General features: G+C 46.0%; 8 protein-coding genes and 1 non-coding gene across 9 annotated transcripts; 4 read left to right on the forward strand and 5 right to left on the reverse strand.

The window, feature by feature from the left end:
* Positions 1-25,870: 25,870 nt before the first annotated feature.
* LOC131287754 (actin maturation protease) lies at positions 25,871-27,610 on the forward strand. Its single transcript, XM_058316837.1, has 4 exons — positions 25,871-25,977; positions 26,130-26,867; positions 26,995-27,091; positions 27,159-27,610. Exons 2-4 carry the CDS (start codon positions 26,314-26,316, stop codon positions 27,378-27,380), a joined length of 873 nt encoding a protein of 290 aa, XP_058172820.1. The 5' UTR covers positions 25,871-25,977; positions 26,130-26,313; the 3' UTR covers positions 27,381-27,610.
* Positions 27,611-32,069: 4,459 nt separating this feature from the next.
* LOC131289958 (phosphofurin acidic cluster sorting protein 2) lies at positions 32,070-65,529 on the reverse strand. The gene is made up of 11 exons (XM_058319310.1): positions 64,978-65,529; positions 36,763-37,612; positions 36,354-36,669; positions 35,133-35,285; positions 33,808-34,345; positions 33,565-33,719; positions 33,227-33,486; positions 32,738-33,088; positions 32,570-32,657; positions 32,381-32,497; positions 32,070-32,284 (listed from the first exon to the last, which is right to left on the reverse strand). The coding sequence occupies exons 1-11, from the start codon at positions 65,085-65,087 to the stop codon at positions 32,154-32,156; spliced, it is 3,069 nt and encodes a 1,022-aa protein (XP_058175293.1). The 5' UTR covers positions 65,088-65,529; the 3' UTR covers positions 32,070-32,153.
* Positions 65,530-67,635: 2,106 nt separating this feature from the next.
* On the forward strand, positions 67,636-68,139 carry LOC131288303 (peroxynitrite isomerase THAP4-like). Its single transcript, XM_058317424.1, has one exon. The coding sequence runs from the start codon at positions 67,636-67,638 to the stop codon at positions 68,119-68,121; it is 486 nt and encodes a 161-aa protein (XP_058173407.1). The 3' UTR covers positions 68,122-68,139.
* A 1,031-nt stretch (positions 68,140-69,170) lies between these two features.
* LOC131284353 (poly(A) RNA polymerase gld-2 homolog A-like) lies at positions 69,171-70,556 on the forward strand. Its single transcript, XM_058313208.1, has 5 exons — positions 69,171-69,648; positions 69,741-69,928; positions 69,996-70,114; positions 70,193-70,308; positions 70,372-70,556. Exons 1-5 carry the CDS (start codon positions 69,171-69,173, stop codon positions 70,554-70,556), a joined length of 1,086 nt encoding a protein of 361 aa, XP_058169191.1.
* Positions 70,557-74,937: 4,381 nt separating this feature from the next.
* LOC131284354 (uncharacterized) lies at positions 74,938-76,414 on the reverse strand. The gene is made up of 4 exons (XM_058313209.1): positions 75,742-76,414; positions 75,545-75,677; positions 75,353-75,469; positions 74,938-75,145 (listed from the first exon to the last, which is right to left on the reverse strand). Exons 1-4 carry the CDS (start codon positions 76,412-76,414, stop codon positions 74,938-74,940), a joined length of 1,131 nt encoding a protein of 376 aa, XP_058169192.1.
* A 974-nt stretch (positions 76,415-77,388) lies between these two features.
* Positions 77,389-79,077, reverse strand: LOC131286733 (tryptophan--tRNA ligase, cytoplasmic). Its single transcript, XM_058315726.1, has 3 exons — positions 78,924-79,077; positions 78,621-78,849; positions 77,389-78,556 (listed from the first exon to the last, which is right to left on the reverse strand). The coding sequence occupies exons 1-3, from the start codon at positions 79,075-79,077 to the stop codon at positions 77,608-77,610; spliced, it is 1,332 nt and encodes a 443-aa protein (XP_058171709.1). The 3' UTR covers positions 77,389-77,607.
* Positions 79,078-79,469: 392 nt separating this feature from the next.
* Positions 79,470-81,263, forward strand: LOC131287095 (pinin). Its single transcript, XM_058316112.1, has 3 exons — positions 79,470-80,447; positions 80,522-80,881; positions 80,964-81,263. The coding sequence occupies exons 1-3, from the start codon at positions 79,589-79,591 to the stop codon at positions 81,158-81,160; spliced, it is 1,416 nt and encodes a 471-aa protein (XP_058172095.1). The 5' UTR covers positions 79,470-79,588; the 3' UTR covers positions 81,161-81,263.
* Positions 81,264-82,389: 1,126 nt separating this feature from the next.
* Trnai-uau (transfer RNA isoleucine (anticodon UAU)) lies at positions 82,390-82,491 on the reverse strand. The gene is made up of 2 exons: positions 82,454-82,491; positions 82,390-82,425 (listed from the first exon to the last, which is right to left on the reverse strand). It is a non-coding gene; the product is annotated as a tRNA-Ile (tRNA).
* A 1,443-nt stretch (positions 82,492-83,934) lies between these two features.
* LOC131284355 (uncharacterized) lies at positions 83,935-121,037 on the reverse strand. The gene is made up of 7 exons (XM_058313210.1): positions 120,942-121,037; positions 100,762-101,007; positions 86,166-86,272; positions 84,828-85,019; positions 84,475-84,758; positions 84,259-84,404; positions 83,935-84,198 (listed from the first exon to the last, which is right to left on the reverse strand). Exons 1-7 carry the CDS (start codon positions 121,035-121,037, stop codon positions 83,935-83,937), a joined length of 1,335 nt encoding a protein of 444 aa, XP_058169193.1.
* Positions 121,038-121,896: the final 859 nt, after the last annotated feature.

A 121,896-nucleotide genomic window follows, 5' to 3' on the forward strand; every position in this document is an offset into this window, starting at 1 on the left:
GTAGCTCTGCATTCGTGTACACACGGATGGAGATGCTCAAGATCTGGCTCTCACTCTAGTACTCGGTGCAGCCGAATTCAGTCGACTTCTGCTTCTTATGCTGGTACTTCTACCCCCCGAGCGGAGACCCCGCTGAGAGATTTTCTTTTTAATCATCACCATCATAAAGAAGTGATACCGTCCATCCCGTGGGAGCCGTGTGGCGAGGATTAGCAGACGATGGAGTAATGCTCGTTGCACTTGGCCATCCAGTGGTCCTTCACGGGCATGCACAACCGATCTGTGAAAGCAGGAGTAGGAGCAACTCAACAGCAAACGGGCCGGGAGTGCTGTAACCGCCTGCGATCTAGAAATGGAACATGGCATCCGATGGATTTAGTCGACGCTTTCCGTAGTTTTCTCGGGCAGCAGGCGAAAGGGGTAATAATGGGCACTGTTAGTGTCGGCACTAATCCGAATGGATGCAGATGACCCTAAAACGGACTGTTCATGGCTCGCTGTTTGCTAGTGTTAAACTTAGCCGTCAACAGCTGATTGGCCCGTTTTAGAGAAACGGGACGGGATTAAGAAATGAAGTCAAATGGAATCAGATTACTTTCGGAAATGAACTGGGGTTCATCCGATGTTACTGAGGATACTAAGAGTTGCAAGATCAAATCAAAGATATTTCAATACAACGAAATATAAAACACGTATGTTCTAATTACAATAGTTGTCTCATTTGTGGTTACATATAGATGTCCAATCATACCGAAGCAAATAATAGTACAGTGATGTTTATTTTCGTGTTGAATATAAGACGTGAACAAAGTAGAAATAGGTAGAAAGGTAGGAAAAAACAAACAGCTTTGGAGAATAGCAACACGTCGTTAGTTGTGTTTAATTTCCTCGATCAAGAATCATCCCATCCGAACCAATACTAGATCATAAACCCTGAAATGGTTACCCTATACTAAAAATAGTAATTACAAATTTAAAAAGGAAAGTCATAAAATTAGCTTGCTCCAAATTAATAATTCAGGCTGCGCATAGCTTTGATCGAACTACAAAAAACGTGTTTTACTGATGCTGGTTTGATGAGGTTTCCTCCTATTTATTGGAAAAGGTAAAAATGGTTGTTAATGACCATTAATGAACTAATGCGACAGAATTATTTTTTGAAATCCGCTCATTTTATCGAGCTGCATTGCGTATTTGTGTAGCCAAATACATATATATCGTTCTTCGCAACTACCAATTGTTCATTTAAATAATACTTATATTGATTTGTCGGTACTTTTTACGAGTTCAGCACAGTTTTGCTGAATGAAGAACCCGTATTAAAACATTATAGCTTTTAATTGTGTCCAGCTTTAAATAGAGAACAGGATTAACTTTCTGCTCTGAAAAGCGACTTCTTTTATTTCTACATCCTATCGCCCTTGTCCTCTTTTAGAAAGCAAATCTATTATTATTCATTTGCAATCGTTGAGTGCGATAAGGGAAAATCCATCCCCACCGCCTTCGATACAGTTCGATAGCATCGCAAAGAAAATCGCCCCCTCCCTTGAGTCGGTTGGTGCTCGGTTTCAGATGCAAATTTTCCCAGCGCTGCGACTTCTGGCAGCTTTTGTCCGCTGTCGCCACGTGTCAGCGGAACGACTTCGCCAATCTAATTGAACATCGGTAATCCATATAAATACTGCAGATTACAATCACGCTTATTTCCACTTCCGAACCCGGCAGCAACACGGCGCTCCTGCCACTCCCCCGGAGAAGCTTCCGGAGCGAAACGCGAACGGACAAACTTGAGAAGGAGTTTCCTTTCTTCGGGTCGGTCCTTTCATCAGATTCGGACCGATTCAACAAGCGTTGCCAAGCTAAACCACGAGGCAAACCGAGACCCACTAGACCACACACACTAACACACACACATACATACAAACCAACACAGACCAACAGTTGATTTCCATCCGGTGACCAAACTGTGGGAAACCCTGCCTACAAAGGAGAACGCCCACGCCAGGCCAGAGGGAAAGAAGCAAAACTCGACCGAGCAGTTCAACCTCGAGACCGCAGACAGGTAAAAAACTGTGGCGCACGAGCGATGGATGTGGGGATCCAAGGGGCAGGAAGTGAACGGTGGACCGTAAGAAGGAGCCGGAGTATTGTCGGTACGAGAAGGTACCGCCCGGCGTGAAAAGCCAAAGAAAGCTCGTGGCACGAGAGCGGGAAAAGCGAAAAATAAAAAAAGGCGAACCCAAAAGACTATCAACAAGACCCCGGCCAGGTGGTGAACGTTGGACCCTCTCTTCCGCCGCCTCCTCCCCCACTTCCGCAGAGAATGTCCGTACCGTTCGTCCGTACGGCCGGGGGTGATTTTGATATACGAGTGCTGATGCCCGGTGCTGCGTGCTGCGGCTCCGGATTCTTGCGGCCTGGTAGTGGACACTTTTCACTACGAGCACCAATTTCTCTTCCCTCACCCAACGGTATCCTACGGACGTCGGGTTTGCCGGTTTTTCCCAACGTGCGCGGTGAAAACTCCCGGCGGAGGAAACAGGATATACGAAGCGGAAAGAAGAAATGAAAACAATTTTTCCATACAGTTGTACATCATTTTTTAATTTTCCTCCTCCCCTCCCACACCTCCCCCACGGTCCGTTCGTGCCCACCGGGGTGGGGCGGGTAGAGAAAGAATACGCCCGAACCGTGCGCCCCGGTGTAACAAGCGACCGTAGGAGTCACATTCCATTTCCGGTGCTCGTTCCACCGACCGCGAGCTGACGACGTTGCTGACAGCCGGAAAAACGCGCAATAGAAAAGCTGGGGTGCCGGGCGAGGTGGGCGCCCGACCAGCCGAGGCCGGATGGACAATATAGACGGCGATGGCGATGGAATTTGTGGCCACTTTTAAAGACCACTCAAGAAGGAGGAGTTTTTCATCCGCATTTAAGCAAACCGCCGCATGCAGCCCGCTTGCTGCCTTTCTTCGCCGCTATATGAGTTCCCCCTTCTCCTCCCTCTCTTCCCTTCCGGTTGCCTCAATACATTCGACTAAGATACGCGCCAAGCAGCCGAGTCGGGCCCGAGTGGCTTTTGGCTAAAGTTTAATGGTTATTTATGGCTCGGTATATATTTTTTGCCTTTGCCTTTTTCTTCCAATTTAAGGCAACCACTTCGGCGAAATGTGCGAGGACCTCGCACCACCCTCACGTTTTCCTCGCATCCCTTCTGGGGCTTCCTCGTCCCATTTGTGGAATGGAGAAAAATGTTTAAATAAACTCACACGGAAGTCACCGGATGGGTGGCCGGGAGACGCGTGCGGAAGCGCTGGCAGGACGTCACAACGCATGGTCCTAGGGACAGTAAAAGCAAAAAGAGAAGAAAACTTCAGCAACACAAACCAGCAACCCACTTTCCGTAGCGAAAGTGCGGCGGGACTGCGAAAATTCTTTCGCAACATACTGCGACCACCGCACCGGATGGAGGGAACGAAAAAAAAAACAAACATTTAAAGGACACCACAGGCAGAAGGACAATTCCCACACACGGGCTGCAGACCGACCCCCCTCGGCACACTCACTAATACTCATCTGTCTTCGGTCAACCCATGGGTTGGGAAAATGGTTCGAAAGAATCTCGCAGACTTTCGGCACGAAGGGGCGGAAGGGCTGAAGACCGACGTCCAGTAATCTATATACATTTGCACCCGATGCAAACATGTGCATTTGGCTTGCATCGTTGTGCCCTTTTAATGGCCACGGGTAAACGAGAATGGATTTTTTTTTCGCTCGGTTTCGTGCGACTGGAACGTCCAGGAACGAAACGAGGTCCGGCGCAAACGAACTGGATGCTTTAACGATGCTTAGCGAGCGGTTAAGGATCATTGATGGAGCAAATCTTTGTCCCTTGCTGAGCATGGGGATTTTTCCTCTTCTAAAGAAACTGGAACTTTCCAAAGCTGTTAGCTACGGGCACGTTTTCTTAACGCGCTTTTATGATTCTGCGGAACTGGATGCCGTACACAAACTTCTCTGGAGCATAATCATGGTAAGGATTTTCACCGGGTGGTTTAGCTATTGGTGGTTGTAAAACTAAACATTTTTAACAATTTTATATGGAAACACTTTTGACCGACGTAATTATTTTACTATTATCAGTCGACATCTACATGCGATCTAGTAATGGTACCATTAGAGGCACATGTTGTCATGTAACTAACAATATGATGTAATTTCTAATTGTCAAGAGCACAATATTTTCCATGTTTGTATAAATTATGATCGAAACACCATTATGCATCGGAAAGGTATCTATTTTTACCGTACACCATGAAAATATACGAAAAGAGCGTTTATTTCTTCCAAGCTGGTTGTCCCTATAATGGTGATATGGTTCCTATAGTTATGGTATCGAATACCTATAGTGGTGGTAATACAGAAAACATGGAAAAGACTGAATATATTACTACTGTAATTTATTTTGACCCATATTTCAAACAGAACAGCAAAATTAGTCATATGCATTGGGCGCATAGACTAATTTATTTTATAAATACTTAAAAAATCCAGCATATAAGTTTTAAAGGCTTCAAATTACAAAGTGGGAAGGTTCTTCATTTGAATACTCTATAGAAGATCAAAGCACATTTCACACTTGGACAAATCACGCTATTGTATTTTTTTCTTTGTGGAGCTAGGATTTGATTCCACTATAATCACTACTGGTTCTAGCACTACTAGCACTCCAGAAACATAAAATAAATCGAAATGAGCTTGTCAACGAGAATCGATTAAAAACAAGTTAAATATGCAACAGTTTTTTTCTGTCAATAAATCTAGAACTTATTAATGATATATCCCAAGGCATAAATTAATCTATTACCACAAGACACTTTAAAAATTATGAAAATGAACAAATATGAAATCGATTGATGGAAAAGATAAAAAGAAAACTATCTATCACCTATCATCATTACTTGAAGGTTAATTTGAATTTATTATTTTACAGGAGCACCCATAATTACACAAAACATATGTACGAACGAATACCGGATGCAAGTGAAACCATTGGTGAAGGAACCAATGGGGAAATGAGATAAATATGTTCTCCAACGCGCACTCGTAAGAATATGCTAGAGAGGTTTTACCTCTGATCACTGCTACTGTGAAGAAGTACTTTTCATCGCTTTTCCACTTTTCCCAGCAGATTGTAGTGAATAATTCTTCAAGTCCGATGGATACGATGCACTAAGCTTTTCATTTCTGGTCCTTCGCCAAACGCTTTCTCTCGGTTCCTTCCTACTTTCCGACGAACACACACGTTTGTGCGGTCCCATACATCTCAACAATAGTGTCCTTCTCCGTCCCAAATAACTGCGCACGCCGGGCAAAAACATAAATTCTCCGCACTACAATGAAGTTTCAGCGATCAACTTTTCTTCCGACCCCACCTTCCGCGCCGCTCCGAAAAAATGGCTGGACGAAACCTTCACGAGCACGCGGGACTAAAAGCAAAACCGGCTCCGGCGAAACGTCTCGGATATGAAATAATTATTATCATCTCATACTTTCTTGTTGTCTTGCCGCAACAAGAACTCCACTGCCCTCGCCCGGCGTCGCTTTATCTCGTTCTATCGGACGCTCACGCTGGCATGTTCGCTGGCGGCCACCATTTTTCCACGGCTCACTCTATTACGTTTCCGCATGTAGCGTTTATATTCGCCTTCCGTTCCGAGCGCTCCGGCCGGTTCCGGTTCGCCCGCGATATCACTGTGCGCTAGTTTCCAGCACCGTCCGCAGCACCCGGAAACGGTTGAGGAATAAAAACCCGGGAATGAAATATGAATGAATTACAGTTAAATCCCAGTCGGGCGGGATATCGCGCGGGGTTCCGCCTGCGCCATTTTGCACGTTCCGGAATCGGGCCTGATTTACCGGTGTAGGAGCTTCGTACTCGGAACCGGTGCGCCACTCCGGTGCATTCGCGGCCGGTACCCTGGAATTAAGCTTCGGATTGGTACGAGGGGCCAGGCCCTTCGGGACGCACCGGAGCGTTCATCTTAAAGTCTCTCGCCATTGTTAAATCGGCCACAGGGCCACCGCCGGGAAGATGTATGGCTTGTGTTAGGGGAAAATAAAGTTATTCACTGTAGCAAAATAACTGTTGAACACTTTTGTCCGCTGATAAAGAATTTTTATATTTTTCGAAGCAAAACTGAATCGAATTTCAATTTAGTATTCTTTAGTTTTTGGATCTTTTAAAAACCAGTTGCAGGTATCTGAAACACGTGAAACATATGAAGAGTTATAAATTCTTCTAGCTGTAGCGTCAAAATTGTTTTGACCTACATGAATTTACACGCAAAAAGGACACTTTTGCCCCTCGTCAACGCTCCGAAACCGATTCATTTCAATAATTAAGCGCTTAGGCGTGACCACCAGGGCGCATTTTCATTTTCCATTTCCATGCGCAGGATTTTCCAGCACATTTCCATTGAAAAAAAAAGCAACCCCAGGGAAAGGCATTTTATCGCCGAAATCATGCAATAAAAGTTTTCACCCTCTTTAAAATAATTGGCATTTCATTGCATGCACACATACCAAAATCTATCCAACCCGGGAGGACGCAAAAAAAGGTCCGATTTGACGATCAATTGAAGTGTTTCGCGATAGGAAACGCATTCACCAGCTGGCCCGAATGCCCTTCACCGTGACAAATGAACAGAAGAACGTATACCCTCACCACAACTGCGCCCGTCTCTCCCTTCCCGCCCTTCCCCGCACGACTCTTTTCGTCCATCCTGAGGAATGTTTCATGAACTCAATAATTGAAGCAATATATGTTTGGTTAAATTTTTTGTACATTTATCGGTGGATTTTCCACACCGATTTCTCATCAACCTTTTTTTTCCGCGAGCGCACGAGTTAACCCCTGTTGGTATGCAATTTTTAAGCGTGTTTTTGGTTTCGCGTTACTATTTTTCTCCGAACTGGTATTTCCCGCTGTTTCGGAAAAGTCCGGCCGGACAGTACGCTTGCAGCTGAACCCCAAATGCTGGGCGGTAGTCCCACGGAGAGGAGTGCCAGGAGGAGGTCGTTAAATAAATTTTCCCAGCCGTGATTTTAACCCACCGCTAATATCGACGTCTGGTTTGTTTTCCGGTTGCATTAAGGTGCACGTTAGGTTGATCGACGAAAGTCGGCGGCAATTGATGGACAACAACTGGAAAAAAAAACACACCCACACACATACTTTCAAATACTCCCATAAAAAAGATCAGCGATGGCAGCAAAAAACCCCTACACTCGTAAAACAAAAGTTAAATCCCTCAACCCGAGCGGGCCGTATCGGATTCGGTTGGGAAATCCTTTTACTGCTGAAGCCGGGCAAACGGAAAATCCGCGCAGTTCCCTTCCCATGACGGTTGATGTTAATAGCGAAAACGCGGAAATATCCATTTGCCCGCGTCCGCGTAACAACCAATAATGTATGAACCGGGGGCGTGCTTCACGAAGCAAAGCGCTTGGCGATACATTATTTGACCGGCGCTTTGACTTATTTTTACAGCCAATTTTCTGTTGGTCCTTATTTTCGTTGCATTTTCATTTTTGTTTGCTGGTTTCATGCATACCCCAACTGGGGGCCCCAACTGTGTAACGCAAATGCACCGTTGATACAATTAATTCATTTATTTATCTATGTCACTGCTCGGGATTCGGCCCAAATTTGAACCGTACTCCAGCACATGGGACCAAAACCCGGGCCCGACCCTTTTGGAGAGGGAAAGGAATTTAAATTTATCGATTCACAGATTTATGCCCCGTGGTACGGATACGATGGAAGGGTTTCCGCGTCCAATTCATTTCGATTCGTTGCATTGTTATTTCTTTTTCTCCTCGCTTTTGTTGAGAGTGATATAAAAAAAATCCTCTCGAGGCTCGTTCCACCATGTTCAATTAGCTAGAGCTGATGGAGAGAGAAGAAGCACTAGCTTTTGAACCTTTACGCTGCATTCGACCCGACGCTTCCATTAACCAACATTCGAACCCAACCTCAACCCGGTGGAAGGATTTTCAATAATTTCAATGAATTAATGAATCGCCCCGCAATGTCACGAACCGTCGGCACCGGCGGTTTTCTTCATATCGAGGTGTCCACAGTCGAGCCATACAGTATGAGCTTGAAGACGAAAAAAAAAAACGAGAACAACCGAATACATCAGTAATAATCTCCATTTGCGGCCAACGGTGCAATAATGATGATGGAAATGCATTCCCAAAGCCCTTTTCAATCACATTAAAAACGGCAGTGTTCGTTCATAAATGAGTTAATTCTTAATGGATCGGGTCGGTGTTGGCCACAGCAAACAATGGGTTTGCACCAGTTGTTGGGTTTCTGTTTTTGTGTTTCGTTCAAAGGCCACGACACGCTGCTGACCCTCTGCTGAGAGATTAATCATAATGCAAAGCTTTCTGCTTAAAGTCAGCTCCTTGGAAAACCCGGTCAAACCAGCAAAACAATTACATTTGCAGGCTGGCTTGTGGTTTTCATTAAAATATACTTATTGAATAATAGGAAGTATTGCATTTCAAATCAACAATGGATGAATAAAGTGTCCCTGTTTTAATGAGGAAATAATAAATTTTGTCTGAAACGAGCGAAGGAAATAGGAATTGACATATCTATCAACTCTAAGTCATAATTAATTTTTATTTAGAAAAAAACGCACACATTTTAAAACGTTATCCAATCGTTATCTAATCCGTCTGGGTAACAAGTGTCCATTGTTTAATCAAACACGTCCAGCTGACCGATCGGATAAATGCCGACACCGGTTGGGTCTAAACTTTTTTTGTATAATTCAATAACCCTGTTGGCAGCCGACACCAGCAGCAATCAAAACTGCATCGTAGGTGCGGTTTAGCGATTGGAAATGATGATAAACAAAACAACACATAACAAAAAAAAAACTAGGTGAGCCCCATCAGGAGCAGCAGCATAAACCGTTAAGTGGATAAGCGAACTAACCACCCGCTGCTGGTCAATCAATATTGGTTCGAATCGAATCGAGTGGTGGTAAATGATAAAGTGATAGAAAACAATTTTCCTACTTGCGTCAGGGTCTGAGGAGGCGGCAAAAGGGACCGGGGGAGATTGAGCTGACCGTAATGTCCACGGACATAACCGATTATTCTAACAAACGCGGTTCGCACCCTGTGAAAGGTATGATTGAAAATAATGTTGCACTCTAGCAGGCTGGCCTGATTCGCTTCGTCCTTTTTTGCTTGGTTGTATAAAACAACGTGATCAATCATTACGGTACGATACACGGGTTGGTGATGCGGTTTTCCCAGGGGGACACCTTGTTCACTCGAATGTAACGTCACGTCCTTCCCCAGCGATGAACAAGTTTGTTTCTACCGGATGGAGAGTGCTGTTAACATGTTTCATTTCACCTTATCACGCATTCCGTACGATATCAACAATTTTATTTACTGAGTAATCCATCAGTTTGGATTATTGTAAACACTCTTTTTAAATGCCGCAAACCCTTCTCCATTGCATTGTGCGTCCGAAGCATCGCTTTAAATTGTTTTATCTCTTGGAGTATACGAACTGATACTGTTAATTAGACATTTTACAGACAACAAAAAGAAGTAGAGAAAAAGTAGATGATGACATATGAACATATGATAAAGTACTTAGTACGCATTCCTTAAAGATAAATCGAGCAACCGTTTTGAAAAAAGGAATTTTGATCTTTTTCTTTTTTTGGATAAATAAAATTAGCTAAATTTAATGTTTCAGTAACTTAAAACATACCATTATGATGTCGCATACAATAGATTAATATTCCTATTATTCAAAGATTGTCCAAAATTGTGTATCTTGCACGTTAGCCCTAACTATAAGGAAAACAAATCATTTAAATTCAAAACAATTTTACCCCATCTTGTTTACCTTTTCTCCTAGAGGATTACATCCAGTTTGGACTCTCACCACCTACCACCTCACTCGTACACCCTCTTTTTTCCATAATCGAGCTTTTACTCAGCTCTGCTCGGATGGACTGACCTATTTCAGGGCAAAACCCCGCACTCCATTAAATTCACTCACCCGACGATGGAGGCGCCTGGTGTCAAGGTTAGGCTACAATAGTTACAACTTTCCACAGCATGGCCAGCGAACGGCTGGATGCTGGGCTTTATTGAATCAGCCCCCTACCAACGTGCCCGTACTGTGGCCAACGGTTCGTGTTCTTCCTAGTTTTGGAGGGCCAGGAAACGGCATTCGAGCCATCCCAAAAGCGCCACTGTTGACCGGCACTCAGCTAGCCAGCTCACTGACCAGTTTGGCAGGCCTTCGAGCGCACGCCAAGCTCGTTTCGATTTGCGTTTTCAAAGCTGAAATTTAATTGCTCATCTCATACGTGATATTTTCTCGCCCGTACGAATTGGTCAGTTTTCTCCCGAGCGTTTCCCATGTAGGAAAACCTCTAAACCATGGGCGTGCTTGCGGAGCCGGCGACGCTTGGCGGTCGGAGGAGTGATCCATTCTGCAGCAAGACGCTTTTGGCATGTCAATCGTATCAAGTTGTTTCACTGTGTGTTTCGCTCCCACCACTTGGACGTACTTCGGAGTGCACCAATTCCATTCATGACGCGCCCTGAAAGCGCCCTGCTATCTCGGATGCCATTCCAGGTACTGTGCACAGCCACGATCGTATGGTCGGGCGGTGGCCGCAAAAACGGGCTTGCTCCAGTGTGTGGCCGACGAAGAAGACGAATTTGCATCGTGATCGTTTGTTGCGCTGCGGCGATATGCTCCGTCGGAGTCGCAAAACCCTTGGAGAGCACGGATAATATGCATCCGCCTGCGGTTGCAAACCGCAAACAAGAGGCCATTCCGTCCCACACGGGCCATTGCGGGAATGCTGCCATAGGATTCCATTTTCCCACGCGGCCAAGGAAAGGGTAATTGTGCCACAATCCGGGAGGGATTATTCGCTCACGGCCAAGGCAAACATTTTGTAATCGAGCGCGGTGCTTCGGAGGTGTTGCTGCAAGAAGGTTCTTACCGATATATGTTGAAATTAGAATCTTTTTATTCAATATATTTAAGTTTTTAATATTAGAATACGAAGTTTTTTTACTCCTCAAACCTGATCCAAACATTTAACGGAACCCTGATCGGTATGGGAGGCCATCATAAAAGCGTCCGCAGAAGGGCAACCACTAAAGCGTTCGTAACAGAGCAACGATTTTACTTTTCCCAGCATCTAACAACATCGTTTGCGTACGAGGAAATCCGTAGTCCGGGAAACCGAAATTCTGCAAGCCTACCCGGTAAAGGTTACTGCGTACCGAAGCTTCCCCGAGAAAACTGTCCCCAGCGTAGCCACACTTACATTGACCACAAGCCCACAGCGGCCTAGAAATGCTGAACTCAAACCATCCCGCATGCAAAAACGAGTCGGCATCCCGGCGGTGGTGTGGAAAATTCGTAGGTGTTCGTATCAAGCAATGGATTTACTTTGCCACCTGCAGTCCCATCCATTGAAAACAAACAAAAAACGGGTTAAAATGCGCTCCGCAAATACGGGGATCTTTTTCTGCGACCGGACCGTCAGCATAGCGACCATGTGGGTTTTCATTTATCCCATGTTCGGCCCATGCGGGTAGAAAGGTAGCCGCGGGATGGACGAAACTTCATCTGAGTGTATGATAACAAAATGGGCCGTAAGTAGAAATTAGACACCGTTACCGTTGCGGTTTCGTAGGACCCACGCAAAACGGATCAGCGAGTACGAGGTTCCTGTTTTCCTTTCTTTGCTTCACTGCTACGGTTTCGAAACCGGCTAGCAAAAACGTTCAAAAGCATCGCGCGTAAAATGATAAAGGACACCATCAACCACCATCCGATTCGAACCAACGGTTGATGGGTTTTTTATACATTAAACACATTTTTCTATCATCCCTTTTTACTGACATACATTTGGCGAATTCTTGTGCTCCGTAGAAGTGTCCATCATTAGCAGACATTTTCATCACTATTACAGTAAACATCGTTTGCTGCAAAATTATTTCAGGTAAATTTCGTTATTACAGGAACCATTCAATAAGCTAATAATGTTTATAAAAAATATGAATTAACTTAAATACTTGCAACTACGCCAAACATTATTTTCGATTCTTATGATTCTCATTAATAACCAGCTAAACACAAATTTACACAGATATTAAATTAATGGTTACATATGCGGAATAACCATTTGATTGGAATCAAAGCTATCGAATGTATTACTATTAGTACAGTTTGCCCGCCAATTGAGCTAAATTATTTTACCATAAGATACACGGAAAAATAAATTGAGGTTCAACATTTAATACGCATGTTGCTGACCTCACACTTTTAAAAGTCAATTAAATGAACATCGTTTCGCATTACAAGGGAAATGATTAAATTTTATGCTGGAAATGCATATTTAATCAATTGAAAACATTTGCCGTTGAGCACTACCTATATTACGAGCATTTATAAACACAAAGCTCCACTATTTGTGGCACACAAAAAATGCTCGTCAAGTCATGCAATGCTTTTTAGTTCATATAATTTTACATTTGAAAAGGTTTAAAATCCGAGAATCTCGTGGTCATTTTGAACATTTCAATTTTACGCATTTTCACGATACGGAAACTATCTATGTGTTATATGTTCAAAAAGAGTTTGGAAATCTGGTTTTTCCCTTTTATTTTACTTCACAAACTTCTCAAATATATTCACTGCTCTGTCTTGCAACAAAAACTAATCGACTTCGGACAAATAAAACAAAAAAAATGAGACTACACAATCCCATGTTGACCTACAAAAGACTATGGCAAACTTCCAAACGACGAAAATTTGTCTCCGGTCGACGGGTCCGGAAAACGGAAGTTAAACGGCCTTTTTACGACGAATCCGGGCAGTTTCTGCTGGCCTCAATCTCTTGCCACCAGGCGTCCATTAAATCCCTACGCCAGCCACCGCCAAGTGACCAAGACCAGGTCCGAACTCCCGTTATCCACTTAGGTCGGCCAGCATTACCCTCCCTCAAGCTTACCATTTTTCTCGGGCTCGTGGCACCAATAAATTGTGCCTTTAATGCATTGCAAATATAAACTTTATGCGCTCCTATCTTTGATCGCTCATAAATTTAATAAACTTTAAAATAAACACACATCCCGCACAAGCACACATCCCGTCGCACTTGAGCACTTTATCCTTATCGTGCCGGAAGGTTGTGGGGGAAGGTCGGCAACAAAGTTGGCCAAACCCCGGGCTTAAGGTGCAGGTGAGGCGAAAGAAGTTCGCCAAAAGCAAGGGCAAAACATGCCGATGAGCGGACTGAGTAAAATATGGCGCCACGCCAGGACTACACCGACGGGGTATGCAGGCGGGCCCAGAACTATGGCTTCGAGATAAAGAAATATATTTATACGCGCACTAACGCTAACTGGCGGGCATCACCTTTCTACCTCGCGCTCACCTGCAAAACCCCCCGGCAAACCCCGGTCCGCACTCGAGTCGTTGGCTGAACAATCGATCGTAAAGCTGTACCGAAGCATCCCAAACTTCGCTGCAGGTTCATTTCGCGTCGACCACCACCGTAAACTGCAGCGGCATCCCAGCGTGGCAGCCTTCTTGGCCTCCGGTTTGTCTCGAGCGTCTTCACAACCCCAGCAAACCGCAACCCGGACCGCAGATTTCCAGAGTGAACTTCAAAACTAATAAACCATTTAATCAGGAAAACTTTGGCCAAGGTTTATGTGCGTTAACCCCTAACCACAATTTTGTGCTCCCGTGGCCACCGGTGCTGCTTTCTTGGGCCGGCTAGCAACATGGCTTGGCTTTTGGGTTGCCGTCGTCTTCGTCGTCGTCGGGCGTCAGTTTTCGCCAGCCTTCTCCGATTCCGCCTCGCAGCGGCTCCAAAACGCAAATGGTTGGTTTGGCTCGGCTTCGCTTCCTGACGCGACCAGCTTCCTTAAAAGCTTCCCCTCCCTCCAGGAGAGTACCGTGTAAGACACAAACCCGACCGACCGACCGAACCCCCGCCCATTGCTTCATCCACTCCCGGTTGGTTCGACACTTTCCCGGACGAAAGAAACACCGGTGTTGGCATGAGCTTTTGTAAACTTTTTACCTTCGGTAGCAGTAAGGTGAAGTTGTTGGCTTATCCAACGATCCTTCCCCGTCTTGGGATGGGTTGCCGAAAGGGTGGTTGTTGCTGTATCTGTCAATTTAACGGTACCCTGCCCGAACACCGAGGACACGAAAAAAGGCCACACAACATTATGCTGCTACTGTGTCGCCGCTCTCTCGAAGGGAATCGATGTCTGCTGCGTCCCGACAGCACTGTTTGCTATGGAATGGATCATCCCCTTAGCTCTTCCTTTGTTGCCCTTCAACCACACCGGGCCACCGGGGGGAAAACCTCTTTACGGAAATTAATTTCCCTACGCCTTTTGCGATGAGACGGGAATCCTTTCGGTGAGCTTCGTTCGCCTTCGACGCCCCGGAATGCCGCCATCGGAAACTGCTTGAGATTAAGATATCATCGTTGTCACCGTCGACGACACCGCTTCCAGCCCTCCTCCCGGTCGACCGGAACCCCTTTTTGTCGGCTCCCAGCGTGCATTCCTTTTCGAATCCTGGCAAACGGAATCGCTCACCACTTGCCGCTCGGCGTACCGGTCGTAAACAATTTTCATGTTTATTGAAGATTTGTTATTACAGGCCCTTTAATGGACCGTAAAATGAGCTTGTTTTCGGTCTTGTTTGATAGGCGCACCCGCACCAACCGTGCTGTGTCCCGCCGCCAACCGGGGTAAAAGGTCGCCACGGTTACAACACACACACACACACCGAAAGACACAAAGGCACACACCCGAACGGAAATCAATCTCCTTCTTCCCCTCCCTCCTCGCGGGAGGGCCTCCGAACCCTTAGCATCCTAAGCCGCCACACATTAACTACACGGGACGACGCACACATTTAGTGGTCGACGCCGTTCTGAGGGAAGTTCGTCCTTTTCCAGTGCCGGAAACTGAAGAGTCCAATTTAACGTTCCCTTAGCTGCGTGCGGTTTTCCGATGGGTTCGCCCCTGCTTGCCGGGGCTGGAATGAATCCAGAAGTAAAATTTAACTACCCTTCACCGTTATGGCAGGTCAATGATCTTCGGCTTGATTGATCGTTTCGGGGGTAGATAAAGCCGCTCGCTCGCTCGCCCAACGAGCCAGCAGGAAAACGAAACTGACCAGACCGGCCTTAAGGAGCGACAAAGTTTAAGTGTTTTCTTCACTTCATGGAATTGATTCTGTTTTACTGCGTTCAAAAGATATTCAATTGGGCAACATCGAGCGAAGGTTCCATCGAGTGTCTCTAATAAACTCCCAAAATACTGTAAAACATCGAATTATGTGTTGTGGTTTTTTATTTTACTTTAATACTGTACAATCATTCCAAAAAGATGAAAAAAGAGTGAAAAAGTGTACAACTCTAGGAACTACATTTTAAAAACCAACGATAAAGAGTGCATAATATGTTTTTCTTTATCTGTTTGGAAAGCAATTTAACAAAACAATTTCACGAAACCTTAATTGAAGAGCTAGATACATAGATTGCTATCTTATTTCATCTATTTATTTAAATACAGTAATCTAAAGAAAATGAAGTTTGGAACTAAATGGCATCCAAAGTATAATATAAAACAAGAAATTTCTATAACATGATTTATGGTTGTTTTTAAAACAAATTCGTAAGTCTATTGAAAAATTCTCACTGGTGTGCCATTCGATTAATTTTAAAATGAGTTTTTGTTGGAATGCTGCATTTGAAAGACATAAACATAAAAAAACATAAAAAACGCATTTCATGAAAAACAACCAGTAAAAATATTCATCGGTCAAATAAAAATATATGCAGCTTACATATGACTCGCATTTTGGTAACAATTTTTAACAGTTTACAGTTCATTTCAATTCAGACATAAAACAATTATAGACGTTAATCGAAATCATCCAAAAGACATTGTTCAAAACCCCACGCGAATGTTGGCTGAGACTGAAAAGTATCAAACCTTTTCTATTTGCCTTTTCACAATATAAAACAATTAAGAGGTGTAAAAAAAGGCACAAATCAAAACCGGCAGTGTTCTGACAAACGTAAGTCGTTTTGTTGGCCCTTCCACTTTCGAATTTTGTGAAAGTTAAATCATCTCTGCACATCGGTCTATAACACGTCGGAATCTTCCACGCCGCATGAAAACAACAATATTGAATTCAACACACCTATCACTCAACGAAACCTCAACCTGACATATTCACGACGGTCCATCACAGCCCCCAGTGGAAAAGCGGTCCCTAGCCCCGACCAGATCGGTCGCCGAACGCATTGGTCTATGCGCCTGCCTTTTCCTGGCCACACCAAAGCTCTCCATATCTGTTTTCTCTATGTTCGCTGGTCTCTCTATCTCTCTCTCTATGCTCAGCTTCCCTGGTGCTTGTTTTGTCGAGGCAGGCTCCATCAACACGATGCCTTTTTCGGTTGTCACTCCTGGTGGTGCACTTTTCCCGAAACAATCGATGCCATCGCTTCGTCCGCCCGCCATCTCGTCCCAATCGTTCGGCACCCGAATGCCACCGTCCCGGTAGATCGATGCTGGATATTTTCCACCCACCAAACCCGAGGAAACCCGTGAAAACCTCCCCGGACACTAGAGGGTGGCCCCCGGAACACCCGGATCGATTGACAAGCAATTCGGCCCCTTCGTAGTCGTCGTTGTCGTTGGCGGAAGTGAACGAACGCACACGGACAATCGGAGCCTGCAGAAAATCACTCGTCACTCGTCGGACCTAAACAGTACACAGCATAGAACACACTCACTCACACAAATGACCAAAAACAAAAAAAAAGCAAACACACCCGCCATCCGTCGGTTGTCGCTTGTCAAAGTCTTTTGGCCCGGGGAACGTCCGTCAGAACGGGAGTCAGTGTTCGGTTACCGGAATGCATGGCCCCGGGAGGCGGGAGGGTGGTAAGAATGCAGCTACGGACCCTGTGAAATGGACACCCGGTTTTGGTTCATTTTTGCACCGGACACACAAACCCACACACACACACACAGCGTCGATGAGACAAGACACCGTTGTTGACGGAAAGAAAGACCACGGCCCCGGATGGTGAGAGCTTTCCGAACCGAACCGCATCGTTGACACGCTGCTTAGGTGGATCCCGTGCGGAGGTCATGCTTAAAATTTTAAATGACTTTTCGTCGTCATCCCATTGCCGCCAGCGGAAAACCTGGGGGGGGGGGGGGGCTGCGATAAACCGTCGGCAAATGAATTCCTTCGCACGTTCGACATGCTCACCGTACCGGCACATCAATCAAACCCGATTCGGGCAGAAAAATCTACACCATCCTTTTGCCGATCCCGGTTTTTCCGACGCCGGTGGTGGCCTTAGGATACCCGAAACCTCCATGCACTTCAGGAGCTTTCCCTGGTGGTAGCGGTGGTGGTAGTGCATACTTTCCCATGTCGGCGTCTCGATGTTGAGCAAAAGTGGAACCGTGTGGAAAACAAAAACCTCTGGAAAATCGAAACCACGCACGGCACGGAAACCCTGAACCGGCCCTCCACGAGGCAAACGGTGGTGGTGTTCCTGTGTCCCATTTAGCGAACGAGGGATGCGGGGTTGGCGGCAAGCGACTCGATGGACAGGACCACTAAAACCAACATCGGACAGGCGAAAGGACGTCAAGCTGGAAAGTTAATTCGGTAGAGTAGAAATAATGCCAACTATTCCTGGTGCCATGGTCTACCGTATCCCGCTCCTTGTTTTCCCCTAACGTCGATGTATTGTGCGTCCTTTCCTCCCCCCAAGTCAGGTTTCCCCTCTCACCAAGCTAGCCCATCCCGAAACTTTCTATTTATGGCTAAATGGTTCACAAATTTTTCCCTCCCCTCGACTACGAAAGCTGCAATTTTGTTGCGAAACTGTTGCGTTCGTTTTAGTTTTTCATTCGCTCCCGGCTTCTCTTGTTCGAAAACCCCTTTCCCCCTCCCATCAAGATGGTCCATTGCATCCTGGTTACATGCGGTCGGAGTACGGTACCGCTCACGCCAGGTCTTCTTAGCCGACGGTATGAAGCGTTGACCACTCGACGTGGATGCAGGAGAGCTCTTGGAGGGCTGCACTTTGCAAGCGGCTACTTTCACAGTGACCACACCCGATTCCACGACACGTCCGAGAATGTCGTGCGGTGGGAAAATATGACGTCGGTGCATTCAATGTCACGCTGGTTGCCGGGGCAGCTGCCGAACCGGAGCTATTCGTAAAGTAAAGTATGCTAAAGGTTTTCTCATCCCGTTCCAACCAAAGGGTGGGCAGGTGGGTTGGGTGCGGTGGTTGTTTGGTTTCCTCATAAAATGCATGCAATTCTCGTTATTAGAATTCCAAACAAACTTGCTGTTCACGCAAAGATGGCTACCGTACGGACGGTAAATATTCGATAAATTTTTCCAGTCCCATGATCTTCCAGTTTGATGAACGAAATTTAAAAATTAATAGCTTTCGCTTCATGATAAATTCATTTACTAGGTAATCAATACCATGGGAATCCCAAACGAACCATGAACAATACTATTCCAAAGATGTGTGTATAAATCCGTAATGTAATAATACCTAACATTTCTATGTTCTAAATATATTTATGAATATCTATTGATCGACTGTCAGCATAAGCAAATCTCAATTTACAATGTTTTTGTACCACAAACTTTAGCAATGAGAATCTATTGGTATGTTTGTGTTAGTAAAGCACAAAAGTTTTGCTTTTCAAATTAACATAAACTTAATCAGTTTTACGTTTTAAAATGTATTACGAGATTAGTGAAGTTCCGATATTTTTGTTTCGATCCTTTCTATTCTACGATCGCAATTTTTACTATGTTACTATAATTTTATTTTTTAATTACTCTTATCATTTTTAATTGAAAAGCTTATTCATAAAGCTCACGGGCATGATCAAAATTGTCTCAGTTTGATGCTAACAAACATTTGGGTATATTTTGGATTTTATTCTCTTTTACAGATGTTTGGAGTATAGATTGCATCTAACATAAGACTAGCCATTTTGCATTTCATTTACAATTTTCTAGGTCAAATGTCAGATGTGATGGTTTCTAAGTGAGCTAACAACTTTTCTTTATTTTTTAGCTCAATTTCAACGCTGCTTGCAAAGTCCTATGTTTCGCGTTCTTCGAATCAATTACTTTTTCTCATCGTTATAAAATTCTTACACCCCCAAAAGCCCTACAAACGTCCACATCCTATCAGTTATTCTTTCTCGCCTGGCTTATCGACGCATATCTTGTTCGAGGAAAAAGAAAAACTCTGCTTGTTAATAATTTTTGGGAATCTTTGCTCGACCTACAAAATTGATCTGAACGGAGCACGCTGAACCTAAACGGATCTACCGTGTACTACAAGACAGTTCCTGGAGCTCGCAAAATAACCTGTGTTGTTACAGATTGAATCAAACCAATTTGGGTCATAGGAATTGCGCACATAATTACACACTTTGATCTAATGCGAAAGACACTGACGGGAGGCTGACGTGGTTCGACGCTTAGCAGTATTATGTTGGACGTCGCAACCGAACAATAAAACCATGACCGGGAGAAAACAATCGATCTGATGAAGAACTTCTCCCCGGAAAAAGTAAGAAAGTTCGCTGGAATTGTGGCTATTTCGTACACACGTTGAATGGCAGGAACGTTGTTCCGTGCGTGCCACATGAAGTCGCGGTTGGTTAATACTTTCCTTGTCGAAAACACTGTCATGAACAATCACATTCATTCATATTGGACCGAATTGCCTCCCATGTCGTGGAGTTTTTGTCCCCTCCTACGCCATTCCGAAAATCATGCTGTGTTTCCTCCGCCGGGGTGAGAGATCAATAAAATAAAAACCGATTGCAACACCACGGCCCAGCGGCAATTTTTTCCAGTAAATTTTCCTCCCCACACCCCACGCATACACATACACACAGCAACGTTCTTGAGGGACATCGATCAGCCGAAAATTCCGGCCGCGAGAAACGCTGATCCGTGCCATCTTTGTCGTCGCCCATGTCGACGTTGTCACCGTTGTCGTCCGCCATAAAGACTTTTATGCAGCCATTGGGCTGCAGTTTATTGATCTCACTGCCTTCCCAGCCATCTCCAACCCCCCGGCGAGCTGTTGCTGCTTGCGTTAATCTTCAAAGTGGCCACCGATTCCCGTGCCAGGCGGGCCGACTCTAGGCTTCCTTAACACTGCGACCCCATAACGGTGTCCTTCGGCCCCCTAGCGGCACCGAGTGACGCCCCGAGAATGAACGTTATTAGATTATTTGCTTCCTCCTCGGGTCAGCTTCCGGCGAGGACGTGCCCATACCAGACGGTTCCTGCCCGACTCCACCGCACTGACCCTTGCCGGCGCGTGATGTTTGAGCTGCAAAATCAAACATTACAACGGCAATCGATTGTTTGCCTCGAGCTTCCGGCGCGGTCGGTACACAAGCGGACTAAAGTCCGCACACACAAGAGCATCCCATCTCCCATCCACACATCACACACACGAGCACACGAGCGCTCATACAAAGCGACGAAGCGGATCACCCACTTCCGGTCACCTCGCTCTCTCAGCCGTGGGGACGCTCGTGAGCACCGAAATTCACAGTAGGGTCACAGGGATAACGCCACCTCGAACGACTTGGATTTTATATCATATTGCCATCAATAAAACGTTCAATTCCTCCTCCATCGGGACGTCAGGAGCACAGACCGGATCCAGGCCCAAAGGATCGCTAAAATATTATTGTGCCTTCTGGAGTATATTCGTATGAGTGTGTGTGTGTGTACGTGTATGGGCGATTTTGTGAAGGAACGTTATCGTTAGCGTTGGGGCGTGTTTTTCTCCATAACCGAGAGGGCTTTTCCGAGCAACAAAACGCAGCGAGACAGAACCAAAAATAAACAGCAAAGTCTAAGCTCACCCCAGGGTGGGCGAGATTGGTCCGTTGGACCGATTCGGGCATTGGGACATCATAAAATGTTTGTATTTTTCCCCCCCACCCACCCCACCGTTTCATCTGGCGTGATGTTTGCTTCCCGGATCCCGGATTGCCTATCGGTTTATTTATGGGCCCGCGACGACGCACGTCGTCAGGACCACCCCCGAAAACCGTGATCCTAAGCATTGGCCGATAAATGGCAGGAAGGAGGGAGAGAGAGGGGGGAATAAAAGAAATAAAAAATATCACCAGAAGGACTGTTTGAGAATTTAACTCCCAAACGCTGCCGAGTTCGTCGGGCGAGACTTTAAAATTTCCGGACGGCCTTCCCCGATTGCGATGGCCGGTTTGGGTGGCGTTAACGTTTCAAATTTGCAGATTTCGTCGGAGTGCTTTTCGGGTGGCTCTTCCCCCTTCCCCCTGAACCAATCATCGCCGATGGTGTTGTTTTCTTCCACGGACCGGATTTTCCTCGCCACCAAAGCGACCGCGTTCGGGGACATCTTCGTGCGATGGAAATTTTATTCACGCAATCCAACGCAGTTCCTTGGATACGATACGATATGACGATCGATGCTGGAGGGTGTTGCGTGGCTACAGCGGAGGCTATGGCGACCACCGGAAAGTTATGATCGCTAGGAGATTTCCGAGGAACGTTCCACCTTTTTTTATTTCTTAGCCCGAGCATCCTGTTTTGTATGCATGTTAGTTGACGCAATATGAAATCTGAACAACATTGCTTGCTTCTTAACTGCGGTTGGTCAGTTTTGAATGAAACGGTCCGCCCGATTGCCATTGAAATTTTGTCCCACCGTGAACCACCATGCGCCTCCATCGGAGCACGTGTTTTCCATGGAAAAGTGCTGGCTTTCAGACACCGAACCAGAACTCTCCACAAATCGCCGCACGGTAGCTACCGATGCGTTGGAATATTGAAATCGAGTCCATGAGATTCGCTCACACCCGGTGCTGTTTATTTCAATTTGTTTAAGCTCTATTTAATGAGAGGGATCGATCTATTACGGTTATTTATACCATCGACATGGAGCTTCTTCGGTGCAGCTGGGCAAATCCTCTGTAGTTTGTGGCTGGAAATCAATAGCTTGGTCAAAATGTAACCAGGAAGTGTGGCACCGTAAACCACATCGATCGTCGATCCCGACACCATCTTCCCGTTTTCTCCTTTGCTTACTCTGCTCCGTTAGATTTATTATTACTCTAAGGCGTAGGTAGGCATGCAAGCAAGCCGGCATTGGAAGAAAGCATTGCTGCACGACTATATTTATTTTACTCACCAAGTAATTCCGGAATAAAAAACATATTGGCCACATCGAACTGGTAACGTAAACGTATCGCTTCAGCAAACGATCTGATTCCTTGCTCCGGATGCGAACCGGAAGCCCCTTGAAGCGATTGTTATACAACCTCACAATGCGATGTTCACCGATGTGTCCAGCTTAAAGCGGTAGGCTTGGACGATGGCTTTAAGTGTCGGCCATTGAAGTTCCACAAGCGCACAGACATTCCAACCTGAATCGCCACCATTCCCCCCCGCTCGGGGTGTGCTAACTGTTGCAAAAAGTGCTTAAAGAATCTACCGCTTTGGTTTTCACCCGTTTTTTTTTTCTGCCCACACTCTGTTTCGGATCGAGTTTCCCGAGTCTTATCGATGAACTCGGACACAGCCACACAACCACCCCCATCGTTGCCGGGTCCCATCTCGGAAAGTTTTGCGTGTTGTTTCGCGTGCGAAGCGAGTGTGCTTGCACAAAAGTGGACACTGAAGACAAGTTTGAAAAGAAGTACGCAACAAAAAACAACAGCGTCAGAGGGCAACTCAAAACCGAAGCGAACGAAAAACTATTTTTTCCTCTGGTCCTCCGCATGGAAAACTGCACCATCGGTGACTTGCCGTTGTTTTTCCTGCCGTCTCGTGTGAAACCATCGGTTGCAGCTAAAGACAGAAAAAGAAGGGAAGCATTTTCCCGGCACGAAGTGGGATGGCAAGAAAAAAAACAATCACACACTGTCCCAGACCGGCGGCAGTTATTTCGAGACCGGTGCATTCTGGTGTGCCTGGTGTCAAGCCGGTAAAAATGGACCTCAGTACGACCGAACGCGAACCGGCCTCGGATGGATGCCGGTCGTAGTTCCTGGGAAAACGCTCCGGGATCACCGGGTGACATTGGAACGAGCGAACCGAACGGCTAGGATGTGTTCATTTAGAACCGACACGGAGCTCCAGGCGTCGTAGAAGGCGGCAGTAGCAGCCGTTTGGATGTGGCCCCCAATAAAAGTCCATAACCGTAGAAGTCAACTGCGAAATAGGCACCTTCCGATTGTTTACCGTTTGGTGCACCTGCGGACGCCGGTCGCGCCGCTGGCGACAGTCGGACGAGGTTTTTCCTCCGCTGGGACTTTGTCACTCGACCGTTTCCGGAGTGGTTTAACTTTTGCATTGCTCTGCCTCCGGTTTTCTTCACGAGAACCTTTTTGAACAATCCGTATGCTGACCAGTGTGTGGTGCGTATTGTCGAGTCTTTGCATTTTGAACCAGTTTACTTTGTGTTTCGATAGATTAAGATCAGTTAATTTGGTTTAGTATAAAAATCATGTAAGCCTATTTACAATTTAGGAAATTAAAAGAAAAAAAATATACTACCATAATTTAAAAAAAAACAAAATTTAAAATAGATGAACATATCATTTGCTTATTTAAGAGATAGAAAATTGAGAAAACCAACAGTTCACGGGTACAATTAAACAACAAAACAACGAATGGTGCAATAACTTTGCCACGTACGGTAATCTCAGACCATGCTCGGTTGGTCAAAGTCGACCTCCCGGTACGGTCGAACGCTCCCAAGCATCCGATAGCGCCGATGACCCGCCTGAGGTTTCCGTTTTCCACTCGGCGCGGCTGACTTTTTTCTCCATTTGCTTTGTCGCTCCATTATTGGGGGACGCATAAAAATGAACCACGTGCGTTCTCCCCATGTCGCTTTTATTTCTTCGCTCGTCTCGGTTCTCCAACCGTCTATCTTTCCTCCAGCTTTGTAGCGTTCGTTTTCCCCACCCTCCTGGCTCACCTTACTCAGCAGGACTATTCGAATCGCAATCGCATCCTGCAACCGTTCGTCGCTACGCACCATAGAGCATCGATCGGCAGGAGAAACTTTCGAAATCGTTAAACTGCTCGCCTTCGTGGGAGTGCTGGGTAGAAATCATGTATTCCTCCTGCCATTCATTGTTGCCGGCTGCTGCGGGAACCGCCAGCTGAAGGAAAAACTTTAGTTCCTAACAGCACCAATCCAAAAGCGGACGGCTAAGTGACCGGTTCGATCTGTCGTTCGGTCCGCCGGTGCCACAGCTGGGTGAAAGTGCCTGGAGGCGTGAAAAACACTGTTCGGCAGGTGAGATGAATGAGGAGTTTCCTTTCAGTTGCCTTTGTTGCTCCTGGGTGGTCATTGTTTATTAGAGACTTGTTTTTTTTATCTCTCTACCTGTCGAGTTCGACTGTCGTGTGAGCGATTTTCATGTTTTATATGCATTTCCCCTGCTTCCCTGCTATCTTTGATTTTTGGTTTGTTCGAACATCGATTGGAAATTTGTCGTCCGTCATGATGAATTCTTTTGGCGGAACGAAAAGAACATGTCCTCTAGCGCTGTTTTTTTTAGATTTAGCTATCAGATGCTAATAATGCAATATAACGCTCAGTCAGCTGAATTGTGAAGCTTCTGGCTATTTTTTGTTATCCATCGTAGAATGGTTTGATCAAGAAATACATCATTGAATTATTACCGAAATTGTATTTTAATTACCGTTATTTTTCCTTATCTCTACATCTACCTTACCTCGGTTGGGTTGGAAAAATAAGTCACCTTAGGTTTTATTTATTGGAATAAAATTTTCAGTGTAAATTTAGCATACATGTTATCTGAAACCAATAGAGCTGTTTGTGAATTGATATGCTAACATTTTATCCGTTTCTTTCATTAACAAGTTTATAACTTCATAAAAACTGAGACTGATCCAAATTTCCCCCAACTTAGTCAAAGTTAGGTTCAAAATCACCCAAGGTTTCGATTCGACTTATTACTATATCACTCTTATTTTCCCTTTTTGGGGAAAAAACTATGAAGAAGTAAATGTCCGTTAAGTTCATAATTTTTTTAAAATAATACGCAATCTTGTGTACAAGTTTTGCATAGAAAACTCAAAGCGATTCATTCGCGATTAACTTACCTGGTATGTTGAACACCCTTGGGCTGTCATTTGTGAAATGTACAGTGTTTTTCAGATGATATTCAACTAGTAGTACTATTTCTAACTGCAGCAAATGATATTTCAGCAGCATTAGCTGATTTTATAGCCTGATCATCTTTATTATAGCGTTGGCACTTGAAATGATAATCGCAGCAGTTGATATCATAATCCCACCACAGGTGCTTGCACAAAATATGCAACTAGCGAGTGTAACAGCTATAATAAACATGCCCGCGTCCACTTATGCTGTTGGAATATCATGTGCTGCAGTTGGAATTAGCATTGCTACTTTTATCATCTGAAAAACCATGAATTTTAAAAAATGTGGTACCTAGCGTGAGACGACCAAATTGGCTATTGCAGCTTGTGACCCCAAGGGTTTAAGAGTGGACTTGTGAAGTGAAGAATTCAACTCGCACGTATAACGGTGGCCGTTTGTTTACATTCAGGCGTAGTTCTATTTCTGACAGTTCTTTGTTGCTTTTTTCTCCGACGAATGCTGCTTCGACGGTCTAAAATTACAAAGAATGTCATTCGTTTATTATTATTCTGTTCCTCCGCTCTCTAGCTCGTAAGACCTGTTGCCGCTGGTGCTGCTGTCCCGTGGTTCGCGTTCGCGGTCATCGTGAGGTGAGATACGGATGTCCTTCCGATGTACAGCTTCCCAAAACAATTTCCAAACACCTTCCCCTACTACCCACCCCACTGACTGGTCCGTTTTCCGATCTAACTGGTTTTCCATCCGTCTTCTGTTATTGCGACGACCAACTGCGACAGTGCAGCGCCACCACCGTCCTTTGTCTCCTGCACCACTTTCCCTGCCAAGTGCCCCTCGGACGCACAGGCACACAACACCTTCGCGAAAAGCGTGTCCTTCCGCTCCGAGCACAGCAGCCGCCACCAGTGCACCCGTTTCCCTTCGCTCTTAACCATCACCTTCTACCACCGGGAGTGCTCCAACCTTCAATGTCGAACAGTCCCACATCGCCACCGCCACCACCTCCACCACCCACGGCCACCCCGTGCCAACAGTCCAAAACTCCGCTCTCGGAACTGAACGTCGTAGATGTGATCAATAACAACGGGAACCGTATCGGTAAACCGCACCATAATGTGATTCTTTCGTCGGGCGAATGCGCCTGGGCGACGCAGTATCCGGAGATACAGAAGGCGTGCTTCCTGAACCGCGTCTGCCAGTATGCGCCACCCCGCGAGCTACGGGTACAGAATGTGGAGCCGATACTGCAGAACGGACCAACCTGTGGCCTGACGGCGCTCAGCATGATCTTCGATGGTTCGCCGTCCGCGAAAGCCCTCCTGGAGCAGGCCATCGCCCGGGGCTACTCAAATAACGGTGAAATGTTTAGCGCCCGCCAGCTGAACGCCCTGTTCGAGGTCGTGCTGGAGGAAAATCGCCATCTGGTCGAATACAAACCAGTCACACACACGCTGATCAACGGCTGGATGGATGACCCAAACATACAAATCAAGCTGCGCCTGGGAGCGATGTTCCTAGTGCCGTATCCTTTTTTAAAAAATAATACTGTATACTAATCGTTTTTCCCAACCCTCCGTGTGTCACGCATGCGTAGAAAGCTTTATAGTTTTTCCTTAACTCAACAAACCCGTCTAACATCTCGTGCCCAGTTACGATCCGGACAAAAACCACACGCCATGCCTCAACCGGGGTCACCGTGCGCACTGGGCACTCGTCGTAGGCTACCTCATAGACCAATTCGAAGACGTAAGTTGAATAAGTCCACCTCCTGCGCCATTTCTCCCAAAGCAGTCCCCTCTGTTCTCTATTGCAGTTTTATGTATTTGCACGCCACGGAAAAACGAAAAACCTCGCCCTATGGTCCCTGCGGGATCTGGCCAAAAGCAATGCCAATCTAGTCGAGTTCTGCCAACCGGTCGGACATCCAAACGAAACGTTCATCCTGCCAGAGGGTGGCATGGCCGGCTGCAATGGGCTGCTGTGCAAGTTTATCATGATCGAAAACTACAAGGCTAAAAACGAGATCGTTCTCTGATCGCACGAGCGCCACCCTTCTACCCACCTACCGCTATTAACCCTCCGACGAGTCCACGTTTAACTTGTACAGCACGTGCATACTGTCCTCCTCCCCCCCAGTGCATAGATAGATATTTATTTGCAGATTCCTCCAGATGGAACTATTTACTGAGACAATATTCAACTTTATTTTACTTCACATAGCTTTATTTTCTTTTTTTTTTCTTGTTTGGCTATATATATATATATATGTATATATATAATTCGTTTTAAAACATGCATAAAACAGTATTGAGATATTTGCTTTTTTTTCTCCATTTTCCTCCTTGTTTTTTTTCATCGTTATTCACATTGAGTCTAACATAGTTTCCTCACCTTACCCCCAGGCATTTGTCCTTGTTGCCGGTGCAAAAACGGGACCAATGCTGACTGAACCACTCGGAGGCCGCTCTCCACTTTGATTTCCATGATCGGTACGATCATCATCACCACCATCATACTTCCCAGTCCCAACCCTCTTCCGATGAGTTGAATCACTGCGGTTCCCTGCCAGTGTTTTCTGTTTCTCATCTTGTTTTCCTTTATTTATTGTTTTTTAATTCTTTAGTTTGACATTTATTGCGTTTATTGTTTTCCGTTCCGTTGTATGGTATGCTCAGTTTTTTTTTTTAATTTATTTACTAACCGATGTAATTCATATGTTTACGTGTAGCCCTTCCATGTTGATTTCCACTTTTTTTTCGTTTGCTTAGCCATATTTTGATAGGTAACCAAAAAAGAAAACAAGAGATCGATAAAAAAATAACTGCAGCCAAACTACTGAAGCAATGGTAAATTAGTTGGTTCTAATGTTTATGTTGTGATGCAAAGTGAGTAGCAAAGGAGCGGAGGATGGACAAGAAAATCATATTTACAGGGACAAAAATGCATATGGCCTAGCTGATGAGCTGGGACAGTCAATCGATCGATAACGGAGACATTTTATGAGTACGTGCCATCGGTTAGAAAACTGATGCTCAGGTGATGGATAAAAAGAAACAAGATCGAATAAATCACTCAATGTGAGATCTACACACAAAAATCCTAACGACATCCATTGCTTAACCATTGCTGCACGGAAACATCCGAAATTGAAGAAAGCTAGCGCAAGCGAATTGCTTCAAATTGCTTTCCACTCCGGTAAAACGGCACGACGAAAAATAAACTATTCAACTAGGAAAAGGTCGAAAAAGTGTTCTGCTACACACTACTGAATGTACAATCGTACCAGGATCGATAAATGTTAAACCTAAATTCACGCGCAATAGCGATATGCCGGAGAAAAATTCTACCTTAGAAGCGCGCGTAATTGCTGCCCCGCGAAAAGCGGTATGTCTGATAGGGTAGTATAGTATGAGTTTTTATTCAGCTAAAATAGTACTAATAGATGTTAAGGTAAAGGGTTGGATGCTACAATCGTTTAGCTACGCTACGGTAAGTCTGATCAATGATACAGCCCGTGTTGATCAGGGAACCGACCGATTCTCTAGAATAAATATGCGATCCTCAACAATTGACAGTAAAGATAGGCGCGCGTGCCCCATGCTACCCGGAGCGGAGAAAACTCGCTAAACAGTCGGCACACACAAGTAGACAACAACATTGAAGCCTTCATTTCCGGAAATATGCGTTATGGATACGAGTGACGCGCGGGACGTGTACAGGATATTTCCTACTCTTGAGGCCTACTTTTCCTTATACTCTTGAGTGCATTTGAAGGGGGACAATTTCCTACACTTCCTGCGCATGATAAAAGTTGTAGCTGATGAGCTGATGGCTTAGCGCTTCTGCCCCATTGGGACAGAAACGATGATGAAATACCGAATCCTTACAGCCTAACCATGTATGTGTGTATGTGTGTGTGTTTTCTTTTTTAAATCTTCCGGTAATTAACCACAGCCATTATAAACGACAAACCCTCGGTTCGCCTCGCCATAGTGCGCGTCCATCGCAACGTTCGTGCTTTTTCTCCACCGTTTTTTGGGATATGTGTAGATGCTTGTAAGTGGGAATCCTTTCCGTGAAATCCATGTCCATGAAGTGATCGTCTTCATGCACTTTCCTCCAGATCCATCAGATTCGTCATTCAATCCCTCAATCAATCAATCTCTCATATCAATTTTCCAAACTTTACTGTTTTCTATCCTCCATCTAGAGTTGGAGCTACTGCTACGCTCTACTATTCCTTCGGCCTTCCCATCCCTTTCCTTCCACTTTTTTTGTTGTGTATCGTCCTAGGACTTCTACGGCTTTTCTTTTTCCTTCAGCTTTAAATCGATTTATTATTTTTATTTCAGCTTTTCTTAATATCATATAAAATACTATACACTCCACTGAAGCTCCAAATCCGCTGTAAAGAACCTCCAATTATTGTTCACAATTGATTAGCCTGTTCTCTATCCTATATCGTTTTTATAATGTATTTATTCTTTTTTTTTTTGCGATGTCACCACCATTTCTGGCTACTGTTCGGGAGCTTGAGGGCATGTTGCTAGAGACTATAACTGTTTAGGTAATAGACATTCATAATCCAGCACAAGACCAATGCTATTGTTTATCAATTGATTAATGAGTGTTCGTGCGTCTGTTGAAACAACGAACATATTTTATTTTTATTTATTTTTTGTTTTGTTTATGAGCATATGGGGTCGGCGCCGGTGGGTCTCGTACCAACATTGATCGCCGTGTCGCTAGACGGTAAAGGGCGGGGAGCTTGCTGCTGGGATATGGTGAATTGTTTTGCTAATCACGAATACTGCATGGCAACAGCGGTCAGCGGGGGTTTTCCGTCGCAGGGTATACAACTATACGATGTAAAACTGTCTGGAGAGGGACTCTCCGCTCGGTTGGTGTATTTTTAATGCGTGATATATGATGCTCCAATAACGCTGGCACACGGTGTGGCAACCAAACAAAATGAACACAAATTGCTGCGAACAACAGTTGGCTGTGATGTTAGGTAAGAATGGTAACAAGCAACCTAGATACTCTTCGGTCTACTTGTTGCAGTTCATACCTGATGGCACTGCCTACTGCAGTTCGTCACAACTATCTACAACGCTAGCGCAAAATTCTGCCAATTCCAACCTTAGTATATACCACATCCGACCTTCATCCTGTATGCATTCCTTTACTCTCCCGGTTTTCATTCTTTATTGCAATATTACACAGCGACCTCGGCACCTTGTGTCCCTTTCGGCACACAATAAGCATAATGCAATGTGCTTTGGTTGCTTCGCACATATCCATTTTTACAAATATAAGATCTTATTTATCATTATTTTTGACAATAAATAAAACAAGACGAACTATGACAAATTTTGCAGTCTGTAAAGGTTCTAAAAAACAATACCGTCCTCCTTCTATGGGCATCCAGCGGTTGCTTTGTGTTTTTTTTTCTTATTTATTGCTACTCGTATCTATACCGAAGGGATCCGTTACAATGCGGAATCTCACTGCCTCTTAATAGAAATAAAATGTTCAAAAATGACTGGATATTTCATACCCATTCGGTAATCGATTTATTATTTTATCCCCCGTGCGGGATGCAAACATGCTATATTACTAATGTCTGCAATACTTGTGATGGGGGTTACCGGCTCCGGGATGCGGGTTTATTCAAACTACCACTGGTCGGCCTAAAGATGCTGCCACGCATGGGTAATATGCTATAGGAGGGTTGATGATGCCAGCTAACGCGTATGAGTTTGTCAACTATACAAACTAACTAGTTTTGATTATCTCTTCATTTCAAAGAAATGCAGACATTGTTCGAGGGAAACACAGCCAGATCCCATCGTAAACACGGACACAGTCTCTGCCGTTTCACTGTCGATTTTCGCAACGCACAATTTGTAAGAGTGATTTTTTTTTTGTCGCATGCCGTAATATTGCGCGATCAGGCAACCTACGACAAGGGGTTCGATATTGAAGCGGGATTTAATTATATCCTTTTCCTGTTCCATCGATGCATTGCTAACACTTACTACTTGGCTTGACTGCCCTACAGACTAGTTTTCCGAGGTCTACACACATTTCCAGAAACTGTAGATACAATACTCGCACGATGTAGCCATGAAGAGGGGAGGAGTGGGAGTGAGGTGAAGAAGTGTGTATATCTCATTCGAAATTAATGTTATCACAAATCCAAAAAAAAACAAGGACTAATAAAAATAACTCTCTACGTGTAGGGAAAAGATGAGTAGAGCAAAAGCGTCCTCTAATGACGTCTTCTTTTTTAGATAATTGCAAAAAAAAAGCTGTAAACGAACAGTTGCACAAAATGCAAACTTCACCATAAAACACAAACGAAATCACACTAATGAGCCGCCAAACATCCGCATAATCTAGGAAATGCAGCAACCTCACTGGCAGCACCGTCCGTAGATTGCAGTGCATAGGATGTGAATGGATGTGGCTAGGCTTGATCGATTTAGACAATTTAATCACCTCGCGACCGGCTAACGGCCGCCCAGCTACGTGGTCGCAGAAGCCGAGACGTGGTGCCACTGTGGCCATGGCTGCTACCCCCGCTCCCGGAGCTAGTGGCTGGTGGGAATGGCGCGGGATTCACTGGTGGATCGCAGCCAGCGGAACGTGGCAATGGTGGCAGTTTACTGATGATTGAGCAAATCGGCAGCAACGGCACGCCAAAGGGTGGTGCTTGTTTCTGCGTGGACGAGCAACCGTACGGCGATGGAGAATGAGGAGTAGGAGGTGGATGTAGCTCCGTCAAAGCGGAGGATGAAACTGACTAGGTTAGCATTTCCGCCGATGCTAGCGGCGCACCGACGAGCGCGATCGGGAAGTTCTTAATGTGTGTCTGCCATTGGGACGAAAGTTGGAAAAACTTCACCCCAGTCCATTCGGTGCCGTCGATGTACACTACACGCGGGAGGAAGGGAAAGTGGAGAGGAAAACACAAACACATTAGATTGTTTACGATACATTCGGTGGATTAACCGCTTTCTGCTATGTTACCTCTCAGTGGAACTGGATGGGACTGCTTTGGCGAGCAAATTAACCGGGCCACCCCTTCGACGCACTGCTCTTTTTCTGCATCTCGATCTTTTTCCTTCTTCTTGCCTAATCTCATAACTAAAATAAATCAAACAACAGACATTTGAAGACGATCAAGGTCATACAGAGGCACATTTCTTCAACACTCACTTTTTTGCTTCTTTTCCTTGGTGGCAAAACTTAACGTCAAACCGTTCGGAAACTCTCCGTAGCACGGTGCTTGTGGTAGCCGCCACACCTGACGAAAACAAAAAAACAAACGAATCGTTACAATCCAGTTTGTCTAAGGGATAAGCAAAATACAATACGGTGGCTTACCTGTAGATGGCGAAAAGTACTCTTAATACTGTTCTTCCCGGATGGATCCTGTCCCTTGCCGAGCGGTTTTTCCTTGGGATCAAAAATAGGCCGTGCCAGCGGCCAGTAGTCCACCTGCAGCTCGAGCGACTCCTGCGTTTGACCGGAGGAAGTCGAGGACGACTGTTGCGCCTGCTGCTGTTGCAGTTGCGCGACCGCGATCGGTGTCTGGGACGAGGGAGGCGATGTGCGGCCGCTTTGCGGTGGCGAACTGGACAGCATCCGATCGGCACTGCTCTGCGAAACGTAGGTGAGCGATTCATCGAGATCAAGGGACACCTGGGGCCCTTCGAGACAGCCGATCCTTACGTCCTGCAGTTAGAAAAGAAGGATAAATGAAAATAACCTGCTTTCAGCAAATTGGACTCTTTATAACTGAAGCGTCTTGAAAAATAACACTCTACTTATAGCTTAGCAAACATTGCAGTAATAAAAAACCTGATTACTTACACTGACGAATGGTACAAAGATTTGACAAGAGTCTTCGTCACGGTAGTTAACCATGGCCTCAGCAATAGGAACTTGCGTGCAAGGTCCACCGGACATCAGGTAGCGCTGTATCCGGCTAATGATCTCCGCCGACTCGTTCTTTGTTTGTGCGCTTTCCAGATTGGCCGTACGGTCGCACATCTGCTGCCAGTTCTCCGTACCAAACATGCTCATATAGGTCGAGTCAATCATGCCAATGTACCGTGCCACCGCGCATGATCCTAGTGGAGACGAGAAGGAACGTTTCGTTTGTTTTAAAAATTCAACCTACCACAATGAAATTTACTTTAAAAACTTACCCAAAGGAACGATGTAAAATTTGATATGGTTCACCCAGTCGGGTGGCCGAATGCCCAGCAACTCGACATAATGCCGCAATACCGCCCCCTGCAGCCAGTCACCTCCGACTAGAACTACCTTTACGGTGGTCGGCGGTTTGGCGGTTGAGTTACAACTGTTATGCAAAAGAAAATAGAACCGAAACAAAATACCATCGTTTAATACTGTGCACTCAAAACTGTACTAAGAAGTGGAAGACTTACTATTTCTGAATCTTGTTCATTAGTGCCTGTGTTATTGCTTTCACCTCGGCCGTGTTGTTGGGCAAAAACGTCGGCCGAAACGTGGATGATATGAGCGAGGCGAGCCGTGGCGTTAGGGATGCCGTGCTGGCCTCGGGCGGCCCGACTACCGTCACCACCTCCGGCAGCAGTGACTCCTCCGTGGTGAACGTCCGTTGCAGCTGCTCGAGCAGGGACTTCCTTGGCTCCACGTTCGTCGGCGATAGGCACGTTTCTAGCGGCGACGGTTTCTGCTGGTGCTGCTGGTGTTGCATCTGGTGCTGCTGCAGCTGCTGCTGGTGCGGGTCCATCTGGAAGCTGAGCGTTTGCTTCTGCTTTTTGGCACTGTTCGGAGTGCTGCTGGTCGTGCGGAACAGTCGATTTTTCTTCTCCACCGCGGTCTCCTTCTCCTTCGGAGGGCTGCCGGTGTTCTGTGGATCGGAGCTGAGCGCTTCCGGGTCCGTGTTGCCTGCACCACCCTCATTGCCGGAGCTATCGTTCTTCCACTCACCCGAACGGTCTAGTGGGAGGGGAAACGTGGAAAGAAAAGTCTTTCGTTAGTTAAAAACATCGATACTTTCCGTTCCAAGGGACGAGCCATAAATTGGCTGCACCAATGCCTCGAAAGTTCATTAAGTAAGAAGGATGCGAAATTTGTGAAAGTGAAATAACAACTGGTTAGTGTAGGAAAATAGAAGGGCTAATGAAAGAATGGAAGAATAGTTTGGGAAAAGAATGAAAAAAAGTTATTTTTAAATCAAACGAATGCTTGCACAAAACCATAACATTATCGTGCTGCAAACCACGCGTCACAATGCACAACTGGATTCGGTAACATAACGGGGGAGATCAAAAGTGATGATAGAAAATATATGAAAAAGCTAATTAAACATTCCATTAGTCTTCGTTCCACAGTTAGTTAGGTGTGATACTTTCAAACAGTTGCTTTATAGTAACAAACTCATGAACGTACGGGAAAATTTTGGTGTTCAAGGGAGGGTGGAAAATGCACAGTGAATTATAAAGATTAATTATCAATCACAAATCTTGCCCGCAAAAGATGTAATATTCATTTGCCTACGTACAACACAATCGGTATAAAGTGGAGGGCTAAAGAACAGTGTTGTGCACAATAGTAGAATAAGAGAGCAGGGGGTAACAGTGGATATCTTCAGAAGCAGGTAGACGTGGAGTAGAGAAAGGAAGAGAGAGAGAGTGTGTGTGTGTGTGGATAAAGATAGAAGATAGAAAACACGTGAACCACAACGACACGTTTTTGTTTTGTTTTGTTTCATAAAGCTACAAACCTTGGATGTTACTGTAATGGCTAGTCTGATTGTTATTAATACTGTTGCCGTTCATACTATTAATGATATTATTGGCAATTGTTATTGAATTGCTTTTCTTTTCGGCGAGCGAGTCACGCTTCTCTAAATTGGGTTTCTTTTCTGGCATAAAATCTGAAAGGAACATAAAAGATAATGAAAGTAAACAAATAAAGAAAATTGGGTAACAACTAAAATGGATTCTTATATATAAATATAGGGGAATGCATGTTGGGACGGAACCGAAACCACCAACAACACAAATGAGACAAGTTCGTCTTATGATAGCACGGAGAGAGCGAGATTGAAGGGAAGTGATGGGCCGTTGATGAGGTAACAGAATGAAGACACGCATAGAGGGTCAGAGAAGTTAGCAGTAACGGCATGCAGCACATATGACAGGCGCAACCAGATGATAAGGTGTGCGCACGAAAGATGGATGCTATGCAGGAGGAATTCGTGGAACCAATGAGCATGGCAGGTTGTAGATTTGCGTGGCAGACGAAAGATATCGAATGAATGAGATGATAGGGCGGTAAGGAAGATAAGATTACTATATTTCAATGAATAAATTCATATCTAAAGCATGGCGTATAAATTCAAGGACATCATTTCGATAAAACCACGTTAAAATTCATATAATTAATTTAAAATTAGCTAAATTTAAATAAAAAGTAAGTTAAACGGTAAACTAAGGAAGAAACCAATACAATCGGTGGTTACATGAATACTCTAGAAAAAGTCAACGATGATAAACGTACAATACAGCTAAATTCAATAATTGATGAAGGAAGCAATAAGCAATGTACTACTCAACAAAACATCACTATCAAATGTGAATGTTTAAAAAAAAAAAAAAGCACAATTCTAAATGAAAAAAGCATCAGAATGCTGACCAATCATAAGCTATTATGCGGCGTACGAGAAGCGTCTAAGCAAATCAAAACAAAATATGGTTATGTTATTTCTTGTTGTTTCTCTGCTGCCAAAAGTCTATCCAGCCGGATAAGCCGGTAAACATATGATACGTTGCTTAGCGCACGCGTCCTGTTTAGCACACGCTTCGCACGTTCCCGGGCATCGTTCCCTCGAAGTGAAAAACCAAAAAAACAAACAGACAAACAAGACGGAAGCGAGGGCCCGACGAGTCGAGCCTGTGCCGGCGGTGGTGTGGAATGCTTGCGCGCCGATGGTAGATTTTACCTTTGTTACCACCAGCCGCCTTTTGCATCGAGCTGAGCTGTATCGAGGAATGCTGCTGCGTGAGCACCGGCTTGCCCGAGTTCTCAAAGAATGGCCGCAGCGATGGCTTCGGCGTGGAGCCGATGGAAAGACTGTCCATGTCCTGGCCGGAGTCATCACCCTCGCCGCAGGACAACGATTCCAGCTCCTGGAAGAGTGCGTCCAGGTCGCGCTTACCACGCAGGGCCGGTCCTCGCTCCGGCACATCACCCTCCAGCTCTTCCGGCACCTTGAAGCGCTTGAGCAATGAAATGATGCGTTGTTTGAAGTTTCGTTGCTAAAAACCAAGGGAGAAAATAACAGTGGAAATTCAGTCTCGGCCCGGTGACAAGGTTGTAGAAGAGAGTGAAGCCACCCCCGCAGCCCTTACCCGACTCATCTTCCCTCGCGACTTTTCCTTGCCCATGTTGTCGAAGTCGCTGTCACTGTCGGCCTGGTTCGAGGGCAGCATATTGCCGTCGTCCTGCTCGCCGTCCTGCTCACCCGACTCGAACTTCTTGTACGAGTCGCGCTTGCCAGCGTAGTTGCGCTTGGCCGCGTACCCCGACAGGCCTTCGTCGTTCTCGTCGCCCGAGCTGAACTCCTGCTCCTCGTCCTCGTCCGAGTACTCGTTCACGCGGTCCGTCACCAGCAGGCTGTTGTTGTTCTTGTTGTCCTGATCGACCGGGATCGAGGTCACCTGGGTGGCGCGCAGGGTCGCGATCGTCTGCCCGGACCGTCCCGCTTTGCCCGACCCGTTCAGCTCCACCGTCATGTCCATCGACTTCTGCAGCACCGCATCCATCCGAATGACGCCCTCGGCGAGCGTCTTGTAGCCAAGGATGGTGCGCGTTTTATACTTCTTGCGACGCTGCAGCAAAATCAGCAGCCGATTACCATCGCGTTTGATGAAGTGCGGATACTGCAGGCTGAAGTGTAGATCCAGCTCCGTCTCCAGCAGCGGCGGAGAGTTTAGCTGGCCAACGCCACCGCCTCCAATGATGCCGCCGGTGCCGCCCGTCAGGCCGACGCCAATCGAACCGCCACCGGGGGCCCCTCCGATGGATCCGAGGCCCGCGCCGCCACTGCTGTACCCCGTACTAATTGACTGTGGCACCGGAATTTCGTGCGAGCGGAGCGTCCGCTTTGAGCTTTGCATCCGGACCGCCAGGGAGAGTGATGTGAGATCTGACGGCAGCGGCATGAGCAGTGTGAGACGTGTTATCTTCAGCGAACATAATCTAAAAGTCAAAGAGAACACACAAAGGAATGTGTTAGAAAGTTATCTTAAGCAAGAATTCATTAACGGTTAAGTACATTTTAGTTGACCAATGACGCGTTTTACCGTTCAAACACAAAAACTTTCCCATTCACAATTGGTAAAGTCCACCACAAAGCATTAAATCGAATGCGACCCAATCTAAAATAAAACTGTGAAAGTAAATTACGAATTCTAACTAGATTGCGTTTCACACAGAGATATCAATTATCGTTCGTCACGCAAGGGCTGGGAAATAATCCACATTCGGGTGTCCACCGGTGGCGCTCTTCCGGTGAACCACCAGGCCACAGTCGGTGTCGATTTGTTGCATAAATTATGAGCATCACAACCACCTACCTACACACGCTCAGACGGTACACAACCTGTCACCAAAAATGCATGCCCGACGCCAATCGATGGAAACGATCGTTATCGCGTGCTATTGTTGGAAATGGTCGCGATAAGGGAAAGATGATAAAATACAGCAAACGCTGGTTCCCAGCAGTTCGCTGTACGAACATAACCTAGGACCAACGTTTTGTCTCTAAACCCGGGTCTTATCAATGAAAATCAATAAATCGATTGAAGACTGTTTATTATCCGCGAGCTGTAAAAGCAGATTTAAAAACCAAAACAACAAAGTAATGAATTGTTTAGTTTAGGTTTGCTTTCTTCTTATTTCCGGTTAACTTCTTCGTCCCAAAAATCAACACTTAATCATCTTTGTAACCTGCGTGCCGTAGTACCGCAGTGTCGCGAAAACGTGACCAATTTGAGGCAGCACTTTCACAACGGCACCTCAACTCCACTTCTTACAGGTCCAACCTTTAGCTACCGATGCGGGGTACGGACATATCGTGACTCCTGTTGACGCCTAAACGCTGGCAAAAAGGTCACACGCCAGCCCCTGAGACACGGTATCTTTTCCTTGGACCCTCTCTAATCGCCAGCAAAAGGACGAAGAGACGTACACCAACGACGCGGGGCTAATCTCGTCGATCGCGGGTGTCTCTCGGGTTCCTAATTTCTTCCCAGCCACCTCATCCTACGATCATTACCACCCGCTGCTGAGGGTGTTCTTTCCGCCGCAACTATGCCCTCCGGCAGGCCACTTCCACTTCCAGCTTCGTAGGTACGGTTCCGCCGACGATGATGTTGTCGGGCGTCGGTTGACTGCGTGGAATGAAGTGCAAAGTGCGAGCCCAAGGGCCAAATCACGTTCGACGGTTCTTTGTTCTCATCGGTCGGCGGTGGTACGTGACCACGTTCCGCTGGCTCTAGGAGCCTCAGTGGAAGGTGTGTGAAGACGAACGAACCAAACAGCGATAGGAAATGTACTTCCCTTTTGGCCTACGAATGCACCGGAGGTCGAAGCCGGTAATTGATATCTTCCGAAAACCGGAAGCGTTCGATGTGAGCTGCATCACAATAAGGGAATGAGATTAAGACACTGGAGTCCCAGATTCCGATGCAATTGAAGCAACAAGTAAGTGGTCGGATGAAAAGTTTGATACTTCTTCTCCGCAAAGAAGTTATATTATAATCTATTGATCTTCAAATATGTATATGCCCAACATCTAGGTCAAAAGTAAATCGACCCGTAAGAAAATTTTACTGTTTCATACAAAAACACCCATCTCGATTTTTATCGTATTTGTTCACGATATCATGTTTGTTTTCTTCCTCAAAAAGGAAGATTCAAATTGTTGAAGGTGTTTCTGTTATATGTTGAAAAAATAAATCAAAATTCAACGAAAATAAGAATGAAAAAAATTTAATAAGTTTAACGATAAAATTTCAAACATTTTTTAACTTTTTTATTTTTTGAATTTTATCTTTTACCAATTTTTACTATTTAGAAAATTGATACTCCGTTGAAAAGGGTACTGCTTTAAAATGATTAAATCATTGTTTGAGGTATCCGGCCCGTGCTTTCAGTTTCCTTTTAATCATCTGGCCCTTTTTAGGAAAAATATCCCGATCCTTGAACTAGATGATCACGGAGAATGCTAAACCAACATATTTAAGTTGGTTCTCTTAAACCAACATATTTTTGTTCTATTTTTACCGCGTATTTCCTTAACGCTACGTTTCATAAACTTGGCTTCCAGTTTTTGAATCAATGTGAAAAGATCCCCCATCAAAAGTTCACTCATTTTTGGCATCACGAGACCTATCTTCCCTCCAAGTGGAAGGTTACCCAAAATAATTTACGACGCTACAGAAATAAGCATCGCGTAACATATTTGGTTGAAATGCTTCAAACTACCAAGTAAAAATAGATTTCGAAAGGTGAAAAACATTCAACCGCTTAACGGTCATGCAAGAAATTGATCAAACAAACCCACGGTTCCCATTCCCCGGGGGGTGATAATCCTTGCTTACAACCGAGCTTGAGTATCTCCAATGTCGCAGACAAACTAACAAAACCATAATCCAAACGCAAAGTAATAATAACTTCTTGCGGTACTTTTTTGCTTCGGCCAAACTAGGGTGAACTTTCGCGGCACCCTTATTAGTAGTACAACCGCTAAGGGCGCACACCTCGCACACGACTCTTGTCCGTGCAAATTAACCTATGGGCACCGATTAACACGGCACTCGTACAACTTAGCCAAGCCCCCGTCGTTCCACCTCTCGCTCGACCTTTCCGTCTGCACCGTTGAACCACGTGACGTGATTACTTTCCCTCACTACACCAGGTGTGTGTGTCTGTGGGTCCACGTCTTCCGGCCAAAACAAAACCACAAAAACATAGAAGGGATTTCGCAAGAGGACGAGTACAGAAATCTCCGATCCCGAACGCGACGTAGTGCTCGCCGAAACCGCAAGCAAATTAATTGTCCGCAGTAAACTTAATTACATCGAATCTTGGCGCAAACACGAACACACTTGGGGCTCCCGTGTCGCACATGTCACGAGATTCGTTTGTCGTTTCCATTGTTGTGTGTTTAGTTGGGCCCCTCTCTCTCTCTCTCCCCCGTTTTTCTCTACCGTTTCAAACCTTATTTTCCTACACCGTGCTTATCTCAAGGGTTTACCCGTCGTGGGGGAAGGACGGGTACTGTCCCTTCTCGGTATATAGCGTCGTGATAGATCATCTAAATGTGAGGTAGTGTTTTTTTCTCTCCTATTCTCACTACTTCCCTCCCTCTTGCTCCTCTTCCAAAGCACCTGATGTCGAGACGGGGCGCCGATTGCGCCGCGCAACAACATTTGACATTACAAGTACTCGGGTGGTCCGATAAAAATAAAGTCACATTTTGTTGACACCGACACGCCCGGCATGCTGCAAGTGGAGCCAACCGAACCGAATCAACCACATGCATCCGCTCGCCGGATGTGGCCGATTGATCGAGTGCAATTTCTGGTGCAATCTCCTGCGGCCGGTGCCAACTTCTTGCCGGTTGTGGACGCCAACACTGGACGCTAAATGTGAAGCACGTTTGGTGAACAGGTAAAGGTTAGCCAGGAAGGGGGGGGGGGGGGAGTTCTCGCTCGTGCTCAAGGGATTTGAACGAATTTCGTGAAAGGTCCATTTTGAGATGGATTAATTATTCGTTGCCATTCCCGGGTGGACCCGACACAAAAGAATTATTTTCTTCCAGAACTTTGCCTTTGCAACCAATGAAGAGGAAAGAACTCTCTCAATACCGAGCGGGGCAAGGACACGCACAGTACTAAAGAGAACCATGTTGAATGTGTCATACAACAGCAGGTCGCATCTTAGTGCCATCTAATTAGTCACCGTCAGTCACCGTTGCTGCCAGATGCGAAGGCTCAACGAGGCCACCGACACCGACGTGCAACGGCGGATGTGGTGCACTTGCCGGCCTTGCTCGCCTTCCGCTAACCTGTTGAGTGCTGATGGGAATGGGTGGTGCGGGTGGGGCAAGGGAAAAACGCACCGTTGCATGCCATCTTGGGTGCACAGAAGAAAAACAAAACCGAAAACCAACACCGAAATATGCTCACGAAACTCACGACAGCTCGCAAGCGGAGAGGTGATTGGCGATATTTTTAGTCCTCCAACGGCCTCGACCTGCCTTTTATGCCGGGTGGTGGGAAGGGACGGTTTTCGGACGCTTTCGGCCGACCCAGCTGAACCGGCGTAATGACTGTTAGAAAAACCACCCAGCAGCAACCCGTACGCTCCCTCCTGCCACAAGAACCACGCGCTTGCGGACCTTGGCTTGCGGTGCCGGAGGAATGTTGACAGAAAACCCCCTACCCGGCTCACACACACCTTTGGTTCATTCGCCCCGTAAGACGCACAGTAGCAGCAGCGCCACTCGTCTCGTGATCCGGACGCCGGCTTCGCGTCAGTGTCAAGACCGAAGTGAGGCGGGATTACTTTGCGCCCGCGTAAACAAATACGTGTTTTTTTCTTCCCCCGGCTGCGGCACGTAACGAAACCGAATGCTATTTGCGTTCTCGTGTGTCCGTGTGCGTGTGTGTGTGTGCCGTACAATAATTGTTTTCAAATAAAAATAGGAAACACGGCGAGGCCGGAGGAATCGGTCGAAAAACAAAGATACACGCGGAGTGCAACAAATCGAAACCGCCAACAAACATCTGATCTGTCAAAACGGACGTCAAAATAACGCTTGCCGAACCGAAGGACATTATCTTGCCGTCACAATCGATCAATATAATCCTCCATTTGTTTGTTACTGCGTGGTGGGGGTGTATCCGTTTTATCGGGTCGCGAACTTATGAGTAGCTTTTCCCCCTTAAACTAATCGCTACAAATTAAGGAGGGGCGGTTTATGGTTTATCAGCTGGCGATTGCAAATCTGCGTCTCATTTGATGCACAACGCCTTAGTTTAAGCTCTAACGCCCGCCAACTAAGCGTCGACTTGTTGCGCAACATTTGCGCGTCTTTTGCTATTATCTGATGCTAATGTGTACGACTGTCCCGTCCTTCCGACGCATGATTGATCGATCGACCCTCTGATATTGCGAGAGATTTTGTTATTGAAGAGGGCGACCTTAGCGGGAAGCGCTATTAATATGCCTCGAGGGTTTTCAATTTTTCGGAAAGTGGATGGATGGCACATTTTCTGGAAATGTCCGACTGGAATCACCATACGGTGATGTTAATTGCGCGTTGGCATTCCATTCCAAATACCGAGCGAACGGGGCGGATTTGATGGAATGCAAAATAGCTGTATGCAATTAGCCTGCACACGCTTCCATAAGCAATAAGCGTCCCTCCAGTGATTTTGCATACGTTTTTGGAGGTGGATCGTGGTTGTTCGATTTGCAACGATTTGTTTTTTGTATGTCATAAACAAAAAACCCCCAGACAATCGTTACGCCTTGTATTATCGCATTCGTTTAACGGAAGGGAAACGATAATCACACCTTTTCTTCGCAATCCGAAGGGAAAAACAACGACATCCACTGAAACAATGGAGTGTGATGTGTCGCTAAGCCAACTATCTCCCGTGCATGAACTGAGCGGAATCCAGATACGAGCTGAAAAAAAACCTTACTAAATAAGGTTCCAGAATGAAAGAGAAAAAAAAGTCCCAACCCTTCACAACCCCACAAGGTCACGCGAGAACAATCGAAAAGTTAAATCCACCACTTAAGACCCCACGGTGACAACCCCTGGTCGGGCGTCAGCTGTGGCGGAGGACATAACCGGCAGGCATCGGTGTAATCGGCTCGTTGAATAATTTATCCGTCCGTGTAAACTGAGGTTCGCTTCCGTGCGGAATTGGATCTCGTGCCGGAACGCGGGCCCACGACACAATCATCGCTGTTGTGTGTACGTGCTCTCTGCAGATAGTCCCTTTCCGGTAGGAGAAGGTTCAATTCGAAGGGTGAAAAAGAAGACGGTAGTTTCCAACCCATTCTCCGATTTTTGATTATGACACAATTTAGGTGAAATCAGTTCAGAAATAATGTCAACAACGCACTTTTTTGGAAGGAATCTAACGAAACGTAAGATAAACAAAGTTGAGAGAATATCGAAAGTCAATAGTTCCTGACGCTTATTTGAATCAGTTCAATATCGCGAACGCTCTTGACACTTTCTAACACAAAGTATCAGAAGTTTGACAGAAGCAAGCATACAAAATTTGCTTGCTGGCCTATAAAGAAACGACGTCCACGTTCTGGGAAGTATCGAACGTATCATCAATCAGTTTTATTCCGACGTCAATCGGAGCGATGATTCAAGCTGATCAAGCAAAATATGCCGGCAGATGAGCTGGACGGCGGGACCATTTTTCCAAGTAGCAGAAAACACCTCCTCCGGCAAACGGAACAGATGCCAGATTGCCTCTGCCTGACCTTGCCCGTTGCCATCTCAGAACACAGCCACCGAGAGGGAGGAAGTATTTATGAACTCATTCATCATTCTAATTCACGATGCCCCCCGCCCCAGACCCAACCCCACCAATTCAGTTGATAACCCTCGCCCGAGGGATGGACCGACAACCAAACGGGCCCGAAGGTCGCTGCCGGGGACGTTGCATATCGTGAACCGGCGCGTGCTCGAAATCTGGGCCAACCGAATAGATTGTGGCTTCGTGAACCCCCCCTGGGGGGTCGTGAACACGTCCGCACGATCGCGGCTAATCATTCAATCTCAATCACCGTAACCATCCTTTCTCGGCGTGAGGTAGAGAGCTGGGTGTTGAAGAACTTACCGCATCCCTCGGTTCAGCAAGTCTTTCCTTTCCTTCGACCACACATAATCGGGCACATGATGCTGGAGCAGGCATTATGTTTGCAATTTCGATACATATTTCTGTTTTTTTTCCTACCCCAACGCACGGATTGCATAATCCATAATACATGCAATATTCAGCCATCGTTACGCATCCTCGATCATTCGAGGTATTATGCCGGTGCCGTTCGACCCCGGTGGCCGACGGATGCCGGGGAGCGGGCTGAATTTTCCACCACACAAGATGCAGAAGCGAGGAGAAAGCATTGAAGCCAGCCTCAAACATGTGTTGCTCGGCTCTCAAACCGTTTTTTTCCTTCTCTCTATTTGTTAGCCCCTTTCAACAAGCTGCACAACAAACAACATGATAATAATATACCGCTCGTCTGTGTGTGTGTGTGGGTGTGTGGGCTGATGCGCTTAAGAAAAATCGTTACCACTCGCCAAATCGATTACGGCACCGGAAAAGCGAAGACGCTGCACTTCACATCGGACTGGAAAGCGCCGGAGTGGCACACGAACCTTCGGCAGCTTATCGAGGAAAGTGAAAACCAAGCTCGGAATTTCCCAGGCGCCCTCTCCCCCGCCTACGTCACAAGTCCATCGATCTTGCGTTTGGTGGGGAACGACCGGAGAAGGTTGGAAGTGTGCTGTCGAAATGGAAATTGTTATTGAATTTTATATTTTCGCGGCATCACTTATCTCACGAACAACCGGTCGGGTCTAGGTGCAAGGGGGTCGATAAACCACTCCGGTTCTCAGTTATTTGTTGTCCTTTACTTCGGTTCGTTTATGTTAGGTTTATGGCTTCATATTTGATGATAGCAGCATAAACGAATTTCAAACCCGTATTTGGGCACTGTCAACCGCAATGCATGGCAAACCATGCGATCAGACGGAATAAAAAACTGATCGCGAGATTTAAATATAGAAAAAGCTTGTTTCATTTGTTTGCGCAAAAATATAGAAGACTTTTTTAAGTGGTAAATAAAACTTGATACCAAAGGGGTTTTTTTTAGTTTCTTAGTGTATATGCAAACAAATAGTAAGATAAGAATTTATTGTTTTTTATTAATATAAGATAAATGAAATTAAAAATAAAATGTTTTTAAAACCCCAAAATGATTAGAAACTGAACTTTCTCGAAGATAGAAAAACCATATCTCAAAACATAGAAGTTTCTAAACCAAATGTCAAACAAACTGCTTAAAGTTGGACAAAACAGGCATGATGTGGCCCGTCGCATGAATTTACCAACCCGTGAATTAGCCATTTTTTTCCTCCAAAACCGCGAACGGAAGCAGAAGTTGCGTTCGGGAGGAAAACCCCGACGATGGTGGTAGTGGAGTAATGATCATGCAGAAGATTCCTCGATGTATAATCACGATCGCGATGATTGCGCCATCGCACAAAAATCATTTATGATTCATCATGTTCCTCACGATGGCTATAGAATGGCCACGCATTGTTGTCTTGTTGGAAAGTAAAGAGAGAAAAAAACAGCTCCAATATCGAACACGCCATCCGTGTCCGTATCGGCTTTTGGACGCGGCCCTTCGAGAATAAAGCAATCCATCTTCGTGCACCATTTGTGACACAAGATCATCAATTCGTGCACGCTGTGGCTGTTTTCCATGTACCTTTGAGTTTTTTTAACATTCCCAGCGGGTTAGAATTGGACCGGCCGGTTCCGTATGATTAATTGGTCACATCATGCATCACATAGGAAATGGACTTCACCCCCTCCAACCGCAAGCAAATCGTTGGCACAAAGTGGCACCGAACTAATAACGGCGACGGAAGCGTACTAGCAAGCTATTCCAAACCAGCAGGAAGTGCGACTTTGCGAAGCGAGGGAGGAAGAATCGACCGACAGGATACCGACAATCACAGCTCGTGGTCACATCGTGCTACGCTATCCTTGTGTACAAAGTGCCTGTCTCACACCGGACGGAGCACAACACGAGCCAATGCATAAACAAACAAGCACGAGCGTTCCCACATTCGACAAACAAAATGAATTTCTTGAAGCAAACCAATCAAATAATTTGTTTGTTGCGAAATGAGTATTAATATTAAGTGAAATCTTCTGATTGTCAGTAGATTCACAGTAGTGATGGATTGATTTTAACTCCAAGGATCAGTGCACACGGGAAACATGCATTCGCGGATCAATGACCGCCTTGTGAAGCACCTTCCTTCACCCATATGTACCGTAGACTCTAGGCGTAGGGATGCAATATTCAAACCTGTCACGCCAATCAAATCGTTAACCGCTTCGTCGACCCCAAACGCTGCCAGATGCGATTAGGCAGCTGAGCCGAGAGCAATGTAGCCAAACGACAGGATTTCCATGACCGCAGCGAGTCCGTGTGCGGCGTAAATTCTGGCGCAAACGGCTGGCTAGGGGGTCGAGTTCCAGGGGTGCGGTTCGGAAGAGGTTTGTTTGTTGACTTGAAGGCACACCCTGCTCTTCCCGCTGGACGCACCGTCAGCGCGCGTGTGTGTACTTGCATATCGGATGCTATCAAAACATAGGACGCCCGATCTACGCAGCAGCGACTTGGAGGATGATGATGGTGATGATGGTGATGATGATGACGTTGCTTTAGCTTGGCGCGAACGCGGTTCGCCCAGGATGGAGCACGAGGACGCTGCTGACGTGACTCGGATTCACGCGACAAACACCAGAACACCCCAGCCAGTGCGGGAACAAGTGGCGCTTCCGTTCCTTTGCCCCGAGTGAAATGTGTGCGTGTGTGTGCGTGAGGGGGGTATGTGTGATTGGATGTGATAAGTTTTCACTTTCGATGCGCTGCCACTCATCATCGTCATCTCTCGACTGTTCATCAATTAGCGGAACGATTCTAGAATACCCCGCGAGATGGAGACGAGACGGAACAAGGCAAATGGGGACGGAGGATCGTAAATTTGTCGAGTAAATAAACGTGTTTTTTTACTCCCGCTTCTTACTTTGCGTATAGAGTAGTTCCGCGGAAGCGCCAACCATTTTTGCGCGCTGGGACCGTGCGAAAATATCCGGTACAGTTGCCGGCGCCGGTTCCATCCTTGCGTGGTGGCGATGTGAACCGACCGTATCCCAACGCAACTGTTGGCAATCAAATTCACTCGGAAGCGGTAACTTTTTGCCGGCCCCGGGGCGAAAGGAATTTTGGGAAGAATAACAGGCCGAACGAAAATTAACGGCCGGTACGAACTCTGGAACCGTTCTCGCAGATGTCGTCCACTGAACGTGCGATGACATCATGGTTCGCGAGAAACGCGAAACCGTTACCATCTTTCGATGGGTGTTGGAATACCAAAAAAAAAAAAAAGAAAGAGTAAAACGGAAACAACAGCCTGAATGTAAAGTGATACGTTTGAGGAGCGCTTACGGACCACGGGTTCGAGAAAAACCATAAATTACCTTCAAGCTTCAAGTACAGTTCACAGGCGTAGATACAGTCAAGCCTCTCTAAGACAGAAAGCAAACGGACAAAATGCGATTGTCATCCTAGAGTATTTGACATTCTCTGACAGCCGGTTAAGGAATCGTGGTATGTCAACCCTCATGTGGCACCTTAGAACGTCGGTTATTTAGAGAGTTGTCTATCTTACGGAGAGAAAAGTTCATTAAAACTGAAGATACTGTTAAAATTAGTATTTTGCCTTATGAATCATTAGGCGAGATTCATTTATTTGAATCGTTCATCTAAGATTAAACCAGATTGATTCCGAAATCTTTTGGGATTCGAATCATAAAACATGAAACTGAACTTTTCAAAACTACAATGAATCCTTCTGAATCTTTCATGAATCTTGCACATATCTTATCATGCAAGAAAACCAGGTAGTTTTTTGCATTTTTGTATTTTCCTGCTCTTTTTACATTAATGAATATTTAAGATTCATGAGTCTCTCATTAAGAGATTCATGGATCTTGAAACGAACCAGAGAGTTATTCAGATTCATAAGTCTGAATCGAAATTAAACAACTCTATGTTCTTTTGAGGAACGTCTACTTTAAAGAGAGAGTTTGTGATAATGTTTAATCTCTTTTTAGTGATTGAGCTATCTTCACCATTTTTTTTTTTAAATATATATTTTTTCCCCTTTCTACTACAATTCGAACAACATCCTCTGAGGAACATTCTTACTTATAAGGTTTAAAGCTAAAATTTGCTTGTGAGTAAATACTTTACTCCAGATAAACTATTTAAAATTCATAAATGAATAATTGAATCAATACTTGGCTAGTCTTCTGAAAATGACAATGGTTGTTAAAAGTAATATTTATCCTGATTATAGTTCTCACCACATAGAACACCATCAAGGAGGTGTTCATAATTGGTATGATTTCAGCTAATTCTACACAAAAGCAATAGGAAATCCACTTTCGGTTTGAAATCGACACGAGAAACACTTTCTCGACTTCATAGTGGTATTTAGAGTACCGAAGTTTCGCGCTCCCGTATATGGGTGCACCTTACCCAGCCTCAACGGTACCGACTGCCAGTGGACGGAAAGCAACTACTGCACCCCTCTTTGGGTTGGGTTTGCTGTGAGTGGGTTGCGCAAAATCTCCACTACGGTTATGCACTGCAATCAACAATTTCACCGACTCCAACCTGATCTCCCACGGCGAACTTCTGACGGGGTGACAGCGAACGGGGGTGCGGGGGTGATGGGCCTGTGGGTAGTAAGGGTTCTCTTCCGCTCATGTGCCGCGCTTCCCCGAAGGCAAACCGCCGATCGTCCAGGGGGAGAGGAGGAGGCGTGCAACTACACCGATGTACCATCGCGTCGCCACAACTAATTTATTCCCGACGCAAACGCATCAACAACAGCCACTCCTCTCTCTAGTCCCATCCAATGACCTTCCACATCCACAAGTGGAAGATCATCGTGTCCGTGTGTACAACGCGGGTACAAAAAAGAGGAGGCCAAAAAATAAACTCTAAACCGGAGCAAATCCGCTGTAAATCAGTGGCTCCGGTCCAGGGCGCGATCAGTCCATCGGTTGTGCATTCGGTTCGTTTCGGATGAAGCTAACTTTCACTTCCTCGGGTGCAGCACCACAGGCGCCTCCGAACGTGACTTCTTCTCCTCAAGGTTTCCCTTATGTCTTTCCTTTTTTTCGGCCAACCTTAGGGTGCATTAAAGCTGCGTGATTTGACGCTCTTCCAGCACTTACCAATGAGGTCTCTCCTCCTCATTTTCCAGCTCATAAAATCGAACCCACCTGATGACGGCGTATGTTATTTTACATATGTTTCTTACTTCCCCCACTGCCACGGACACACACACACACACACCACCGTCGCCCCAAAGAGTGCATCGATCCGATCTGTGGCTGTGGTATGACTCACCGCGTGGTATCTTTTTTAGCGACCATTGTTTCATCGAAATTCCCCCGTCACTAACGCGACACTAATGACAGTTAATACCTGTTTCTGCACTTTTCTCTTATTTTAGTCCGTTTATCAACCGACCACCGACCGTATCTGGCATTTGCATTCGATGAGTAATGGTTGTTGCGCGTATGCGCTTACTCAACAAAAATGTTGTTTGCCTCCCACAGCAGACGTTACCGTACGTACGTGTCACACTAATTAAAAGATGATTCGCCGATTTGGCCCACGTGAAACATTCCGCTGAAAGCACCACGAGAGCGCCATTTCGGTGTCGGGCGCCGTGGGAAAGTCGCAAGGGGGCACTTGCAAAAAAAAATACTTGCCTTCTTTCACACGCCACCGAAATTCTCGCCCGGCTTGGGTGGCCGCATCAACGACCCTCAGCCCTTGCCCCCACATTCTTCCCCTAGGGATGATGATGAGTTTTTATTCTATTTTTGTATCGATATGCGTGCAAAATTAAAAACCGTTTCATCTCGTGCGCCAGAGCCCGGGAAAACCAACGCCAAGAGGGAGCGATGGTGGGAGAGGAAAAAGATTCACGACATTCGGGAAAAGGTGAGAAAATGTATCTAGAGTGCCGAACAAACAGCGAAAATCAGGGAAACGGCACCTTCCCTCTCCCACTGGGGCGGTTAGGTTATATGGTCCATTAATCTTTCTCCACTTCTTTTGAAGCGAACAAATGTGCCCGCTTCGAAAGAATACCGATTAAACGTTATAAGTAATGTGATGTGTGTGTGTGTGTTTTCCTGTCGGCAGTGGAATCCTTTTTCGGTTTGTTTTTTTTTTTTGCACGAGATCTAAGACACCACAACGACGCGGTGCAACTATCGAAACAACCCTCCTGCTGCTGCTACCCTGTTTAACAACCCATTACAGGCATGTTTTACGGTCCCGGCGTTTACCCAGCGAACAAACAAGTGTACAACACACCACCACCCAAAGCCTAACCCAACGCCCACACAACGCCCCTGAGAGGGAGGTGAGTTGGAAGGGAATGTGGCCGTGTGAAAACAATCCTCGATATGGATGTCTTCTTCGCTACTATCGTGTACCGGGAGAGGATGCTTCGGCTTCTGCGTCGTTCCGCAAACCGGAACCTACCGGACCGATGTGGGTAGGTCCGGTGTAAATCTGAGCCGCAGATAAGCGAATGGCCAGGATGGCGCCCCGGGACTGGAAACGGGAGCATCACTTGCGTCGCAGTTAAATCGCAAGGAGCCAACGCTGGAGCAGCACTTGCCCTATTCTGGAGGCACGTTGGAGGAAAGTGACAAGTGGGTTCGCCATCGAACTGTTATCAAAACGGGGAACTGCGCGTCTCTTCGCGGAGGAAGCTTGACTGTGACGACCGCCGAGAGCATCTACGTTGCAGCAACTAACCCGATCAAGAGGAGGGGAGACGGTTAAGGGTCGGTCGGAAGTCGGCCAACCTGCACGTCACGGGTGAAAGAGTAAACTGTAAAAAAAAAGAACGCTACCGAAGCCGCTGCACCCAGTGAGTGTTTACACTGTTTACGGTCGGCTGGCGGTTGGGATGGACTCGGAGGCGCGAAAAATATGTGGAACAATGGAGCGAAAGGTAAACACACACACACACTAACGGAGATACTAACAATCGACGAGAGGAGAAAAGTGATGCAACACGCTGTAGAGATAGAGGAACGGGGCAGGGAACGACTTTGTACCCAGTGGTCCAACGGCGTTAGACAAACCAAGTACCGGGAAGAAAAACTGCCAAACTGAAGTGGTAGTAAATAGATGAAACCATCCACCGTCAATCCCAAAGGTATAACCTGACAGCGGTATGCGCGGAAATGATGGTCCAACACCGAGCTTGGAGCGGGTGGGTTCAGCGGACTACTGTGGGAATAAAGGCTGGGGGAACAAACGGGAGGAAGAAGGCTCCCATCACACCCCCTTCTTAGTACCTTCCAACACAGTTATGTGATAGTCTATAGCCATTGGTCGTGCTCAACAGATTCCACTCACCGATACGTTGAACCGCGGAACGGAAGCAGCGAGCGAGTGAAAAACTGGAGAACAAAATGCCCCCCGTTCCGGTCTCGTTACGAGCTTCAAAAACAATGAACACCCCGCTGAACAACATTTACACTAACAGAGTGACTACGGCCTGGTGAATGAAAAGTGGGACAACACTAACAAGATCGTACACTTGAGAGAAACGAAGTGGTGGATGCAAATAAAATCGAATTTAAGGGATGGAATATTAAATTTCGTGCAGTTAAGCCGGAAAACGACGGGCCCGGAGGATACTCCAGCAAACTCCGGGAATCACCCTTACGAAAGCAGAGTGACGAGCACGTCCTTTACCGAACGACCTCCCATACTCATGATTGCGATTGATTCGGGTCGTCGTACCATACCGGGTCGAAATTGAGGGGAGGAAGGGTTGGGTTGAACCTATCGATCAACCTCCCGGAGGCTCACCGAAATGCACTAACGACCCACCGGGAGCGGGACGAATGACCCCTTCTCGGTGGACCACTACACTTGCCCACAACAGGCTCATTATTTATTCGGTGCGGGATTCCAAATATAGTCCTCCGTCCTGTCCTGCAGAGGGATCCCTTCCCCGTGGGCGATTCCTGCCAGCGAGATGTGATCGATGTGACACGTCATGGCAATGACTTATGGGAAAAAGTTTGTAAAACTGTGACAAAGCCGGTCCGATAATCCACCCAATTTCGTTAATTGCCACGCACCGGAAACGAAATCAATTTGTTTAGGACCGCGCCTTAGTACCTCCTTGTTTGAACACAACGGCGAAGGCCAGTAATTCTCAAACCGGGAGAAGTGAACGGTTGTACATGAAAAGCCAATTTTGTCTACAACAAAAAAGGGACCAAATGGATAATTTTCAGTTCAACTGGTCTATCATCAACGAAGGAACGGTTCACCAAACGTTAAAACGCAGTACATTGGAACGTACCGAGTAATCCTTGAAGAGAACTGTATTGTAATGTACTGGATAACCAAAACAAACATTAGCGAAATTTATGGATTTGGTAAAGTCCTCTTCAAAGGCGTATACCAATATATGACGATAGAAAATCGTAATTTATTTAAAGAGTATGTAGTTTCCAGACAAGAAATATAGTTAAAAACTCATGTCAAAGAAAACATGTTTCCAAAGTGGATTAAAAATGGTTCTGCCGTTTAGGAGGAGTTTAAACACTCGTACTTCTTATAAACATTTTTGTCGCAATGAAGTTCCAAGTGCAATATGCAAGTTTTATGAATCGAGATATTATTACACGTACTTGAGTATCAGAAAAAACCTAAATTGTTACTTCATATCATGTAATTTTGCTGAAGTTCAAAGTGCACTATGCAATATTAAGACCCGAACGAAAAATTCTCCAAAAAAATAGATTGGAAAGATAACATAGCCAAAAGCTAGCGTCAATTATCAGATAAACACAGTTTCGAATCTCTGACGAAGCCGAGAAATCGGTGAAGCAGGAAATGGTACCCACGGAAAACTCTATTTACATAAATCATTAGCCAACCACCATTTCGTTAGCGTTAGTGACATGGTTTAATTGCAATCATGTCCACCGATGCTGGTTCACATGGAAAGCGATCGAAAATGTCCTTTCGTAACCCGGCGTCACACGGAAATAATGCTGGTTTTCTGACTACAACCGCATGAACAACGAGTGAGATATTTCCGTACATGGAATGGAATGGAACGACGGTTGTGACGTTAGAATGGTGCAGCGATGGATTTTCGCAAAGCATGTAACCTCTGCGCGTACATGTACATTTCCTGCTTTTTAGCTCCACTTGGGAGCGTCTGAACTTGTCGTTTAATGCCAACTTGCAAGCGAGAGGCAGTAAAGTCTGCCAAAACCGGCACATGCCGGAGGGTACCGACACATTCTTGCCTCGAGATTCGCATCATGACCTCCAGAGTAGATGGACCCTGGATGGGACACGGCGTTTTACGACGCGAAAATCAATATCCTTCCGGGGTCCAAACAGCTTCGCAGCAGCAGCAGCAAGTGCACACGCGTAATGACCAAGGCACCATTCCGGGCACGATTGAAATATTTATACATCTCCTCCGCCGTATCCATAAAGTAGGGCTAGCGTGACGCCTCCGGCCAAAACATCCCCAGCACCAACCGAACATTTACACCGGGCTTGTGTTTGAACTTCTTGTAACCGAACACGGTCTTGTGCTCGGTTCGGTCGTAAGTACTACAAACTACATATTTATAGCTTTGTTTTGTGGCAAATTTGTTCCGCCAGCGACGGTGGAAGTGTGGGCGACGGGGGGGGTGACACAATCGTGGGTTCTAACCTTCCAACCACATGGGAGTGGTACAAGTTGTTCGGTCGAGAGGGCGCTGAATCACTTTCGGTTCAAAGCAAAGTTGGCGACTTCTTGTTTCTCCTCCATCATCATCATCGTCATCTCCATGCATTCGGCACATTTTACTTTCATTCATTGCACATTGCGCCTCGCAACGAAATGGAAACACATTTTCCACCGCCCACACTCGGGCGTCACACGATGGGTGGTTTGCCATTTTCCACGCCAACCGCGCTGGCGCTGTGCCCGCTATTCGTCGTTTAATAACTTTCTCTTCTAAGTGACATTCTTCCTGTTTTCATGTTTGCCCCATGTGTTTGTGAATACGGTTGCTGTACGATGCGAAGTTTTACTGTGCGACATGTGTTCGGCCGCTGACGAGACGTGATACCGATCAAACAGAAGCAATAAAACATGGATGGTTGAGTTTCTCGGCCAACCTAGGCCAGGAAGTAAACAAAGGCAGCAAAGTCACTTTTCGGAGTTCGAAGAGATAAAGGCGAAGGCTGGACGTTGCAAAGTGGATCTTATAAGCGTCTGGCAAAGAGTTATTGGAAATTGTGTTATCGTAGAAGTTTTAAATGTCCTTTTCTAAATTGGAACTGAATAATCGAACAATCTACAACCGAACTGCTCGCTATCCAACAATAAAAGGAAAGTTTTCTTGAATCAAATAAAACTAAGTTTAAACTATAGTTTTGTAATTCCGATTCAGATTTATGAATCTGTATGACTCTTTGTTTCATTTTCGAGATTTGCGAATCTTTTATATTGACAGACTCATGAATCCCAAAGATTCATTAATGTTGAAAGAACAGAAAACTACAGTCCATAAATCGGAGAAAAAGAGAAGAGAAGCCTCCCTTTTTTGTCACTTGATCCACGTTTATCATGAAAATTCGTGAAAAATTCATGAATATTAAGGTTTTGAAAGATTCAACAGTATTCGAACCCCCAAAACATTCACGAATCATCCTGAACGAATCTAGGTAAAAGATTCATATGGATGAACCTCACCTAAAGACACATAAGGCACAAAACTAGTTTAAACTAGTGGTATGCTTAATGAATCTTTCGGCGAGATTAATTCATATGAATTTTTGACCTAAGATTCATTGAGATGGAATAATGAATCTTTAGGGATTCGAATCTTCAAACCTTAATGAATCTTTCGAAAGCCTAATGAATCTTCATGATTCTTTCATGGACCTGTCACGAATCTCCACGATTCTGTCATTGGCGTGGAACATGCGACCAAAAAAAAAAAGGGGGGAGGGGTTCTCCTACCCACTTTTGGCTCATCACTTTTCATCAGTCGATGCATCTTTGGGATTTATGAATCTCTCATCCAAAGATTCATGAATCTGCAAAACGCAAAGAATCATTCAGATTCATGAATCTAAACCTGAACCTTATACAGCTCTAGTTTAAACCAATGTCTAGCATGTGTAACATAGCCGAGCCGAAAGTATGCAGCAGCGGCAGAACGGTGTTGAGGGAATAGAAAAACAATTACCCTCCATGTTGATTTCGATTCCGCAAAATTGCATTAGACACGCGCATGCTGTTGCTGGCGCCGCCAAACCGTGGAAGGTGAAATTTGTAGCACTCCATCGTCGGTGTGTGCATGGCGACGACGTCAGACCTTAATGAGACCTGTAGCTGCTGCTGCAGAACCCGGAAGGAAGGAAGGAACGGTATGAGGGGAGTGAGGCCGCTCGCAACCCCGCCAAATGGAAAGTATAGCAACCCGCGCATCGAGACCCTTTACCGGCCGGTTGGTTGTCGATCGAACCGGAGCATTCCCGTCCGGGGGTTGGAGGAGCTGATGGGCAAGTCGAACGTGAGCTTCGTGAGCCCGAACGGAACCAACCGGCGTAAATAATGCAGTGCGTCTTCTTGGTGGCGCGCACGAGCGGGTACTGTTCAATGAGGGAGAAAAGTGAGCCGGTTTGGCAAATTGCTGTTCTAGGTAAAATTAGAACACGGCACCTGTCGAGCGGGGGATGAGGATGTCGGATCCCTGGAAGGACACGGCACACATCGGTTCACGCAACGAAGGCAACAATTGGAAGCGGCCAATATACCTCTATGCAGTTTAAATGCATCCTCCTCCTGAGGCGAGCGAACGAACGCTTTTCCACCACACAAAGGATTCGTGCTTGATTAGCTGTCGAAGGTATGAAAAAAACAGTATTAGACCCGGCACAAACAGTTCGTACATTTCGATCCAACAACGATGGGCAACACACCAGCTTGAAGTTCAACTGCTTGCACACACACACACCTTCCACAAAGCAACGTCATGCGCAAAAGCACGTTAAGGTCTCGGAGTATGGCTCTTATGCACCCTTCCGCCAGAAGGCTCGTTCTGAAGTTTCCCTCCACACAGTGACACACTAGACGCTGCGTTCTACAGCATTACGTATGCAGGCGTAATATAGTGCACATATTTGCCATTCCTCGGCTGGGAAACACACAGCGGGAAACGATCGACGGCGACTGGAAAAACAAACCCATTGGCAACACGCGCTCGCATTGTGGCGACGGTTCTCGCATCGCTGGCTGGCGTCTTGTAAGAACGTCGCCTGGAAGAACTGCGCGTCTGTGGTTACATGCGACGACGTCGCCTTCCACCGTCCCCCGACCCCCTTCTTCCTGCTCGGCCAGCATCAAAAGCGCAGCAATCGATATCGGCACCGGCGTATATGGTGGACCGGTTTTGTGTTATGAAATTCGAGGTTACGGCAGTCAACCTAACGAAAACAAACATCAATTCATTACCGTTCCGACGCGGATCGACTTACCGGGGTTTGCCTCTGCCTGAGTGCATTGTGAACGACTTAGAACAAACGGAGCACTGTGGTGGAGGGTGGGAGAGAGGGAAGACGACGCGGTTACCTCGTTGAGGGGCTCTGTGAGAGGGTGAGATGAGCGTCAGCGAACCGTAACGCTAACCGGCCTCGCAAGAAACGAGGCCACAACGCGATCCGTCAAAGCGAAACGGCGGCACCAACAATGCCAAACGTATCTCGTTTCCTTCGCGGGCGCCCGAAAGGGTGCTGATCGATGTCGACTGGCCCACTGTCACAAAGGTTCGACCGAGAAGAGGGTTGTTGTAGCCGCACGCAAGATGGCAATATCCCGACCCGGGCGCCCCGGTCTTTATTCGCCGTAAGGTGAAACCGGGAATCGCTACCTCAACATCTACCTGGTGCTACCTAACGATCTGCCCAATCGAACCCACCAGCTTCGCCACTTCCTTTGTAACTTCCTTTGTAACTCCCGGAAAGACCGTGAAATAAGTTTTTTCTCAATCCTCCTTCGCTGCCCGACGAAGCGTTGGAAACTCCATCGGTTCTCAGTGTTTGGCCAATTAACAACCAACCATTATAATCGACCAAGAACCAGGTCTGCTTAGGTGATCCAACAGCGTGGCAGAGCTTTTGGCTACCTTTGAACTCGTACTCGAAAGAGAAAACTGAACCTGATCTCCACGGAAAAGTCAACAAAGTTGAAAAGTACTAGTTGGTTTCCAGATCTCGAAGCATTTCGTGTGTGATTTTTAAAGAAGTATTTTAAAACAAACAGTGCATATAGCTGAAGAATATTGGTTTAAAAACACAACAAGATCTTTCACGGACTCGACAGGGCGCCAGTTGTTTACCTCTTGGCATTCCAACTTGTTTTTTTAATCTAAATTAGCCAAGTCAACTCACTCTTTCGTTGAGCGTAAGTTGTCTTTTCGTTGAGCATAAGTTCGAAAAGAATAAACAAAACAATAAGAATAACTGTTTTGTATAAGTGTGACACAAGGAATTCTGTTCTTATGTTTACAAATGGGGTGTTGTTTAAATTTTGATCATTCGTAGAACATTTAAAAATCAAATTTACCGATTAAAAAGGACGAAACCGGTGCAAACAATTGAAAAACAACAAAATAAGTAGAATTGCATAGTACTGAATATTCGTAAGTTCAAAGATAATTGAACAGAACTTGTTTTTAATCACAAAAAAGTGGCAGTCAAAGTAAATTTAGTAAATTAATCTATGTGCTATGTTAATTTTTAAAGACAGAATTGTTAAAAAAAAACTAATTTGGAGAAAAACCAATAAAAGGGGTTGCGTTATTCGAATGAAATGTTATACTCGCGTAACTACAGTATTATTAGTAGTTTGGAAAGATACAAAACAAGAAGTTCTGATTTTTATATTGATAGTATACAAGAGCAGGTATTCTCAAAGCGTGCCTCATCATTTTTGAATGAAGAAACAAATGTATACAGTTTAGTACAGGTTGTACTCCATAAAAAACGATAAAAATCATTAAAATTATTGCTGAAACAACACAAAAGTAGGTTACCGTAACGTCAAGTTCTTGAGCCCTTATCACATTTTATACGAGCGAAGAATACGTTTCACCGACCTTATCATCCTTTTCAGCAGTAAAGTGATAAGATTACGGTGGCACGGTATCTTTATCTCGTGTCCATTTCTATTTTATCTTTATTCCGTTTAGCAAACATACTGTCGTCAAGGTCGGAGAAAATATTCACACCAGCAAATGGACTCTTTGTGTTGGATGTGGGAAGAAACAAAACGCAATCGATTGCACGACAAACCCGAAGACCTTGACCAAGTGAATTAATGCACAGCGAACCGAAAGATCCCGGCCTCAAGGGCAGCGATTCTCACAGATCAGCACGGAAGTGTAACACCGACTTTTTGCTCGAGCCAACGAGGTGGTAATTTCGGACCCGGGAGGGAAGGCGGCCTGGGCTTCGCGTGATGGGAAACCGGTTCGGCAGCTGAATTCGGAAATGATCCGCGCGACCAGACCAAGGTTGCGACAGACGCGGTTAGCATTGAGCGAGAGCATTGTTCCATTTTTGCCCGGCGATCCATTGCGACAGAAACATACATCTATTCGACGATCCCGAGGGGAGGGTGAGGGTGCACCGGACATAGCGGGGTGCCTGGCCATCTTTCCGACAGCACCGTTTGCATGCGACGTCGCGCTTGCAGCAGCACCTTAAACAGTGATTGACACGGAAGGCCAAGGTGACCAATTATTGCCCGCTTCAGGCACGAGCACGGGCAAAACAATTCCGTACGACGCTCCGTACGACGCTGTTCCCGGGCAATTAAAGGAGTAAAACTTCGAGGGGAAAGATTGTGCGCCATGATGATGAGATGAGAAAAAGTGTTTGCGATGACAATTTCCTGCCGAAGGAAACCAAAGTTGGACGCAAATCACGGCCCAAAACAGAAAGACCTATTACCCAGACGTCAGAAGAAACGTCTACGGCCTACGCCATGTCTATAAGGCATCGATAAAGGATCGCCGGTCGCCAGTAACGGCCATCCGGTGTTAGTTCTTTCGCCAGAACCATTCCGGTCCGGGCGAAAATAAAGAGATATAAGATAGGGCGCTGGCTTCCGAGCCGGTTGGAAGCCCTGGCAGACAAGCGACCCCATCCGCGTCCAGCCCAGCTCATTTGGGACTACTTTCTGCACAGGCTGCGCAAAGGAGGAAAATCGATTCCACTCGCCCTCCCCTCCCCATCCCCATGCTCCGCCAGGAAATTGCGAAAAGAAGAGTCGTCCAACGTCGCCGACTCGGTCCATGGTTGTTTTTTCGTTTCGCCTCAAAAAGCCTTCCAAAAACCCGCACCCAAGGATTCGCTTTCGGTGTGGGTTCGCGCCGGTGGTGGCTTGTTTGGGGTGCGGCCTATTTCGGGTCTTATTTCTTTGTCTCTTCCCTCCCCACCATTCCCCAGGAATTCCTTCCACCGGTGGCGCTAGCACAAGGAGCTTTTTACGGGCTGCACGAGGAGCTAAACGCCACTCGACCCACTATGGAAGGCGAAATAAAACAAACCTGTCAACGGCAGGCCCGCCACGCCGAAGGGTGTTGTAGGAGGTTGTTGAAGGGGGGGCGACAAGGAACGAACAAACACCGAAAAAAAAACCTTCCCAACCCACCGAACCCCCTGGAAAGGAAACCGTCGCATCCGGTTTCGTTTCCTTCCGGATATCCCATTCTGTCACCGAACGGTGCCACGTCATGCATTTTGCCACGGGCGACATCCTACTCGGGCCGCGCGAAACGAATGAATTCTTGGCGGCCTTTTTGGTATTCGTTTTGTTTTTTTGTTTCTCTTTGGCCCGGCAAGGAAATGGTACGCCGGTCGGTTCCATCGCCTGCGTTACTCCGATGTTGTTCTGCATTATGGCGAATCCAAATATTTGACCTCCACAGTCCAATTGCACAACCGTGCCAAGTTCTTGTAAAAGGCACCGGGTGGTGCCACGCGGAAAAAAAGGAACGCGGCGTCGATTATGCAATAGGTTAGCGGCGCGAACAATTTAATGTTTACGCCGTTCACACCGACGAGTTGCAGCGGATGTTGAAATTGGCGACAAAAAAGGAACGAAACAACCGGCCTGGCCGAAGCCAAAGTGTCGTAGAATTCATCCGCGTTCGGAGTTTGGCACCGGGTACACGTTGCTTTCGGAATGTCTGCCTGCCTGCCTGTGTATCATCACTGTAGCACCCATATCCCACCGACATTCCAAGGCCCGCACGGATCATCACCGTCCATGGTCATTAGTGCCCGGCTCGATAGGGAGACGATGTGTGTTTGTTGCTAAAAAAAAGAATTCACGAGCGCCAACATCAAAAACGAAGAACGAAAAAAATGGAAATTAAAAATTGAACAAATCTGCATGTGCCAACGTGCGACCAGATGCGGCCAAGCGATCAAAAATCCCCAAAATCGAGCCAAGGATGCCGCACCGAACACCGGACGCCGGCTGTTCCGATCGGTTTGCGCCTCGCGCAACCGGGGTTGACAATTTTAAGGCTCCATTGCATCGTCGTTATGTTCACACGGTGTTTAACCTCCTTGGCCGCGATTTACATTTTTTTTGTATCTTTCGGTGCCATTTTGACTATTTTTACGTATAAATCTGTCGCAACCCAACCCGTGCAGATTCTGCTGCCCATTTGGCACGCGGCCATGCGGGAATTCCGCCCAACGGGTTGAAAGTCAAACTGAGGGAAATTAAGCAACATAGGATCGCTACCAGCGCAGTTACATTGTCGCTTTAGTGAAATCTGTAATTATATTTGGAAAAATTTGAGTTTAGAAGTTTGTTCCTTTCTATGAAACTTTTGTGTTTGTATGAACTTTTAGCGTACGCTAAAACTTTTATACCTATTTCACTTTCCAAGTACTAAGATTAAGTACTGCAGATCATGTTGGAGATTTGTTTGGAGACTTTGTGCTAATTCCTTTAAAAAGCTACGTAATGCTATTTCCATATTGCAAATTCATTTAAATCTTGACATCTACCAATTTGTGTTATACATTCATAATATATTCACAAAGCTAAGTGATATGGCTTTAATACTACTGCAAAGCACGAACTCCTTTTACAATTTAAAAAACCATTTTAAGTCTCAACAGATAAAAACTGTGACAATGAAGTTAGGTAAATTATAGTTCACCACTCTTGGTGGTATCTTTCATGTCAAGCTCGTTACCTATTATATTAAAAAGTAAAAATAACAATGTTAATGAACAGAATATTAATTTAACCCCAAAATAAAACACAAATCAACATACTCATTTGTATCAGGCATGATCCCCGTCCTGAATCAATCGGGCTGTAAAGTTAATACGTGCTTCAATTTACTATCGTATTCTGAAGAAGAGTAAAACCACCTATAAAAAGAGCAATGACGCTTTTCTCCCGGGCATCCGGGGGCGGAGCGAAACACTCCAGCCTATTTTCTTCTGCCCGCTTTCCCTCTATGTCGCACAACCAGTCAATGACGTCCAATTATGTTCTAATATTGATCATAAACAGGCTGGAATGTGTCTTCATACGGGACCCCGCCGTAGGCAAAGGGCAATGTTTGCCGGGCTCCAGCTTCTGACACGGTCGTGTTATTTTTTACGGCAAGACGAATGCAATGAACGGATTGTTGCTTTCACCATCACTCTTCCCGGATTATGTTGGATGGATGAAAGCGAGCGATAGGGTTTCGGTCTATACGAAAATGATTAGCAAACTTTCATAAGCTTTTTCTCCATAGAGGAACTGTACGGTAGCATATTTTTAAATGAGTAATATGGTAAAATTTATTACCCAATTTTTGTACTCGAAATATGTTAGAGGAGCAATCCAATCCCCGATAGCAGTGACATCATGCGAAAGGTTGACAACCCTTTCCCGGACCTTTGGCGGGATGCTAAATGAACATTCCTGCCTTTCATAACCGGCATCGACAGTGTTCCCATTTTTCACACCGACATCCGACGGAGCGATCCATCAGCTCCACATAGTTTTAAGCATTCTTTTCCGCACTCCAGATGACATTCTTCGAAAGCTGAGAACAACCCGAAGACGCCAAGGTAGTTTTCGAGGATTTATGATGCCGCCCTTTGCCGGCCCCCTTTTTTTCTAATGCCTCCACATCCACCCCTCGAGCGGGAAATAATCTTTACCTATCTCGGCCCACGCACGGGGAAGTCGGTAGCAACCCGGGGAAGCTGGAGAAGTCGTTTGAATTTTATCATACGACCATGACGACGACCGATGCCGGTGGGATGGGTGCGCCATGCATGGCATGCACGGGTCGTTGTTAGACCCGAAACCGAGACCTCGTGGGAGAAAGACAAGCTTGGTTGCTCGGTTCTCTTTTTTTCTTTCGTGCACCAGTTCCCCGTTTCCTCCACAAAGAAGGCGCTCGTAAAGATTAAAATGGCCTGGGTTCAGTAGTGAGTAGAACGTAAACGAAGAACTACCGAAAGACCGAACTATAAACACGCCATAGCGCAAGACGCTGGAGGGGGTGGAAGGGCTCAACTATGTAATTAAAATTATAATAAATTACTCCAGATCGCCCATTCGAAAAGCGTGGGTCGGCTCAGATTCGAACAATCTCGTTCTCTCCTATATATGCCACGTTCGCGTGCAGGCAAATATCGAGCCGAGATCGTAAAGCGTTTTTATAAATGAGATTATAGCAAAGTAAGTTTAGCTACGCTTTTGGTTCAACAACGCAATAGCGTTTTTGAGCTACCTCATACAGCTGTTTAAAAATATATGATTTCAACAACACCACACCAACCGTAATAAACTAGAGATGAAAATTAGAAGTGAGAAAAAAAGGTTTTCCATCGCTGATAGCAAAGGGCAGGCAGCGGGGCGAAATAAAAATGGAGCAAAATCTACCGTGACGGAAAAAAGGCCAAATACACCGATGGAGGAGAAAATTTGAACAGAACAGGTATTATAAATAGAGGAAAACTTCCCAATTCATCATCGTTGAACACCGGCGAAGCTTCTGGTTCTCGGAGGTCAACAGACACAACCAGTTTTCCTCAGCCGCTGAAGAAACGCGAACTTTTATGCTTGCATATAATATAATTTTCCCCAAAGCTGGGAGTGTGTGTTTGTACGATTTTTTTCTTTTTTTCCCCCACTTCGGCATCATCTTTAGACCAGTCTTGATGGGGTGGTGGATAATGGGGCTAAAGGCGAAGGGGAAAGAAAATCACACATTTTCCCCCACCCAACCGACCCACCCACACACCTCTTTTCCAATCCCGTTTGGCCTTCGCTCGCTTTGTCTATCCGGCCCAACAGGCGGCAAGAACACCGCGCTTCTTAATAATCATCGCCCAATGACGAATGGGAAAAACTCGTCCATCTTCTTGACTTATGGGGAAAAGCATGTTGCCCGACCGCCTTGAGGTCGCTTACCCCCAAACGATTGCTTTAGGTTTTCTTCGTTTCCTCCCTTCCACCTCCCACAAACCCTTCACCCAACCCGGTACCGGTATGGGTTGGCATGACTTCGTGATTGTCGCTCCAGAATCAAAAGTGAAAATCTTTCAATCTGGGTCAACGACATATTCTAGCGGGGTTCAACGATTCTCTATCGCCCTTCTCGAGAACTCATCCATCCAGTATGTGGAAGCGGGTGGTTGGACCAAGGGACCGGCGAAACGTGGCGTAATAAATAATAATCATCACGGACCTCCCCGTACTTGAACTTACGGTTTCTGATGATTCAAATTAAACCCCAACACATACTAAAAAAGGAATTATTTCTTCTTGCTGTACGTTGATAAGGGGTTTGTTTTTTGTTAACTAATTCTAAAAACACATTTTCCAACAATGATTTAATATGTTGTTTGGGGTTTCTATTACTTATTTAAAGCCCATAATCATTTTAAAGTTTCCAAAAGTTTTAACCAATCTACGGAACAGCTTTTCTTTCTTCTCAAACCCTTCTTTTCAATGCAATTCTTCGTTGATAACATGCTGTGCAAGTTTCATGTGCAACATTACCAGCTGCCCCATTATTGCCCGGGGGCAATCGAATGGCGCTGAATTTCACCGGAGATGAAAAACCAATTTGTTGCACACGGGTGGAGTGTTGAAGAAAATCTCTCGAAGAAAATTAGAGATGGAAAGAGAGAGGAGGAGAGAGAAAGAGAATATGACGTTGTCCTGGCGTGGAAGAGATTGTCCCGCTTGAGGATGTAACGGAGTGGGTCGAGAAATTGCATACAACCAAACATTGCACTTTCGGTGCCGAAATGTTGCTGCAGCTGCAACCGGGAATGCACCTTTTGTATGCTCCAGCCGCGGTCGGTCGGATACGGAGCGAACGGAATTGGTGTACGCCGAAAAGGGACTCCAGAGAGATGGCATGGCGGGCGCCTTTTTCTTCGATTTTCCAAATACGCAATACCGTTCGGTACCGTTAGGTGTCGGATATAGGAACGCGCTGTACCGGCACACACCCCATTACGGAAGCACCCAGTATTCCTGCACCACCGGCTGAACTCAATCCGAGTTTCGCTCCTTCGCAGGAACCTACCTTGGAATGCAGTTCGATGGCGTCCGGTCCACTTCCCAGGCGGCGAACAGCTTCATCGGGACCGGCTTGGTCATCGCCATCCTCTCGAATTTGGCCACTTTGTCGGTCATGGTGAGCGGTGTTGGAGGCTTTGTTTCACTTGTCGTTTTCTTCTCCTTTCGCTGGTCGATTCCGGTTCCGGAGGCGCAGCAACCCTTTGGCAAACCGAGAGCAAAACCGGGACCTTTCGCTGCGCTTTTGCCACAGCTACTCTGATGACGGCGCAACCGACGACTCTCAACACCGGGATTCGCCGGGAACTATGGCAACCGGAACGTGAGGCCTCTCTCGCTTTGGCTTTCGCTTGGGCGATGGACGTTCGGGGCTGGAGGACTGACAAACGGCGTACCAACCCGCGCGGATTAAGAATTACCTTTCAATTGGCCCTTTTAGTGCAATCTTTTGTATTCATATCGCTACGCTCTTTTTCTCTCCGGCTATCTCTTGCGTTTAAGATGGACACTTCATACACACCACCTTTCTTCCGGTTTGCTTTCACTTTCCGGGCTCAAAACCCTGATTCCGGTTTTCGTTTTATCTCCACAGCCAGCGTCGCCTTTTTCAACGACACCCACGACGAACACAACACATCGCTCGCAGGCAGCCTCGAACACGAAAACACACCACACACCAAAGGAGGCGGCTGCCTTTGATGGATTATTTTCACGCGAAGGGTCGCGGCTAGCAAAAGGTATGGCTTTGTGAGCTAACCTATTCCGGTACAACTAGGAGGTTTTACTTTGCTGTTTTTGTTTTAATATTTTTATTTGGCAAAATTCAGTCACCGAAAGCGCAAACAGGGACTTATCGCGGCCGCAAATCTTTCTGCCTCTTATCGGACAACACCGTGTTGATAGATATCGTATTCTCTCTCCCTGGATTGCGCTCCGTAAGGCGCTCTCCGGGCCCACGGGGATCAGGAAAATTTGGAAAAGCCAATGCAACAGGGGTGCCGCCGTCGATTAGCTTTTCGCTTTCCTCCTTTTTCGATCCAACGTCAGGAGCCAGCAAACAAACCACCAAAGATACGGCACAATCTACGGATGGCCAGCAGTCGCCGAGACGGGAGGAGATGAGATAACGCAATTCCGCGACTAGACACTACGGGTCATCACACCCCGCGATTCACGTTCACGAACACACACACACACATGCACACAATCCGCACGGAAAATGCTTGCAAAAAATATTACACTATTTCCGAGGCGTCGTCACACCTGGTGGCGGCAGCTGGGTGTGCGGCGATGGACCAGCGCCATTCGCCCAGAGGTTGTTTTGAGGCTGCGCCCATTTGACAGGAAAATGGAAGTCGCCACTCCTTCGGATAATACGCAACTTCCGAAAAGCGCACGGTATCCTGCAGCACAGCACTCCTTCCTCACGGGGCGTACACGAACAACAGAGCACAAGACAGACACCGTGTCACAACCTCCGGTTGTTTCATTCACGAAAAACCACCCTTTATCCTAACACATCCGGTCGGGAGTCGCTTACAGACATCCGAAGCACAAAGCGGTATCGCTCGAGCTCGCGACCACCATTCCGTACACAAAGAAAATCCACCGACTTGCGACAGGGCGACCACTGGTACGGACGCAAATGTTTTTAACCAAATTTGTTAAAACAAAGACAAAGATGCCAACCAAACGAGCATCAGCTACAGATACCGTCGACCGTCCACCTTGAAAGATTTTTGTCAACTGACAGTCGGAAGCAAGGTTACTGGAGTCAAGCGTTATTGCTTCGAAAGGCAAACTAATGTGCAGTGATTTGACGGAAGGGCGAAATTTGACAGAAATACTTGGATAATAATTTTAACAAAACAATCTGTGGTACCAGAGTAAATAATTCAAATTTAACATATTATATTAAATGAACTACGATATAAAAGACATGAATATTGGTCAGCTATCTACAATTTCTTCGTTCCGCATGAAAATGCTTCCTATGGAATTAAACAAAACACACATTGGTTTTCTTGGTTTATTAGTTTATAATGCATCGTAATATGCTTAAAAGGTTACATAACATGTAAACAATATATTGCATCATAAACTAACCTATGTAAATTAACAACATAGTAATTTTTATCGACATTGCAATCCACGCAACTGAAATTACCGGCCATTCGAACAACATCAAAAGATGTGATCAACTCACCTTCTGATGCAATCATCCGATTCGTTCATAGAACCTTGGTTACTAGTCCAAACAATAGCTAAAATAATCAATTTGTTGACTGATTAGTCATTTTTACAATTCACTTCCTAAGGGAGATTACCTTTTTTAGGCAAAAAAGTTGTTGATGAAATTAATGTTCCTCTAAATTCAGCTTTTATGTGAATTAAACACTGCCCAGGTTGATGATCAGACGCCTCTCCAAAACGTCAGACGAACTGACAGACGGATGATTAACCAAGCAAAACAACTGTTCTTTTTTACGTAAAATAACAAAGAACCGGCACGGACGTTCGTTATATCCAAAGCGAAAGGCTTTAAAATCAGCGTATTTCAGAGTATAAGTATTGAAGCAATGTATGATAGAAAAAAGCGTAGAGAGGTACGCAAATATACGGCAAGTGATTTAAATTTGTTTTTGTCTCACGCGGACTTTTGCAGATGGCCAAAGTTCACGAAGCGTTACGGCCGATCCAGTGGCTCATCGGAACCTGGGAATCGGTTAGCGCAAAAGGAAGCTATCCCACAATTAACGATTTTTCTTACAACGAAGTCATCAAGTTCGAGTCACTGGGACAACCGTTGCTCAACTATGAGGCACGTTCCCGACACCCCGTTTCCGGAGCCCCCATGCATTTGGAGAACGGATTCTTGCGCGTTAAGGTGGGCAGCAATCAAGTCGCTTTCATGATCGCGCATAATTTTGGACTAGTCGTGCTGGAAGAAGGAGAGGCTACAGAAACAACTTTAAATTTGCTATCAAAATCCGTCGATCGTATGTCCTTTGGAAAGGATCCAGCTGTGACGGCGGTTCAGAAAAAATATCGACTGAATTCGGACGGAACACTCGAGATTCAAACAGATATGGCGACAACCAATACACCAATGACCAATCATTTGAATGTCATTTATAAAAAGGTAGCATAATTTTACCTAGGAACAAAGCCTTGTAGGTTCAGGGAATGTAGATTAATGTGTTAAGTTTACAAAACATGAATTTAATGCATGCGGTGTTGGAACTATTATTCAATTGTTAATTACAAAAATGTAGAAATAGTAATAAAAATGCATCGAGTAACCAACTCCTAATTAATTTTTCTCTTGAATTAACAAAGTTCACTTTGCCATCACCAATTAGCTATTCATATTCTTGTAGTATCTGAGATCGTGAGGAGATCTGATTAGTTCGCAAGATATCTGGCCGCAGCTCAAAGTTTAAACTATTCCGAGGAAGCTTGAAAAGGAGCTAAAGAACGGTAACACTTTTATCCTACTTTTCTGTATGCCGTTCTACATTTTTCAATACTTATCTCTTCATCATTCATAGCCTATTAAAAAGCCTTCTGATGGGACGATCCAGGATCAAATCCAAGCCAGAGCTGAACTCTCCGAAAGTCACGCTTAGCTCATTTCCATATGTATTGTCTTTCAACCTGGATTCGTTTCCGACCTTATCGCAATTAGCAGACAGAAAGTCGATGAAAAGAAATGTCGCTTGGAAAAATGAGCAATACTGTGAAGAATCACCACATCATCGCATTCACATGGATCATCCTGAAGCATGTTTTTCAACTCCTTTGAATCACCGCGCTTGTTGCTGGGAGTCCAAAAATACCAAGTATAAGTACTCTTTCGATGTTTTGCACGAAATAAGAGAAAAGATGTTTGCAGCGTCGCAAAACAGTTGTCACTGCCAAAGACTTCGTCCGATGGCGGAACACTGCACCTGCGACTTGAAAGACTTTTATAACGATCGGTGGTTGTATAGAGGTCATCAACTGAATCAATCGTTACGATCATTTTCCAACCATTATCACTGCGGATGCGTTAAACAACCTTCACATTATCTGCATTCCGATCAAAATGAAACAACACGAGATCTTGCAGATATACAATACTCCCAGAAGCAGTACTACCCAACAGCGATCGATCATTCCAAAGCCCGCATTTCACCACGAAGTCCACATTCCGTCACCATGTTACCTCGCACATCAACCCCAACGAATGGGTGCTGGGACAAGCTTTCCTTCAGCATCTGGCAAAGGTTTACCGCTATAAAGCAGACCGAGAAAACCTTCTTGCAAAAAATGAATCTTTGGGGACACCTGTACGAATGCGTCCAAAAGATTCCGCGTCTGCCAAAGTTCGAGCTATTTCTGATGGGCAGCACCATTTCTGGGTTCGGCATGGAGGGCTCGGACATCGATATGTGTGTGGTGGCAAAGGATGGTCCGTTGTATTGCGATTTGCGTACGGAAGCACTGGAGAATCTCCTACATGTGAAACAATTTCTTGATAGAATGCCTTCGACAAATCTGGAGCAAATTTCACTAATCTGCGCAATGGTTCCTATTCTGCGGCTCAAGCACAAACCGGATGATTTCGACATTGAAATCAGCTTTAACAACTATGTGGGAATAAGGAACACTCAACTATTGCACTGCTACGCTCAACGTGCGTATTTTAAATATTCCTACGGAATTGTAGCAAGTTTCATTCAACTACTGCATACCTCTTCCTAAACTGTTTCCCCATTGTCTTTGCAGTGGACTGGCGTGTTCGACCCTTGGTGATAATTGTGAAACTTTGGGCTAAGCACAATAATTTAAATGATCCGAAGAACTGCACCTTATCGAGCTACTCACTTGCGCTGATGGTTATTAATTTTCTCCAGTGTGGTGTCAGTCCTCCAGTTTTGCCATGCTTGCATGAGCTATATCCTGAAAAATTTTCGGTAAGTAGCAGTTTTAATACAACGAAGACGATATAGTCAATTTTATTTACGTCGCTCTTAATCTCAGGGACCTGTCAATACTGACCGCCTTAAATTATTCGAGCGTGTTGAGGCCTTTTCAACTTATAATGATGATACTCTGAGCTCCTTGTTCACTAACTTCCTAAAATACTACACCAAATTCGAGTAAGTACTTTTGTTTCGAAATCACTTCTTCATATATATTTTTAAGGAACTTTTCTGTATTATTATCCTATCCTTTAGTTACAAAAACTATGCCTTATCTGTTCGCACTGGCACAATCATACCCGCGAAAGAATGTGCCTGGAAATCAAAAACATCTATTCGTGATGAAGCTCATTGTTATTTGAGCATAGAAGGTACGCAATGTCATAATTATCGATGAATTTCAAATATGTTCACGGCTGTTGCTTCCCTTTCAGAACCATTCAATCGCACCAACACCGCAAAGTCCGTACACAACGGCTATGTTTTTGAGCAGATTAAATTTGCCTTAGCTGCATCCTGGAGAACACTGGAAGACACTCAAGATTTGAACGATATATTCGCGGAACCATTATTCTCAACACCAACTCTTTCACCTCTCACTAATAGTAGCTCTTTTTAAAAAGATTATTCATACATGATTTAGCCTTCATTGCTGCGTCCATTTAGTATAACTATTGTGTAAAAAAAAAGAAAAAAAAACATACAAAACTTAACAGAAAAAAAAAATTATAATCGCAAAACTCCAACAAAAACAAAAATCACAAAACACAAATAAAATTAATTTAAAAATTAAGATCAACCAACCTTTTCCCTCTTTGAATACATTCACGTATACTTAGGATGTCGGTGTATAAATCAGTCAGCAGTCTTATTAATTTTGTACAGTGTTCAAAAAATGTGATCTCCACAACAATTAAGCTGTGTCTACCTGAATCGCCTTACCTAAAGGTCAGCATTTCTTATGCTTATCTTCTTATCCGGAAGTTTCTGTTATTTAACTATTAGCACAACACAATATGAAAAAATATTATAGGGATTATTGAAATTGTCATATCTAAATTGAATCCATTCGAAAATCCACTACCATCCTTCGCCACTTGTCAAATTCACATATTCAGAGAAATTGAGGAAAAGGTTTTCATTAAAACTGAGATGATTATTCTGGTGTGGCAAGTAATCGGTGTCGTTTGAATCCAATAGAATAGTCTCACTGAGCAGTGGATCATGTTGAGACATTATTTGGTAAGTAGTATCTGCATCTACTCCATTTGCAGAGGTTTGCGTGTTAATTGGAAGCAATGGGCTATCTACTAAGGTTTGCTGTGAAGGTATGTAGAAATTATCAAATGTGCCGGAAAACTCTTGGACACTATCGCTCGAATTTACGTTAATCTCACTAAAAATCATGGCATGATGGTGGAAATTTAGATTAAAACATTCCTCGAACGGTGGCAAGGAGGTGGGCTCGTCTGGTATTCCTGATAAGGAAACGGCAAGCTCCTGCATACCTGTGCATGATAATATAAATAAATATAAATGATAGTTTTGACATCAAATTTTTTTTCCATAAGAATTAATGACCTACCTGTGCAGTCCATCCGAAGCGGAGGTTCCGCAGAAGCTTCTGCGATCGCCTTCGTTTTCCCAGTTAACGAGCTTATGTACATAGAGGTTGAACTGTGTTTAAAAAATATTAAAAATATTACGATAATCTACAAAAAACAACAAAATTGCAATAAGTAATTCTTACGTGATTGTTTTCAATATAGTCTCGTTTTCCGAGACACCTAGGAGTTGACGTACTTTAACCAATTCTCTTTTGAATTTGGCCAACCGCCGGTGCTCGTAGTCGCACCGACGACGTTGGGAAGGTGTTTGACCTAGTACAACAGAAAAAAAGAAATATAACGGATCATCGCAATGTGCAAGTACACTACTACTAGTAATTGCCGATATTTTAAAGTTTTGACAAATTTTCAATAACAAAACCCAGCCGTCGAATAACAGCTATTCTTTGTAGAATACATGCCACATTTCGCAGTATTCCACCTTAGTTGAGCGCAGAGTGAAACTATAACTTTTCTAATTTTCTTAACTTAACTAATTTTCTAACTTAACTAATTTTCTCAATCATCTCTAATATTGTCTGATTTTAAGACATAAAAGCAACTTCAAGAATTCCATGCCGTGATGTCAATAATTTTTTATTTTATAAGAAAGAATGAATTCTTAGAATTTGCAACCTAATATTTTTAATTCTTTTATGCAGAGCTATGATTTATATGTATTGTTGTTTTCTGTTTGTTATCCGATTTATTAACTTCTGGTACACTACTCGGACAAACAAGATGGTTTTTTTGTTTCACAAAAATGATCAAAAAGTGAGAAAAAATGTCAAAAATTCAACATTAAAAGAGGATGTCGGATGAGAGTAGTTATTCCATACAGTTTTTTCAATATAATAGGATCAAAAAATCTTATAAGTTAGTTTTTGTTGGCGGCTTGCATCAGGGATTTTGTCTTAATTTCGATCGCGGTGTGTTTCTTCTTGGGGTAAAGCGGAATATCAAGTTGACCCAACCCACTTCACTTTGATTAAATTTTTACCATGTTTTTTGATAACCCATAGACATAAAAATACTCTTGAAAAGATTTGCAGATCTGCACTTACTTACCGGCTTTTCGCTTTCTTGGAGGAGACGCACATTCTTCTTCCGGAGGTGGCGAAGGTGTCGTTGGTATCTCCAATTCTCGTTGCAAGTGCCGTATGTATTGGATCGCCACCCTGTGAATAATGGGATGTTACAAAAAGCGTTTTTCGAGTCTTTTGGATGCATTATAAGCTACGAAACGCCACTCCTACCTTAAGATCTCAGTCTTGGAACGTTCTTTGGATGCTGGCGGAATGGGTACTAGCGAGCGAAGTGAATCGAGCGCCCGCTTTATTTTACGTGTCCTTGCTTTTTCCCGGTTGCACGCGGATATTTTGTAACCTGCAAATGTACATCTTTTATATAATGTAAGATTCCCCTAGTACGTGCAATGTAATTATGTCCTCCATTACCATTCTCTATTTCATTTGTTGTTTCAAAAATACTACAAATGCAAAATTTGTAGAAGATGTAGCAGGAGAACCATTGTTGTACCTGGAGCATATTTTTTATGATTTACATAATCATCCATGTTCATCGACGTTTTGTTGGAGGCTTGCATGCGATTCACTAAAATGGAGGTTTTCCGGGACACCGGGAAAGGATGACCCTAATATCGATCGCGATGAATCATGATGTGATCGTGGGGTTTGGAAAAAGGGTAGTTCCTGACGATCCCCAACATAATGCAATCATTTCAATGTTGGACACCCTGTATTGAACAAATTTTAAACATATTTTCATATGACATAAACATATGAAATGTCATAAGCATTAAATGTCAAATGTGCTAAATTTATCGTAAGCCCATTCGAATGAAAATCGCATAAAAAACTATATCGAATCGCAAGATGCATCCATTCAAACGATTGGTGAAGGTTCCATTCAACGGCGGCCGTTCTTCTTCTTCTACTTCTTCTTCTTAGTGGCGGCCATTATGCAAAGCGAAAAACCATAAAAATCTATGGTCTCCAGACATAGGTAAACAGTTGCACTTGGACTATGAGTCAGAGCGTAGACAATCTGAGTTTTTTCCAGTGGACCCTCGGTGAACAGCATCCCATAAAACTGCGCATACTTACCGGTAGTTCTATTTCGCGGTCGAGATCGATGCTGTTGCAGGACCAACGGTAGCAACATATTGCCTCCATATTCTTGCACCGCTTCACCAACTTTCATGTCTCCAGGGCTAGCTTCATGTTGGTTATTATTTGAATTCATTTTTTGTTATACTTATTTGCAAACACTCAATTTATGCTTAACTGGGATGGTCCGGCGTCCTGAAAGTCTGCAGCTGTAATGGGGCTCGCTGTAAGTGCCATCCGTCTTTCGATCGACAACAAATGTCGTGCGAGCGAGATAGATGAGGCTCGCTTTAAGTGCCATCCGCCTTTCTATCGACGACATATGTCGTGCGAGCGAGATAGAGTATATGCACTTTTCAAATCGATTGCACAAACGCAGATTAAGCCGATCGTTGCGTTTGCGTTAAAACGCATCCGTTTAACAACATAAGGTATGTAAACATGTACGACCTGTTGGGCTGTAATCTTTATGATCTTTCGCTAATCTTTAACACATTAATAAAAACTTTTAGAAATAATGAAAGAAACGGAAGAAAGTGTTGATATTAAGAAAATGAAATGAATGAAAAAAGTAGCATTCTAAGATAGATGAATTCTTTGGAAATCATCTGAAAGCAAACATATTTTTTAGTACTTTTTACTTTCTAACAAATTTTCTATTGACACGATTGTATAGTTGTGTTTGTGCAAATGCATTTATTTCTGGATGGCACATTTAACGCCATCCAGACAAAGAGACAATAAAAGTGCAATACTTTAAATGCAGTTAAATGTTTGATTGTTATAGCATGAGGCGAAATTTTATGGTACATTTATATTATTGCATACCTTCGAGAGCTGAGACGTTTGAAATACGTCTGGTACCGGAAAAATATATACAGCTCACGTGTCTTGCAGGACACGCTAAAAACGTGTTCTGTAAAATGTCGAAGGTACTGACTATTGATTGAATGATTAAAACATACACAATACAATGGCATAAAGTAAATTGCTAAGTGTTATTCATTTTGGAGTAACGATCAAAACATACGACAAAATGTTAAATTTAGAGGATCGCAAGTCGGATAAAATTATTTCGCTGTGCAAATTTGGTCCGCGTGTCGTTGTTTACTCATAGCTTAATTAATACATTTTCGATCTGACTAATGTGTTTTTTTTTTGTTTTTGATACATAGATTTTATTTGTACATCCATCATTTGTGCTACGACCTTTTGGCTACAAGCTGTTTATTTTTACATCTTCTTAAGATAAAAATTCACAAAGTTACGGAAGGTAGTAGTAGCTGTAACCGTCCGGGCTATTTGCAATATACCACTGAGGATTGTGGGAAACCGTTGTCTGAGCAACTGGTTGGGGTTGTTGCTGCGGTGGAGCCAACGATAAAGCCATTGGTGTCGACAATGCTTGATTTGGAACGTGGGGCAAATTATTATTCGCATCCAAGCCAAGATAGGCTCCCGATGGAGCTGCTGCTGCTGCTGCTTGTTGTTGCTGGTGCTGCTGCTGTTGTTGCTGGTGTTGCTGGTGTTGTTGCTGCTGCTGGTGATGATGCTGTTGTTGGTGCTGATGCTGTTGTTGTTGTTGTTGTTGTTGTTGTTGTTGTTGATGATGATGTTGTACATGATGATGATGATGATGATGTTGTTGCTGCTGTTGTTGTGGTTGTTGTGGCAGTAGAATATGATTAAAGGACGGCATCGGCGCATCGTACATGCATTCTTCTTCTGGAGGTGGCGAAGGTGTCGTTGGTATCTCCAACTCTCGTTGCAAGTGCCGTATGTACTGGATCGCCACCCTGTGAGCAATGTTACAAAAAGCATTTTTTTGTGCGATTTGTGGTTCGTTATAAGGTCAACATTGGCACTCTTACCGTAGGCACTCAATCTTGGAATACTTTTTACCGGAAGCTTTCTTATGGGGGAGCCTCGAGCGAAGTAAATCGAACGCCCGGTTCATATCACGCATTCTGGTCCGTTCCCGATCACACGCCGATCTCTTGTAATCTGCAAACGTAGAAAGTTAGATGACCTGAGTCTGCAATAACTGTCATCGATCGTCCTCCATTACCGTTTTCTATTTCCTGGGCTCGTTTGCGCCACAGATTCACGTCACAGTGGGACAAGAGATCGGTCGTCGAAGAGTTGCTGGAACTGGAAGAGACGGTCGTCGAGCACTGGCTGACGGTCGATGCCATGCCGGTGGTGGCCGCCGTGGAGGACGATTCGTTTTTCCCCGTCAGAGAGTTTGTGAACGAAATCACCACGTTCTTCACCAGCCGCTCACTTTCCTCGCTCGTTTCGGCACTGTTGATGCGCGTAAAGTCCATGGCAAACACCGGCGTCGGCGATCGTCGCTCATCGTTCACCTGAAGCAACGTGGCAGGCGGTGTAGATCGTGGCGGCGTTAGTTTTAGCACACTGGCCGGAATTGTAGCGTGCTCGGTAGTAACATTGCTACACGTATTGCCGAGAGCAACCGGCACCGCCGAGTTGTACCCGGTGGAGGTTAGGGTTCGGTTGCGCCTCGTCGGATAACGGCGCTCAAACGGTGGACACTCCGGGTAGCTACCGGACACCGTTGGATAGGAGGCGACAGTAAGGACGGGGGTGTGCAGTGTCTCGTAGGACTGATCACGATTGGTCGTTGCGAACGTTTCGACGACCAACGGCGCACTGTTGGACGTTTCCGGATAATCGCGATCATTGGTAAGGTCGATTGGAATAAGATCGGCTATGTTCATTATAAATTCACCAGCCGGTACGCCTACGGAGCAGTATATCACTATATTTGCATTTGTTTGCTAATCAGCATACGGTATCATCTCGAATGCCATCGAACCTTTATCACAAAAAACGCATTTTCGTCCTTTCACTGATCTTTTCAACAGAATTCAACTTATAGCTAAATTGATCGTCCGTCTGGTAAATTTTTCTTCGGGACAGCGAAACTGTCTCGAAATTGCAATCAAATTCAACTAGGATAAGATCACAACGTTACCACGTGGAGTTCTCAGCACTGAAGCACACGCCAATTTCCGGTAGAACATCCTAGAAGACATCCGAATTGATACTGACGCATACGCACTAGATCTCGTTTTGACCCTCGTTTTCAATATGTACCACATTGATCGTATGCCACCCGGTCTCGGCTGCACGAATTGATACAGAATTGTTGTTACTCTCTATTTATTTCCACGTATTTTCCTCACCCCGATCGCTGGACTGATTCTAAGTTTTTCTCTTGTTTTCTTTTTCCCGCCCGCTCTGTGGCCTCTGTCTCGGGTGGCTCCAGAGAGTTTTGTGTGCACAAGTGTCTTACCTGTGCGGCTACTGTACCGCCGTCTCAAGGCACATACAGCATCATTGCTATGCCGCAACGGTCGTACGTCTTCGAACGCTACGAGAAGGTTCTTTTGTGCGCCCGTCAGAGGATCATTTATCATTCTTTTCACGCGCGATCATTGAATGTCTCTTTCGTCGTCCGCTTTGTCAACTTCCGACTCCTTGAAACGGGATCCAGTAATACTGTACAGTTTGGAGTCGGATGCGGAAGGCGATGGAGAAATTGTAGACTGAATTTTCTTTTGCTAAGGGTTCGTAACTAAAGGATAATCGCATCGGAAGGGTGAAAGTCCTTTGTACTGAAGGTAAAGATAATCAACATTTTCTTTCGTTACAAATCCGTTACCCAAACTCGATAACCAGACAGTTGTGTTTGATGAAACTTTTATTTTCATGCCCCCATTCTTCCGTAGGGTGATATTAGCGAAGCAATGTTGCGGCAATAAATTAAATAAATAAATGTCCGTCGGTTGTACACCTGCAACGCAGCATGTAAAGTATCATAATGGTTATTCTTTCAAAACGAAGCACTGATGCCGAAAAGTACCGATAATTGCTTGCCGTTAGACGCGATTCTCTCTTCCGAAGGATTCTAATTCTGTTTAGATGATTTCTTGTCTTTGCCCTTCTTCTTTCCCTCTCCGCCAGGGCCATTAGAGATGTCCGTGGTAACCTTGAACTCGTAGTTCAGTTTTCTCGGCGTTAGGAACATATCCAGCACCTCATCCGTGACATCCTTCCGACGGTTCTGGTGTTCGGTCACGATTGGTTGCAGCGTGTCGATTGCGATCTTTTTCATTTCCCCACTGAGTAGCTCGCCCTTGCCGTAAGCCACCCGAATTCGTTCCAGCTCAGCGTCGTCTTCGAGGAAAAAGCGTAACAACTGAAAGCTTACGTCGATGTCGGTGTTTCCACCGAATTCCCGATGCTCCTCGAGCGTTGGACGCCCACCAGAGAAGGCATGCTTGTTGATTTTCGTTTTGATCTGCTTCGGAGTGTCGGTCAGGAACACGGCAGAGTTAGTATCACTGGCGGACATTTTCGTGCGGGCTCCCTGCAGCGCAGGGAAGAAGCTCGAATGAATCAGGGCCGGCTTCGGAAAGCCCAACCTCGGCGATACGTCCCGGGTCATCCGGAAGTAGGGATCTTGATCGATGGCGCAGGGAATAAGCACCGGTAGCTTGTCCGTTCCAAAGATGAAGGGGAACGTGGTCGAAAAAGCTGGCGCTGCCTGTGCAGCTGGAAATCCTATCTTACCAATCACATCTGAGTCGCCGAAACCGAAGATTCCCTTCACCTGATTGAAGGTGACACACTTCTGGATGCGGATGATATTTTGATAAAACTGTGGACATCTGCCCATAAAATCCAGGTTGGAGAAAATGAACGTTTTGTTAGGATCGAAACCGATCGCGATGATGTCCTTCGCATTTTCCCTCGCCATTCGCATCGATTGCTCAACCGTGAGATCTTTCCACAGCGTTTTTTCGTCATCAGTCAGTTGAATCACCAACGGAACATCGAATGCTTCCTGGAGCCACCTGCAACAGAAACGAAACTTTACGTCAGCCAAATCAACGTGTTTCCCATCAATTAAGGTCATACTTCGTCACAATGAATGGCACCAAATGTCCGAGATGCATGGAATCCGATGATGGCCCTCGCCCGGTATAAAGGTAAAACTTCTTGCCTGTCTCGACAGCATTTAGCAGCGTGTGAAGGTCACGGTGGGAGAAGAATATTCCTCGGCGAATCAAATGATGAACCGGTTTTCCGGCGACCTTTTCCAACCGTTCGACCAGCGCCGCATCGATATGTGAGCATCCGAAACGCTCTGCAGTGTAAGTAAAATGTTAGATTGATGCAATCCACTGAAGTGCACTGTAGTTCCACGTTGCAGATGCATACTTATCAACTTATCATAGTCGATTCCGGCGTCCGACGTGCTTGTAACAGTCCATGGATCTACCACATCCTCTACCACTGCAGCGGGAGAATTTACACTTTCGCTGTTGGGAGTTTCCTCCAACTTTAGCTGTTCAACGGATGGTGAACTACTCATTATTTAACCACTTTATGAAACTTATTTTCATTCAATAAAACTGTGAAATCCGATAATCCTGTTAGCACCCCTTTTTAGTCCAAGTTTTCTTGCCAACTCCGCGCTTTCAATAATGCGTGAACTGTTTGACACATGTTTTTGTTGCTGTTCGATAATTTGATGTATGTCAAAAAGGCACTGACAGCATTTGACAGCATCCCAAATTCATCGAAGAAAATAACATTAAATTATTGGATAAAATTGTTAATCAATTATGTGATCTGTTGTTTCTAGTTTTATAAATGCTTGTTTTTTCAATCAAAAAGCTACAATGTTTAGTGTTTTTACCTTTTGAAATTGATCGCTTTTTCAACTGTCAAAAAGTTTCATGTCTGTCAAAGTTGTCAAAGCCATGAGAAAATAGAAACGGAGCGAATTGTTAGTAAATTTAATTGATGAAAAACTAGTGTTAAAACAGTTTTATTGCCATTCAAACAATTAATTCGATTAGTCGAAATAGTGCAGAAGTCCTATGGAAGCTGAGATTATGACGGACTACAACGATTTGCAGAAAGAACTGGACCGAGCCAGAAGTAACCTGAAAGGGTTGAATGAAAGCATCCGGAGAATAATCGGAAGGGAACCGTCCGGTGCGGAACAGTACAACAATGCTCGTGGCGGTCAGTTAGGTATAGGAGGGGGCGGCCCGGGTGGAGGAAACAATGTAGGAGCGTGGGACAACTTCGAGAGCAGAAAACGAAACTCGATGGCGTTTGAGACGCCAAGCATGGCCGGGCAACGTCGAGAACAGGAGCGACGATACTCAGATATTGGAACCCAAAACCCTGCAAAGCGTCGTTCTTTCGGGGAAACAAAATCCGTCTTCAGCCGCCTATCAGGCCCCCCGAATCGTGACGCTGAGTACGAAAAGCCTCGAATCTTCTCCCGCGTCATCAAAGAACAACCGTCCAAAGAGGACATTGTCGCCGCCCAGGGCACCGACGAACGATCCCGGGCACGGAATCGCCGCATCTTCGGATCCCTGCTCGGCACGTTGCAAAAGTTCTCTCAGGAAGAGTCCAAGCTGAAGTCCAAAGAGGAGAAAAAGGCATTGATTGAAAGGAAGGTGGAAGAGCAGGAGAAAAAGGAGCGTGAACATATGCGCAAGGAAAAGCAGTGTTTGTTCATTGACCGCAAACGACAACAGCTAGAAATCCGTGCCCTCGAGGCGAAGGTTGCGAAGCTTAAAGATTTGGAGACTTGGGAGAAGTCGAAACGCCCGCTCCGGAATTTCATCAAAACAAAATCGAACCCACCGATATTCTTCCTCCCGAAACGGATGAATGCTGCCATGGGGAAGAAGCTGGAAGAATGCCAGCAGGAACATCAAAGTATGCATTTGTTGACATTCGGTGTCATTTTATGAATTGATTTATAATTTGTTTTGTTTAATCGAATTTTTCAGTTATGATGGAACAAAAGCAACAAGAAGTAAAAGAAAGTATCGAAGCAATCGAAGTGCGAGTCAAGGCGGATATCATAACTCTTGAAGAAAATGGTACTAGGGCACGCAACAATTCCAGTTTCGACAAATCCATGGATAGCTCGAAGGCGAGTGGAAATGTGGAGAGCAACGTTGGCGGTAGAACTGGTACGAAACTCGATCGGATAAAAATGGAGTTAGACGACGAGGATGAGGATCACAATACTGCATACGCTCATTACGAGTACGAAGATCAGTGCGACGTCCCGGAGGGACCGGCGCTACCCGCATCGATGGCGTCGCGGTTTAAAATTACTATTCAAAACGTACAGGTCAAAACAGGTATTGTTGTCGCACAAAACTGTGCTACTAGCCGATGTTCGACGAGTTGAGTGATTTGTGTTTTCAAAATTTCCATTTTCAGAACCTCAAGAGTCACTGCACACGCCATCCGCGAAACCTAAAACCGTTCGGCTCCTCTCGTCCGAACGATTGGACGAAGGTGAAGCATCTCGTTCGGGGTTAGACAATGATTCCGACAGCAGGGAATCGCACTCGGTTGCAAACCTTGGGAAAACTATTCAGATAACTTTCAGAACTTCGCACCCGGACGACAATTGATTATCGTTTGAGCGGTCATCCACCATACAAGACGGATAAGGATGATGGATAAACACATCAGTACGCAGAGAAAATTTGATTTAGAAGAGAGTGTGGTGATTCTGGGATATCGTTTACCCACTGGTAAGTCATCTGTCGTTTAGTTATAGTGTGTAGGATCAGTAGGTTTGAAAGGTTAGGTTTGAATTTCGAAAAGTGGTGTGCTTAACAAGCCGGGTATACAAATGACCAAGAACAAACAATGATCACTACTAAGATTCACCACTCCCCTATGCTTGTTCTCTTCATAATACTGCCAGCAGAAGGCAATTCATATTTGCCATTATACAGTCACTTGAAAACCATTGTCGATAGGGTTTAATAGAACAACATAGTGCGTCTGTCGGCGCATCTAGGCTAAGTAACATTTTTCTCAAACAAATGCTGGCGATATTGTAAGGCTCCTAATGCGTTAAAAGCAAAAACAACACTCAACAATGAAATCATTAAATGTAAATCCTGTTTTCGACAGTATGGAGAGTTCGAATATTGTTCGTATCAAAAGAGTCTTTTTTATTTTCTCAAAGTAGACAAACGAACTTGAATTGCAGTAAAGAGGTTAAGAATTGATTAGCATTTGGATTGAAAAAGTAAATAATAAAGATTTTCGTACGTCCTATAATGTTATCCCTTTTTTAATTGTTACCCGAAGAAATCCAAATGTAAAGATACACTTTTTTTCTCTCCTCGAGCGAGTAGCGGCAACCGCTTTTTAACCGGTGACACGAAGTGTACAAAATTAATCATCACTAAACCAAGCAATTTCAAAGTAGGCGACAGAACAAAATTAGTCAAATCTAAAAATAGAATTCGTAGAATGGTAGAGCTATGGTAATTGATAAGGGCACCAAGCCCCGGCGTTTTTCGATTCTATTTTTTTCGTAGTCGATTCCTAGCAATTTTCTCTACAAATTCATAAATATTTGTGGAATGCGGTGGTTAATGTGGTGGCCGAATGGAGTGGAGTTTAATTTGGTGATTAATGGAGAAAATTACTGGTACTCTGGTAGGTTTACTGAACAAAACGACGAAATAGTGTCGTTAGTGGATTTGAATATCCGCTTATTTAACTCCACTAAAACTAGAACGCTTCTGGCTGGGGCTGGGATTTGATTGATATGTCCCTTCTGGTTGGACTTTGACTGTAAAAAAGGTCGATAACGTGCATACAAACACGTTCGAACACTTCCTGCTCCAGGTGAGGTTCGAACTCACAACCCCGGCATCGCTCATATCGAGCCACGTTTACTGTCATATAAGTACCGTGCGCTAACCAATTGCGCCACTGGAGCAGAGCTAACAGCTGGTGTTTATGTTAAACAAAGTAAGGGTAAAGTGGTTGGGGGTGATGTGGAGCACTGGGGCGCGGCGGTGTTGCGCGGAGTATGGTTGGATTGATTATTCATTTGTTTTTATCGTTTAATTTAACCAAAAACTCACTTGCTGGGTGCATATAATAATTATTGATTTCAATATATTTGTTTCTTACCATTGGTTTTTAAAAACAATCACGGCGGTTCATGTGGCCGCATATTTATTTGATTGATTGGTTATACATATTTTCAATAAGAAACGTAAGTAAAACAAAACTCTCAAACACTAATGGTTTATTCGTATTAGTGCTTAGTTTTATTATTTTCTAATTTATCTTACGCAAAAATTTACATGATTAAGAGCCATTGCCTTTCGTGTAAGTTTTTGTTTGCTATTGTTGTTTCTGTTTGCTCCGTAGTGATTATTTCACGTTTGATATCGCATTCACATTGTTCACGGTTAAATGTATTAATCTACTTATTATTGCTCAACGTTACAGCTACCGTACGCTCATGGACCATCATTTCGATAGTAGAAAATGCGCATTTTTTTCAAATTATTTTGGATGCGCTACTGTAACGGCGCTCTTGCCTACCTGTTTTCTGAAATGAACCCTGTTGTGACCCTTTACCTCGCTCGAGGGTACGAAAAAATATCTGCTCCATTACGCCATCGAAGTAAAACTTAATTGGTAGAAACAAATACCGAAAATAATTTTTTGTCCGCCCTAATGCAATAGGAAAACTCTAATAACATGTATTTTATTTATGTATACTGCTCGAGTATTTCCACCACGCTTCGGGGTTGCGAAGGAAATCTCGCGAAAGGCAGCGGTATCGTCGGCGGCTAAATGGCATTTGGTCAGTCTCCAACCGGCCGACATTCACGGATCTTCAACTCTTCAGAATACATCCGGCCACCGAGCGCTGCGATGGAATGCGAAGCATGATAGAAATACTACCTGGAGCACGTTAAGTGGGCCAATGGGCCGTACCGGTTACTGTAGGATGCTTTCGCGCCGCTCATGTAGCGCTTGAAATCTTTCGTTCGCAATGTTTGTTTCGGTGTCAGGGGAGAGCAACGACGATGATCCTTTTGCCGGAAGGAGGTCTACCCACCGCCACCGGCGTCTAACGGTTCTGGCTGCACGTACAAGAACGTTACCGCACAGACCAGGGAAACAGGGACAAGCATTGCCATACATACGCTCGTTGGGTTATTTACAAATGGCGTTGAATGCAGTGCACATGCCCCCCCCCCCGGTCGATGGGAAGCGACAGCCGCGAGCTGCGATCATCGTCCACAGCGCTCCCACCCGAATGGCAAAGGTGTAAGATAGAGAAGAAGGAAGGGAAAGGAGGCGATGGAGGAATCTCCTGGGGAAGTAAGGACTGGTGGCTTGTTCCTTCACGCTGTCCGTTTTACATATTGCTCGGCGGTCCTCGGGGACGGTGTCCGTGGAGACCGGAATGCCGGGAGCCTGGCCGGCTGTGCACGATCGCGTAGTGGTCAGAGTCGATTGGCAGCGATCGGTTCGAGTGGATCGTGCTGCCACCGCTCGTGTAGCCCTTGTTGTGTCCACCCTCGCGACCACCGTGGAGCGAGTAACGCGATCCGTACTGTGACCCGTGCCAACTTCGGTACGGATCGTACTCTTCGATGATCGACGGTTCCTTTTCGATGATCTGCAAAACGAATGGCATGCATGAAAAAGATAGAAACCGGCTAGCTTGACTTAGTTTTACCTCAGTCTGGGCACAGCTGCAGCTCATGGCCGTGCAGAGGAAGATGTTCATAAGCAGCATGATCAGGAACAGGACGCCGAGCGCGATCGTCAACCACAGCAGCCAGTGCGGGCGGATGCCCGTGTCGTCGCAAATCGGGGAGATCACTGGTCCGGGAAGGAAAAGCAATAGAAAGGTCAATCACGGTCCATCAACAAATGCAAATGCCGAACTTACCGGGCGCGAAAGCTGGATCGATCACAAACACGGTTGTGGCTGCCAGCAGCATACCATCATCGACCTGCCCGAGGGCGCGCGCCGACTTGACGAAGGCGTTCGCATCGCCGGTACAGACCGCATCGTCCAACTCCGGACAGCGGCCGTTGCACTGCACCACGTCACACTGGAAGTGCACCTCGGAGCCCTCGGCAAACTTGAACATCGAACTGATCGTTGCCGTGGCGCTTGTGCCGTCCGCATTCGTCCGGAACCGGGTCATCGTGTCGTTCTGCAGTGGACATCTGGGAGATAACGTGAAGCATGTTCAAAACCAGCTCTCAAATCAGTGGAGAGTCGCCGGGAATACTTACCCTCGATCATCAATCAGCGCCACGGACATGTTTTTCTTGTTGAAAGCGAAACAGTTCTTCACCCGAATGCCGTAGGTGCCGTTCGGGTTGGTCACCTCCGCCTTGACCGTGTACTCCCGATTGTAAACCGTCTCCCGGACGCGCCGTCCAGTGTTGTCCAGGAACTTGAGTGCTACCGCACCGCTATCATCCCTACCGGAATAAAAGAGCACATTTTTAGGTTATCGTTCATACGTGGCAAGTAAACGTTGTAACCCAAGCCGTCTAACATTACTATACAACGGAACCAAGAAGACGTTGTCCGTTGCTTAGAACAAAAGTGTTCGTCCGTCCGGCATCTTTGCTCGATTGCTCGATAGAAAACATTGGTCATCGTGTCAGGGTCAAGCGTGTGTTGAATATAAATTCCCTTCTTGTATTTCCTTTAAACGCTTTAAATCATATTTTCATTTCTAACTGCAGATTCTGATGTCCTTAACGAAACTGGTACCAACGGTTACCTTTACGCTCCACTGAAGCTAACCGATTGATGGAGACATTAGTAAAGGCCTCAACATTGACACGCAAGCCCCGAGGGGCGGAAATTGGCACACTCGCTGTTCGCACTCGAAAATGCGAAACCTGACATTGAAACGGACAACTCCGGTGAAGCTTCTCAATAAGGACAACGGGCCAGCCGGCCAGTGGGAGCGGAGGAATGTGATTGATTTTACCCTCGGATGTGGAGGGAACGTCACCGATTGCGTGGTGTGTAGTGAGGGAGAGCGGTTGCTGCAATATTCATGAAGGCCACTGTCATGGATCGACCCTCGCCTCGTCCGTTCCTCCATGATTCCGGTACACCTTTGTACGTCCGGCCATTCCGTTTTTGGGCCCATCTCTGGTTTGAAGTCTGCGCGTACTCGCAAGCGAGTGTGAACTCCGCTGATCGTTCCATAAATTTTACACCTACTAAAAATGTCCACCCTGCCTCCAGCTCGGCGCCCCTTTCGGAAGTCGCCCGCTTCCTTCCTCATACGCAACGGAATGTACGATGACGTCGCACCGTGAGCCCGGAGTGGCCGGGTCAGAGCTGCTAGAACGATCATGACACGTTTCTATCTCATTAGCACTAATCGTAGCCCGGGTGGCGTAATATTATTTTCACCTCCACCACGCACCGGTTAATGGTGGGCCCCTGCTTCATCGCTCTTTTTCTCTCCGTTCGGGACATCCCGCACCACTGAGCCGTCAACGGCTAGCTGTCTATCGTCTACGGTGATTCACTCCTAGCCATTCCTTTCCTCGATTCAGTAATACCCTGCACACTTCCTGAGGCTAACCGCGAGAAACACTTACCTGGCGAATCCTGTTTTGCCGCATGTGATAACGTAGAATTTGTCGTCGGCCAGCTCGAGCGTCTTGTGCACGCGGACGGCTAGCTGTACGGAGCGTTCCTCGGTGCGCTGCAGGCGAAAAGCATTGCCGTAGGCCATGGCATATGGCAGGGAGAATGAAATAGAGATGGAGGGAGAGGGGGAAGAAAAACGCAGATGAGATGAGCTGCTCGTTAAAAACGCGACTACAAATTTGTACAAACCCTTGCTGTGACAGCTTTATGAGCTGTTTTATCGCGACAGGCTTCGATTGGCCGGACGTGTTATTAATGAGTTTGTTAATATTGAGTTCGTTTGTTGGAGTTTGCAAATTTTATTGCCATTAGTCGGTTCGATTTAGAAAAAAAAATGTGAGATAGTTTTAAATAGAAAGCATTTTATAGGTTCAATGTTGTTTTATTATTTGAAACATTTTTTTACTTCATTTATCTGTTGTTGTGGTGTGAGCAAAATGGACAGTTATCGCACGTTGATTAGCAATACGCAGCACTAGCATTTCAAATATAACCGCAGCGACGCGCAAACGAAAGATTTCGATTAAAAGCAAAGTGACGAACTCGAAAAGCAGATAGTGGCGTTGGTGATCGCTCATCATCAAAAAGGTGTTGGAAACCAATTATCCTAGCCATTTGTACTTGTTCATTGTCACACATTTGTGGTGATTCATGGATCACGGACAGATAACTTCTCTTTAAAAAACCTAGTGAGAATTTTATGCGTGGGAAATGCTGACTCAACAACCGTTGTTTAGTTTGGAGGATTTTCCCCGAAATTAAATGAATAACTGGGAACGGAAGCATACCAGGCCGTAGCGTTCAAAACCATGCAACTCTTTCTTACAAGCCCACCTGCATTTGGGTCTCTCGAAAAAGCACTTACGCACAATTTGGTTGTAGTGATTTCTTCTAGAGAATGTTCGCACCGCTGCTTACGGTTTAGTGACTTACACTGACCAGTCGGAGGCATCTCTATTGGGAACAAACTTGTTAACGCCATCTAGTGAAGCACCCTCGCTACCAAAAAAGCCTACAGCCTGCCTGCCGTTTTTTTCCAAACCTTTCGATTTAAGACCTATCCCATCACCATCGACGACCTCCGCTAGGCCGACGATAGTGGTAAATTTGTTGTTACTTTCCCCGCGCCGCCTGATTGACCTAAAATTGGCAACCGTACTGCATACGCACGAACGTGGTGAAGGGCATCTCTATCCTCCGTAAAGTGCCCGGTATTTGTAGCTTTTATTCAGGCATATTTTTTTCTTCTACCCATTCCAAACCATTCGACAGACCCTAGGATTTTTTTTTCGATATTATTAGAGACGGTATTTGGCGCGAACGGCGAGGCATCGCTCGGAGCCCCAATCGATACGGGACGGCAAAGAACTCTCCCCAAAAAAAAAGACGGTGAGTGTGAACCTAAATATATCGAGAGCCCAGCGCCGGTAAAGTGTCGTGACGTCGTGAAGGGAGCAAAATTGGACCACGTCTAATGGTGGGGTGGCAATGGAACGGAGCGTCGGGTCGTGTCGGGTGAAAATGTCCATGAAATTGCCATGTATTATTTCGCCCTTCGCCCAACCGTAGGTGCTATCCTGAAGTGTTGGCTTATTAATTGGAAATTCAATTTTCTATCGCGTTGCGTCTGCCAGCCAATTTCCGTTTTCTCATGACCTGAAACCACCGCTTGATGTGCGTCCGTGGCGTGATTTCAATGGACGCCTACCACGCAAAGTGTATCATGCAATATTGCAAGTCGAAGGCAGTTCGACAAGCGGTCATTCCAGATCCGCAAGCAGAACGCAACGACCTTCCCGATGGTTAAAAAAAGGCAATCCGAAGCATAGGTCCAGCAACGGCTTCAGAAGTGAACCAATGGCTGACGATGCAACCTTCGACGGTGAGTCAATAAACATAATCAAAAGGCCAAACCCCGAAGGAACCAGCTCGACGTGAAGTTGTTCACCCCAAGGCACCCGCAGGCGATGATGTGGTATGGCATCAACAACATCCTACTCTGAGTGTGTTTTTCTCTCGGGCGCAAAAAAAAAAATCTGACGGGTGCGCGAAATGCATTCCAGCCTGTTGCATCGTTCAACATCCATAACTTGACTGAAAATAATCATTTGTAATTTTTTCCCGCAGTTGAGCCTCCTACACACACACACACGAGGGTGGATCATTCCCGGTGAGTCGGGCTGAAGTTCCGGTGTATCGAGGAGGTCCAAAAATGGAGGATACTTACGCACATCACTCAAGGGCACGCCAGACAAACCGTAGAGAAATCTTCACGGGGTGCTCTCGTGGTATCTCTGCTACATGGACAATCGCCAGACAAATAATGCATCGTGTACTGCATTCTAAAAGCATTTTCACGTTTAGCCCGCGGCATTATGGAATGCGCGTTTGAGTGCCGGATGCAAACGATGTCGAAGAACTCTACTCTCAGCACACTTTTGATGAAGCGGAAACCATTGGCCCGTCGAAGCTATCGGTCGCGTCGGTTTGTGGCGTGAGCCCGCTAGAAGGCGATAGAAGGTTCGCATTCACACCTCACTCGGTAAAGCGTTCTGACACGTTGTTCGTGTGTTTCCTCCGCGTGCACGGGGGAAGGTGACGCGGGTAACAACATACCAGAGAGACTTGGACCATTCGGTGGCGCGAAAGCGAAAGTGAAAAATCATCCGCTATTATTTCTGCACGAGGCGGTCTCTTCGGTCGAGGGCATCGGAAAGGCAAAAAGCCTCCAACCACGGGCCTTTCCGACTTCGATCATATCCGTCCGGTGGGTTTTCGATCGCGCAGGAGGTATGAGGGAAAATAAAACAACCCATCGGTTCGATTTATTTATTTTCGCATCGCGCAAACGTCGGACTGAGAAATGCCTTCAGCGTGCACGATAGAATGATGTACCTCGTCGGCAATGACAGTCCGCCTTTCGTTGTTCGAGGGGTGGTTTGTGTGAGCATGTTTTTCTCACGGGTGTTGCTGGGGACGGGTGTTGCGGAGGACGCACCCGGTTCCAAATGATCGATAGGCGACTGGCTCGACTTGCGAACTTTCTCTGTACAGATCAACTTACAATGTCACTGCTCGAAAAGCCGATACCGATACCGGTGGATAGCAGACGGAAATGGACACGGTTCGTCTGTGTGTTTTTCCATTAGACGAAGCTTTGATTCGTTATGTATCCTTCAGTTCGTTTTCCCGCTGACTTGCCGATCTCTGGCCCGGTTCGATGGTGCGTGCAATTACCTAAGACGGTGTCGTCGAAGATTATTGAAAGAGCTGTATTTGCCAAGCAAAGATTAATCGTTCCGAGCGAGTTAGTGTCACTGTTCATGACGACTTGCAATTAAAATCAAAGCACGAAAGAAAGGTCTTTGCGGTGGCGTTAATAATGCGGGTTAGTGTGGGGTTAACATTCGACTCCGATTAAACAAGAAACAAACCCGGAACGTGAAGCGTGTTGGAAAATCCGCAGCCCGCGATCGTTTTTTACGATCGACTAGCGAAACAATTTCCCTGAAGCCCATTTCCCCAAAAGGTAAATTCTTGCACCGTGTTTTAACACCATCGTGTCCCAGTTTAAAAAATGCGTCCCGAGCCGTGGAAGTTATTCTTCCATTGTGCAACCTTTTAGGTCAGCTGCAAATTTGATCCCCGTCCTCCCGGCCTCTCCGGATGGAGCTCTCGATACCGACACCCACACCCCGTAATAGCAACACCATTGGGTGGGTCACGTGGGTTGCGAATTGGTTCGCCATGGATGCAACGGCGGATGGCCACTGGATGAAATTTGCATTTTAACCACGCACTCGAGCCAGAGTCCACTCGGCGCTCTGCCCGACCAGCTGGAAAGATCGTCCCCTGGACGCTTGAGCCCGCTCGGCGACGCCGCGTGCATAACGCGATTTATGCTGAACAATGCAATTTATGATAATGGATTACAAATAATGATACCATGGGACCGATCGGCCGGCGCGGCCGGATGGCGGGCGGTCACCCTTGGCGAGGGCGGGCGGGGAAAACTAGGCGACCCGAGCGACCGGAAGGTATGCGCGTGCGACCTACAAAATCATTCCGCTCGGTAGAATAATGGATGGCCGGGCTTGAAAGGGCCGTTGTTTACAGATTTTGCCCCCACCATTTTCTTCCCAACCCATCCACGGGCAGGGTGATAAATTTCGGATTCTGTCAAGAACTCCCGGCCAAACGTTGCTGGCCACTCCCGGGGCGGGTTCCCGTTATTGGGGTGGTAGATTTTTCCTCTCCGATTTAACCCTAATCGACCTACAAATCGCAGTGCTTAGGCAGTCTTCAGCAGGATAGATTGTGCTCCAATACAAAGTTTCTAAGCCCTACAACACCTCAGTATTTTGGATCCGATTTTCTAACAAACATTATTTTGCAACAATTATGTTTCTTAAAGTACAGAAATCTTCTTATAGTACATGGATAAATTTATCACAATTTTTTGAAAAAAAACAACCATTCTTATAGAATGATCAGATCCATGATCAGATTCCCCAACACACTTTCCAAAAAAATTGCAGTCGTTTTCTATTATTTCATGCTTAGTTTACTTGAAGCAAAATCGTAAAATACTGTCAGTCGAAATGTAGAATGACCAAATTGCTTAAAAGTCAAAAACTCATTGTACAGTTTATTTTAAATTGTTGACAGTTCTTTTAAATTGTTTGCTTCCATTTCGTGCTTAAATAAAATTCAAATTAGATATTTTTTTCAAATCATATTTACCTAAATAGACCCCACACGAGAATATAACTTTCCCTTAACCAATGATAAGCCTTTTTTCACGCAGTTTGAAGTAATATCACCTCTTTTTTTCAAAACTCCATCAGTATAACAATTTGTATATCCATAAATTTCGCTCAAACGCACTATTTTTTCGATTTATATCGTACATATCATTCCCTCACGGACTTATCTGCACTTTAAATGCCTATGCCATTCCATATTTCGACTTCACATACGCTTCAACAAATAATTGAAAACGTTCTTATCTGCATGCATTACGTAAACACACGCCCGTCCGCGTTCGACATAGTCCACTTTCCGAAATCGTCCCTTTCCTGGCGGCATTACAATTTGTTTGCGGTATTTATGTTACTTCCCTTACAGTGCGATAATTTTGTGGCGCACATATACCGCCGATTATCGGTTAAAAATGGTACGGCCATGCACGTGCAGCGCACCGAGCCATAGCTTTCCCACCTCGTGACTTGTGGTAAAAGTTACACCGAAAACGATAAACCGACACTGCTATCCAGCGGCGTTGTTTACTGTGTATTTATTTTTTATTGTATACTTTTTTCTTTCTCCTCAACCCCAACTTTAACAAGTGGTTGAAGGCAAGTGTTGTGGAAAACTTTTCCGGATTGGATTTTGCCGGTAAATGCGAGGTGCAACATGACGAGGAGTTGTCTAGCCCAGGAGAGTGTTTACTGGTTTTTACTTTTTTCGTTGAAGCGAACTGATTTCATAACAATTTTACAATGCCGAGTTTCCGACGGCCCTGTAACGCTAACACAGTGTCTCACTTCGGTTGAATTGGCATCAACTTAAAGGGAAGGAAATGAACCCAAACAACAACTGCTGGTTTTCTTGAACATGCTGGAGCTCAAGGATTTTGAGGTAAAATAAAGTATAAGTTACTTCAACCGCTTTTTGTTCGAGAACCACAGTTCGTGCCGGAAAAAATGGGAAAATCATTCTAGTCCACCGTGCCCACATCCCCGGGCGACAACTAACACAAAATCAAAACCCTTTCCAAAGCGTGATTCCACGGAACGGTTGAAGCGAGGGCCACGATTCAATTTCTGCGCAATCTGCAGACGAAAGAAAGCCGGCCGCATCAGCTGCACCGAGGTGCAAACCCGATCCGATCCGGGTTCCGGCGGTAAATGGTGCACATTTCGTTGTCGGAAGCATTTAAATCGCAATAACCATCTCAATCGATCTCCTCCCGGCCGCCGTGCCCGGTAGAATTTAGCGGGACTTTGTGATCGGTGGCATCGATCGTGACCCTGCGCGCCGTGCCCTGAATTAGAGAGCAGGAGCTCCATCTAAACGCTGGCGTTTGGACAGGGCGTGCCGGGATGGTGTTTTCGTTTCTTTGCCGCTGTTTGGTGGTAAGGGGTTCTATCCCAAAGGGAGATATTTCCCGTCGGCGAACCCGGTTGATCACGATCACGGCAAATAAGTCCTTTCCTGCGTCGATTTACCTTGATTGACCCTTTAACGGAGGGAAGGCTTGGAAATTGGTCCGCAGTTGGGCATGATCGAGCTTTAACCACCAAACACCCTCAAGTGTCGGACCACGGTTCGTACGAATCTAAACAGATGTCTGTTCGGACGTGTCTTAATTAGAGCAAGGCCCAACAACCCTCAGGATATACGATCGGACCAAAAACGCAAATGAAACGAAAGACTTCTACATAATTTTAACAAATTCCCTGACACGATGATGAGCATTGGCGCGGGGCGAGAGACTTAAAGGCATCACTAAACGGACAGCCGGCGGTGGTTTAGAACGAGTTTCTTCGGAACCCAGTCCCTGTCGTAGCCCGTGACGATACAATGTTCAACGTTTCCTGTCAGGATTCTCGCCTCACGCCATCAATTCTACGTATTGACAACCGTGATAGATTAAGTAGAAGTTATAGCAGCACCTTGCGTGTATCGATCGCCGGAACCGACGTTTAACAGCATGACTTCAAAGAAATGCAACAGTGTTGCGACGAAGCTCGCCACGGAACACCACACTCTATTTCCTCTGTTTTACTAAGAGATTTAGTTCTAAAAGACGGGATCCAAAACAATCGGACATCAAACCTTGATCTCCAACGCATTTTACTTTTTCCTTTACGCGAACTTGTTTCTTCTGTGAAGCACAAGCAAACGTTCCATTCCCTCCCCGGAGCGTTGTAAGTGTCATCGGACAAACGAGCACTCATTCAAGCAGACACCAGCGGCAGTACATTAAACATTAACACCGTTCAATTTAGCTCGCTCACCACTATCCGTACTCATTCGCGCCGCTGGCCGGCAAAACGGAGATGTTCTTTAAACGTCGCCCCGAAAGCGGTGGACTGCGTTTGACAGCTTTATTCTGCGGCTCGTTCATCAATCAAATTGGATCGCTTTGCCGGACCAGGATCGCGTCCAGGGGCAAATAAAAAGAAGTGATCGTGTACAATTCCGTCGGACCATCGGAAGGCGTCGTGTTGCGATTTGTTGCGTACAGCAGCTAATTACAGGCAGAGGTGTAGGTGTGTGTGTATGTTCAAACAAGTTCTTGCAAATCGCACGTACATCCTTCCTTTTAGTATTCATTGCCATATCAATGACTAGCCACAGATCGATGGAATCCTTAGAAGGATTCCTCCTGCCTTCGGAAAAGAGAAACGAGCTGTCGAGCAAGGCATCTTTCTTAAAAGCCTTTCCCAGCAGCAGGCGGCTAAAGACATTGTCGAGCGGGGAAGCTTTGAAGGCGATTGATGGGCTTTCAGTTTCATCCTCCACAATCGGCCCGGACGGCCTATCATATCAATGCTGCAGACTTGTTGGCGAAGATTGTTTTCGCTGCCCGGTCCTTCTGCTGAAAGGAATTCGCTTATGCGCAACAGCGCGGTATGATGGTTCTGATTAATACAGCAGGCGGCAGTCATCGCCAGTCGGCAGCACATTATTCTTCTTAATTAAGTTCGATTTCCCGCCGTGTTGATTTAAGCGCTCCAATCACCCGGCCCGGTGGTTGAACGCTGAGACCGCTGAGGGTTCCCCGCCTGCTCGCTATTAATTACTTTCGCGATCGCGACTACGTGCGACCCAACGTTTGCGGTGGAGTGGACCAACGCGTTGTCTATTATCTATAGCAGGCCACGTAGTAGCGTTCGCTTCTTCGCTTGGATCTCATTTAAGGTAAAACAATTAGCATTAAATCAATTTGCTCCGTGCATGATCGCCGGGATGAGTTCATTTCGATCGCATGGAATCGTAATTCCATTAACCACCCAGGACCGTCCGTTTCGCATTTTTATCAGGTGCCGCTTGCCGGCGGGCTTGGAATTTGAAGGCCATGCTTGCGTTGCTGGCTGAACTGAGCTTGTGGCGGTCCGAGTGAAGGTAGCTAAAATCCATGCTCACTCACACACAAACTACTTCTAAACCCAGAAGTCAGAATGTTTCGCTCGAAAACGAGTTCTTGAAAAAGAAACAATACTTTAGCATTTGAACAAGGGAATGGTTTAAAATATGTGAGGCTGACTCAGGACTAACTTTTTTTCACCGGATTTGTTAGTTTCGAAAATGTCAACTCCAATATACCAAAGGTCCCTAGAACGACACAAAGCTACAGCCAGCGTTTTTTGAGATCTTGCTGCCGGCCTAACGATAAGACCATACCCAATCTGTGCTCTTATGACCACCGGGTTGATCAAGTTCCATAGGGAGCACTCTTATGGAACTTTAGTACCTTTAATGCGACATAATGTGGATCATCATCCCTCGTACTGTGAGATCAAACGTTACAGGAAATAAAGAACGTCTAATGAAGGGTGCTCGCGTTGGGCTCCCGAGTGAAACTAGTTCAACCTTGTAATAATGCGCAACGAAAGGCACGACTTCCGAGACTCCCGCAAAACCGGGTGAACCCTTATCGTCAAAAGGGCAGCCAGGTACCGGCAACCTAGCCTGGAGTCCGTCACGTTGCAGTGGCCTAGTTGTGATGGTGGAGCGAACCGTGGTGAAATTACTCTTGCTCCATGGATACAGCACCGGTAACATAATATTCTGGATCGTTTCTGGTGCGGCCAGATTTCTGGGCTCGAGCGTCATCATTAGGAGCAAATTACTAACAAACAAAAAACTATCCATCGACCAAGGTTGCACCCACCGGTTGCATCGGGTCCGGGTCCCGTTCCGAGAGGCCGAGTCCTATCAAAACTCCATCCGACCGACATCCGAACAAGGGAACCCGTTTTTGAAGTTGGTGCTCTCCCGTGCACACTAGCCTCGCCCGCCATCCCCAGTATTAATCTGTGTCGTTCTACTTTCATCACGAAAAATCAGCCTGCAACCGGGCCTCAACCGGGTGTGCCCCATTTCCGGGCATAAATCTGCGGTCAATGTGGGGCCAGCGAGGGAGCGGCAGGAACGCCACGGCCCATTTGCGACGGATTAGCAGTACCGAGCAAAGTCTGCGCCGGTGTTTGACGTCGTGACTACCGTCGTTACTGGTTTAATCCAGGCGATGCAGGTTGCAGGTGGCGCTCGCTATGGGGGCGCGACGTAAAACATACTGTTACAATCCCTAATCACGAACTATCAATGATTTTGAAGTTAGGTAAGGGGTCCGCTTTGTTTGGGCGTTCTGTGCGGCTCAACTCAAAGAAAGAAATCGGAGTCCTCCCCTGCTGGCGCTGTTCACCGTATCTCATGAGATGTACTTTGTTCCGAAGGATTCGATCGGGCGAATGTTCCGACCTGGTCGGTTTCGATTCTCTCCCTAAACCACACACAATAATTAAACGTTTCTCCAAGCAAAGATCGATCAATCAATCATTCCGCCCCGCCGTCGGTTACGTAAACAATCTACGCGGTCGACGTGGATTAGACGGTTTTTCCAATTATCATACTGACACACCGGTGTCAGTGGTTCAACAATCGGTACTGCTCCCGTTGGCGCTTCGCGATCTCGTGGGACTCCGCTCGAGAGAGGATGTCGGAGGGATGCGTGAGGTAATTACTTTCAATTTTATCAAAATCACCTCATCCACCACGTCGAAATGTGTTCGACGCTCCGTTGGGTGGTGCTGATTCATTTTAAAGTATATTCAAAGAAACATCGTGATCGATTCTGGGCAGGTCTTGTTGAAGGGATTGGCTCTATTACACGTCGCTCGGTTGTCGAATCTCACAATGTATTGTGCTCAACTCAATTTCGATTAGATTGCAGCAACTCGTGGTTGAACCAGACGATCGCAAGGAGTATCACCAACATATGAAATTAAAAATGTTTGAAGTTTTCTACTTGAATCTGAATAAAAATGTGAAGTGATAAATTTTACTGTACTTTCACATGACTATACTCTTATGTCAGATAATTTATACACCAATATGTATTAATAGCACTTGCAAAAACAGTTCCCTAGCTCACAGTTAATTTTCTTAAATTTTTGTTTTGGTTGAATATCTTTATTATAATTTAAAACCGAAAGTATTTCGATAAGCATTTACGTTTTACGTTTTAAAATTGGCTTAGGAGTTAAATTCATAGTTTTCAAATTTCGAAAGTACTTTGCCAAAGCCAAGATAGATAAAGTTTGGATGTCAAAAGTTCTTCCAAAAATACTAGAGTTATTTTTTACTATTTTTAACAATTCGCATTTGATGTACCAGAGACGTTCTGAAAAATGCAGCCTTTCTACATCATGCGCTCGACATAAATTCGCTTTTGAATTAGGTTCCGTCATAATGAAAACAGTAACAAAATGTATGGAAAAATCTACAAATTTACCCACTTATTAGCCTTCTTTACTCCATACCACCTACGGTGACCCCTTGTTGCTCTAATGCCTAGTCTGGCATCTTCCCATCCGGAGTTCGGTTAAGCTCAGCATTGCCGGCGAGCGAACAGCGTACACGGCACCCGGGTCAGGGCGGGCAATGTCGAGCAAGTTAAGATCCCAATCTCACCTGTCCGACTGGCCGTGGCCATGTCCGCTTGGCCCTTGGCGGACGTGAACTGGCTGCAGCCGATCGGAAGGTTCAATTAAAATGTTCTATCGAGAGCGCTTTAAATCTATATAAAGGTCCCTAATGAAGGCACTAGCGCTGCGCTGGCGTCCGGGAATCTCGCTCGCCCGTGGACCGATGCAGCTCACTTCACCCGTAACGGCCCCCGCGCTGGGAGCCGTTCAAGCGCACCGGGAGCCCATAAACACCACCACCACCGACCGGAACAGAAGGTGGTGGTAGCGGCGGCTGTGACGAAACCGTTAGCCGCAGAAAGACATCGCCCGGTTCCGCCGTACCACCGGAATGCTCGGTTCTGGAATCTGGTCCGGTCCAGCGCGCGAGCGTGCGCTTTCGTTCGGATTGGTATGTCTTCGGCGAGCCTGGCGCATAAACCGCTAAACACGAGTCAAATTAAGGTCACCCTTTTCTTGTGGGCCGGTGGAGATGTTCTGGATTTCGTGCCTCCGATCCCGATTGGCGGCGCGCCCGGGAAAAGGGACGTGCCATTCAACACAAAAACCAGGTGAAGTTCAGCCCTTTTTCCCCACCTCTCTCCCTCTTCCTGCTTCGGCGGGTTTGCCCGGTGGACGATGGCGATTAATTGGACGCTGATTGTGAAACGGTTCTTTCGAAAAAAAAAGTAAAGGAAAACCACAAAGAAACCACAATCTTTTGACCCCTCGGTGTATGAGTATGGCTTTCGAAGTCCCTCTAAGTCGTCTATTTCCTGTATTGTTATCTTTACCACTCGATTTCAGCATCATTCACAAGGCGAACAAGGTAACACACAACCAATGCGCAACCACTCATTACTCAGCAAAAACGGGCCAATCCTTACCCATTCCAAGCTGGGGCTTTGGCTCTGGAGTGCCTCGGACACAACAGTGTGAACAGCAATCCCTGTAGGGTCGTAAGGAAGACATGAATTCTTTCAACTACACGAGCGTATATGAAGATAAGCAGTGAGCATAGTCGAGATAAAATCTGCCGATCTTACCACAATAACCATTGACCCAGTGAAACTGCACACATAGTTGTCGAGGCGGTTTAGAATTAGGAGCTCACGATTTGGCTGCTTAGCGGATCTGTTATCTGCCTGTCTAAGGTCCGATGAACAGTTTATTCTGTTTGGTTGAAAAGTTGGCAGCGTGGTCAACTTAAAGCCAACAGATTTGCAATCGAAATTATAGCTCAATCTTACAGTTGTTTATCTGTTTATGACACTGGAAAAAAAGAGAAAATTATGAAATAAACATGCGCATAATATCATGTTTATTTCACTATTTTCTTATTGACCTCGAGGCACACAAGTGGTCAGTAATGTTTAAAGACCAAACATGAAGTAAAACTCTGTGGGGTCTGCAAGAGTTAAAGTAATTGCAATTGCATAACTATCACATAAACTACCGTATCATAAAATGATATTCATTCGGTTGCAAGCCCTTTAATTTCTTTGTGCACCGTTTGGGTGGCCAAAGGGCGATCGTTTAGCTTTCCTGGCCATTTTCATTTGTGCAAAGGTAGAACATTCAGCAAAAAACATGCGAACCCTAACGGCCTCCCCATAGTCGACGTATCGACCCTGATCACGATTGGTGCCTTGATCTCGGCCCAATCCACCCGCACCCCACCGAGAAAAAGGCCTATTGTGCATCGAGTGCATACATTCTCCACCTTTCCTTCCGCACCCCTCCTCACTGCCCATTGCGGCCAGTTTCGCCAGTTTTCCATACAATAGCAATCACTTCGACCATTCGGATCGTTATCTACGGGGCGGCGAACGAGTGCGGGAACTATGGTACGGAAAACTATGCACACTCTTTTTTTTCCCACCCGTATCTCCGCACTCCTTCCCTGGCCGCGGCTCGACGTATATTTCAATTTCCGTAGTTTTGTTCGCACCACGTGAATCGCAAGCGGGCGGGGAACGGGGGCCCGGGAACCACATGTAAGCCGCCAATCCAGATGGAATTGAACGGATCGGTCAGCGGGCAGGAGAGATCGATAAATCGACGGTTACGATAAGCGACAGTGCATCCCCGTCCCGTGGTGCGAGATTTGAATAATCGTCCGCCAGAAGACTGGACGTAGAAAATGTGATCTACCTTCGGTCGATCGGACGAAGGAACGCAGGTGGAAGGCAAAAGAAGATCAACAGTCCCCGCCAAGCGAAGCAACCATTTCCATGGGAACCGTTTCGAGCCGAGTCACACGTAATCTCTTCATTTCACGGCCCATCCAGGCACATTCCGGCGCGTTCCGTTCGGGCAGGAGATCAAGCGAGATCTTCTTCCATCCGGTTCGGAGTGGAGGATAATTATCGCAGGGTGCATTGCGAATATCTAGAAACCGGGTAAATCCACGTCCTGGGTGAGCCGACGTCCGTTTTGCGCTCGCTTGCTGTTCGATGACAGGCATCATTCCCGGCGGGACGTCGCGCGAGTCCTTGACGGGCTTTCGCTTTGTTTGGCTGCACGCTTGTCACTTCGGTCGGGCGCGCGGCCGATCCGAGTTTGACAAGTTGTCGCACATTCATTATGGCCATATTTTGCTTCACCCGCGAGCCGAGCCGGGGAGAAGGCAATTAACATTCACCCACCGGCCAGAGGAACCTTCCCTAGAGCTAGAGGTCCTTATGTGAAGTCCATACCGGTGCGATCGACGGGTTTTCTTTTCCCAGCTCTCTAGAGATCACGATTAAATAGGGGCCACGGGATAGGAATGGCTCCAAAGCGGACGGATGGTTTCTGGATGTTTTTTATCCTTTCCCCTCCGTTCAGTTCATCCACAACTGATTACCATTCTCGGGCAACTTTTCCAGCGGTTCTTAAAGGATCGTAAATGATCACAATTGCTGTCAATTAAGTGGCAGCATTGCAGTAGAAAACGTTCGGGCACGGGTGATCGATGATTTATGGGACGAGGTTCTCTGACTCCGAGTGACAAGTCTTGTGAAGAAAAATGCTTAAAACAAGCTGCATTCCACCGGCATTCCTCGTGGGAATTCGTCGACTGCAATCACGCATGCTCTGGAGATACAATAATCAGTCCTGTTTTCATTCTCTCGCGTCTTTAAGTATGTTTCGATGTTGAAACACGTTTTTAATGGCATTATTATTTATCATATGAATAGTGAAGGAGCCTTGATTTTAAGTGTTGCTTGTTGAAGCATTATTATGCTTATGCAAACATTTGGATAAGAAAATTCAGCTGATGAGAAATGAAATGTTTCACTATCAAAATAGAACAACACTAAAATAAAACGTTGCAAGCACGTTCCGAAAACGCCACGATGGCAAAATACTGTATTTATCTCTGTAGGACGCATTCGTCCCATGCCATATCTTTGAAACAACGGTTTGCCACTCCGTGAAACGTGCGGTACCAAAACGATGCTCATTAGACCGGGGTTCGTCAGTGTTTGCCAAACGGAAACCCCTTTCGCTGTTTTAATTCCGCCGGTCGTATCGATCGTGACCGTTTGCCAAAATCAACAAACCGTCGGTTCAGGAAGCTCGACCACGGACCATTTTCGCCGACGAAGACGAACGTGATCGCGAGTAAACACGCTGCGCGCATACGGAACTGGACTCGGGTCGGACTCCGTTGCCGTTTGGCTGCCGTTTTGGGTCCGGACTCAAATTTCAAAAACTACAAACTCAAACTCACGAACACAAAACGGTGAACGAGGAAAACCTGGCCACCGTTCCGTCGTTCCGGACAGCAAACGAGCTGTGAATGTGTTTACCTAAACTAAAGCTAAAGCGCGTTAGAAGCGAGGGAACAGGGAATGCTTACATCACCACCACTCACGTTGCTGATGAGTATGCCGCAGTACTCGCTGTTGCCCGACTTGGCCAGCAGGTTGAGGCTGAGCGCCAGCGAGGCCGACCCGTTGCCGTTCGCCATGCAGGCCGGCGTCCGGAAGTCGCGCGCGTGAACCACGCCGTTGTACGGGCCGGCGAACTGGATCCGGATGTTCATCGTGCCCGACTTGCAGGTGGCCGTGACGTGCGGCGCAAACTCCGAGTCCTGCCCGGTGACCTACGGAGGAGGAAGGAAAGGAAAAGAAGAGAAAGATGAGTTTAAAATTTGGATATGCCTTGCGGAACACGTCCCGCTCCCGGTGCTATGATTTATCTCACGCCGTCACCGAATCCCACCGTCCGGGGTTTATTTAATTAAACTACGCTGAAAAACATTCCCATGGCCGACGGAGGGCTATTTCATGCAAATATACAAATGTACCACCCGTCGGGTCGGGAAGTGTCCGTGTTGGAGCCGCCGAAATGGTCCGGATTTCTTAACGACCGTCCGGAGATCCCGCTGAGAAGCTCCACTTTCACTAATGGTTGCCCTGTGAGGTAACCCCTTGCCCGGCCACTTTTTTTTCCGGACAATAGGGCCGAGGAATGAAATTGCGCAACCGACCAACAAGCGACGGGTTCCGCCGTGTATTGGGATTGGGCCTTTCCAAGAGTACGCAGGGCTCGAACGGAACCGCGTATCAATGCCGCAAAGTGACAGCTGAAAGGACCCCCGTGCCCCTTGAGCTGACGTTGATGAAGTTTGCCACGGGGTGTTTGCCGAAAAATTCACGCATCTCGCGTGTGCCGCCATTATAACCGTAAAATCAACATCAAGCGGCAAAGGTTGCGGGTTGGAAAATCGTACTCCCAAACCGAACAAAATCACTTCTACTTTTACCCGAACACCGATGTGGTTCGTTGGTAGAATTTTAAATGTCAGTCACGATTTGCTTGCTTGCTGCCAAAAGTGCGACAGGTTTCACCGAACGTGACCACCGAGGGCGAAGAAGAAGAAGAAGCAGACCCCCTCTCCCCGAAAAGGTCGGCGGCGGATCTAATTTGTTGTCATCCACGTGGAGGTGGCAAACGATTTTTTTCTTTTCTTTTGACGGACGGACGTACCTTCGGCACCTTGAGCCGATCAAGGCGATCGTCGGGCGAGAGGGCTCAATGTCAGCGCTGTTTGGCTGTATGGAAGCAAAGCCGTCCGCAGTCCGAAGCGGTTCCGCATGGGCGCGAATGTCACACGGAGAAACTTGTCTTGGTGCACAAATCGCGGGACACCACCACCGATCCGTTCGTTTACCCCGTTGTGTTTATTTCGGGACCCGGTTTTCGCGATTGTCAGGATAAGGAAAGACACAGGTAGTCTTAGGTTGCGGAATTTGGTTCTGTTCGATCGCAAAACTGGTGTTGTGGGCGTACCATTGGCAAGAAAAGCCAAAATTCGTGAGTTCATTGTTCTGTGCATGTTGGGTAGAAATTCTTGGCCGTTTTAATCTCGTGCTGTTCGAGGAGATAACGGTTTGAAATAGAACGATTTTTTAATTCGAAGAGAAATTTTTTGTTTGTTAGAGAACCGAAAAATTTTCTCAAAAGTAATAGCACGAATGAGATTAGTTTATTGGTTTGGTAAAAGAGGAAGTGTTTTTGTAAGGCAAAACCATTTTTAACACGTTGACTACCGTGGCTAGCATTTTTGATAGCCAACTGTCATTAGATCTAAAAACTTTTTACCCGATAAATACAAGAAAATGTAACTTAAAAATTATAGGCATATTTTATATCAATTCTCAGGGAAGCTAAGTTTTTGTTTAGCCTTCAAAAACCATCGTTTTAATGAATGGTATAAACAAATTTGATTAAAAAAGATTGTACTAAAAAAATGAGCTAAAAAGGCTTGGCAGTCAACGTGTTAAAAGCAAGTCATGTTGTGTCAAATAAAATAACTATGGATTTGGATTGAAGAACAAAGTCTTTAATCAAATGAGTAAAATGGAATTGATGTGAATAATTAAGTATGATGTTGGACATGTACCTTTTGCTTATCATACAAGTTCCTCGACAACGTCTAAATTTTCCTTCTATTTTTGCATATTAATTTTGCCATTTAAATGATTGCGTTAACGTAGCTCATGTTATCTATTTTTAACCATTCTTATATCATTCTAAAAAATCACATGGATTATCACAATTTGGTTTTACATCAAAATGGTTCACCTTTTAAATGTGACACTTTTTGATAGTTAATAATCAATTCATCATAATCGAAAATTGCATAACAGTTGCATGAAATATATAGATAAAAATATAAATCCTACTCCCATCAACTCCCTTCCCCCTCAGAGCCAAAGAACCGAATCGAATGATGAATCAATTTTCACGCGAAAGGAAAACGTGTCCACCGTGCTCGGGGCGCAATGAAGCCGAACCGATTCCCAAGGCGAACGGCGGGTTGTCGTTGCTATCTTCGACTCCCAAAACGAATTTAACCTCTCATAAATGCATAAATCCTAACGGGCCTCTAGGTGCTAACAGCAAGTCCTAAGATGCGGTCGGGCGGCGGAAAATCACCCCCTTTCCATCCGAAACACGGTGCGCCGGTGAAAATTGCTATGCCCCAGCGAACACCGAAGGCCACTTGGGGCTTGGCTTTGGCCACCGCCAGCAACTGTTTATGGTTACGCGAACGAAAGGCCACGCACAAGACGAGCCTCCCGGTTCGATTTTCGGACCCCGATTGTGGACTGTGAGAAGGCGCGTTAGCAATGTTTACGGGTTGCTTTTTTTATTCATTGCCACTTAACAAGTTCTCCCAATGCTCCTGTACTCTGCATCCCCTTCCCACGAACGATTCGGTGGCGTACGAGGCCAATCAAAACACTCGTCTCGAGTGAGTCCGATTTCAGTCAGACGATCGATAATTGGCGGTCTGCATCCGTCCGGGCCAGAGGTTACTCGCAGGCCGGAGGTGTTTGTGTGCGGACAGGTGGTAATTGTCGATTTTCCGATTGATGCCATCCGAAAAGAAAAATACGGTGGTAAAAAACGACGCCTGCCCCTTATCCGAAGGCCCCAGATAAAGCCCACCGAGGCGCTGCCGTTCGATGGGGGTCTTATAAAAGAAATCCACCGCGACCACGATCGCCACGATGGGTCCACAATTAGCTGGCGGCACCTCGGATCGATCATCCACGAGATGACGACCGCAGCGAGCCGAGGCGCGGTGACGAGCTGAGAAAATTCCAATCGATGGGAAACGCTTGACTTAACCTCATTTCTAACACTCACTTCGGACGCCTTCCTTTGGTCCTCTCAACCGCCTTCGTCTCTCACCCCCTCTACCTCCCCCGAACGGGTGGAAAACGGTTACGCTGCACATTTCAAGCTGGTGGCCACTTCCTCCGGGCCACTTTCCACGGTCGGCGCTGGGAATGGTTTCCCGCTCCGTTTCCCGCTCCAAGCGGGAACCGACTTCTCCACCTCTTGGCTGCATTACGCCACAGGATCCACCCCATCTGTCGTCGCCAACCATCGTCTCCGGTCGTTATCGTTAATCATATTAGAGAAATGAGACCTGAATCGCACCCGCGGGCCGCCAACCGCGACCGCGTTCCAGCGCGTTGACGTGTGCGTTTTGATGAGCCGATGATCACTTCAAGACCGCGAACGATAGAGCAACGAGTCAAACGTGGTGACACCACTCCAGTCGATCATCATTAGAGCGTCTTTAGAGGCTACGTGAGTAGCATTCTAGGATGATTCTAGCAGACCTCCCCGGAACGGGTGACAATTACGAAAACATTCCACATGGTCATGCTCTAGGTCGCTGTGAAACGGGTGCATTTGAATAGAATTTTATGGATATCGCCTAAGTCCTCAGAAAAGAAAAACATTCCGTAACGGGTATACGACTTTTATAGATGCGCACATTCAACAGTGGAATGTTTATTACCGATTTCTTGATCTGTTGTACAATCTTTCTTTTGCTTTGGTATCGTGGGAAGTTCACCTAAAGATATACAACTACTCCTCTAATCGATAATTATGTAATTAATTAATGGAATGGTGGTAATTAAAAAAAAACGGGTATAGTCTTGTTAACTGTGGTCGTTTCATCCATTGAAAACACCTTAACGATTCACAATAGTTTGAGACCTTTCGTAGACAGTTGTTCCATTGGATTACATTTTCAACATAATATTAAAATTGTATTTCTGTTTTATTCAATTCAAGAAAATGTTACTCTTCTTGATTTATCGTTTTTAACATTATATAAATACCAGATATGAAACGGTTATACTCTAACAGTCCCCAATAAACTCTTATTGTTAGTGTAAGCAAACATGTTGACAAAGAAATGACCAAATATTCACCAAGAAACAATTCTTTTAAAAACAACAATGATTCAAAGATGGACAAACAAGGACGATTAGAATATAGATTTTGTTGCTTATGAAAGTTTTTTGTTTTAACTACGAACTACATTAAGACTCTGCCCAAACTGGTAAATGTTCAACACACGTTATATGTTGAGATCATCGTTTTGAAAATCAAATTAATCAAACCCTGCCAGTTCCAATGGAAGTAATTGCATTTCCGATGATGGCTTTAGCAGTAGCTTTAACAAGATTTTAATTGTGCATTTTGTGCTGCTGTTGTTGCTGACATCAGCGTTTTGTAATGCGACAATTCCACCACTTCCGATGTTCAATGCCAGCCCATGGGGAGGAAAGGGCACATTAGCATACAGTCAAACACGGAGGAGGAGGCGGCTAGATTGATCTGTTCTCGATTAAATCAAACCCATCAACAAAACGACCTCCGACAACGCTACCGCTCTATGCAACACTGCAGATCCGACACTCGATGATGATGATGAACACGGCGGGTTCCAGTTGTGCGACCTACATACATCAGGTACCAGCATCATCACGTCACCCGGCCCATCGAAAAGTCAACAACCGTTTTCGCGGACACGAGGGAAAGTGAACGTCCTCAGGTGCGACCGTATGTTATGGGCACGAAGAGCGTCATACCGCACGGTGGTCGAACGGTCGGTTTTCCGTCCGGACATCGTGTTCGATTGTTGATGTTAAATACTTCACTGCAGACATCGCTGCCTATCGGACGAACCATCAAGCGGATGGCACAACTGCAAACATGTAGGTTTTTTTTGCATATGACCGCATAAGTTATGTCACCCGAAGGGGTTTGCCTGGTATGTGGAAATGTGGTGGACGGGTCGATCTCTGCATACGACCACTACAAAGTGTACAACGAATTGCTTCCATATGAGAGCCTGATCGGTTTGTGTCAAATTGAACAGGTGGTCGATGTTTTTTTCCGTTCCAACACAATGCGAGCTAATTTCCGAACCGAAACAAGGAAGAAAAAGAATCGGAATGGGAGGCGGAATTAATCAGCATCATAAAACGTGTGAGTCTAGAACACGTATTGCAAAAAAAAACAAAACTCAAACATGATCATTTAATTAGTTCTGTTTGGCCTTACTCAGCAAACCAACGAGCGATCATTCATTCCACCCACCCACGGGAGGGTTGAAACAGTTTCCAGCACACATTGAAGTGAACGTAATCGTTGAGGTTCTTAAAACTACCCGCTACTTCCCGCTATCCACAGACCGAAGACTTCAATGATCGGCCACAAAATGTCGGTAGGAACCGTTGATCGTAAAATTCACACGCTGATCAGCACGGTTTTCAATCGCGGTCTGGGAAAATCTTCGACTAACGTTTTTCTTTTATCTTCCCGTTTCAATATTTTTGCTATTTCGCAGCTCATTTTGAACCGTTCTTCCGTTGGTCGGTAAAGTCGGAGTTTTGGGGGAGGATTTTGATAGTCTAACAGGTTTCTTTACTTCGTTTCCAATTCCCGCAAACTGTTCTCAGTGAGGCCAACCGGGGAATAGGCGTAATCCTCCCACCCATGTCCCCGGTCTCACCTCCATATCCTCCGATTACCTTTATAATGGACCGAGAATCGCCCGCTTCGAGATCTGAGCGAAAATTTAATTACGCACGCTCGTTCCCCGACCGGTACCGTATCGCGGGACTTAATCTGTTTTCCGAGGGCTCACAGACATCGCGCGCCATCTTGCCAATAACTTCCAGATCGGTTCGACCCTTTTGCGAAGGGCATTATGAGTGAACAATAAACGCTACGATAAAAAAAAATAAACTAGGGCCCCGCTCCGGTGAAGGTCTAGGGCGGACGAGCGTCTCGCGGTTCCTTTTTCCTCAAACGTTCTACGACGGGAGGGGTTTTTTAGCTGCGCCGCCTAGAAGATGGCGGCTGCTGATGCTTTCCTGCTGCTCTTATTAATGTTTGCGAGCATAAACAGCTTTCGTCCATTGTTTCCCAGCGCGGTGAAGCTGCACCGAGCGTTGTTTGGGTTGCGATACGCATACGATTAGCGTTTGTGGTTTGGGAGAAAAACCGCGACCGGCCAGATTTGAATACACATTTACACAGCGGGGTAAGAGGGTGGTAACCGTTTTACGAGGGTTTATGGCAAGAATTAGAGCATGCTAAAACAAACCCGCCAAGCCAAGCGGTCCATTGTTTTTTGGGTTCGTGCGCCTAAAACCGAGCCATGTCTCACGGGACGAGCGTTGGTCAGTCGGTCAATGAACGAGCGACCGCCATCGTGGTGTTGCGTGCCACCGTGTTCGCAGCTTGATCGAATGGGCAGCACCCGACCGGACTCCCACCCCAAAAAGACCCTGGTGGCCTTCACGAGTCCGCTCGCTGGTGGGACGTCGCACCTCCACAAAAGAACGAAGCGAACGAAAATAACCGTGGCGTGCGGGTCTGCACTTGCGCCACCAGGTCTTGGCGGTCCGCAAACAGCGCAAACGCTGCCCACGGGCGCAGCAGCATCGAGCGCAAGAATTGAGGAGGTGTTAAGAACACCCAACCCTACATCTTAACCTTCCCGCTCGGAGTACGTGGGCTCCCTCGGGGTTTAACCGTGACAACAACCACCACCACCAGCATCAAGGCCACCATGGGGTGCTTCAATCTTCGGGCACACCGTCCGCCTGATCCCGACGACTGCGTACGATGGCTGCTCGTCTTTTGTGTTTCATGCGTCGTCGTGATCGTCGTCGTCTTCGGAGGCAACCAGCGACAGCTGCATCTCGGTTTAAACCACGATGGTACCATTACACATTTTACCTACTATGTTTTACGCCACGTATCATTCCACCAATTCGATACGCACCCCCCTTCTTAGGCCGTCGCGATCGCTGCACCGCAAAACCGCAACAAGCCTTCGCCACGAGCAGCGGACGGAAAAAGCCTGTGTGTTGTTTCCGTCAAAACCACAAACCACAAATCGGGAAGGGAAAACAGTGAATTACAGTTCAACCCTCCCTCTCCGCGGGGGGAACCGACAACGTCCCCAGGGAGCACCTGGCGCATTAGCCACGGCCAACGTTCTATCCCTTCTGGAACCCACGCCAAAGAATAAGGGATTCGGTAAGGCGGCGCAGGAATGCGCTTTGATTAGCCGTTCTGTAGCGTTACTTTGTAGCTGCGTCGGAATTGCACGCTGAAATCAACATTAAAAACCACCGTTCCTCGGCATCAGCAAAAGGGGGGATGCTAAATTCACCCCACATATGCCACCCTCGAGAGTGCCGAACCGCTAGAAGTAAAAGTGAGACGGGCCGCGCGGTTGGCGCTTAAAACGCGCCACTTTCGCTCCAAGAGTGGGGTTGGGAAACGGTGTTTTGCAAAAATTTCCATCCATTCATTCATTAGCACGCGGAACTGACGATAAAGGCTGGAAAAGAAAAGCCAAAAACCATAGCTAGGGATTTTTGCACAAAATCGCGCACACACACACATGCACACAAACTCTTTGCGATCGTGCGATTTGGAAAGTGTGCTAAATTTGGGGCCCTTTTTTTCGTTTTTCGGAGGGGCGGTTAACCACCTCTTTTTCCCGGTTGGCCAAAAACTGTTCGAATCCCGTAAAACAACAGCTACCCGCGATGGCGATGCGTAAAGGCTTTCTAATCGTTTCACGCGAAAGCAGATGGCATATGAAATGCGCATTTTCAGTTCAGTTCAGGAAATTATTGTGATTAATTTGAGTGATTAACAAATGAAGAAAAATAAGTAACATAACGATCTAGTAGTTCCCATATGTATGCATGGACAGCTCCGTATAAGCATGGGCCTAATGTTCCGAACCCGGGGGCTATATGCAATTATTTTTCGATCAAAATATAACGTTGGCAAAATATTAAATAATTTCAAAATAAATCCAAATGGATCAACATCAAATTGTCTGTCATTAACATTATTCCTTGCTTCGAACATTTTGGATTTGTGATGAGTCAAAGCAACCGAGTAAAGTATTTGGAGCAAGAAAATTTTCCACCATCGATCTTTCCCGACAAATATGCGTCAAGCTTCCATTTTTCTTCAAATGACCAATGCACATTTGTCTCTCGAAGGGTTGGTTGTGCTATCAGAGAAGGAAACATTAAAACCATAATTCCATACAAGCATAAACCCTTTGCTACATTGTGACACAACGTTCCTTACGGCACGGCGATGCGGAGCAGTATAAATTTCCAATTGGAAAACCGTGCCCACCGTGTACCGAGGGAAACATTGCCAGTAAAGACATCCGCGACCACACGGACAGGGATTTTCATTGCGCAAAACGTTCGATGGAGCGAGCCGCAGGAGTTCCCCGGTTCCGATCGTTCGATTCCGAGCATTCGGATCCGCGCAATTGTGCAACGCGACCGGATAATTCGATTTCACTCTCGTTTTGTCCTTACCTGTCGGATTTACACTTTTCATGCCGCCCGGCTGTTCTCTCGCATGTCCGCGGGATCTCGGGCGAGCATTAAAAAAGCAGCACGCGACGTCCGTTTCGATCGCTTGCGCACGTCGTAAAAGCGGACCGCTTTTATTTCGCGAGAAATTGCGAAATGAATAATTTTAGTACGGAATGCCTCTCGAAGGAGGGTGGCAAAAAGGGCCCCCCCGATGGTATCCTGCCAGCCCGTGTTGGGTGATCGCGATTGCATTCGTTTCGTCTCGGGCGAGGATCGACCGAAGGAAGGAAAACGGAACGGTGTCGATATTTTGAGCAAGTTTATTACGAACCCAGCAGGATTGTGCGAAGGCAACCCGGGATGGTTGCATACGAGCGGCAACAATAAAAGATGGTGTTTTATGACAAGCGACGGAACCGACCCGGGCTGAGGCCGGAAAAATGTATCGCGCTGGGCCCGAAGAGATAAATGTACTCGAAACCCTTGCGGTAACTCAATGGAGGGAATCCACGCACACGCAGGACAAATAACAATTGCGCTACACTCGTCGTTACGGATGCATTGCGGAGCGCCCATCGGTCAGCATCGGAATGGGTCGAAATTCCTGTGTTTCGAGCGAGCTCCGAAAGGACCTTCCTGCGACTGATCGGACTGATTTAACCCACGCCCGGACGTTTGGCCGGCAAGTAACAATGGCTCATTACCATTGAAAGAAATCGGTCCACCCGGCGCAGATGCCGCTGATCCGAAAATGCCGATTACTTACTCCTTCTACCATGTTTCCGACATTGCGCCCGGTTGGTCCGGTTTTCGACGCACAATTTACTTCGGGTCCGTTTCGGTATTTGACCGCAGGCCACAAAGAGATCACCGAAATTTGTTCGAGCAGCAAACCGCAACATAGTGCGCACATGAGGATCTAATTACTCGTGCCGACCGGAGTTGACCATCGGAGATTGTGTGATCCAACCAACATGCCAGCGAATACTTTCAACCTCCTCCCTCCATCGATAACAAACCGATTTCCAGCTGCATGGCCATTCCTGAGCCTCGTTCGCGTCCTTTCCCTCGGGGGCTTTCGTTACGGCGAAGGCTCGACATGCACAACACCGTCTGAACCAGTTGTTAAGAGAGTTACTGACGATCCCTGGGGGATGTTGAGATGTTAAGACCGAACGTTTTAACACCCTTTCCAATATCCCTTGGGGGAAAACTTTACATCACAAACCAATCACGAACAAATGGGTTTAAACTGAAGTGCAACTTAAATTTCATAACAGAATAAAATTTCATCTTTATAATAATAGGCAGGGGATTAAGAGTTGAGTCCGAAAAATTTAGCGTGCATCTAAAAGGATGTAACCATGATTTCAACAATTCGTTTATTTTCATTTGAATGAAATAAAAGATGCATCCCTATTTACTTTTTCAAAGCGCTTCTATTTACAATGTTATAAAGAGGAAGGATTCAGGTCCTTAATTATACGTCCAACTTATTCAAATTATATTCGTGATAAACAAAATGAACTGCGAAATAATTTTAAGTAATATTTCAATCCTCCAATATTCAAAACTTAATACTATTTTTTCACTTCAAGATGCTGTTCAATATTGTAACTGTGTATTTGCTAGTTACATAATCATTTTTAAAGAAGATGTGTGGTTTGTTCCAATCAATCACAATTTTGATTTTGCTGCATTGCTTACCGTATTGAAATAAAATGTTTTAATTCCTGCTACTGGAACTGTGTATGAAAACCCAAAAACTTAGATTAACGATTCATATTTTGAATGGTACTTCTCACGCTGGATTTAAACGCAAAAGAATCAATTGGGAAGATCCTTATAACAAACATGGAATTATTATTTCTTGTTTTTTCTTCTTCTTAAAACGGTTGGATGTGAAAATTTATCCTGTACCGTGCGTATGCTTATGTTTTTTAAACTCAACACCTCGTTATTCGTTATTCCTGTGTTCAACAGCGTCGTATAAATCATTCCAATTTGTTTTCACATCGTCATTCGGCAGCCCGATAATCACCATCCAATCTACGGTCGCCTCCATGCCAGCCAGTCTGTACACGAAGGGAAGATTCTTTTCTTTGAAACACACGTACACACACACCCCCCCTTTCCCCCTTTTAGATACTTTTAATTAACAAGTACAACCTCCTCCTTGTCATTTGTTAGCCGCTTCTCGGAAGTGCATCGGCGTGGTAGCCGGTAGCCGTCCACGATGTCAGCGAAAGATTTCTCACTGAATGGGCCCCCTTTTTCCCCACCCTCCCACCACGAGTGTTCTGAGGGGTGAACCCACGTGCCCACGGTTTGCCGCCTCACGATCGCTGCACCGAACCGTCTCCGGCGCTTGTCACAATCTGTTTAACTTCGGTCCCGTTAGCGCTTTCACTTATCAGTAGCGATCGTGGCAGACGGCAAACCCACCCTTCCGTTTCGCGAAGGAACGGCGGAACCGAAAAGGAATCTTTCCGTGGTGCGAAGGGTGATGCTGATGTTGATGATGATGATGAGGATGATGACGATCTTTCCGGCGGGCGGAGAGTAATTAATTACCTCACGCTGGCGTAATTGTTACTTCGCTCCACGGCGCACACCCGCGATGGCTTCACGAACGATACGCTCCTCCTCGGAAGAGCCATCGCCGGCTGGTAGCAGCCCCCGTTGACAAAGGCATCCATTTTCGTCCATTCTAGCGCGGCACGGTTTCGTGCAGGCAGGCCCTTTGATCGCCCGGAAAAGCCATTCAACGTAAAGAACCCCCCCCCCCCCCCCCCATTCGACGGGCTGCACTAATTAAACAATGAAGCAAATCGAGGGAAAATTGCGCGGCAAACATTCGGACCGTGTCCACGGACCACACGGACACAGCTAACGGCTTCTGGAGGGTTGGCGGGACAGGTGGCGCAACTGATTGATATTTGCCCCCTCCCCATCCCCGCGCCGCCATCGTCGCGCTCGGTTATGATTGAGTGATTGAAAATTAATACCAGCACCGGTCCCGGTAAGCTTCCTGCCGAACCGCCCGATCAACCGTGACGGGAATGCTAAGCAAACAAATCGTAGCGGGATCGTACCGGCTCTAATCGGCGATCGTGTAACTCGAAGCTGCCGCTTTTCCGATGCGGTTCTGTTCCGGATGAATGGCGGCGCTCGCAATTCGGAAAGACGCCAACTGCAGCTGCAATCGAACGGTGGGGCGTACCTTGAAGACCTTCCTGTAACGGAACCTATTGACAGACGGCGATGGAGCTCCGTGGTCGATGGTGAGCTGCTGAGTGCAGGATTAAAGCGGGAAAAGTCTGAGTTTATTTTTATCGCACTCTCACCATATGCTCGTTGTTTTTTCAACGTCGTGGATTTCTTGGGGTGTCCTTAACATCCTTGCACGCACATTGGAGAAGAAAATGACGAGTGGAACGAACGAAAAACCAATTATGACTGGCTCACAGTCAACACACAGATGTTGAGCGCATGGAAGCAGTTCCAGCACACACGCGGGAAATGATCGAAACACAGCAAAACTGCCCATCGCTGTTCGCCGGACCTCGGTGGGTTTTTTTTTTCGATTCCAGAACGATCGTAATTTCGACCGCCCGCCCGTCAGAAGTGGTCCACACTTAATGGCGCCAGCGCAATGGGTTTATGTTTGGAGGTAAAGGGAGCGCGCAAGCTAAGCGCTTCACGTATTCTCGCTTTCCCCGTCGTTTAATTTTCACTATCCCATTAGCCACTTACGCCGTGGGTCGGTTCTTTGAGCATGACGCGTGTAACGGGCCAGCATTCAGAACGGTACGGCCGTTTGCGTTATCATAGGCCCATCAAAACAGAGCCTCTCGGAGCGATAAGCTCCGGTGGGCGATTGGTTGGGTTGTTTAAATTAAACGCTCGGAGTGAAACAGTAAACTTTTCAAGCTTTAAGCATAATGCTTTTTCTCCCCCGCCCCCCCTCGTTTTGTGTGTCATCCATCACGGTAGATAAAACGCGTTAAGGCAACGAAAACTGTACCGTTCGCGCGGGATGACGGACGGTCCATCGCCTGGCAGAACATTTCGTTACCAGTCACATTACAATGCGGACAATCCACGGCTTTACAGGGAAATGTCGATTAGCACTCGACGAAGGGGGAAACCTGTTTTTTTGCACCGCGCTCTGTTGTATTTTATTTCCATCCAGCAATCCTTTAAGTGGCCACTACGTCGGACGGAACGCATCGCAGCGGGCGGGCCTTAATGCACGGGAACGAGGGCGGGCGTGCTGCAGTTTGCGAAATCAATATGGTTTATGGTGATTGCTGCAAGGTTTCGACCGTGTAAGACCCGCTAGGCAGGACGTTGCCCCGGGGGTTTGCAGGTCCGCGGGGCGAGGTAGAAAATAAAAGCGGTTAATGATTTAACCACCCGAACCCCGAACAACGTGTGTCCCGGCCGATCAACCCACGCGCAAAATCCATGTACACTGCGCGAACTCTGAGTGAAATATGTATTAATCCTGGCTTATTGCTTCTTGTGCCACTCCCGCACAATGCGAGACCGAACCGCCGTTTGTCCGCAAACCGGTAGCCTGCAGGCCGGACGGCTCGGGGTTTTGGCCGTTCCAAATCGAACGACACCAACGCCCGGGCAGGCAACGAACCCCCAAAGGTCCAAACATGGAACGCGCGTGCAAGGTTCGAATCCAGTTTGGCCAACGGAACACGGAACACCCGTCGGTGTCCGGGAGTGAACGACACCGTCTGGCAAACATTGTTTCGCGCCGATTCCAGGTGGTTGGGCGCTGATGTCTCCCGGCCGTTGGCACAGACACACATTATTTTTGCTCGCCGGTGATGAAATCCACTGGCAGGACTCCGATCGGCTGATCACGGCACGGTCACGATCTCCTAGGGCTTGATGGGGGAATGGCAGTCACCCGGGGAGGTGAAGGGAAATAGATTGTACAGTTCCCACCGCACCAACCCGGGTTCGGTTATTGACTGATAAATCATCCCACCGTTTCGGAGGGTTTGCAAATTCCGGCACGCCACCACCGAACCGAACCGAAACCGTCATACCATGTTAGATTTTTGTATCGTTAACCCGCGGGCTCTCCACCAGGGTTCTCCCTTTTTCGTTCATCCACCAGGACGAAGCCATAGGACGTTTATGCAACGACCTCCGTTCGCGTTAGGCGAGGCGAATTCGAAAAACGTTTCAACCCGAAATCCCCAAACCAAACCGGTTTCGCGGCGACGGATTGGCGACCGGAGGGCGAGTGCCAAAAACAAAAAAAATAAAATAAAGAAAACTACACGTATGCACCCCATGAGTGCACGGTGCAGGATGCTGTTGCATCGAAAACGGAAAGCAAAAATCAGCGGGCACCCAACACGGATGGAGGGTGGGGGACGACGACGAAAATGTCTGCCTTCCACGAATTGTCGTAAAAATTCGACCCCGGCCTTTCGACGGATCGTGTGCGCGCTTCAACCCCGCTTCGGTGGTTGGCTTGGGTGCGGAGAAAGGGCAGTTCTGCATGATGCATTTCCGAGCGACCCCCGGTAACGTAACGATGACGCAACAGCGCAGTGCAGCGCCAGCACATGCACGTACGTCCGCGAATGCAAGCGAACGCAAAACCGCGTCGACGTCTTCGGGAGGCCCTTAACATCGCCGCCATCCCGATGCTAATGAGTGGCTGGTGAGCGAATGCGGGCTGATTGACGTGGCGGTGCCCGAGGCCAGAAGAGCGAAAGTTCCACCATCACCATCACAGTTTGTGCTAGGTGCTTAGAAAATTAACTCCTTTACTCCATCCGTTCTGTGCGATGTTATTAGCAAACGGTTCGGGAGGAAGGAAAATACTATCATTTTCTATTGGCTTTTCTTCTAAGTACCTCTTCGGGGCGTTCTTTGGATGCGTCTAATTGCACTTTCCCGCACACAGACATCGTGGGTTGTTCCGTTGGGTTTGAAGACGCGAAAGAAAGTGCTGATTACATGCCATTAGTTGATTGTTATCTAATTGTTAGTCGTCGTACGGTGTCGAACCGTTTTCACCTTCCCGGGTTGGGAAAAATTAACATGCAAACGAAGAACGGATTGAGGAAACGCGCGGTGAGTTCTAGAGGAGGTGATAATTAGGCTCGACTACGGAACTACTAGGAAGGAACTGGTAAAGGCGTTCAGTTTGGTCGTGGCCGTGATTGTAGCGGATAAGGATCGTCGATTCAATAGCAGCGGGTGGCAGATGATGGGAAATTATGCATTCGACTTCGACCAAACATACCGCACCGCAGGTAGTCGCGGATTTGAGGAAGAAAACATCGCACACACACACACGCAGCTTCCAATGGCGCGATGGGCGACCCGTGGGAAGGATTGTAACAGTACTCGTAAGCTGATTAGAACGAGCACCTTCTGATTGGGATGTAGACAGAATAAGTGGAAACGACTCGGAAGGTTGTGATTAGCAACGCAAATGAAGATTTATGCATTGTGCTTGGTTGTGTTTGGGGTGGAGTTTCGGTGCTGAAGGTTGGCTAGTGTTTTCCGCTATGAAAAACCTTTCCAAAGGGTTTATTTATTTATTCGTTTCCTTTCGAAAACCGACGCTTACACCCTCAGGCAATCTTGACAACGGTACTTCCCAAAAGAGTTCTCCCAACCATTTCTGGAGAAGAAGATAATAAAAATCTACTTTTAATATTAGTAGGCAGATATTCTGGGAAAAAAACGTTTTTCCAAACCCAACTCACCGAAAAAAAAGCCCGATGCTCACACCTGGAACCTGCTTCGTGAATATACGATCCGCTCCAAATAGATGCGCTTTCCATTGCAAATCTAGAACTGCCCGCGCGTCCGTGTGCAATAAACAAATGCACCCCCTCCCCCCCAAAAACGGGCGGGAAACGGGGAGGGAAATGTTTCATCTCATCAGTATGCAGAGCCAACATAAACAAGTGCCCATAAACGGGGCACCCGCACCGCAACGAACGACGTTCTGCTGAATAGAGACAATAAAATCATAAAAGAAAAACTAGCACACGGCAGCAGCACGAAGGGCGATGAAAAGATCCACCCCACTGGGTGTTTGTCTTGCCGTTTTTTCTTTTTTTTTTCATTCCAGCGCGATCGCTTCGGAACACATAAAACACTACCACCATCATCACGCTGATTTTCCACTCTCACCCCGGGGCGAAATGTGGATGCTGCTGTGGTCCGCGCCGGGCACGAAAATAAAAGCTAAATAGCCTGCCAGCCGCCCACCACCCGTCCTCTCTTCCCACCCCCTCCACCACCAACAGAATCATTACCGGAGCATCACCTAATGATGTCGGAAGTGAATCGCAAATGAAATCGACCCTACCACGTTTGCCGACCCTTTTGATTTTTGGAGCAGTTGTTGGGGATGGAGAAGAGGGGGGAGGGCAACCGTTTTTCATTGCTTTTTCCCGCCGGCAAAGGGGCAAATAATAATGATACAAAAAAAAAATATTAGCGTCGGCGGAAGACAGAGCGTTGGAACGGAAAATTTAACAAAAACAGTCCAAAGGGATTTCCCCGACGCGTGATCGCGCTCGTAATGCAATGGCGCAGCGCGTCGCGATTTAAATTGGGCTGCGCATTTTCATTTCGGTTCCTCTTTGAGTTTGATTTTTTTTTTTTTTGCTGTACCGATGCAAAATATACCATATACATTTTCCTCCCGCGGCGACCCACACCAGCTGGTGGTGGTGGAAAAACAATCAAAAGATGGTTGCTGTCGAACTAATGAGGAAACACTTTTCAGCCGGTTTCCGCCGGCGCGTGTTCGAGGGGCGGGAAATTGGTTCTTGGTTTGGCAGTGGGTGGGAGGCGGCTTAGAGGGAGGGTGGGGGTGGTAAGAGGCTAGCTGATTGATTGCTTTTAAGAAGGCAAAATCAATTCATTCACCTTCCCTTCCGGGCGGCGGAATGCCCCTTTCAAGAACCTCCGGCGATGGAAAATGGAAAAGAAAAACACCCAAACCGATGCTATCTCGCACCTCGCTAGAACTAGATCGGCATCCGTCCTCCCCCGGGCCCGGAGGGCAGTGCGACTTTATCAGGTGCCAATGGATGGTGTGGTTGTAAAAATGATGTACGATGCCACCATCGACCTTTCCGGTGACGTACGATAACGTGCGCGTGATTTAAATCTTCCATCCCGGACGAAACCCGGGGTGGCAAAACACACACACACACACACCGGGGTTGCCACACAGAAAAACACCTCCTCCGGGAGTGTGCGGGATAATCACCGTTTGGGTCCGGTCTTTGGCTACGATTATAATTACCGGCGATCAATCAAAGGGGCGTCAAGCGGCGGCAAAGGGTGGGCCACCCCGGGAAGTGCACGGGAGCAACAGGAATGACCACTTATCGTCAATCATCATTATTATCGTCATCATCAGCAAAGCGACGGGCGAACAGGCGTCTTCGTCCAGGAGAGGTTAAACCGTATCCTTTCTGTTTTCAAACCCAAAAGGGTCACTTTCGTTTCGAATGGGATTTTAATTTCTTACTCTCATTTCGACGGACGTTGGATGCGTTCCTCAACACCAGAGACTGACATGAGAACTGGCAGCCAATGAGTTCCCCTTCGTTCCGAGTTAAAAGAATCATTACATTACATTAAATTATTAAAGCAAACGACCCGACCAAACCGGCTTCACGGCGCTTGGCATTGTCCGGAAAGGAAACGGTAGAGTCTGTTTGCAAACCTACTTCAATTCCTGACCAAAGCCGTCATACGCCAGCGCCGATCGAACACTTCCGTAGGTGGAAGCCAGTGCTAGTGTCACCAACTCGGCTTTTTTTCTCTGCGCTTCCCCCGTCGTCCGGGTCGTCACCAAACGGCCAATGACATTACGTCACCGGCACCGGTTAAGCAGCAGCCACTCAAGGTAAGCGGAGGCCGTCTTAAGTCGCCAGTCGACCGATGAGGCTGTGTGAGTGTTATTGTGTGCGCACTTATGGAGGTGAACATACATTTCCTGTCCCGACTGGCTTGTGGGTTGTTTGCGCAGTTCTGATTCGAGGCGGGAAGTGTGGTAAAAAAAAACCCTTTACTTCAAATGAACCATGTGAAACATGTGAAATTTTTCGGCGCCCTCAGGCCGAAACCGTTGGAAATGTCAATCGAAGCGCGGGACGGGCGTTACGTAAGGTGGAGAAAATTTCATGCTGCTCCCGGCTCATCACGAGATCGATGCTCGATCGGGCGACCTCGGCGACGCGCATATCAACATTATGTGATGTGCACAAACGCTGGCGCGCGCACACACACACACGCACGGGTACACGAAGAATAAATAATAATATCATACACAGCCAAGTCACAATGAAGACGCCCAGACCGACACCGGCTCACCTTGGCTCGCAAGTAGGTGCGATCGGTCGTTACGAAACGTAACCGATTCCAATTGGGACGCGACCGGTGGACAGCGGCTGGAAGGGGAGGATTTGCTCGAATGATTTACATAGCCCGTGGAAGTCACCGTCGATGGTTTGATCAACCCATTGCGAGCCTTTCCCGTGCCTCACAACCGGGACCGAGACGATACGGCGGACAAATATTTTTTAATATGCATCACAAATATTTCCACGAAAATGACATCCTTCCCTTGCGGCGACACACACACACACACAAACTTACTCACACACGCCATGTGTTTGCATTCCCCTTTTTTTTTTGTCACAAGCATACCAGCATACCTTCGAAAGCATAATTATTACAAATTTCATTCACGTTTCGGGCTTTCAGCCGATCTCTTTTGGTCGTATCTTCTCCGCCGAAGGCACTTTTTCATCACATCTTGAGACCCCGGGCAGGAGGAGGAAAACATGACTCAACGCGAGAACATTTCAATTCCATGAAACTGTTGGTGTGTCAAGACAAAAACAAACCACATAAGCTTCTCCTGCTACATGTGTACATATTTGGCGATGAATGTGTACAAAAAACGGAACAACGACTGCATCGTTCCTTGAGCTGGAAGCTTCTCTTTCGTATGGGTATTCCCGGGGCAATTTTCGATCGATTGCCGACAATTTGTTTTTGTTTTTTTGTCTGTCTATAAGCATAAAAAGTAGAAATTTTCGCAAATAATAAGGATCTGAATCCGGGTTAAGTGGCCTGAATGACAAAATATATATAATGACGATGACTCAACTACTGAGTATAAACCCTCTATTAACTCTCATACCACAATGTGCTCAAAGAACATTCGTATTTCCAACACAATTTTGTCTGTTTAAATTAGAACTCGACAATGATTTTTTTACTGCATTCAGATGTGTGCACTTATATACTCTAATACTTGTTTCGTAAAATAATGTCGAAAAGGATGTAGCACAAAATTCACCATTGAAGAGAGTATATGTATTGAATGTATCTGCTCATGCAAACATAAGACAAATTTTGTGTTGTTTTTATACTCTTTTAATGAATACCACTAGCATTACCGGACCAGTAATTTTGACTGGTTCAGTTCCTTTCTAGCGCCTTTGTGTCTGCTACTCACTTCGTCAAACTCAATAGCAATTCAATGAAATATCGTTTTTTTATCATTATCGAAATATAAAAAGTAAAAAGTATTGAAGTATAAACAGGTCTATAAAAGTATTCACGAAATAATCCATAGTGATTTGAATTCTTGCGCGTTGAATTGCACACGTACACATCTCGGAAGTTCTAGTGTTAATCATATTGTATTCTATTTAAACAACGCAGCATTGTAACAGCTTTAAAATAACCACATGGCAATTGAAGATCCACCCCGTCTTCAACCGAACGAGAATAAGTTTTTCCCATGTCGTACCTTCAAACATACTTCATTATGCATCCGACGTGTCATCCCGCTTCAACAAAGTGCGACAAACGCTCCCCGCACTTACATGTACGTGGATGACAGACCTGGCTCTGTCAAAGTATTGCTTCCAGAAACTGCGGAAATACCGATGTGATTGAAACGACAAATGGAGATTTCTTTTTCGTCTTTGCGGTGTTAGCTGCATTAGAACGAAGGAAGCAACTTCAAGCGGCGCTCCTTGATGGGTGCTTTTCTGCGGGTTTCAAGTACCAACAGCCTCTAGGTGTTGCTCTTGTTGACTCAACTATTCGCACTAGACCGGTGCGAAATGCTTCGCGAGTGTTCGCATATGCAAATCAAATGCACTTCGCCGTCCCCGCGAGCTAACGGTTGACCATTCTCGTTGACCAGGAGATTTGCCTCCATCGGGGCACTTAGGTCTTCGTTCTTCCTTTTCTTCCCTCGGTGATCATAAAGAACCTCGCTTGCAATTCATCCCGCTGTTCGTGTACATACCTGTCCGATGAGGATGCCCAGAACGAGCAGCACCGTTAGTGTCATCAGTCCTCTGCTGGTCGCCGATGGAGTTCGGCGAAAGTCATGCTGACCCATCCTGTGACCTTCTCCTACGAGTGCGTTTGTTGAGGGAACACTTTCGCGAATGGCAAGCGCTATACTTTGTTTATTGTGTCTGGGAACTCACTCCGGTGTCGGGAAACACTGCTGACGATTTGAAGATGTTTCTTTCGCACTGCAAACGCTCCAACGATCCCCAATGGTGGCTTACACACGAAACACACACACCGCGGAGGAGATCATGAAGCTGAGACGGCCCCGACGCCAACACACTGCACACAATGGCTCGTTTTTTTTGGGGGGAACTCGAACCGCACGAGCCGGTAAGTTTAATTTCCACCCTCGCAAGATGTAATTTGGCTTCTTCCGATGCTTCAATCAAACCGTACCCTCGTTGCTTTCTTCACGCTGCTCACAAACAAACACACGCACTTTTCTTTGCACGCTGGTAATATTTTGAGAAGAGAGAAAACAAGAAAATGAGGCGAGCTAGAACGGTTAAGGCGCTAAATGCAGAGCTAAAGGAGGCAATTTCGGTGAGGAACAGTTAAGCCCGAAAACGTCCATCTTTTCCCCCTTCTGTGGGGGAAGTTCTTCGACCATATCAACAGCGGGCGTACGCGGCCGGGCAAAGGTTCCCTATCGTGCGACTATATCTAAAACGCTCCGGTTAATGACCACAGCACCGTTTCGGGAAAAAGGTTCAAGTTGGGAGTCAAAACGCCAGGCTTTGCTGTGCCATTAGAGCCGAATGTCGGTGTGACCACCTCAAAACCGATTCCCGAAATCACTTATATCGCGAGATATAGGGTCCCTGGCAGGGTAATGAGGCACAACGTACGCGTGCGGTGTAGGGTAAGGCTTGGAAACTTGGTTCTTATTTCGCCAGATTCGC

The sequence above is a fragment of the Anopheles ziemanni genome, chromosome 3 (assembly GCF_943734765.1).
Source record: "Anopheles ziemanni chromosome 3, idAnoZiCoDA_A2_x.2, whole genome shotgun sequence".
Taxonomy (NCBI): domain Eukaryota; kingdom Metazoa; phylum Arthropoda; class Insecta; order Diptera; family Culicidae; genus Anopheles; species Anopheles ziemanni.

Excerpts from the sequence above, each read along its gene's own strand:
- LOC131288303 (XM_058317424.1), top strand. The coding sequence starts at position 67,636 with ATGGCCAAAGTTCACGAAGCGTTACGGCCGATCCAGTGGCTCATCGGA.
- LOC131289958 (XM_058319310.1), bottom strand. The coding sequence starts at position 65,087 with ATGACCGACAAAGTGGCCAAATTCGAGAGGATGGCGATGACCAAGCCG. Across the intron at positions 36,670-36,762 it reads CGCGAGGGAAGATGAGTCGG|CAACGAAACTTCAAACAACG; the intron begins GTAAGGGCTGCG and ends CTTGGTTTTTAG. Across the intron at positions 33,720-33,807 it reads ATGAACAAGATTCAGAAATA|TTGTAACTCAACCGCCAAAC; the intron begins GTAAGTCTTCCA and ends TTTGCATAACAG.
- LOC131287095 (XM_058316112.1), top strand. The coding sequence starts at position 79,589 with ATGGAAGCTGAGATTATGACGGACTACAACGATTTGCAGAAAGAACTG. Across the intron at positions 80,448-80,521 it reads ATGCCAGCAGGAACATCAAA|TTATGATGGAACAAAAGCAA; the intron begins GTATGCATTTGT and ends CGAATTTTTCAG. Across the intron at positions 80,882-80,963 it reads AAACGTACAGGTCAAAACAG|AACCTCAAGAGTCACTGCAC; the intron begins GTATTGTTGTCG and ends TTCCATTTTCAG.
- LOC131284353 (XM_058313208.1), top strand. The coding sequence starts at position 69,171 with ATGTTACCTCGCACATCAACCCCAACGAATGGGTGCTGGGACAAGCTT. Across the intron at positions 69,929-69,995 it reads TATATCCTGAAAAATTTTCG|GGACCTGTCAATACTGACCG; the intron begins GTAAGTAGCAGT and ends TCTTAATCTCAG. Across the intron at positions 70,309-70,371 it reads TTGTTATTTGAGCATAGAAG|AACCATTCAATCGCACCAAC; the intron begins GTACGCAATGTC and ends CTTCCCTTTCAG.
- LOC131286733 (XM_058315726.1), bottom strand. The coding sequence starts at position 79,077 with ATGAGTAGTTCACCATCCGTTGAACAGCTAAAGTTGGAGGAAACTCCC. Across the intron at positions 78,850-78,923 it reads CGACTATGATAAGTTGATAA|AGCGTTTCGGATGCTCACAT; the intron begins GTATGCATCTGC and ends CTTACACTGCAG. Across the intron at positions 78,557-78,620 it reads GTGCCATTCATTGTGACGAA|GTGGCTCCAGGAAGCATTCG; the intron begins GTATGACCTTAA and ends TTTCTGTTGCAG.
- LOC131284354 (XM_058313209.1), bottom strand. The coding sequence starts at position 76,414 with ATGAACATAGCCGATCTTATTCCAATCGACCTTACCAATGATCGCGAT. Across the intron at positions 75,678-75,741 it reads AGCCCAGGAAATAGAAAACG|ATTACAAGAGATCGGCGTGT; the intron begins GTAATGGAGGAC and ends CTACGTTTGCAG. Across the intron at positions 75,146-75,352 it reads ATGCCGTCCTTTAATCATAT|AGCAGCTCCATCGGGAGCCT; the intron begins TCTACTGCCACA and ends AGCAGCAGCAGC.
- LOC131287754 (XM_058316837.1), top strand. The coding sequence starts at position 26,314 with ATGTCGAACAGTCCCACATCGCCACCGCCACCACCTCCACCACCCACG. Across the intron at positions 26,868-26,994 it reads GGAGCGATGTTCCTAGTGCC|TTACGATCCGGACAAAAACC; the intron begins GTATCCTTTTTT and ends TCTCGTGCCCAG. Across the intron at positions 27,092-27,158 it reads TCATAGACCAATTCGAAGAC|TTTTATGTATTTGCACGCCA; the intron begins GTAAGTTGAATA and ends TCTCTATTGCAG.
- LOC131284355 (XM_058313210.1), bottom strand. The coding sequence starts at position 121,037 with ATGGGTCAGCATGACTTTCGCCGAACTCCATCGGCGACCAGCAGAGGA. Across the intron at positions 86,273-100,761 it reads GCAACGTGAGTGGTGGTGAT|CGCACCGAGGAACGCTCCGT; the intron begins GTAAGCATTCCC and ends TTTCGCCTGCAG. Across the intron at positions 84,199-84,258 it reads GCAGCTGTGCCCAGACTGAG|ATCATCGAAAAGGAACCGTC; the intron begins GTAAAACTAAGT and ends TTCGTTTTGCAG.